Source organism: Lissotriton vulgaris, chromosome 7 (genome assembly GCF_964263255.1).
Source record: "Lissotriton vulgaris chromosome 7, aLisVul1.2, whole genome shotgun sequence".
Lineage (NCBI taxonomy): Eukaryota > Metazoa > Chordata > Amphibia > Caudata > Salamandridae > Lissotriton > Lissotriton vulgaris.
This window is the reverse complement of record NC_141695.1, coordinates 1,578,366,769-1,578,510,947: the sequence shown is the minus strand read 5'-3', so window position 1 is coordinate 1,578,510,947 and position 144,179 is coordinate 1,578,366,769.

Genomic DNA, 144,179 nt, shown 5'->3' with positions numbered 1-144,179 from the left:
AATAGGAAAACTGTAGCTGATGCATTTTTTAATCAAGAAGAATTTCAGCAGCTAAGGAACTTGGCAGGGAAGACCAACATGATCAGATACCTCAACCTAACTGAAACTGAGTGCACCATCGATTATATCTGGTGTGCTCGCAGTCGATGGGAATGGTATCTGCTGTTTTGTCTGAGATCTTATTCTGTGAAATATCTGCTTTGCTTCCCATTGGGTTTTGTCCATAATCTTGAAGCCACGTCATGTCCATGCGACGGTGTATCTGGCCAATCAATGCTTCATTTTATGTTTTTTTAAAACTTTTTTTGCTCGGTACACCAGACATTTTTAACCCTATTTTTGAAAAAATGCTATTCCAATATTTTAGATCTTTATTGTTATTAACTAATGAGGAAGCTGTTTTCACACTAGGTCCTTAAAATCTGCTATAAATGCATGTAGGACTATGCTGTCTTAAATATAGTTGCTAGTTTATAATCTCGAGCTGTTTTATTGTGTTTGTATGCATACATGTCATTCTTATGCTATATGTATATATTATGCTTGTTTTGCACTGTGTGATGCTTTAATGGATGCTTAATGCCTTCATATAGAGTTTTATTCAAATTAACTTAATTGACTCTTCTGAAAAACTAAAATGCACTTGAAAAACTCTGTAGGAGAGGGGGAAAATACCACTAGGACCTCGTCTGAAGTCCAGAGGGGAAACGCATACCAGTTGAAGCACCGTTCCAACAGATGAGAGACAGTTTTGCAAAATAGTCAGAGTCTGATGTCAGGAAAATACCAATGCCGTCCCACAGCAAAAACCCAATCGCAGCTAAGGATGACGAAGAGTTCATAGCACAGTGATCATATGATCCCAACAAGCCCTTCCCTTGCCCCATCTATGGCAGCCTCACCACTCCTTGATCCCGGGTGTAGCTCGCTCACTGCTTGAACACAGACTCATTGGCTCACACTGGCTGCAATAATGCCATAATGAGAGCGCCTCAAGCAATAGTTCAAGAATTGCAGACTTTTAATTGCATGGCATTGCTTTTCAGTGTAGTAATGTGAGAACATGCACCGAAAAATGGGGCATATTACCAAGCAATAGCGATAATTATCGCTATTGCTTGGTTAGAGACAAAAATTTACTGCTGAGCTGCGGCGATGTTTATCGCAGATAAACCTTGGTATTACCAAGGTTTAACGCAAATGCGATAAAAATCGACGCAAAGCATGAATATCGCTGAAAAGTCCGCGATATTCATGCATTACCGAGCTAATGCTCTTAGCCATGTTATCCACCTCCCATTGGATAACATGGCTAAGAACTGCTCAGGGCAGGTGTTAGCGTTTGGAGATATTCGCGCTTAGCGCGAATATCTCCAAAAGTTGGTAATAGGAGATAGCGATGTTAGCGACTGTTTTCAGTCGCTAACATCTTGGCACGCCCACTTTGCATGTCATTAGTGATAAATATCACTGACATGCAAAGCGGGGCCCAAGATGGTCGCTATCTCCTACTAGCTGTCGCAACTGGTGTTAGCAACAGCTAGGTAATAGGGAGATCATTTTATCTCCGCTTTCTTGGCTTTTAAAGCCAAAAAAGCGGAGATAAACCCCCTTGATAATATGCCCCAATGTTCGTACATAACGTGCGATGCGTGACAGTTGGCAGTGTTAAGTAAACAGAGACAGCAGAGTTCACTCCTTTTACTAAAGTACATTTTCTGTTGCAAAATGTCTTAAGTTGCTAGAAATAACGCTCCCATGTTAGCCTTAGAGTACGTGGTAGTGTGTGGATGCTGAAGAATGTTGAAACACATGTATTTGTAGAGCATACATTTATCCAGGCAGGTGTCTCAATAATATTCACTGATACTATGGGCCATTTAAAATAAAGTGGGCAATGTTAGTGATAAGTCACAGTTGTATAATATCTTGTCTCTTGTGAGCACTGCAAGTGCTAATTTAAGATGTAGGGCCATATCGCAAAACTATTTTAAATGGCACTCGGAGGCATAGCTTCATGAGGGATCTTTGGGGTGTTGCAGCCCCCCTAGTAGAAGTATTTTCTGATAAATAGCTGGGTAAAGGTGCCTTAAGTTAGGTTTGGTGAGGTGTCAGTTGGATTTCACCAGCAATTTTTACATACCCACAGACAAAAATGCACACATACTTTCAGGTTTGAAAATCCTATACAATGTCGGTTGTTTTCCAACATTTTGTGTTTTCTTTAACTCTTTAACTACTTCTACCAACCTGCATTCTTCTCCCTTTTCACTGCCCCTTATGCCCCTCTCCTGCAAAAAAGTGCTTGCACCAGGTACTGCTTTCAATTACCACCAATGACATTAAATATTGCCCTTCAAAAATGCTTAGTGGCCCAGATGTTCATTGTTACCTAACCCAATGGTACTCATTTTATTAATATCAGAAGAATGAAAGACTTAGTGGACCTGCTAGGTGTTAATTGTTCAACTCATAATTCATTACAGAGCAGACGGTTCCATGGCGTGAGCTGTGCCCAGAGAGGCCTTCTCTGAATGACGTGTACTCTCATAGCTTAGCAGAAATCCCTGCGCTGGCTCTAACTCGAGTATTCAAATTTACTAAAAAAAAATATTTCTGCCCAGGTAATTTACTCTTAGTATTGGTGAGAGTAGGAAGCATCAGCAGGGCCTCAGCAGGTCATCTGCATATCGCAATCCATTGTAAAATATTTGCATACCGAAAATCCCTTGCACAGCTATTTCTGTTTTATTTGCAGGATCATTTAGGGAATTGAAAAACAGGCACGAGAAGGGCTGATAAGCATTTCAAGCTGCTCTTGAGCAGCTGTGGTCTTACTTCAGCCTGCCAGTTGGAGAGAAACAGTTAGTCCTTTGTACAAACATAACAAAAGAAATGTATAAACATTGCATTTTCAATGTAAACTATTAGGAATTCTGAAAAAATCGCTCACTTCAAATGTGTTCTTAATTAAAACAAATATTTATTTTCCTTTTTTCATGCGATTGTTTTGGAGAAAATATAAGTGTAGTTACATGAAATGAGTCAAAACATTTTGAAAGAGCAATATTTTTTGATAATCAGGAACTATACAATATTGTATAGTCAGTTATGATGTAATTAAGAACTCTGGGTCATAGGTCCTATTAATGTATTCACAAACATTTTTAACTGGAATGGTATTTCTCTAATTGACCTATTTACTAATAGGTATTGTAACTAAATACTGAATGTCAGGGAGTCACAGAATGACTTTCCTAATACATTTTCATTAGGCAGGTCGCAATTTGTATTCCTCCGTGATTGGCTGCAATCATAGGGATAGTGACAGTAGACCACTATCTCAATGACAAAATGACAAATACTTTTTTTAAGCGGGCTGTGTTCCTTGAAGGAACCAGCAGTGCTTTAAAAAGCAAATTCCATTAAGGAAAACTTTATGAAGAGCAGGTAGATCTCCTGTGGACCACTACATGCGCTCCTCAGACTGTCGAGCCCGGCAGGAGACTACACACAAACTGAATTTTGTAGTATGTTTTGTAGTGATACAATAGTAGGAACAGGGTTGAAAACTCTGGGGCATATTTATGAGCCCCTTGCGCTGCAATTGTGACACTTTGGTGGCGGAAATAAAAAAATCATATTTATGAGGTGACTCAAAGGCACTTTGCATGGTTTGAATGGGATCATTTATAGGACGTAAGGCAGCACAAATCACTGCGTTGCCTTACTCTGCATTAGGGAGGTGTTCTATTGGCATTGCGGTGGGTGTTTGTTGCAAAGTCATCCTGTGCCCTGGGCCCCCCCACCTTTTGGTGACCGGTACTGGTAGTAACCTACTCTGACTGACCCTGGGCTCTTTCTAAGCAGGGCCAGTGCTATGCTGAAAGAGACACTTAGAATACAGTAAAAACACCTACATACACTAGGGTACATTATGGGTTGGCCCTAGTACATAATAGGGCAGAGGGATTGAATCTACTTCTCACTCCCTAATATATAATAGGGCATGGCAGTTTAGAGGCCGGCAGCCCTTTCTGCACTTGCATGTGTGCACTGCTGAAGCATGAGGTCAGTTTAAAAGTAGCTCGGTGTTGCAGGACTGCTTTTGAAAAGTAAATTGTGCCCAAACTCGACTTTTGTGCTTGGGCACTTAAAAATGGATAACCTGCAAAGTTTGAGCATATTAGGTACCCCCAGGGTCTCCTCTAGGTGTCCCATGGGTGGGGTCAGGTATTTATAAGGAGGACCCTTATAAAATGAGTTTTATATGCCCTGGATTAAGTGAAATTGCCCATTTTACTCCCCACATTGTGATAAAGTGCTGCACAAAATCAAGGTTGGTGCTAGGAGAACTGTGGAGGGAGGATCTGCAATATATCTACATACTTAGAACCTCTAAGGTCTCTCCTAGGTGTTCCAGGGATGTGGGCCCTGTAGATATAGACAGAGTACTTATAAAGTATTATAAAATATATTTTTATAAGCCCTGCTGCTGGAAAAATGGCCCAAGTAATTTTTCCAATTGCAAATCCCCTGCCACATAGTGTTACGGCTCGCCACAAAACAGCGGCAAATGCTGCCATTGTTTACCCTCACAATCAGCAGGTGAATGTTCTGATATGCATATGTTAAATCAGAACCTAATCCATTGGTGGAACGATCCGGAAGCTTCACGGACAGAAAACAACAATACCCATGTGCCTAGTTATGGGCGTTTGGGAGACCATGCCTTCATTGGCAGCAGCTGAGAAATTCCTATTTACTTTCGGGAAAGCGCACAAAGCCGTGCAGATCATTCAGAGGAGAAAGCGAGAGTCGACGCTTGCAGCCGCAGCCTCTTCACGTTACGGTGCGGTAAGCGATTTGGGGGCTAATTGGAAACGTGTGTGTTTACAAGTAAAGGAGAGTCGAGGATTACCCATTTGGTAGTGGAATTTCCTAAGTATTGCTCTCTCTTTGTGTCTGGGGACACATGTACTATGGATTGGTATTTCTGTGCTGCTAACAGGAAACACGGTACCGAGTGAGGTCAGGAAAAGGCGCATTTGGTATTCTGAATATTCTACGGGATTGATTGAAGAATGCTAAAGTTCAACATTGATAACATTACCACAGCTGAGGTATTTCTGATAGTGAATTCAGAATCCTCATTCCAAGAGTACTTTATTTGACATTTACATGGAAAAATAATTGCATCTCTGTTAAAATCAAGAAATTAGGTGTTCTTGTTGCTGGAATCTTTTTGGCCATATATGAAAGAATGTTAACAATCCTTGCTTTCAGCACCTGTGTTTATGTTGGTTTCTCTTTCTTTCTCATTGCCATTTAACAGGGGAACCAGTTGTGTGGGAGAAAAGAAAGTCAAAGAAGAATCCTCTCATACCTCCATTCCCCTGTGAAATTTTGGTTTATTAATTATGAGGTGGGTATAATATCCGGTTCTTTAATAGGTTCATTATACATAAGTTGTACAATTCCCATGTGTGTATTTGTGATATGTGAAGTCATATAGTTATATGCCTTCTTTCTTGTTACTACAGTATGAGAATCAACCGGTTGTGCTGGGATTATGTTCTTCCTTCTCAGGAGTTAAAAGGATAGAAGTAATCTTTTTATTACAGGTATATTAGTACAATTGATGTTTGAAAATCTTAATGAAGGTAAATTCTGCAATAGTTATGGTAAAATGTATTTATTATGTTTCATTTCTATTCTAGATCTCCCTCCCTGCTGTTCCCTACCTTTCCTTCCCTCACTTGATCTGATCAACCTGTGCTATACCGGCAATTCAGAATTGAGACCATCAAGAGGCGGAATTGTTTTAGTATTGCTTCAGTTCAGACGAATACCCAGGCTCCAGCACAGACACCCTTGTGGAATTTTGAAAGGGTGCCTGCACTGAGAGGATGATTGTTTAAAAATAATCATTAAAGGCATTTTCCTTTTTCTATGCCTGCTGCAGAATGCATTCTGCTGCCGGTATAGAAAGAGGAAAAATTAGGAGAAATATAAGTATTTCTCTTCGTTGCGCTGCGGAGGTGTAGGATTCGGACTCATTCCCAGGTTTACAAAATGTTGTAAATCTGGGTATGTGTCACATTCCATGGATGTTGTGTGGCAACACTCACAGCAACACCCATGGAATGCCCGTTTCATGCAGAGTTATGCTTGAAAGGGAATCATATTTACAAGGCCTTGAAAAGACATGCAGGGTGACTTTACATGGCCTTGTAAATATGGGGAAGCCCATTGCACTGCCAGTGCATCAATAAAAGTGACGTACCAGTGGCGCAATGAGCATGTTAATAAGCCCCTTTATCTGTCTCTTTTGTAGACCACTCCAAAGGCAGAATAAATATTTTGGTTTGGATTGAAAACCCTCTAGGTAGAGGACAGCGCTTGACCAGAGGCCAAAAAAGGTAGCAGTATTATCAGCAATTGGCCACTTAGCAAGGATTAGCCACCTTAGGGGTGGCAATGGTGGGGCAGAAACAGTGGCAGAGCAAATGACACAATTAGCAATTCTGCTTTTGTTATAGAGAAGACAATGTGAGCAGGAAAAATCTAATCATATTCATTCCTATGGCCATTCTGAACATTCTGGCCCATATATTTGAAGCTTTTGCGTCGCTCTTGCGCCATGCAAGGTAGCGCAAGGGTGACGCAAAACCTAAGTGAAATTTTAAAACTATGCAGGGCCACCTTATGTGGCACTCCATGGCTTAAAAAATCCAGAGTAACGCAAGGCAGTGCAAATCACTGCCTTGCATTTCTCTGCGGCAGGGAGCTGGTCCATGGGGGGAGCGTGGGTGTTCCCACGCATCTACTCCTGCATTTCGGCGTGTTCCCAAATTTACCAAGAATGGTAGACCTGGGAGGAGGAGCTTAGCGCGCATCCAAGATGGTCGCGTGAGTGCAGGGCTCTCCGAACCCTCGCCGCCCTTCGCAATCTATCCTGAAGTTATCCTGATTCCTTGTACGGATTCTTTGAGATGAACCTCGGCTGAGTTCATAACCCTTTTCAGAACTCAAATTGGACTTGGGTAACCGAAACTGCGTCGATCTGAACTTCTTGGGCCCACCTGGAGGCGAGCCGGGGACTAGGCGACCTCTGGATCCGGGACGGAATCGAACAACAACGGCATTGGGGTCTTCTCAGTAGCCCCAACACCACTTTCGGTTTTGTTTCTGGATCCCGACACGGTTTGATTGTGAGTCCGTATCCCTCGGCTTGGGGGCCGGTCCAGCCTCCATCTACTGCAACCACTGCCCAACCTACAAAGCCATTTGGATCACTTTTGTGACTTTGTTTTTGCCGTATGAGCCGGCTTTTGTGGTCTATTGGTGCCCGGCCTATCGGAGGCCATTTTCACCAGGTCTCACGGGCCCCTCCGGGGCGCATCTTCCAACATGGCCGGCAAGGTTGATGCTGGGAAGCGAAAGACAAAGACACCTCTTCGTGGGGGACTGGTCCAGACAAATGTCATAGATCGCTACACTCAGCCCAAAGGATCCCCCGGACTCTCCAGTCGAACACCAGAGGATGCTAAAGAGGACCCATCCGCTCCCATAGATCTGTCCCTGCAGGACATCATGGGCGCCATCTCCAATATGCCATCGATGTCACCTTGATCAGGGCTGACTTGTCCAAGACCAATGAGAAAGTGAAGTCATTGGATCTGAAGACTTCCAGTCTCACGACCGATGTGTTGGAACTTCAAACAGAAGTTGGTCATTTGAAATCGGCCAATGACTTGATGTCCCATCGGCTGGAGGATTTGAGAACAGGGCGCGACGCAACAACATCCGCGTCATAGGTGTGGCAGAAAATCCCAAGCCTCACTCGGTAGATCTCCTGGTCGAGGATCTTGTCATGAACCATCTCTCTCCCTCTGGACTCAGCAAGTTTTTTGCAGTGGAGAGTGCTCATCGTGTGCCGGGTGGAAAGCCCAAGCCGGGCGCTCCTCCGCGGCCCATCATTGCGAAACTCTTCCACTTCAGAGACCGAGATGCGATCCTGCAGGCTTCGAGAGTGCATGGCCCGGTAAAATTTGAGAACTCCTCAGTCAACTTTTTCCCGGACTTTACTCAACATGTCCAGAGACAACGGATGGCTTTCCAGGGGGTAAAACGATGTCTTCAGGACCTTGGTTTGAAGTATGCAATGCTTTTCCCTACTAGGCTCCGAGTGAAGTATGAGGAGCGGACCTTCTTTTTCGATCGGCCGGACAATGTAAGTGACTGGCTGGACACCCTACCTGGCCGAGGTGATCGGACGGAGCACCCTGGCGGGGCCGCAGGTGGTGAGCCTACACAAGAGTGACTTTTCGGTCCCTACCCTCCGAACATTCGACAATTCTCAGCTGGGTTCTATTTCTTTTCTAGTATGTTTCATGGTGGTCCACGTCTGGGTGGCGGGTGGCGACGGGCCTCTTTCCTCCTCCGGGGTCTTTGTGTAGAATGGGATTGATAGGGCGACAGGCACACTGCATGTTGGGGTGGCTTCTTAGTCTACTGCAGGGGTGCAGGGAGGGGAGAGTTGTAACAGGAGTTGTTTGGGGGGTGGGATGGGGTGTTTGGGTGTGTGTTTTCTTCTCTTAAGGCGACATATTGATCTTTTCCTTGCTTCAGGTATCCGGCTCTAGGTGGGGTGACCTATGCATTACTTGTGGGGATGGGGGGTAGTGGGTTGAGGTTGGTATCATGGAACGTCAATGGATTGGGGGATCGGATCAAACGGGGTGTTGTGCTGCAATATTTGCGTAGTTTGTCTCCTGATGTGGTACTCTTACAGGAGACGCATTTGGTGGGAAATGTGTGTCATGCTTTAAACAGGTGGCGTTACCGACTTGTTGCTCACTCGGGGTTTACAACTGGTTCCAGAGGGGTTGATATTTTGATCCGTTCTTCTCTCCCTATTAAAATAGATACTGTGCTCCTTGATGACAGAGGGCGCTATGCCGCCATCACCGGTAGGTGGGAGGGTAAAAAATGTTCCTTGGTTACAGTATAGGTTCCCCCGGGTCTCCAGACCTCTACCTTCTCGGATGTTGGCCGGATGTTGCTGGGCCTCCCTGACAGTCTCCTCCTCATGGGCGGGGATTTTAATTCTGTGCTTTCAGGCAGTTTGGATCGCCACCCTCCCAGGACACTCCCCACTTCCCAATCCTGGCTCGGTGGGTTCATAGACACTTTTGGCCTGGTGGACTGCTGGAGGTTGATGCATCCGACGCAATGTCAGTACACTTTTCACTCTGGGGCTCATGGGAGTCTATCCAGGCTCGATTTTGTCCTTATGCCCGCTGCCCAGTCTTCATATGTCACGGAGATCAGACATTTGGCCCGAGGCATTTCTGATCATTCTCCTTTGTGGTTTAGTTTTGACACAGGGATACACGCTGCGGGGCGGATCGCCCCTATCAATCCATGGTATTTGCGCAACCCCAAGACCCGTAGTAGCCTGATAAAGTCCCTAGACTCTTACTTCCTGGAAAATGAGGGGTCTGTTTCGTCCTCCGTGTCCCTGTGGGAGGCCTTCAAAACTGTCATTCGTGGTCAGGCCCTATCCCTAATAGCTGAGACCAAGAAGGCCCGAAATATGGAGGTTAGAGTCTAGAGGCAGAAATACTTGAGTTGGAGGCCGACCTGGAACTAGGTGTCTCCCAGGAGAAGCTCCACGCCCTTAGTTTGAAACAGTTTGATTATAAATCTCATGTTACGGATGCTGCCAAGACAATGTTCAGGGAACAGCAGGGTAGATTGTACGATGTTGGTGATAAGGCGGGTAAATTGATCGCTTGGCTTGATAGAAAGGAAAGAGTGAATCGTGTGGTCCCTGTGATACAGACTTCGGATGATGTGCGCGTGACTGACCCTGGCAAGATTGTGGAATGCTTTGCCGATTATTTTCGTGTGGTCTACTCCCCGGTGTCCGACAGAGATGTAGATGACTATCGTTTGCTGCTGAGGGACATTGCTTTGCCTTGTTTGTCTGAGGAGGACCGAGGACGTATGGAGGCCCTGTTGTCCGTTGATGAGATTGCTATCGCAATTCGTTCCCTCCATTCTGGTAAGGCCATGGGCCCTAATGGCCTACCTATCGAACTATATAAACTTCGCCCAGACAAGGTTGCACCCTACCTTTGCGCAATGTTCAGGGAATCTCGTGAGCTCGGCACCCTCCCTTATGATCAGCGTTTGACTACTATAGTTGTGATTCCTAAGGAGGGCAAGCCTCGTGATCGCCGTGCGTCATATCGGCCTATTTCCATACTGAATGCCGAGCCTAAGATCCTCGCCAAGGTCCTTGCCAATCGTTTACTCACTGTAATTTGTGACCTGATCCACCCGGATCAATCCGGTTTCATTCCGCACCGGAACACTGCTCTTAACTTGCGGCGCCTACATGGTGTTCTTGCTAGGGCGGAGTCTCTATCGGAGCCGGCCATCTTGGCTTCCTTGGACGCCACGGTGGCCTTTGATACGATTGAATGGCCATATCTTCGGGCCACTCTGGCGAAGTTTGGGTTCGGTTTTTATCAGTTGGGTTAGACTTTTGTATTCGGATCCGTTGGCTCAGGTCGTCGTCAATGGCAGAGTGTCTTGGTCCTTCGCTCTCGGGAGGGGTACGCGGCAGGGATGCCTGCTGTCCCCCCTGCTTTTTGCTCTTGCTCTCGAACCGCTCGCAGCCTGGTTCCGATGGGAGCCGTCGATAAAGGGCATCCAGTGGTCCCCCGATTTTGAAGATCGTGTTTCGTTGTATGCCGACAATATCCTTTTATACCATACCTCCCCTCGTAAATCTCTTAATGTCCTTTTCGATGTTCTCACTTCTTTTGGCAAGAACTCCGGCCTGATTATCAATTGGTCCAAATCGTGTGTGTATGTCATCTCGGGCGGCCTTCCCCCTTTGCCGAGCAGGTTTCCCATTCAAATCTCACAATCCGGCTTCAAGTACTTGGGAGTCTATATATCACTGGACCCGGCTGCCGGCTACGAGCACAATCTCCTCCCTCCTCTCCGCCGAATAAGGGTGGACGTGGCTCGGTGGCGTAGACTGCCGTTGTCGCCACTAGGTTGAGCGGCACTCTTTAAAATGATGTCTCTGCCTCGTTTTCTCTATGCGCATCAAAATTCTTTTGACGCTATTCCGGCGGCGTACTTTCGGGAAGTGGAAGGTTTGCAGAGGAGGCTTGTTTGGGATGGTCGTGCTCGCATCGCTCTTGCAAAGCTCACTCTCCCCTGGTATGACGGGGGCATTGCGCTCCCGAACATCAGGAGGTACTACTGGGCCTCTCAGTTGTCTGCCATCAACCATGCCACGTATGAACCCGGTCCGGCTCCTGCATTCGAGATGGACAAACATCAGTTGCCCGGTGGTAATTTCAATAGAGCACTCTACTCTCGGACCGCGGGGAGGAACCTAACGGGACCCACTAAGATTGCGGTGCGAGTGTGGAAAGATGCAAATGCGGCTATGGGATGGAATGATCAATTGACGCAAGCGACCCTGTAGTATGCATCGGAACAATTGGGATGCCTCTGGACAACGAAAGGTTTTGAGAACTGGGACATGATTGGTATCAGTAGAGTGGGTGATCTTTGGGTGAAGGGCGCGGTGAAACCCTTTGCGATGCTTCAAAGTGAGTATGAGTTGGGGGATCAGGAGTACTTCAGATATGTGCAGGTTCGCCACGTTTTGTTGTCTGTCTTCACAGCTGGCGCCCCGGTTCCTGAATCCTCCCCACTCGAGGACCGTATACTTGATGGACATCTGCCCGATAGTACAATCTCCCTGATCTATAAGAAACTAATTAACAATCGGTCAGATCTTCTTGTGCGTCTCAGAGAGGTCTGGTCCGGTGACGGGTTGGAGTTGGACGACGAGGACTGGCAGGCTGCCTTATCCTCCCCAAAAGAGGTCGCCATTCCTGCCCGTCTCCGCCTTGTCTAGCTTAAGATTCTCCATCGTGTGTACGTTACGGGTCCCCTTTTGGTCGCGATGGGTTTCTCCTTGGATGGGTTGTGTAAGCGTGGTTGTGGTATGAGTGCTACCTTTCTCCACATCCTCTGGGAGTGCCTGGAGGTGGCGGCGTATTGGCAACGGGTGCATGCGGTCATGGAGAGTGTAACCGGGGTTGCTCTGCTGCCTGAGGCTTGTAGATGTTTGTTGAATGTGTGGGAGCCGAATGAATATGGGGAACATGATTGCAAAAAGAGAAACTGCGCAGTTGTTGGGTTCCCCACGGCCTCCCACCGTGTCGGCATGGAAGGAGAATATGGACTGGTGCATGTTTATTCAGAAGACGGTATATTTGGCTAGGGGCAAGCCTAGGGCGTGGAGCAAAATTTGGGGTCAGTGGAACGCCTACCGGGGGAACATTTGCACACCCCCCTTCGAGGACACTCTGGACATTCCACTTTCCCCCTGATCCGGAGGTTCCTCGAACGATTTATTCCTTCTCTCCTATTGTCTGACTTCCCCACTGCCTCCCCCCCCCGACCATCCTTCATGCCCTCCTGATTCGTTATTTGGTACTGTGGGTCCCCCCCATCGGAGCTGGACATTGTCAATAACGCCTTTCGCCTTGAATCACTTTCCTTTGTTTTCCTTTTTTGTTCTTTTTCAAAAAAATTAAAAAACTTTATATCCTGCCTACATCCTGTGTTGCCGAAACGGTATCCTGTGTTAAATTGGACCACGGCAGAGCGGTCTCTGCTTTGTAAATTAACATAAATGCCTCACATGTTCTAGCGGCCAGCCCCTGTGGTTGTAGGCCCATACTTGTAATGCTATTTTTGCACAATAAAGTTTTTCAAAAAAAAAAAGAAGGTTAGACCTCGGAATGTGTCTAAAAGCTTTGGGGCAGATTTATGAGGCCGTTGCGCCTCTTTGCGCTGCAATTGCGTCACTTTATTTGACGCAACTGCGGCGCAAACAATGCGCCCTATTTACAACGTGACGCATCTAGGAGATGCGTCACGCTGTAAAGCACCGCGCCATAAGGAGGCGTTCCTGCGCATGGGGGGCGTTCCTGCGCAGGAACGCCTCCTGAAAGTGGCTGAGTGAAATCTATGAGATTTCACTCAGTCACTTTCAGGGCAATGCTGCGTCAAAACCCTGCGCCTGCTTGAAGCAGGCATAGGTCTTGACGCAGCATTGTGCACATGGTGTACCCCCGAGCCTTGCTGGAGCTGTGTCGCGCTTGCGACGCAACTCCAGCAATGCGCCACATTTCCGGCACAGATGCATCACGCATCTGTGCCGTTTTGGCACCATGGTGCGCCGCTGCACACCATGGGTGGCGGAGCTGTGGCGCACTGTGGCGCATCCCTGGGGATGCGCCAGTTAACATAAATCTGTTTCTATGTGTGCTGCATTCTGCAGGGGAATTGCCTACATCTTATGCCACAGCTACTAAGGGTTGAGCTGCTTTTTACTGATAACTATATGAGACTTGTGAGAGTACCCCCTTCCCAAATTAATAACGCACTTCCTGACAAACTCTTTTCTGCCTATTATTCTTTCAAACATACAATCAATTGTTACTTGTATCATAAACCTTTTTAACGCAGTTTTGGATGGGAGCTGTTTGCTTCTGCTTTTATTTTTTTGTTTTATTTATTGAATCCTGTTCAGTGTTGAACAATTGCTGCCATATTACTGGGAAGATATGCCAATACTGAGCTGCTGCTCTATGATGATATCTGGGTTTCTGGGATGGTAATGTGTAGCAAGGGAAGTGCTGTATAATTAAGCCCACAGGAAGACAACCTCCGTTTGTGAAGTGGGCTCTGACAGGTAGCATTTGTTACATTTACTGAATGTAAATGCTTAATTTTTGGAAGGTGGAAGACTCAGCCTCACCTGCTGAGATTCAAACTCGGGACCTCCAGACCTGAGGAAATGCTAGCGGTGAAACTTGAACTTGTACAGACACAGACTAACTTACAGAATTATGGCAAAGGAGCTTCTAAATTATCTTTTTTTAAAATATTTATTATTCTTTGGTTAGTTCCAGATTTTGAGTACATGCTAAGCTTTTATTGAAAAGCCCCGAATGATTATGACATTTTCTCGTTGTTGATCAGCTTTTGATGAGGATTTACCCTTGCTTGAAAATATTAGACGTCGTAAAACCTCTTTATAGCTAATGATTAAAAAATACAAAGATTTTTTCCAGATTGTTTCATTTTGGTTGCAAATATCATAACTTTCCTGTGAAAACAGCCTTTGCAGTGCGCGAGTAAGTGCTTCTGTGAACCTAAATATGTCTGACATAAATACTGAATATCTTGCGTTTCTGCAATTAATTCTAATTAAATTCAAATCAAAGTGTTACTGTCTATGTTTCACATTGAATAACGTAACATCACCAGAGAAATATGGAGTCTGTAGACACATGTTTAGATTAAAAGAAAAATTAAAGTATGAAGAAATTCGGAATAGTCATCATGAAATTAAAGAAAAAAATACCTAATGTTTTTTTCAATGCGTTGGGTGTGATTTAGGACCATATGTATCAAGCAAAATTGCATTCACAAATGCTGAAATTCTGAGAATGTTGGCGTTTGCGAATGCAATTTTCCAAATGGTATGTATTAAGGCAAATCTGCGTGCAAAATAAGGAATCGCAAAATTTGCAATTCCTTATTTTGCGATTGCATTTAAGGAATCGCAAATTTGCGATTCCTTAAATGCAATGTAAGAAGCACCAAAAATGTGCAATTTGGCCTTAAGGAATCACAAATTACCACCAACTTCAAGTTGGTGGTAATTTGCGATTTCTTTGAAAGTGCATTGTGAAGCACATAATGTGTGCCACATGTGCACCCATGCTAATTTCAGGGGTGCAACAGGGTGTCTTTTTGACACCCCTGCACCCTTGAAATTGTATTCTCAATTTGAGATTCGCTAATTGCTAATTGCAAATTGAGAATGTCTTCCCATTCATTCCTCCATAGGAATGAATGGAGAGGTATTCCTTAATTGCGATTCGCAATTTGCAATTCACAATTCACAATTAAGGAATATGTAGGATTCGCAAAATGTATTGCAAATCCTACATACATAGCATTTTGCAATTCTCAAATAGCGATTTTCAAAAAATCACTATTTGAGAATCGCAAAATGACTTTTTGATACAAATGGCCCTTAATGTCGCACACATTGAGCATGGGAAGCATCTTTATTAGGCATGGTCCATGATGCAATTTAAAATGGTTGCCATCTTATAATTTAGTACAGGTATAGTGATGATATTTTAACACCGATGGCAGTAGCAGTGGCAGCTTGTGTCCTTTAAAAGTGGCGGCTGTAATCCTTAGTTTGAATCCAGATGAGCTGAGGATTTGGAGGGTTCACTCACACTTGCTTGCACTCAGTCTTGCTCTATGACTCATTCTCACTTAGTCTCATTCACTTACTCTATTTGCACTTGCACTAATTTTTGATTACTACAACTCACTAAGTCTCACTCGGTCTCATTGACTCACAGTTTCACTCATTCTCCCTCTGATCTACTTAGTCTCATACATTTTTACTTAGTCTGACTCAGGCCCACTAGTTTTCACTCATTCTGATTCACTCAAGCTTATTGTAACTCACTTTTTCTCACTTCGTTTCACTCTGACTCACTCATTCTCACTCAGTTTCGCTCATTCTTGCTTTAGTCTTCCCCTGACTCACTTGTTCTCACTGATTTGCTCAGTCACACTCATTCAATTCAGTCAACCTCACTCTGACTCACTCACACTCAGTCAGACTCACTCATTCTCACTTAGTCCCTCTAATTCTGGCAAATTCAGTCTCACTCTAACTCGCCTAGTCTCACTCATTTGCAATTGGTCTAACTCTATCTCACTCTTACTCATTCAATTTTACTCACAGTCAGTCACTTAGTCGCAGTCATTCTCTGTCAATCTCATCTAGTGTCATTCATTTTCTCTCAGTCTCACACCATTTTGACCACTCGATCTCACTCTGACTCACCTAGTTTCACTCATTCTCACACAGCCCACTCATTTTTGCTCACTCTGACTCCATCAGTCTCACTGATTTTCACTCCGAGTCACTCTTTCCAACTCAGGGGCAGATTTACAAACCCCCTACACCACCAGTACTTCACTTTTTGTGATGTACTGGTGGAGTATCTTACTGCTCCATATTTGCACGGACAGGAGAAGCCACTTTGCGTGGCTATTCCTGTACTTGTAAATACAGCCCTTTTACATGCATCACTTTGCGTGAAAGGGGCGTTCCGTGGGTGTTGCTGTGGATGTTCTGAAGCAACACCGATGGAACGAGACTCATTTCCAGATTTACGAGGAATCGTAAATCTGGCAATGTGTCTGAATGCTACGACGCTACAAGGAGAAATGTTTTAATTTCTCCTAGTTTTTTCCTCTTACAATGCAGGCTGCATTCTACGAATGTCTGACATAATATCGACAGACAGAATATCTACATACAAAAATATCGGCACAAAAATATCGACATCAAAAATATCGGAGTTATATCTTCATAAAGGTAAGTACAAAAATATCTGAAAAATAATATCGTAGTACAAAAATGTAGAAATTAATAATATCTTTTTTTTAATGTATTAAAAATAATGTAAAAATAATTTTAAAATACATATAATTTTACTAATATATAAATACATTAAAACATATTTAAAAAATAATAACTAATACATATACATTTAAAATAAATTTAAAAGTGTACATATAAATTAATATATATACTTACTCCACATATTGCAACAGTAGTAAAAGCGTTGGATAGCATAGGGGTTTAAATTACTATTACCACTCCAGAGGGTGCAACAGTAGGGAAAGCGTTGGATAGCGTAGGGGTAAAAATTACTATTCCCACACTAGAGGGTGCAACAGTAGGGAAAGCGTTGGATAGCGTAGGGGTAAAAATTACTATTCCTACTCCAGAGGGTGCAACAGTAGGTAAAAGGTTGGATAGCGTAAGGGTAAAAATTACTATTCCCACTCCAGAGGGTGCAACAGTAGGGAAAGCGTTGGATAGCGTAGGGGTAAAAATTACTATTCCCACTCCAGAGGGTGCAACAGTAGGGAAAGCGTTGGATAGCGTAGGGGTAAAAATTACTATTCCCTCTCCAGAGGGTGCAACAGTAGGGAAAGCGTTGGATAGCGTAGGGGTAAAAATTACTATACCCACTCCAGAGGGTGCAACAGTAGGGAAAGAGTTGGATAGCGTATGGGTTTAAATTACTATTCCCAATCCAGAGGGTGCTATAGTAGGGAAAGCGTTGGATAGCGTAGGGGTTTAAATTACTATTTCCACTCCAAAGGGTGCAACAGTAGGGAAAGCGTTGGACAGCGCAGGGGTTTAAATTACTATTCCCACTCCAGAGGGTGCAACAGTAGAGAAAGCATTGGATAGCATAGGGGTAAAAATTAATTCACAAACTACTCCCCCTTTGACACACAACACAGTACACATACAAAAAAACACATTTATTATAAATATCAAATAATCAATTAATATTTTTTTTTTTATTAAATTGATGTAAATTAAATTGAACTAATTAACACATATTAATTACCAATTAATTAACAATAAATACCAATAAATAAATACAATCTCTTTAATTAATTACATTTTAATATATGACACCCTATTACCCTATAAACACACAACCCACTACACCTCAATAAATCATATCATTTAATCACCTAATAATTATGATTTACCAATTAATTATTATTTAACAATAAAAATAATTAAAATATATTAGCACATCAACTCTAATTAATTTAATTAAATAATTAACATTATTTAATTACTAATTAATTATTAATTAACAATAACAAAAAATTACATATATAACCACGTTAACTCTAATTATTGTAATTTACTAATTAATATTAATTAATTACCAATAACAAATAATTATATTTATTTGCACAATAACTCTAATTAATGTAATTAACTAATTATTATTTATTAATTACCAATTACTTATTAATTAACAATAACAAAACAAATATTTTTATTAGTACATTAACTCTAATTAATGTAATTAACTAATTAATATTAATTAATTACCCATTAATTTTTATTTACAAATATTTTAAAAAATATATTATTTAATTATTTTTTATTAAATTACTTCCCACCCTATTCCCCTATAAACCCACAACCCGCTCTGATACTAAAACTCAAAATGTAAACAAAATGACTAATTTTCAAACATACATTTACTAACGTATTTAACAAACATATAAACAACATAATAAAATGCATAACACTAAACATAATTTCGATATTAGTAAATTTCGATATTAGTAACATACATACCATAAAAACGATATTCTGTCTGTCGATATTTTGCACATCAATATTCTATACAATCGAAATTAAAGCATTGATATTATTGTATATCAATATTTAAATTTCGATATTTTGTCTTCCTACCGCATTCTACAGCACACATTAAAACAGGAAAATGCCAGTAGTGATTGTTTTTGTGCAGGAAGGTGCATGGCTACAGTTTGTGCGCCAGCGCAGGGGAAAGCACAGAGATGCAACATTTTGTTGTAAATATGTTGCATCCCTGTGCTTTGAAAGTGACTCAGTGTGGCGCAGACAAATGGCTTATGGAAGTCAGTTAGTCACTTTCATTGTAAATCTGCCCCTCAATCTCTGACTCACTATGAGTCTGTCAGACTCTCATTCACTCAGTCTCACTCTGATTCATTCAGTATCACACAGTAACACTCAGTTACACTGACTGTCACTCTCTCTGTCTCATTCATTCTCACTTGTACTCACTCTTGCAGTAACCCATTCTTACTCTCTCTGACTCACTGCTTCTCAGACATGTTCACATGGATACATGCTCTCTCATAGATGCACTCTCACCCACACAAACAACACTTGAAAGAGTATTTTACTTACCTTCCTGCTTGCACAGGTCCCGTTTGGACTCCAACTGCTTCTTTCTGCTGTCAGCGCTGGAGTATGAAACTTAAATCTCAAACCTGTGCTGTCAAAGATTTCAGGTTTCAGACTCACTCATTCACTCCACTCTTTCCCAAACCTATGAGTAGTTAGGAAAGTGTGGGGTGATTGCTTGATTGTTGTTAAGGCACAGGCTTATGCCTGCAGCTCCCATGACTACCTCTGGCTGCGACGCTTTAGCGTGTCACAAGTGGAGCAGGCAGTGAAGCATGCTAAGGCTCTGAGGCAAGGACAGGGATTTCATCAGCTTTGAAAAGTCTTTATGATAGCTTGTGCAGGTGCCTTCATTCACATTTGCCATCCGTCAGATATTAGAAACGGCTGCCTCAGGCTGTTGCAGCATGGCAATTTTTAAAAATTATACCAAGAGGGAATAATAGATTATTATTCAACCTTGGTTGTGGTATGTATTTGTTTTTTGTCTGTACATTTAAGCAATATGGTGCCTTTGGCTGAAAATGTTCCTGTAATTGGTGAACTCTTTGAAGAAAGTACATAACATAATAGAACAATATGTCAGCACAGTCATACAACAGCATAATATCAAAACACAGCAAGCACAATAAAAACACGAGGGGACCCAGTCTAACTCAAAAAACCACAACAAAACACAGTACGGCATAACAACACAAGGACACAGTGATACAAAGTAATAGCACAAAACACTCAACAAGAATTAAAATATGTCCATGCTAAAACGAAACAAAAGTACAAAAACAACGCAGTGCTGCTTTAGGGCAGTGCTGTTTGAATCAAAAGGCTTTGTTTTCAGCTCCAGGCACATAGACAGCAGCTGTCAATATGCAAATAATTGAAAATTAAGCATTTTAAAGTGAGCCACAATGCTTTAAAGCAGATCCTGCTGCTTAATGCTTTAGCACCAGTCCTTAGAGAGTACTGTACTGGCATACATCCATTGGCATACTTACTTTACTCATACGTCCTTGGTAAATGCCATTAAATGCACACAGGGCCTGTAACCTAAATGCTACAAGTGGGCCTGCAACACTCATTGTGCCATCCACTAAAGCAGCACTGTAAAACATGTCTCAGGCTGGCCACTGCTTGCTATAGTATAGTTTTAAACTGCCATTCATACCTGTCAAATAAACGTTTTGCCGGATGTAAAATTTCCTTTTTGATATTTATGTCACCCCTAATATAGACCCTAAAATCTCATAGGGCAGGGCCATGGTATTTAAGTTAGAACACATGTGTACTAGATTGGTACATGTCCTGCCAGTAAAAAACTCATGAATTCATTTTTTTAATGTTAGAAGGCTATGTCTTCCATAGCTTAACACTGGATTGACAAATTAAACTGGGAAACAGCCATTACAACGCAACTTTCACAACGCACTACCATTACAACAAAACTTTAAAAAGCGCAGGATCCATTACAACGCATGCCATTACAACACAGATGTTATTACAACGCATGCCATTACCACATAAGTATTTAATTTAATTTTAACCCCTACACTATCCAACACTTACCCTACTATTATACCCCCTGGAGTTAGAATAGTAATTTTAACCTCTACACTATCCAACGCTTACCCTACTATTACACCCCCCCCGGAGTTAGAATAGTAATTTTAATCCCTACACTATCCAACATTTACACTACTATTACATTCCCATTAATTGAAATTTAAAAAAATACTTACCCATACTTACGTTGTAACGGCATGCGTTGTAATAGCATCTGTGTTGTAATGGCATGCGATGTAATGGTATGCGCTGTAATGGATCCTTCGTTGTAAAAGTTTCATTGTAATGGTATGCGTTGTGAATGTATGCGTTGTAAAGTCATACATTCTATTAAACTTAACATGAGTTGACTTCAGTTTGGGACAAGTTAGAGAAATGCTTTGTCCATTCATTTCAATTGTAATGTAAAATCATTTTTAATGGTAAATTCAGATTTTAAGTGATGATTCAGAAAATGCCACTTTGATAAATGTTAAATTTTTCTGCCTAAACTTAATGTGTCGTTTTGCCAATATTCAGCACCAAATTATTTTTAATATCTCCCCTGTGGTGCTTTGTGAATTCCGTCCAGAGATGGGGACAAAAGGGCCTTGGATGTGGAGAATGGTGATCCTCTACTGAGCAGGGAGGTTGCACTCTATCTTCCTGAGCTTCAAAGGGTAGCCTAGGGCTATGCTCACCCTCTTCCTATCTTCTTTGGGTTGCCAGCCCTGTCAATGACAAATGTAGCTCACCCCGAGACCTGTCTGCCACTGGATATAGAAGTGGAATCTTCAGAACCTCTCATCGGAACACTCCTGGACCTTTGGGGGATTGAAAAGAAGGACTGCCCTACTGTCTAAAGAAGGAAGACTGGCCCTAAGTGCCTTGAAAATAGGACTGCCAGAAGTGACTACAAGCGTCACTTGGCTAAGCTCGTGTTTGAGCTACAGAAACTCAACAAGCTTCCAAAGCCTCCCTGCAACTGCCCAGCTGACAGCACCACTTGGACCTGCCTGAGCCCGACTGCTGGCCTCTGTTGAAGTGAGTCCTGATTCCCAAGAGGTGACTCCATCGCCCTGTACAATTGGCTGGCATCAGAGAATGCTCCTCCTGAACTCCAGTTCCAAATCCAGAAGTTTTGTGTGCCTCACGACCGCAAAGCAGATTCTTTGCACCGAACAATGACAGTCAGCAACACCTGTCCATGTGAATCTCCAGTGACGTCTGCTCATAGCGTTAGTCCCTACAGCCCACGTCAGTAGTGAAAGCCTGCGCCGACCGCCAGCACAACTACAGCAATAATCGACTCTTTGCACTACATTAGCAACCATATATGAAGCCCAACCTGCTCCTTGCACCAACAGTGTTTGCCCCATGGACCCTGCCAATTCAAACGTCCACCTGCAGCTCTTCGCATGGACTTGGAGTCGAGAAGATACATTTTTGAGCCGGGTGAACCTGGTCCCGGTATCAGATGAGTGCTCCATCGTGGTCAGGCTAAACTTGGGACTTTACCCTAGTCTACGGAGACCAGATTTTTGGAGCTATTTTCACCTGAATCTTAAAAAATTCATACAATGTACTAAATTGGTATAGGATTTTATTGATGTTGTGTTTTCACTACTACTGTTTTTTTACTATTTAAGTGTTGCATGCATACTTTACATATTGACTCTAAGTTAAACCTGACTACTTTTGCTCCAAGCTACCAGAGGATTAAGCAGGGGGGTCCTTAGTTACTTTTGTCGTTCACCATAACGAGAATTCTGTCTTTTTCTTAGGTGGGGCTCCCATCCTCCTCAACTAATAATATTTCTTGCATTGGTTATTAGGATCTCTATGTGAATGAGTCAGGAATGTATTCAGGCAGCAAGAGTTTTCTGCAATACAATGTGTGTCTATTTTCTGTAGTAGTGCGTCAAGTTGACAATGTAAATGCTTTAGTGGGCAGAACCGCAAAGAGCTATCTTCACAATGACAGCAGTAAAGCGCGCAGACACCTTCTTATAAAGAACCCCTTTTACCTGCTTCCTTTATGGCTTCACCTTCATATCATCGGGGCCAACGGCATGGAGGAGAAGACAGGAGAAAGAATTCATATTGCTTCTACAAGCCAACCTCACAGGTTAGTGCTCTTTACATTAAGCAGAGATGTTTTTATCGGAAGCTGGGGTTGTCTAAAGTGGACTTCGTGGTTCACTAAATCAGTCACTCATCCTTTAATTTCACCTCCCCGGCATGGAGGTTTTCCCAGCAACAGCGCTCCACCTTTCTGATACATTGCAGAGCTTGCCTAGGCTACCATACAAGCAGGTGATGGAGTAAAATGATCATGCTAGGTAAAGTTTACCTGGTGATGGGTTTGCTGCTTCTTCATCTTTGCAAGGATAATGGTTGTTCTCTGAAGGCACTGAAGTGAGGGTGGGGCTGCGGGGGGGCGGGGGGGGGGGGGCGAAACGGTGTTCCTAGGCATTCTTGCATTGTTTTTGTAGAATTACACAATCTATCTTCATTCAAAGCTGCTGAAAATTGCTGCCCACGACGAATTCAGTGGCTGAGACCCAGTGCCTTAATTTCCTTCCCTACACTTAACTACTCACAATACTTCTATGTTTCTTCACACAAGTTCTCACAAAATAGCACTGAACAACAGCCACCCTCTACACCATGTTTTCAAACCACTGACCCATGCTCACAAAATGCAACATTTTAACATACTAGTCACATCACACTTTAATCTTCACTCCATCACAATCACGGATACTGCTGCAGCTTAAACGTACACATTAAAAACATACACTCCACTGTCATAGCAGAACCACTCAGTCACCCAAATACATAAGCTCATCATTCACTCATAATGCCAATCAATAGCATTTGTTTACTATTCACTCATCATGACCCAATCATGCTCATAACATTAACCACAGATGGAGCAAGATTTCGCTTGTAAAGAGATGCTCTTGAAATAACATATAATTTACTAATTCACATGTTTTGTCTTACTAACAGTGCACCGCACAACATTTCTAGTATCTAGGGAAGCTTTTTAATGTGCATTCTACTAAGCATAACTCGAGTGTCTTAAATTGGCCGTCGCAACGCAGGAACTTTTCTGCGCATGCCTCTGTCACACTCACGTGACGTATTCTTAGCTTGGTGGAAAAACTTTGCTTCTGTGCACTAGAACCAGTACCGGACTGGGTACCACAACCGGCCCTGGCAAAGTGCTTGGCAGGCCCCCCCTCCCGCTGAGCTCTTTGCTGGGGCCGGTTTTCGGCCGATTTTGGTACAGGGCCGATTTTGCAGCTATGCTGCACAAACGGCCCTGTACCAAAAACAGCCCCCAGGGGCCCGAAACCGGCCCCTACCCGTGCGGCGCACCGGGGTATTTCCCGGTGCCCGCTATGGCCAGTCCGGGCCTGACTAGAACTAAAGATGGCTGCTCTATTTTTTCATGTGTTAACTCTTGCATTGCTGCTTTTACAAAATTTTTCATTCTGCCTAATTCCTAACACTGTAAAAGTAATGGGAATAGAGTAGAGATAAGTGGTATACAGTGCATTTATTTATTCTTTGTTCTAAAACTGTTCTTCTTTGACTTCACTATAAGCTTGTGTTTGGACCAATCAAGTACAATGTTGCTCCATCTTGGGTCCCGCGATCGCGCATGTGCTGCGTTTTCAAGAGTCCACAAGCCATGACTTCCTTGCCTGAAGATGCGCCTGGAAAACTCACCCCGCAACCTCACGAGAGGAAGGATCTTTGATAAATTGTTTTACATTGTATTTACTATCAGGACATACATTTTTTGGTGGAAAAAAATGCATGGGAAAATTAAAGTTAATGGGCGGGAAGATAATTTGCATTATTGAATCAAGTGACCTCATAACTGGTATGGTGTGATGACCTCTCCTCGCATTTTGGCCAATCAAATTGAGGGAATACACAACTTTCAACATTCGGGGGATGGTACACTGCCCTGGAAAATGGTATATCTAAGGTAGGCTTAGCTAGTTAGTTTGACCGACTTGTCCGAATAGCTGACCTGTCACTGACCCAATGCACTCAACAGGCGATCGAGAGCAGAGGTGCTGGCGGAGCACTCTGTCAGAAGATTCTATAACTCAATCGGGGTTCTGGGAAGGAGTTCGATAACCCAATCAGAGTCCGACTGTTAGCTGCAGAGAGGGGTGTGACGCAGGCATTGCACTTTAGCTGTGGGTGCCGGTCCTGATCTGCGGTGGTCCTGTCCTGATCCAATTTGGTCCGTACTCATCCTGATTCTGGTCTGCACCTGTTCTATCCTTTTGGCACCTGAACTTTCGGGGTTCTTTACCCCAGCCCGTGGCCAGGGTTGGTCGTCACACCATTCTAGGTAACTATAAATTCATGATTGTATGTCATTGTACTGTTACCCTTTCTTACCCTTCCTGTGTTTCAATGCTTAAAGAAAGTCTCATAATATTTTCACATCATTTCGCTTTAATCATTTTCTTTCTAATTGAACAAGCTTTGATTACATTGGTATGGACTCTGATATTTAAGAATTTACATAGATAAAGTGTTTTAAACTTTTCGTTTGTGGTTATTTTATGAATGTCAATGATTATATACTGCCTATTATGCTAACATCCTTGATCCCTTAGGACTCTAGGTACCAGTGACTTGGATTGGTACGTCAAATGGTATAGGTCCTAAATAGTTAAACAATCTGATTAAGCGTAGGTCTACCTGTTCAAAGTGTGTATGTTTTTATGGGCCCAGGTGAGTATGGTAAAATCCCGAGCAGGTGAGCCCGCGCTCTATCACCACCATGTACCAATTTGCCAAATTGACCTTTTCACCACAGCTGCTTGTACCACAAACTAGTTATTTACATCACTTTTACTCACTACACAACTCAACACTGCTCATGCAATATAGCACTCCCCATAACAATGTCAAGATCTCATACCATACAATCACAAGAGCCATTTTCAATACCCTTAACTCCAAAAACTAGTTTCATCGCTCAGAGCACAATTTATTCAATCACCATACAAGGGTCCATATTTGCTAAGCATTTGTGTTGCCCTTGAGTTGTGTAAGGTGACGCAGGGCAATGCAAACACTTATGTTGGATTTACAAAGCAACACATGACTGCTTGACTTTTGTGACCTTATTTGGTTTTGTAAAGAATTATAACACAGCACAGTGACTTGTTCTGCTTTGCATTATCCATGCACCCACAAGGAGAAATGTGTTTATTTCCCCACGTTACTTTCTCTTTCTATGCTTGATGCAGTCTATATCACACATACAAAAATGTAAATAATTCTTTGGACTACTTTGTGTAGGAAAGTATCCCTTTCTGCACAAAAACAATCCTGCCCGGAAAACATGGCGGCAGTCGGCTGACTGCGGCAGTGCTCCGCTCCGTCTCGTCCCATAGATGCCTGGCCGGTAGTTTAGCAAACTCGACTCGCTTATCGTCAGCAGCACGAGACTACAGAGCACCCTTTTGCTGATTTAACTCTTCAAATTTAACTGCGTGGAAAAATAACCTTGCTCCTACCTCGATGTGCCGGGTTCCCTGCGTAAGGAGCAGCGCTCGGGAGGAAGGACGCTGCAGACTCGGCAGTTCTATCAGCTGCGGTGACGGAGACGAACGAGGAAGTGAACGCCCTTCGTGTGCTGAGCTCTCACCTGCGTTGCAACGGTGGAAACAAGCCGCCTTGGAGCTCCGCAGAGTGAGACGGATTCAAAGTCTTCTCGGGGTTGCCAGCGCTAACGGAGCTAACGGAGCCTCTCACATTAACAAGCTGATATTTGGAGATAGCGCTTCGCCGGGCACCAAAACAGACGGTGGTTTTGTTTTCCTGTACACAAGTGCTACACCAAAAGGCGGGTCCTCCGAGTCTTCTGCAACTTCTGTAGTAAGTGAAAACAGCGTTAATGAGGTGATTAATAGCAGAACTTATTGCACGTCCCCAAGCTTAACTTTGGCACACATGAGTGCTGCAGAGTCTGCTAGGAAGTTAAGAGGAAAGAGCGTAGTAAAGGGCTTAGTGGGGGCCAGCGTATCTCGCAAAAAGAAAGCAAAGAGCGCATTGCAAGATATTGAAGAAGAGGCTGATAGGAACGTTTCTGAGTTAGGTAAAAGCCCACAATCAGGCGCAAAATCACACTCAGATCAGGAAACATCCTCTTATCTCTCGACTGAGGTTAAAGCAAAAAGGGGAAGGAAACGTTCCAAAGCGAAACCCCCTACTGCTCCCATTCCCAGAATTACCCCATCTTTGCGCTCATATTTCAAGGTGGTCCCTCAAATTTTGAACCTTGGAAAAGATCAATTCCAATCTAGTAATAATATTTCTAAACTTGGTTCAGAGACCATGGAAAACAAAGAGCAAGTTTCGCCTCCCGAGACCTTAGCCAACCTAGTGGATAATCAAGCTACTAATATTGATTTGTCTCATACATTACAATTAGAGGAGAGTCCACTTGTTGAGGTTGAGGTAGAGAGCTCAGTGCTTAAAAATACAGCGGACCAAGCCACAATAAACTCTGAAATGTTGAAGGCAGTGGATGAATTGTTATTACCCATCTCTCCAGCAGATGGCAGTAATGATCCTGTCGAGATCCCTAATATTAACATTGAAGATAATTTTGAGGCTGGGATATTCTCTGAAACTCCTTTGAAAACACCTCAAGAATTAAGTGATGCGGTCGGATCATGCGTAGAAACAATATCCGTAGCCTCAGTACAAACAATGTTTGCGACACTATCTGCAGAGATTAAACAAGGCTTTGCTGAGTCAGCCTCTAATCAGAGAGAGATAAGGAGCTTTTGCGAGTCTCTCGATGAGAGATTAGGCAACCTGATGTTAAGAACTCAAGCTTTGGAGGAGACAGTGGGCCAAATATCAATGAGAGCCGAGGGTACTACTGAGGACATCGCAAAATTAAGGAAAGAAGATCAAGCCCTCTCAGAAAGAATGGAGATTTTAGAAAACAATGCGAGGCGTAGTAATATACGTATCCTGAATATTCCTGAGGGGAGTGAAGGTTCGGATATTAAGAGTTACATAATCACTCTACTAAAAGAAACATTAAATCTTCCTCAATCCATTGAGGAGCTAGCAGCGGACATTCAACGCATACATCGGGATCCTTTCAGACGTAACATCCAGCGGACCAAGCCTAGGAAAATCCTCGTAAACTTTCACACCTACTCATTGAAGGAACACATTTTGAACCAGGCACTTAAGCTTAAGTCGCAAACATATAAAGGCTATAACTTTCAGATTCGCTCAGATTTGTCCCGCTTCACCTTGGATAAACAATGGGAGCTCGGCCAAAGGATGGACGCTTTTCGTAAGCTAGGCGCTACAGTACAGATGGGTTTTCCTGCATCCCTTAAAATTATGCTAGATAACAAAATGCACAACATTAGATCAGTGCAAGCTGCAGATGATCTTTTATTATCCTTTGGTAGCAGGAAACAAAGGGAGTGATACTAAGATGTGTTGAAACAATCAAATGAATTAAAAGATCGTTATTAACTCTTAAATCTTAGAACCTCCATACGCCTGGAAATCCAATACCCAATGCCAATAAGGTTAAATATATTGATTAGGGAAATTGATGACTAATCGCACCTTACCATGAGTAAAAGTTTCGTGGAAGTGGGAAAGGGTAATAAAAGTAGTTCATAAAGAGTAAAGTTAAAAAAAATAAAAAAAAAAACAGGGAATAAAAGGGGTAAAAATTTGGGAGTGGAAAAAAAAAAAGAAATATATATAAAAAAAAATATACACAACTATACTCGCATCTAAGATAAACATAAAATGTAACGGCGAGTCACACTATAGATATTAAAGGCACGTGGTGGCGAGATGGGGGAGAGCTAGGGGCACTTACTTCCGGAAATTTTCCGGTCGGTGAGTACGGGGATTTCCCAGGGTGGGAGTAGGGGAGGGTACGGGGGGTAGAGGGGCACAACCACACTTCTAAAAAAGAGCTCCAATCTTTTTGTGTAAATAACTTTTTGAACGCTATGTTTTCTCTTTATCTTAAGCCAAACAGTAACAATCTGCTTGAATTGTCCAATCTCTTCTTTTTACACTCAGCTCTAATGAATAACTTAATTTCACAACTTAATGAGTAAACTAAAAATATTATCCTGGAATGTTAATGGTCTCCGCACCAAATCGCGTGCTAACAAAATCATGCAGTATCTTCGAGATATCGATGCGTGAATCATTATCCTCCAGGAGACTCACCTAATTGAGAGTGAGATACTCGAGTTGGTTCGAAGGAATAGATAGATAGAATCATCTATTTCAACAACACAAGGTTCTAATACACGGGGGTCTCGATTTTTTTCAAAAAATCCGTTATATTTAAAATAAAACAGCAGAAAGTAGACACTGGAGTGAGATGGGCTATCGCAGCAATAGAACTAGGAGACACCAAGTTAACACTTGTGGGATATTATGGCCCCAACACAGATGACCCCTCAATATTGGAAACCCTTTTCAGCCATTTGCTTAGCTTCCCAGACCCGGTGATTATAGCGGGAGATTTCAACATAACTTTGAATCCACTTCTGGATAAATCCCCCAATAGTAGGCAGAAAATCATTTCTAAATCCAGAAACTGTCTGCTAGGTTTAATGAAACAATACGACTACATGGATATTTGGCGGTTCAAAGAGGGCCAAAGGCAAGAATTCTCATTTAGGAACTGGAAATATAGACATAGATCCAGAATTGATTTCATTCTCACAAGTAGAGCTCTAACTGAAGACATTACTTTAATACAACACACTCCAATGCATCTCTCCGACCATTCTGCAATTGAGTAAGAATTAAAACTGGCTACGACACCTCTTACTAAAATATGGTCCTTTGACAGATCTCTTCTCTCTTCAACAGAGGATATTGAATTCTTACAATCCGAAACAAGATACTTCTTTAATACCAATAAAGACAGAGCCTCTATGGGAATAATCTGGGACGCGTTTAAGTGTACATTAAGAGGTCTCATTAAAAATAAAGTAGCCTACCGTAGTAGACAGTATACAGATGAAATTACCTCCATTGAAAGTAACATTTTGACAGTACAGATCGATATAGATAACACTGCTCCTATAGATAATCACATTCTGGCCGCAAAACAAGTAGAATTGAATAGGCTGAAGCTTTCATTGTCAGCAGTTCTGGAGAAACGGGTCATACAGAGATGGGAGGCAAGTAAACTCTCACATTTCCAATATGGGGAGGGGGCAGGAAAGTTACTTGCCTGGAAAACAAAATCTGATCGGGTCCGTAACAACATATCTTCAGTCACATCAGCGGAGGGCACTGTTTCCAGGGATGAGGAAATTAGAGCAGTTTTCAGAAATTTTTTTCAATCTATATATCAGGACGACCTTAAGCCTAATCAGAATGACATAATTAATTGGCTCGAGGGCATATCTCTTCCGTCCTTAACAACAGAACAGTCCTGCTCCTTGGACGGGGAAATAAACATATTAGAGGTAGAGGAGGCCATAAAGAAAGCAAAGAGTGGAAAAGCTGTAGGCACAGATGGTATGCCTTGCGAAATTTACAAAAAACGTATCTCAGAGGTTTCACCAGTACTAGCTACTCTGTTTAATCAAATTCTTAGAGAGGGTGAGTTACCACCGGAGTCATGGAACAATGCCTCTATAACCCTGATCCTGAAACCTGGTAAACCCGCCTCAGACTTTGGTTCATACAGGCCCATTTCTATACTAAACGCAGATTATAAAAGTTTTACATCTATCTTAGCTAATCGGCTGGGTAGGGTAGCTCCTGATATCATAGCTCCGAACCAAAAGGGGTTTATAAAAGGGAGACAGCTTTGTGAGCTTACGTATGAATTGATTGGTTCAATGGATATTGCTGTAAAGGAGGAAATTCCACTGGTTGTTCTCACTTTGGATGCCACCAAGGCCTTCGACAGGGTGAATTGGTTGTACCTGTCGGAGGCCTTGAGGAGGTTCAATGTGGGGGACAGATTTCGGAGGATGATAGATCTTCTATATCGTAGTCCTTCTGCTTCACTGTTGATTAATGGAGGCTTGACAGAGCCCTTCAAGGTCATGAGAGGAACTAGACAGGGTTGTCCCCTGTCTCCCCTTCTCTTTGACGTATATATAGAACCATTCGCTCAGACTCTCAGAGATAACATACTCATTAAATCTTTTATTTATGGTGGCTGGGATAAGAAGGTGGCACTTTATGCAGACGATATTATGATTTTTTCTACAAGTTATGAAGAGGCATACCCAGAGATAATTGAACAGGCCCTTACATTTGGGAAAGTGTCAGGATATGAAATCAATGCCCTCAAGACAGAGTCAATGTCCTGGAATTGTAATATAACTGATAACAATGGGACATCCAAAAGCCAAATTCGTTATCTGGGGGTGAACATAGTTAAGGACATCAACGCGATTGCTTCTCTTAACTTTAACAAAGTAGCTGCAGAGTGTCGGAAACTTATGAGAGATTGGTCTCATCTTCCGCTCTCTGTTCTGGGTAAGGTTAATTTGGTGAAGATGAGTATTTTACCGAAAGTTTCTTTTTTATTTAATTCAATACCACTATATTTTGATCCAAAATTAATTTCCAAATTACAGAGTGCGATTACCAGCTTTATTTGGAATAGTAAAAGTGCCAGAATTTCGTGGAAAAAAATTAGGCGTCGTAGGGAGAAGGGTGGGCTGGCTGGCCCAGACCTTCAAATATACGCATGGGCGTTCCAGCTATCGCACATGCGTATGTCGCTTAAAACCCCTTTATCTACAGGGATGGGCCCTCTCTTTTCCATATTATTGGAATGCGAAGGAGTTAATCATGCCGGTTTCTTGTTTAAGTTTGGTGACCCCAAATTCTTTAAGAAGATAAAATTGAAAGTTCTAAAAGGGATTGTATCTACTTGGTACAAAGTTAGGCAAGCGATAAAGATTGGCTACTATTCAGCGAAGGCTCCGATATGGAACCTACCCGCTCCTCCCTTATGGACAATAGATGCCCTTAATAATCCGCTAATATAAGCTGATATTTATAGTTGGGATGACCTGTTTATGGACGGGGCCTTACTCCCATGGGATTATCTTATTAATAAAGTAGGCCCAGGGTTGTCGAGATTTAAATATATCCAGATTTCCAGCTGGGCTCAGTCATATAAAGAACAGCCAACGCGACGTAACAAGCAGCCTATAGGCGGTTTTAGCGACTTGGTAACTTGTTTATTAGACAGCCCAGTGGCAAAAAAAGAAATCTCGCGTTGGTACAACAAAATAATAGATTAAATAGATGTCAGCTTTCAATTACCGACAACACTGTGGGCAGAACTAATGCCAGGCTTAGATGTGGAAGAGCTTTGGACTGCTTCTTGTTCATTGCTTTGGGATTTAGTTAAACCTTCGTGGCTTCGTAGGAACCACCTTTTTACCATACATAGGGCATATTATTCTCCCTATAGGTTAACTAAATTCCCATTAACAGGTCCAGTTCTATGTCCTAGATGCGGGTTAATTGCAGCCACGGATACTCATATGTTTTTAGAATGTCCAAATTTATCAGAATATTGGGAAGCTATTGAGAATAAGCTATCACAATCTTTGGGTGAACATGTCTCTATAGACCTCGCTCTTGTTATCTTTGGTCTAAGAAATAAAACCTGCAACGCAGCAACCAGATTGATATTTTATTCCATTCTTGCGGCACGTAGGGAGATATGCAGACATTGGAAAGATGTTCAACCACCTACAGTACATGAATGGCGAACATCACTCCTTCAAATTTCCAAACTTGATCTAGCCAGGGTAGGAAACCCAAATAGTAGAGCGTTCTGGGCCATGCTTGGATAGTCGTGATCACGCCTGGGTTTTTTTTTTTTTTTTTTCTTTTCCCCAGGTCCTATGATTAATGTGCGCATTGCCTATCCTGGCTAACAAGACTATTAGTCTTGGTACCATAGGGGTCTCGATAATTCGGGCACTATCAACTGAGGTACCACCCTAAGCAGGTTTAAGATTGGTCACTGTATATGGTGCTGATGGGAACTGGCCTCTCTTCTCGTCATATAAATTTCCCTACCAGCTATAAGCTGAGTTGGCACAGTACACGACCAGTCGGCTCATTGCTCTGTGGTGGGTTTTTTCTTGGTTTTGATAGATTGGAGCTATGCACACAAATGAGGATAAAAAAAAAACTAAAAAAAAACAATCCTGCCCATAACATGTACACCCTTGCCACATGGTGCAAGGCTGCCTGAGTTGGCGCTAGACCGCCACAAGTGCGCCAGGCACGGAAGCGAGCTGAAAAGCACCAAGGGCCTCATGTATCATCATCACCATTTGCGATTTCTAAATAGCAATTTTTAAGGAATCGCTATTTAGAAATCGCAAAATGGTATGTATGTAGAAAATCGCTATTTTTTAGCGATTTCCAATTATTCCTTATTTGCGAATTCGCAATTTGCGAATTCGCAAATAAGGAATAATTTCCCATTCATTTCTATGGGGCAGGAGGCCCATAGACATGACTGTGAAATAATTCTCAATTTGCGAATTCGCAATTTGCTAATCGCAATTTGAGAATTATTTCAAGGGTGCAGGGGTGTCTCAAGGACACCCTGCTGCACCCCTGAAAATTACATGTGTGTGCATATGGCGCACATACATGCCCATTGCCGTATGCCACCCTCACAAATGCACAATTGTGCATATTTACAAGAAATCGCAAATTACCACCAACTGCAAGTTGGTGGTAATTTGCGATTTCTAAACCTGAATTCGCAATTTTGAAATGCTTCATGCATAGGATTTAAGGAATCGCAAAATTGTGATTCCTTAAATGCTTAAGCAAAATAAGGAATTGCAATTTTTTGCGATTCCTTATTTTGCTAATTTTTAATACATTTCATAATCGATAAATAGGCCGTTTGCGATTAACGAATCGTAAAAGGCTTGATACTAAGCATGAGCGTGAAATCCGTTACGCTCGCGGATTTTGCGGATTTTTGGGAAATCCGCAATCCGCGAATTTTGCGGATTTCCCGCAAAATCCGCAAAAAAAAATCAGCGAACGTAACGGGTTCAAAAGTTGAACCCACACTCATTTAACTATTTTACAATTGCGCCAGCAAGCTGCCAGCGCCGTTGTAAAATAGTTACAAAGTTAGCTTGCACAGGAACCACTAGATAAAACGAAGCAGGTGCTTCCTGTGCAAGCTAACTTTGTAACTATTTTAAAACGGCGCTGGCAGCTTGCTGGCGCCATTGTAAAATAGTTACAGGGCAGCACAGCCTTACAGGTCACTCAAGGGACCCCTGCGCCCTTCAGGGCGATTGCATAGTAACACACACATGGTCGCTCGAACTAGTTAATGCTCAAATTCAGTGACTCATTCATTAGCCCAAAAACAATCATGTGCCTCTTCCCAAATGTACCGCGGAAAATCAGCTGTGATGCTGGATAGAGGCCTTTGCATCCTTGACTTTCACGAGCGCAATACCCGTGCTGTTCCTGTGACCAGGAGCTTCTTTTTCTTCATCTGCTGAACCGATCTTTCTCTGACCTTTTATACATACAAGAGGCATGTGAACTCGCATGGAAGCACCCCCCCCACCACAAAATCCGCAAATCATGGTCGCTCGAACTAGTTAATGCTCAAATTCAGTGACTCATTCATTAGCCCAAAAACAATCATGAGCGTCTTCGAGGCTGGACAGGTGTGCCTCTTCCCAAATCTACCGTGGAAAATCAGCTGTGATGCTGGGTAGAGGCCTTTGCATCCTTGACTTTCATGAGCGCAATCCCCGTGCTGTTCCTGTGACCGGGAGCTACTTTCTCTTCGTGTTCGCACGGGTTGCTGCAAGTTCGCACGCGTTTTGTACAATTTCGCAATTTGCGAAATTGTACAAAACCCTCGCGAACTTGCAGAAACCCGTGCGAACATAAAAAAAAAAAACGCAAATTCGCGAGAATTTGCGGATTTTGCGGATTGCGAGTTCACAAATCCGCAAAATCCGCGAACGCGAGATCCGCAAAATTCGCCCATGCTTACTTGATACATATGGCCCCAAGTCTTTGTAAACATGGCGCTCTACAGCTCTCTCCCGTTCATGCAATGCAGAGCAGCAACTTGCCTTGCATTCTGCACTTCGTGTATTCTTAGTAAATCTAACCTCAGTCATTCACCCAATTCGGCCATTTTGGCACATTATTCAGTCCCGACAGCACTACTCAGCTACCTACATGTTAACTCTAGCTAAGCAGGTGCGCTCTGTGGTAACTGACGATTAGCTTTGCTGCATAGGGGACCCAGACTTGTAAGCTTTGAGTGACTTTTGATGATTTGAATCTGAAGTGCTGGAGCTAACATTTACCAGCACTGCATTAAATGAAGAATGTTTTGCACTTAGAAGAGTTTTTTTTTTTCTATAGAAAAATTAGGCTACACAATGAGTGATAGCTATGCATTCTATAGACAATACGTGTTGGCCTATATGTTAAGAGTGAAGACAGGTCCGAGTTACCCTGTTGTAGTATCCCCCTGTTTCTGCAACTGACTAAATATGTTTTCTGACAGCATGTGTTCCTGTGTGTGTTGTCTTTGTGCATACCTGCCTATTTGTAAAGTGGGGGAGCGGGTGTGGCTTAACGGCTAGATCAATTGCCTTCAAGCTGGGGAGGCAGGTTTGAGTCTCTGCAGGGACGCTCAACATCCTGTGATTCTGGGCAAATCCCTTAATGTCCCAGTGCCTAACAAAAATGAATGTGTCCGTCTGTAACGCAACTGCTGTAAAGCGCTCTGATACCTTTCGGTCGAGTTTGCGCTATATGCTGTGTATGTTTGTGGACGCTCGTATGTGTGTTAGCTCTCTTTGCTTCCATAAATATCACAGAATTTACAGCCTTTACAATGGAGAATTCATTAAACTTAAATGGCTCGGATGTATTGCATTTGCCAGTGATTATTTTCTAAAGTTTGTGGTGTGTTTTTTATTCCACAAAATTATTGTCCCTCTGTTTTACATATAAGAGGCATCCCTTCATCTCATCAGCGCTAACAATTTTGCCCGATAATCACTTTGGCTTAAAAGCCGTTTTCGAAGTCACAACAATGGAAATTTTATCGACGTAATTAAGAAATTTATGAAATCATCTCACAAACATTGCTTCAATTTTTTGATTCCGTAAATGCCCTGCAGGACAGCGTCCCTTTTAAGTGCAGACTCTGTAAATTCGTCCGCATTGTGGGCGCCTTTTCTTAATTAAATACTTTTCACATTAAGCAAATGTTGCAACTTCATCAGATTAGGCGCATTACAATATACATACAAAGTTATATTACACTGTAACATAGTTTTCTTTACTTCTGCTGAACTTCTTTAATGGAAGCAAAGTTTTCGAATTCTTCGACAAGGTCAGGATTAAAGAAGAACGCTGCTTAATATGCTGACGGACAATTTGACTTCTCGCAGACAAACTCATAACAGGGAAATAAACCTTGTTTCACCTTAAGTGCTCATTTATTGCAGCAGATCTGTCACACAAGATTAAAATGTAGAGTTTGCCTCCGAGGCTGGAATTAGCTTTTCAATTTAAATGACTACTATTCAGGTCTGAGAAATAACAGCTCGTTTGTTTCAATATTTAAAGTGTCCATCCTGAAGGGGTTTACATTACGGCCAATTAGTCCTTAATTGTTGCCCATAACTCAAGCATTGCCTAGTTATTCGGAAATCAGGATAAAATTAGACTTTATTGTGCTGCTTGTTACATTCCCCTGGTCGTTGATTTTATTATGGCGTGAGTCACGATTTATCATTTATTTTGAATAGTGGGACAGAAAGGTAAATGTCAAAAATATGTCTCCAGTAATGTGTGATGCACACTTCTGACAGCATTATCTTAGTTGAAAAGGCGCCTCGGAATCTGAAGCGGTTTTTCCATTTTTCCCAGTGATGTTAGTAACACAGCGCCTACATTTACAAGGGCCTAGCAGCAGTTTTGTGCTGCCGGAGAGGCACTTTTTTGACTCTCCACAGCATATTTACAAGGCCACACAAAGCCACTTTACATAGCTTTTCTTGGTCTTGTAAATATACGTCCCCTTTCATGAAGAACAATGCGTGAAAGGGGTGTTTCATGGGTGTTGCTGTGGGTGTTCGAACTCAACACTCATGGAATCTGAAGCATTCCCTGATTTAAAGGCATAGTAAACCTGGTAATACACCTCCCAGGGGAGGCGTAGGAGTGGCACAACGAGGAGAAATACTTTTATATCTCTTTGTTTTTTTACGTTTTGTTTTTAAAAATCTTTTTATTGAACATATGTTGCACAATTACGTCATTCAGGGTCATCAAGTACATACATATCGTCATATACAGGACAGATCATTTGTCAGGATCATGATACCATCTCACACTTGTTTCATTTGTGTGCATGTCAGCATATACTTTAGTCCCCTTTCAGTAAGGCATTTCCGGTTCAGGAGGCACTGTCGGTAGTTCACATAGTTCCCCTCTGTAGGTGTTCCATCCGCCCCACAGTTTAATCCACTTTTTTTGACAACCCCTACGCATATATACAGTCTTTTCTGCCACCATGGCTCTGTCCATATCTTTACACCAATCCGTGTGTGTGGGTGCAGTTGCCCCCCACCCCCAATTCTGGGCAATGCTTCTCTTAGCCAGCATGATTCCCAAAGTCGCCCATGTATGCTCTGTGGAGTTAAGATTTGTTGCTTCCCAAATATTTACAATGCCACTTTGTGTGCCATCCGAGACTTGCTAGTCTCTGATGTCATGGTGCCATGGTTACCTATGGTTCCATGATAGCCTGGCTGTGTTCTGTACAGAGTTTCCAAGGTGTTAGAATGTCTTTGTTCAATTGCATTGTGCTGTTATCCAGACTGGCTGTGGCTGAGTGGGTTTTCCTTCTACTTGGTATAAACCCGAATATCTTCATTACATCCTTGAGTCCTGCGTCATCCTTTCAGCTGCATGAGGATCTTACAGTTTGGGTTCAGAAGGGACTGGTTTTCCGCTGACTCTCGTAATGGTGTTCATGGCGGATTTCCAGAAGGACTGTATTGAAGGGCAATCCCAGAGTGTATGGAAGAAGGTACCAATCACCCCACATTGTCGTAGGCAGAGCTGGGTAGGAGCTCTTCCTATTTTATAGAGCGTAGTGTTAGCATAGTAAATTCTGTGGAGTATTTTGAGCTGTAATAGTTGCAGCTTGGATGTGATTGCTACCTCTCTGGGTGACGCTAGCGCTTCCTGCCAAACAGTGTCATCTAGGTCTCCTACCTCCTCCTGCCATTTGTCTCGGAGCCTTTGCATGCAGTCAGGCATGCTGTTGATAATCTTATGGTAAGTCATGGAGACTGCTCTTGTTGTCATATGATCCATTATTAGTCTATCCTCTAGCGGAGAGGCCTCGGGTGGAGTAGTGCCAGAGGGCATCACTGCCTCGAGTGCATGCTTGATCTGGCGATAACAGAACTGTTCCGTTAATGCCATCTCATATTGCTTCTGGAGCTGCTCAAAAGGAACCATATTTCTCCTCACTCAGAGATCCCCGACTCTAGATACCCCTATGTTGTCCGAGTATTTGAAGCGGTACAAAAGGGGGTGGTGATGTACGGAGCATCTGAATCAATCAACCACTCACACCCAGTCAAAAGATCTGGGTTTAATCCATCACCGTTCGTTAGCCCACTCTGCCACCCCAGTTCAGACATGGCTATATGCAAATCAGTCTGACCCTGTGCTTCATGGGAACAGTCCAGCCCGAACTACCAAGCCATGTCTTCCCTGGACCGGAAACAAGCTTCCGAGGACCGTTTTCTGACATTCCAGCCGACTTCAGCCCGGCTTGCTTGAATCCAGTGGCAAAGTGAGCAAGGGACTCACGTCTGAGCATACCCTGCCACACTTATGGCGGCCAAAAGCGGTACAAAAGGGGGTGGTGATGGACGGAGCATATGAATCAATCAAACACTCACACCCAGTCAAAAGATCTGGGTTTCATCCATCACCGTTCTTTTGCCCACTCTGCCACCCCAGTTCAGACATGGCTATATGCAAATCAGTCTTACCCTGTGCCTCATGTTGTTTTTGTCCCAGTATTTGAAGCCTTTGCTCTTACCCAGCCTACCTAGTTTATCCGTGACCCAGAGGGGTGTTGCTTGTGTGATCTTATTATGCCACCCCAACTTTCTGTGCACTATATTCCATACTTGGAGTACGTGGTTTGTTGGGTCTCAGGGCCCCTGTCTTGTTATAGAGTGCTCAATACAATCCCTGTCCTAATTTGTCGAGGCCCTAGGCCAGATCCGTGTGCGGGACATGAAGCCAGTGATTGATAACAGTTCATTGGGATGCCCAATAGTACACTTGTATAGTTGGGAGTGTGATACCGACATCGTACCACTTTCGGAACAACTTTGTCATAGCTATGCTCGCTGTTTGCTATTCCAAAGGAGTTTTGTGACTTCTGTTTCTATTGCTTGGAAGTAGGACTGGGGACCAAAAAAGGGGTGTTTTGCATGGTATACATAAACCTGGGAAGGGTCATCAACTTAAAAGTGCTGCCTTTCCTAAAAGTGTTACCGGGAGTTATTACCAGTTTTTTTTGTCAGGTTGTAGTAGTCGCAAGGGAGAATAGAGGTTCAGAGTCATAAAGATCCATGGGTCATGGGTGATGTGGATTCCCGAATATTTAAAAGTATCCCCGGCCAGTGTTATAGCACATCTAGCCGGCAATGCCGGCAGAGATTCCTTCAGGACGTACATCACCGATTTAGTCCAGTTGATTGTGTACCCTGAGTGTCTGCCATATGAGTCACAATGTCCAATATACACGAGAGAGAACATTTGGGAGAGGCCAGATAAAGGAGAACATCATCGGCATACAAGGATATTCTATTCTCACAGCTCTCCATCCAGCAGAGCCCACGAATGACAAGGTCTTGTTGCACCCAAGCCGCCAGGGGCTCCAATATGAGGGTAAAAAGAAGCGGAGACAGTGGGCAACCCTGCCTGGTGCCTCAAAGGAGTGGGAACTCTCTGGATATATGTCCATTAGCTACAACGTGTGCGAGGGGAGCAGTGTAGAGCAACCTAACCCACATGCCCGAACCCCATTTTCACGAGGACGGCAAATAAGAAAGGCCACTCGACTGTGTCGAAGGCCATTTAGGCGTCCAGGGATAACACAATGGTGTCCTCTTGTATGGTGTGTTTTCATCCCAGTACGCTGTGGAGGCATCTCAGATTAAGGGCTGTATTCCTACCTGGCATGAAGCCCGTTTGATCTGGGTGTATCAATGTTGCTAGGTGCGGCGTGAGTCGATTGGCCAGAGATTTGGCCAAGATTTTGGCCTCAGTATTAATCAGGGATATGGGCCTGTTGAAGGCACACTTTTGAGCAGGTTTGCCGGGCTTATGAATGGCCACTATCATCACTATACGTTGGTCTCGTGGAAGTTCTCCTCCATCTAGAGCAGCCTCGTACATTGCCACGAGATGGGGCATGAGTGTCATTGCATTTTGTTTGTATCACTCCTTGGTGATACCGTTTGGACCCAGCACCTTCCCCGACTGGAGATTCCCGTTCTCAATCGCTATCTCTTCCATGGAGAGTGCTACCTCTAATAATTAGGACTCCATCACCGTGAGTTTGGGAAGTTAGATATCGCGGAGGAAGTCCTCCGCATCTGCCTGTGTTATTATAAGCGCCGATGTGTAAACTTGTTCACAGTGATGTGCAAGGAGGTCTACTATGTCTTGTGGGTTTGTTACAGTTACTCCCGTGGGAAGTTGAAGTTCCGCGATCCTGGAAGTCACGGGTCGCACTCCAACTCCACCCACCAGCGGGTGAACCCCAGGAGCATCACGGTAGATGCAGTTTTATAGCGAGTGCGCTATTTTCGAAAGTTCGTGTATTCAAGCAAGTTTGCAGCACCAACTCTTGACATCGGTGTTTCGGAATTGTTGTTCCTCGTCAGCAGAGTGTAGGTCGGTCAGGCGTTTGCTGTGCAGGCTGCCAAGTGTTCTCAGGTTGATACCTCTCAAGGCGTGTGGGTGCGGGATCCGAGCTCGTCAGCTCCTAGCTCGAGGGAGCCATTTAACTTGAAGTCATGGGTCGCACTCCAACTCCCCCACCAGCGGGTGAACCCCAGGACAAGTTCTCCAATCCACCTGATTGCCTTTTCCCTTTTATCAAGCCATGCCAGAAGCTTGCCGGCCTTATCACTGGCTTCGTATACAGTGTGCTGAGTAGCGGAGATTCACACCTTCGCTTCCTCCCACAAGTAGTCCCTGTATTCCTGCTTTTTGAGAAGCAGCGAATGGACAGTCATGTCGGAGGGGTCCTGTCGTGGGCCGTCTCCAGGTCGCCCAACTCCCGCTCAAGTAATGTCAGTGCCTGGGCTTTTTCCCTCTTATGATTTGCGATAAGGGAGATTGCTTGTCCGTGGATCACCGTTTTGCCAGCTTCCCATAGGACTAGTGGGGAGGTGACCGAGGCCGTGTTCTCGCTCAAGTAGAGTTTGGTAGCGTCAGTCAGCCCCTTCTCAATTTTTGAGTTCTTGATGTATCCCAGGTAGATAGGGAATATTCCTCGCTGTGTTGTAGTGTGCCACGTATACAGAGCGCTGACAGGGGAATGATCTGAGATGCCCCCCGGTAGGTGCGGGATGTCAAGGAAGTTTCCGACTTCCCCTGCCGGTATCAATATGTGATCTATTCTAGACAGGCTGTTATGCGCTCCCGAGTGGTACGTGTATTGTAGTGCCTGTGGAAAATGGAGTTGCCAGACATCTATCAGATCCAGGGCGTCCAGAAAGTCAGCTAAGCTAGCGTGTGTTTGATGCTGTTGTCGACGGGGGTGTTCGGTCTAGGGTATCATTCAGTGTTGCATTGAGGTCACCGCCTATGATTAAATTACCCTGTGGGAGCTGAAGCAGGAACGCGCTGAGTGCCGGAAATACCAGCGAGAGGAGCGCCGGGTGATGTATACCGAAACTAAATTGAGAACCCAACCTTCCTATTGGCATGACAGGGCCGCAAAATGGCCCTGATTGTCTGTGTATGTGTGGTTTATAATAATCGGGTGTTGTTTTTTAATGAGGATCCCTACCCCCTGGGAACCGGACATAATATATCTCTTTCTTTTTCCTCTTTCTGTGAGTGCTGCATAAAAAGAGGAAAATGCGATCAATGATTGTTTTTGGGTTTGTGGAGGAAAGTGTCCCTTTCAGCTCAAAAACAATCAACCCTGCAATACAGACACCCTTGCAACATGACCCAAGGGTGTCTGCATTGGCGCACGGCTGCTGTTTGTGTGCCAGCACAGGGGAGAAAGACAGGAATGCACTATATCTTGTAGATCCAGTGCATTCCTGCACTTGTATTTTGATGAACAGCAGCGCAGCAGGAAGGCTTGCTGCACTGCCGTGTGTCAACGTATAGTAAATGAGGCCCATAGAGAACAAGCTGTGCTTTCCCTTTGAGAATGAGAATTTTACTAAATTTTCAATATAAATACTCAAAAAGTATGTCATAACTATGCCAATTGCAATAATATTGAATGGGTACGGCTACTATTGAATTTTCCCCACTGTGATAATTTGTAAAAGAATGAATGTTGATGCTTGAAGCTTTGCTCAGAAGTCCACAGCGGGTGCAATTTTACATCGGTGTGCCGAATATCAGGGCTGCTAGCAGGCCCCGCTTTATCACTCATGCCACCTGACAATGACCATCTCCACAGATTACCTTACTACCACCAACCAACAGTGCCCCTCATTTCTTCATAGCCCCTCTCTCACATGCATTTAATTTGTTTTATAGCACTACTCGTACCAGTGTAGGCTGTCAGAGAACTTTACATTGCACACACATGATACAGAGAGAGTGAATCATACCTTTGTAAATCAGTCTCTAGGAATTGTTACATAAGACAATAAGGATTACAATGTGTAGGAATCAAATGTCACCCATACTAGTAGGCAGTATATTTTAAGAGTGCTTGGTCTGGAGAAAGACAAACTTAGGGCCTCATTTACAAGTGGACTGTGCCAGGGTTACGTCAAATTTCTTTGTTGTGACGGGGTCACAGGCAATTCTCCATATTTACATGCATCACTTATAGTAACCCTGCATCGAAATGTAGCTGCATCACAACCGGCTGTGCAACGCCCAGAATATAATATACAAGGTAGGTATTCCCACATTAAAACTAGCATAAAATATATTTATGGGTTTTCTTGAAAATGATGCATCATCAGCAGGTGGCGCACGCAGGCTGAAATGCATTAAATGCCTGCGCATCAGTAACCAAAGTATAGGAAATCGTGCATGGGCTGTGGTGTATATAAACAAAAGCCATAAAGACCTGTGTAGAAGGCTCAGCTATACCATGGAGGTGCTCATTTTGCAGCTGTGATTTGCTAGAAGACAACCACCTCTCCTCCCATCCCCTCCCACCACCACAAAGGCATCGTAGGAGAAGGAAGCACATTTGTCAGCAGCAGACTACCCTAACTGATCTCAGGGAGGATGAGGTCATCACTTACTACAAGCTCAGGAGGGAGTCCATTGTCCAACTGCTACAACAGGGAGTGCTAGGGTCCTGCCACCAAATCCCAGGTCCACCAAAATCCCTCTGTAGGTCAAGCTCATAGCTGCCCTTCACATGTGGGCATCTGAACTATTCCAGATCTCGACAACCAGAATCACTGTAAACTCCCAGCTATTTTTCTTGGCTTTCCTACCCTCGGTCCTGGATGCCATCATCCACCTAACACCCCAGCACCTACTCTTCCCCAACATAACAACCGCAGCTGGTGACAAAGTAAGGGTTCTATGCCATTGCCAGTTTGCCAAATTTGTTTGGTGCCATGGACTGCACATATTTTCAACTGGTTACCTCTGAAACAGCATCTCATTGCTACAGGAACCGGAAGCACAAGTAATCTAACAATGTCAAAGCCATTGTGGATTATCAGGGTATGTTCACCAATGTGCTGGCCAAACACACTGGCAGTGTTCAGGACACATACATCTTTAGGCACTCCATCATAAATGAATGCTTCTATAATAGTCAATGAGAATGGCTTATGTGTAGGTAAGCAAAGCTCAAGTACATAACAGACCCATCAAGAATCAGAAATTAATTATATAATGTGTTTGTCGGAGCAGATTTGTCCATTAGTATGAGGGGTGTCCCCTCTACATGCACCATGCATCATGCCACATGTGTCAAGCAAACCCCCAACTCAAACATGTCAAGACACCTAAAGTCATCAACAAGGAATATTTTCCAACCTGGACAAGGCAGTGGCACCTCAATGTACTCAGGACACCAATCGCAACATGGATCTTCCACAGCTATGAAAATAAATGCAAGGCATACAACTGCACAAACCTCCACAAGTTTTACTTCTACACATACATGTGAATAAAAAATGTATTACACAGCTTCTTATAACAGCATCAGTTTGTCCCATGTGGGATTGGCCCACATTGCAATACATATGTGTGAAACAAAGTGCAGCATGACAACTATTATGCCAAAAACAATAGTCGAAGGCAGACAATAAATAGCATAACAATCCATGTGACATGCGTGAACTGCAGTGTACAAAAGAAGGGAGTAGTTGATCCCAGGGGGATCAAGGAGGGCGTAATTACCACTCAATTAAAAGCGGAGGGTCCAGCCTCTGCGCATGCCCTCAACAAGTCTCTTGAACAAAAATAGGCAAGGCTGTTCCTCGGGGTTGAATGGGAAGTGGGATGCACTGGTCAAGGGAAAAGTGGTGGTTAAACAATGAGAACCTCCGACTGGGTATCCATTGTGTTGGATATGTTTGCCTCACACACCCTTGCAGGTGTCATGCTTCATCATAGGCGTTGCTCCTCGTCGGGTAGGCAGTGCAATTCCCAACGGGCTCACCTCAGAGAGGGGCTCTTTAGCGGAGATCTTTTGTATCCAACTGCCTATGGGTGAGGTGCGGGTATGGGGCCAAGGGGGTTTGCAGACCTGGGTGTGAGTTAAAATGTAGCGTAGGGTACCTAAGACTATTTTATTCGGGTGGTCCCTCGTTACAATTAAAAGGGTGGAGCTAGACTAGGTTTAACTGGACAATAATGTATCCATATTCTAGACTAGGCTAGGAGCTAAAAATTTGGTCGACATGTTTCTCGCTGTGTAGAATTTACTTGCGATTCGTCAGGACCTATGTGGTATGGTCTACAAAAGTGAAAATCCTTATGTCAGACAGTGTTGCTTATTTTTAATAATTGGGGAGAGTTTTACCTCAATTATGCTGTTCCTTGCCTTGAGTGGGGAACAAAAGAGGCTTAGTTATAAGCATAAGTGACATAATATCAGTGACCAGGTGCATACATATTGACACACTATGTGGTGCATACGTGCATTCAGCATATAGATGCATTCAAGTTGAACCAAGTAACATGCTTGTGATGCAGCGTGGGCTCAACATGCAGCTGATTGATGTGGGGCTGCATGCGTGTGACTGAAGTGATAAAAACAAAACACTGATACAGCAGCATTAAATTCTTTACAAATACACAAGGTATCCACAACTCACCTAGAGGTCAGTATTTATTTGCCCCATCAATACTCGGCGGGTTGTACATCATGAGAGAAGCCTCTGGTTAGTAGGCTGGATGGTTGGGGGTTATTTAAAAGTTAGAGTTTGCAGCATATGATATCAGAAAGAACAACCGTGTGCTGCAGTTCCTAGCTTATGTGGTGGACTCAGTTGCCCGTCAGTTAAATAAATAAACAAATAAACAGAGACCCTTTATAGCGTAAGCGGGTGTTGTCACAACCTGGCTCCTAAGGTGCAGAGGTCAATCCTTGCTGTGACCTATTGGGGGGTGTGTGTGTACTTGTGCTACGCCTTGGTTCCCCTGCTGATGTAACGCCAAACACCACACATCACCCAGTCTCCCTAAGCATAGCGAGCACCCGGCGAACCTCGCTCTCGTGGATAATGGATAAACTGCGCTCTACTTGCTAGTGTGCGTGTAGCGGGGACCCGTGTTTAGATTTAGGCTTTCACACTGAAGCCCGTGACCCAGATTACTTTTAGATACATATCAATCCATATTCTCATTGGACAAGTGTTTAATTTCGATCTTTCACATAATATACTTTACAGGCTGACTGGGTCAGATGAAGAGCCCCCTGCCACATAGAAAGTGTCAATAAAACAGAAGTCTCAGGGTAAACAACCACGAACACCTTTATAGTTGTCCCCTATAAACTAGCCACCAAAGAATGGCCGCCCGATTCACCGACTAAACCATGCCCCCTGTCGCATAGTAAGTGCCAATAAACCAGTAGTCCTAGTGTAAACAACCACGAACATCTATAGAGTTGCCCCCTATAAACTAGCCACTACAAAATGGCCGCCCGATTCACCGACTTAATCATGTGACATCCCAAGCCCTCCCACGCCTCCAGCCTCTCCGTGAGCATGGCCACGCCCCAAACAAACCACCTCTTAATTGAGTCAAACGGGACAGTCTGGACCAGCCCGTGCTCGGTGGAAGAAGGGGTAGGACGAACGCCTACTACACGGAGGGCAGTAGGTAAGTGGACCGATCAGGAAGTGTTAGTCAGGTAATACGTATACCGGCATCTAGCGGTGACCGCCGGTTCCGCTAAGGTTAACACGGGTCCGCGCTATACGCGCTCTAACAAGTATAGAATTGGGAGTCGGGTAATACATGCACCGGCATTTAGCGGTGACCGCTGTTTCTCGCCAAATCTAAACACGGGTCCCCGCTACACGCACACTAGGAAGTAGAGTGCAGTTTATCCATTATCCACGAGAGCGAGGTTCGCCGGGTGCTCGCTATGCTTAGGGAGACTGGGTGATGTGTGGTGTTTGGTGTTACATCAGCAGGGGAACCAAGGCGTAGCACAAGTACACATACACCCCCCAATAGGTCACAGCAAGGATTGACCTCTGCACCTTAGGAGCCAGGTTGTGACAACACCCGCTTACGCTATAAAGGGTCTCTGTTTATTTATTTAACTGACGTGCAACTGAGTCCACCACATAAGCTAGGAACTGCAGCACACGGTTGTTCTTTCTAATATCATATGCTGCAAACTCTAACTTTTAAATAACACCCCACCACCCAGCCTACCAGAGGCTTCTCTCATGATGTACAACCCGCCGAGTATTGATGGGGCAAATAAATACTGACCTCTTGGTGAGTTGTGGATACCTTGTGTATTTGTAAAGAATTTAATGCTGCTGTATCAGTGTTTTGTTTTTATCACTTCAGTCACACGCATGCAGCCCCACATCAATCAGCTGCATATTGAGCCCACGCTGCATCACAAGCATGTCACTTGGTTCAACTTGAATGCATCTACATGCTGAATGCACGTATGCACCACACAGTATGTCAATATGTATGCACCTGGTCACTGATATTATGTCACTTATGCTTATAACTAAGCCTCTTTTGTTCCCCACTCCGGGCAAGGAACAGCACAATTGAGGTAAAACTCTCCCCAATTATTAAAAATAAGCAACACTGTCTGACATAAGGATTTTCACTTTTGTAGACCATACCACATAGGTCCTGACGAATCGCAAGTAAATTCTACACAGCGAGAAACATGTCGACCAAATTTTTAGCTCCTAGCCTAGTCTAGAATATGGATACATTATTGTCCAGTTAAACCTAGTCTAGCTCCACCCTTTTAATTGTAACGAGGGACCACCGAATAAAATAGTCTTAGGTACCCTACGCTACATTTTAACTCACACCCAGGTCTGCAAACCCCCTTGGCCCCATACCCGCACCTCACCCATAGGCAGTTGGATACAAAAGATCTCCGCTAAAAAGCCCCTCTCTGAGGTGAGCCCGTTGGGAATTGCACCGCCTACCCGACGAGGAGCAACGCCTATGATGAAGCATGACACCTGCAAGGGTGTGTGAGGCAAACATATCCAACACAATGGATACCCAGTGGGAGGTTATCATTGTTTAACCACCACTTTTCCCTTGACCAGTGCATCCCACTTCCCATTCAACCCCGAGGAACAGCCTTGCCTATTTTTGTTCAAGAGACATGCGTGAACTGCACCACATGAATGATCCAATATCACATGGGCAAGTAAGTGCACATGAAATGCCTGTGCCAATGTCATGTCGGCCACCAACGACATCTGTGGTTTACCATAGCCATAAGCCTGTGTTAGTGTCAGCATGTCATGACCTAACTAGGGAGGACCAATTAGTCAATTATCTGAACTCCAAACTGTCACTTCACACATGTAGTGGGAGCACATAACATAGAGTGGCAATGACTATCTCCAAATATCTATCAAAGAAAGCTACAGGCTCAATATGTAAGTCAGGATGCAGAAGTGCACAATGTCTCAGTCCATGCTCAATATTTACCATTACATAAATTAGAGGCATGGAGGAGACACCTTTGACCAACTCTATGAGAAACACATATTGTCAAATACGGCTAGAAATGTGTATGACCATGTAACTGTACATACCACACATGAATTAGAATGTATCTGTACCAGTGGGCAAAAGCATAGGCAGTTGTAATATCTTTTTTAATTGCAGCTGACCAAGGGTATGGTCTCCAGCCATGGGCCATGACCCCAAATGCACACTCCCAGACCCAGCCGGAAAGGAACTACAACCAGGCACTCTGCAAGACCTACAATATTTTCGAGCAAACCTTTGGTCTGCTCAAGGCCATGCTCCAATGGCTTCACATATGAGGGGGGAGATTGCTCTACTCATCACCAGTGGTGTGCAAGAGGTGCTATTCTGCACAATATATGTGTGCAGACATATGTTGCATGGGATAGGGACCAGCAACAGTAGAATCAATCAGCCCCAAAAGCAAATGGGAAAAATTCACTGCAAATCTATTAAGTGTTTGCTCAACATCAGTCAAATATAGACCGCCTCAATGGAATCAATTAAAGGCAACAATAAAACAATAAACAAAACACTGAGACTCCTGAGGAACAAACCGATGTTGGGGCTGTGTTCAGAATAGTTATATCTCTGCCATCTAACGTGCCCTGAAGGAGCACACGGTATCGCTTCATATCTGCCTTACTATGTACATTTTGGAACAGTACCCAAGGTGCTATCCAGATCATCACCCCTAGGCATATAAACAGTAGGTTGCCGAGAAGAGATGCCCTTTCCATTTTTCCACTTACTTCTGGGCTTCAGTAACCATCAGGTGTGTCTACTGCAAGCATGCTATCTAGACCCGGGTGCGGCAGAGATACAAATGGACTCTGTATTTTTTTGTGTAACCTGTGAACCCCATGACATTCCAGCTAATGATATGAGTACCGTGAGTCATGAACACATGTGACCCCAACCAAACCAGACAATACACCCCCTGAAGAGGTAAGATCAGCATATATGTCCCGCATGGGGAACCCTGCACCCGCCCATGTAGTGAAGCAATGAAGCGGATCTCCACAAGAACTAGGGATTAAAACAAGCAGTGACTGAAAAATACCCCCAACACCCCAGACAAACCACCATGCAACAGATTTGTATGTTTGCCCATTCCTAATCTTGCTGCCAGGACCTATAGGCTAAGCCCTTCTCTCCAGAACAGGCCTACCACTTCATGTGGAGAGAGTACCACTGACTGACCCCCGTTTTCCATGATTAGTATATACTGCAGCAATGTTACACAGTATATCAGCTACAGTTCTTCTTGCCCCCATAGAGAATCCTGCAAGAGAGACCCAGGCTAATTAAATCTCTCCTTGTGCACCTGGAGCATGGCTCATCTGTATGTCAATCATTGGGTGAATCGAGTCCCTTCAGGGTCTCAGCCCCATCACAGCGGCAGCCACCTTCATGATCCCATCATCCTAAATGATGGTCCTCGGGGAGTCCTGACCCTCACACTTCTGACCAGGTCTGTGCGTATGTTAATCTCATACCCTTTAGTCTAGGCGGGGTGATCCTGCCCTGTCAGTCTTTCCAGGAACCCCTTTGCTCCTGGGGTACCTTCTCCCACACCTCCAGCCAATGCCAGACCTCGTCAGGCATGTCGAAGGAGTGAAATGTGCCCTCTGAGATCACCGGCAACCTAACGGCGTACATGAGCATGCATTTGAGACCCATTGCTTTCTGTTTCCTCTTTGCCTCCATGAAGGATTTGCGATGACCCTGAGCTTTCTGCGGGTAATCCAGAAATATGGACATTTTATGATTTTAGCAATGGGCGTTATCTGTTTTGTGGGATGTACAAAGTATACAGTCTTGAATCATGTAGGTGAGGATGCTTGCTATGATTGCACATGGTGTGGCCCCCATAGCGCGGTTGGAACAGCTATGGCCAACCCAGCTATGGCCAACTCATAGTGGTGATGCCATAGCGGGGTTGGCCATAGCGGGTCCAACCCTGCTATGGGGGCCACACCATGTGCCATTATAGCTTAAATCCTCACCTACATGAATAGAGACTGTATACTCCATGCATCCCGTGAAACAGATAACGCCCATTGCTGAGATCATAAAATGTCCATATTTCTGGATTACATGCAAAAAGTTCAGGGTCAACGCAAATCCTTCCTGGAGGCAAAGAGGAAACAGAAAGCAATGGGTCTCAGATACATGCTCATGTATGCTGCTGCGTACATGAGTATGTGTACTCATGTACGCAGCCCAGTGCGTACATGCCCAGTGTGCCCTTTTGTCAGTGCAGCAGCGGGGCACGTTCTATGACCCACCTCGATCACAGCATGCATGGTTTTTTGGGTTCCTCTGCCCCGTTTTGAGTGGTATGCTGTGGAAAAGGCATCTGTCTCACATCGCACGTTGGTTTGTTACAATGTCCTGCTTTAATGTACCTTTCTGTTATAGGTTGCAATGCTTGTTTAGAGTGTTGCTTCGCTTTGTTTTCCTTCCACAGCTGCTGGGTTTTCCCTGCTGGGGTTTTCCGTACTGGGATTTTCCCCTGTTGCTTCAATTTGTTTTCCTTCTGCAGCTGATGGGTTTTCCCCGCAGGGGTTTTCCCTGCTGCTGAAGACAGTCATTTAGGGCATGGTCCAGATCTATATAAGCAGCTCGCCCGCCCGCCCTTGCGGTGCTACTCACTATTCTTCAATCTTGGGCGGAGCAGGGGCGCTGGGTTTCTTCTTCCATCAGGTTCCAGTGACGGTGACTGGCCCCGGGGCATTTCTGGAGCGCATCTTGGATTCCGTGTCTGGTGTGAAGTCCTGTCGTTGCTGGCCAGCGATCCAGTCATTGTTCAGCCTGTGGTCCCATGCTGGTGCTTGTCCGCCAGAGCTGAGAGATTCCTCTGCTTGCTGCAGTTCCATTTTTGGCTACGCTCAGATAGCCATAGTCAGAGCAGGCCGTGCTCTGAGCAGTAGGACCTCCCTGGTGGGGAACGTGTTAATTTCTGCATTAGGGTCACCTCCATTCTTGTTTGGAGAGTGTTTTCATGTATGTGTGTGTCTCTGGTTCGAGATTCACATCTTATTACATAAGTCAGTGCATGTGACCCTTAAACAGGGTGCTGGAATACACCTGCTATGTACAGTGCTTGTGTATTGCCATGCTGCAAGTCATTGCTGAACATTTGGGTTTCTTATAGTTCTACAAGATGTTATTGCAGAATTCATATCGGTTTCTGTATGAGAAGGATCATAGCAGACCCTCGAATATATCCAAGAGATGTCTAAGATAAGCAACAGAAACAAATCTTGAAGGCTATTAAGCTGATTGATGATTTATGTGTGTTAAATGATTTTTCCTTTTCAAATCTCCTTTCCTGCATTTCCCTTCTCACACCCTTCCCCCCACCTGGCCTCTCTTAGCCTCAGCGCTATAACAGCATACTGAGTTGGAGATGCCTGGAGGTGGGCCACAATCTCATGATGCAGATCCAGAGGAAGACTGCAGCTGTTACACCTTTCAACAGTAAAGAATGGAGAAAGGCCGTGGGTTGCAATAGTTTTCCACAAAGTTCTCTGCTGCACCTCCCTCAGCCCCCTCACGAGACCTCAGTAGGCAGATTTTTTGCAACACAATCTTCCCTCTTCACCCATAGCCCATACCACCAGGGGACTCGTCTTCAAGGGAGGGGTAGCCACCCAAAGGGAGATTGATGATAGACTCCTGCCCATGACAGATCTTGTCTGACACCTCCACCAGATTTATGCAAAGGAGTTTCACCTCAATGGAAACAGCCTCTATCTTTCCCTCTAATGCCATGCGGGAGTTCTGGATCGCCACTAAGATATCTACTCAGGTTGGTACCTCCTGGCACGATGCCAGCATTAGGTTGCTGCAGGATCCCCGTGAAGTGTTTGTCTTTGGGAGGCGGGCGTCAGCTTGGCATATTGCACTATGGTGTTCCCCTGCGCTTAGCTATGAGGCTTCCCCTTCCCCATGAGGCGGTGATGATACAGCCAGGCCCCTCCTTACTGCCTCAGCTGCACAGTGATCTGTCTGGCCCGGGCCCACTTGGACCACCACTGTGCCTAAAAGGAACCACCTCCTCCTCTTGACACGTGTACCCCTTGTCGCAGAGGCCCATTTGAGACAATGCAGTACAGCCACCCAGGCCACAGGAAACACTTGTGCGACGTGACCACCCGATGGGTACTAGTCAGGGGGATGCCGCAAAGCTTTGGAGAACCCACTCAGCCAGTCTCACCACTCCACCCAGCAGCCACCCACGCAGCGGAGCAGCATGAAGAGCTCTGTGGGGCAAGGGAGTCTTCGGGTGCGGCTGCACCACACCGGCTGCAGCACTCAAGCTTACGTCCCGCAGTGTCATTCCTCCAGGCAAGGTGCCAAATTCAAGCCCAACACCACACCTGTGAACCTCACAAGCACATTTTCTCCTCTAGGGCCCTTTATAAGATATGACAAAAAACCGGGCCTCTGAGGTGACAGAAGGATTCTTCTCAATGTAGTGACAAATCCTGGGCAGCGAAATCATCATGGATAGCAGGATGAAACAGGGCCTGCAGGGAGACACACATAGATTCATCATGTCGGCTATCTTGCATGTCGGCAGAGGAGGGTAGGTCCCGCTAATATACTTCAAGGTCCACAAGACACGGTCCCCTCCCTCCCCTAAGGGGAATCACTCACTCAACTTCTGGATTAGATCTCCTTCCTGCACCCTATCAGGTGCTGTATTCACCTAATTTGAGTGCAAGCCCTATACTATTTACTGGGCCCCATTCCTTAGTAGGGTAGGTACTTACCTGATCCTGATGCAATGCCACTGGCCCTTGTGGCACAGAGGCATGAAACTTACTTAAAGAGCTGACTACGAGCTCGCCTTCTGATCCTAACACTCCTGAGGCACAGCCGGGAGCATAGCTGACATCGCGCTTAAAATTGAGCTTTTTAAAAATTGTAATAACGTGTGGTTTTTAATTGTGCACTCTCCCACCTTGCTCTGGGACCTTGATACTGCTTCCCTGACACCCGCGCAGCCGAGGTAAACGCTGCCGCGGGACAGGCTTTCCCCACTCGCCGCCATCAGCCCACCTCAGCGCAGGACACGCCCACCTGCACGAGGCCACACCCATCTCCCTACTTAAAGAGCTGACTACGAGCTCGCCTTCTGATCCTAACACTCCTGAGGCACAGCCGGGAGCATAGCTGACATCGCGCTTAAAATTGAGCTTTTTTAAAAATTGTAATAACGTGCAGTTTTTAATTGTGCACTCTCCCACCTTGCTCTGGGACCTTGATACTGCTTCCCTGACACCCGCGCAGCCGAGGTAAACGCTGCCGCGGGACAGGCTTTCCTCACTCGCCACCATCAGCCCACCTCAGCGCAGGACACGCCCACCTGCACGAGGCCACACCCATAACATCCCTATAAAATCATGTGTCCTCCACGTACGCGCGATTTAACAAAAAAGGGGTAACCCTGTGTCCCTCAGAACCTGGGTGTGTGTGATTAAACAAAAGATGGTTCTGTCGGTGGTTGAACAAATTACTTTAAGTTAAGGCTAAATTAGCTCATAAATTATGCAAAAGAATGATGGTTAATTACATTCAAATACACCTCTCTGAGAACAGATTTAGTTCAAGATTTTTATGTAAGAAAAAGTCACCATTGTAATATACTGGCATTTCATCATTCCTTATTAAACTCAATAACTGTTAAAAACATGTGAATAGTGACTGTTGGTGAACAAAGTGAATAGTGAAACAGATTCAGTGACAATTATTTACAAATTTATACAATATTGTACACAGGTAGTTGGGGGGTAAGGGGGGAAGCTGTAGTTTAGGAGGTCAGAGTTCTGAGTGAATACTCCAAGGACACAGATGATTATTGCGCCTGTTCCCGGAGGTTTCTTGACCAATGAAAAAGCGTCGACGTTTCGACCCTAGAGTGCCCAAGTTGGTGGTCACGGCGGGTCTTTATCAAGACAGGGGAGGGGGAAGGACAAGGGGATCTGGAGTCACAGGAGGTAGATATCACAGCCTGGACGGAAGCCCGAAGGTCTATAAGGGGATCTGGAGTCACAGGAGGTAGTAATCACAGCCTGGATGGAAGCCCGATGTTTATCTCTGGATCGGAATGGAAACGCTGTCTCCTATTGCACCGAGCGCCGTCTGTCAATGAAAGCAGCAGCTCGAACCTTCGGGCTTCCATCCAGGCTGTGATTACTACCTCCTGTGACTCCAGATCCCCTTATGGACCTTCGGGCTTCCGTCCAGGCTGTGATATCTACCTCCTGTGACTCCAGATCCCCTTGTCCTTCCCCCTCCCCTGTCTTGATAAAGACCCGCCGTGACCACCAACTGGGGCACTCTAGGGTCGAAACGTCAACGCTTTTTCATTGGTCAAGAAACCTCCGGGAACAGGCGCAATAATCATCTGTGTCCTTGGAGTATTCACTCAGAACTCTGACCTCCTAAACTACAGCTTCCCCCTTACCCCCCAACTACCTGTGTACAATATTGTATAAAATTGTAAATAATTGTCACTGAATCTGTTTCACTATTCACTTTGTTCACCAACAGTCACTATTCACATGTTTTTAACAGTTATTGAGTTTAATAAGGAATGATGAAATTCCAGTATATTACAATGGTGACTTTTTCTTACATAAAAATCTTGAACTAAATCTGTTCTCAGAGAGGTGTATTTGAATGTAATTAACCATCATTCTTTTGCATAATTTATGAGCTAATTTAGCCTCCACGTATGCGCAGCAGACGGGCGCAGTGGGCGCGCCTAAGGCAAGCCCGTCTGGGCCTGTCCGGGCCCAGCCGGACCCAGGCCCAGTTACTCTGCCCATTTCTCCCGCTGGCCGACTTGTCTATACTAGAGATAGGCTCCAAGCACTCAATCCTTCGAAAAATTCCGAGTGCAACTACACCCATTCGGGAGGAAAACTCTTCACCAACTGTGTCCTATGTAATCCAGCCACCACCACCCCAGGAAATCACGGCCTACAGCTGGGCCTCCTTAACTGTCGGTCCCTCCCTAAACACTCCCATGAAATCAACCTTCTGGTACGGGATCACGATTTTGACGTCCTGTTCCTCACGGAAACGTGGCTTACTTCCTGGTCGGATTCTGACATCATCAATGCTTTACCCCCGGGCTATCAAATCCAATCCCAGAACAGACCCCTTGGCAGAGGAGTTTGCCTTGCGATAATCTACAGAGAGCAATTCTCATGCAGATCTAGCGATGCTAATATCGACGACTGCGAAAGCTGCCACTTTGCTTTACAAATATCCCCCGCGAACTCCCTCTCAGGGCTGCTGATATACCGCCCGCCAGGAACCCCAGCGAAATTTTCAAGTGCTCTTGTCGACACTGTCACCCAGATGGCGACTACCACGCCCAACTTTCTTATCTTGGGAGACCTCAACTTCCATCTATCAGACTCCAAGGACCTAACTGCATCCGAACTTCTCCTTGACCTTATGTCTTTTGACATTCCGACTAGTTAATTCAGAGCCCACCCATGACAAAGCACACCTTTTGGACCCCGTTTTCACCAACATCTCGAACCTCACAACCCGCACCCCTTTCCCCCTTCCTTGGACAGACCATTTTTTAATACCTATCTATTGGCATCTCTTCATCCCACCCACCCCACCGGCCAAAACTCGGGTCACTGACCGTCGCTGGCACAAACTCTCGCCAGACGAATGGGCCTCCATTCTCAGGGCCTCTCCTCCCCCCCCCCCCCGGTCTCTGACCTAGCCATTGCTGACAACCAGTTCAACTCCTGGCTCACCATCTCATTGGACAAACTCCTCCCTAAAACTACCACCCTTAGGCGAATCAAAAGAGTGAGCCCTGCTCCTTGGTACACCCCTGATCTTAACCTCCTACGTAAGGAGTGCAAAAGAACGGAGCGCTCCTGGAGGAAGGATAAGTCGATAGTCAATAAAGACGCCTTCCGCACCTCCTTAAAAAATTATAAGATCGCTCTACGCAACACCAAAAGTACATTCTTTCAGGAAAGGATAGAAAACTCCTCCTGCTCCGCCAAGGAAACTTTCATCATTCTAAAAGAATTACTTAAAGTCCCAGATCCGGGACCAAAGAATCTGCCAGACTCCAAGACAGCTGAAGAGAAATGCCTCAAACTGGCCAAATTCTTCGATGAGAAGATTCAGAAAATTCTCGCCTCTCTACCTCCTGTCGACTTCAGCATCACTGAGGAAGACTGCATTAACTCAAACCCTCCCACTCCTCATCTAAACTTTCTCGGACCAGTAACTATTGAAGAGGTCTCAACCACGCTACACACTATCAAAAGCGGATCTCCCAGGGACCCGGTCCCCCTACGTATCCTTAAAAAAGTGGCCCCCACCATCGTCCCTCCACTCACTGACCTCATCGCTTCACTGCTCAAGGGAAAAGTTCCCTCTAGCTGGAAAGCGGCTGTCGTCAAAGCGCTCCTTAAAAACCTTCTCTGGACCCCCTGGATATGGCCAACTACAGGCCAATCTCCCTCATCCCCGGAATCAGTAAAATCGCTGAAAAACTAGTTAACAAAAAGCTTTTGCAGTTTCTGGAAACTAACAACTTGCTCAGAAGCTCGCAAACTGGATTCCGCCCAGGGCAGGGCACTGACATCGCCCAACTTGCAGCAGTGGAGGAGGCCAGAGCCCTTTTGGACGCAGGAGGATCAGTGGCAGTGATCTTCCTGGACCTCAGTGCGGCCTTCGACACCGTCAACCATCGGGTCTTAATCCAGCGACTCAAGAACATCGGGGTTGAGGGCACTGCTCTGACCTGGTTCAAATCATTCCTTGCCCACCGCTCCTTTCAGGTCTGGGAGAATGACACCCGCTCCCCAGAAACCCCCCTCCAATGTGGTGTGCCCCAGGGCTCATCTTTAAGCCCGACATTATTCAATGTCTACATGTCCCCATTGGAGGAGGTCGTCATCCCGTTCGGAGTGCAAATCATCAGCTACGCTGATGACACTCAATTAGTGGTGTCTCTATCTCACCCAAACCAAGAACCATCGGACCTCTACAACTGTCTTGCAGAAATTCAAGGATGGATGAATAGTTCATCGCTGAAACTTAACGGTTCAAAGACAGACATTCTCCTCCTTGGCTAGAAGGGGCTATCCCTCTCCCCGAACATCTGGCCCCCCTGCTTGGGTGAACCCCCAGTCCCCAAGTCTGAGATCAAGAGCCTGGGAATCTGGCTGGAAAAAGACTTGTCTTTCAAGACTCCAGCCAAAAAAATCACTGGGACTAGCTTCGGCCTCCTTAAATCTATCAGGAAGATTCTGCCCTTACTTCCTCCTGTCTCCCAGAAACTGCACATCCAAGGCCTCATACTATCAAGGCTGGATTACAGCAATACCATCTATCTGGGCGCTCCCGAGGCAACCCTTAATAAACTGCAAAGGATCCAGAACGCCGCGGCCCGGATTCTCATCAATACCCCGGCTAGATCCTCGGCCAAACCAGCCCTGAAGCAGCTCCACTGGCTTCCAGTGAGAGAGCGAGTCAAGTTTAAAGCTCTCTGCTTGTCACACAAACTCCTACAGGACAAAGGCCCCCCATCCTAAAAAAATTCATCAGGCCCTACAAAGCTTCAAGATCCCTTCGATCGGACCATGAATACCTCATCACTATCCCCAGAGTGAAGAGGGTGCGCACTGGCGGACGGCGCTTCTCTGTCAACACAGCCCGCCTTTGGAATTCCCTCCCCCCTGACCTTAGGACGGAACCAGATTACCTCCGATTCAGGAAGCGGCTGAAAACTCACCTGTTTCCCTGATCTCCTTTTTCCTCTCTCCCCCTTTGTTGTCCTCTGGTCTGTCCGGATCTTAGCACTGGGATACTTGACTACGCGCTTTACAAAAACCTAATAATAATAATAATAATGAAACATGTTGACCTCACCCAACAGTCACTGAAACTCTCACAGTGCATTATTAACTGTGATGGCTCCCATGTTTTTACTGTGTCAGGGGAACCACCAGTTCGTAAAATCTTTTAGGCGTCCCTTAGACTCTTTAAACTACTTGCACACCATCCTACACCTACACCTCCTCACTTGCACACATCACACGGCTTAAAGATCAAAAGATTTCCACCAAAGCGCCCCCATTGAGGGCCAGTCAGGCATTGCAGTGCCCACCCAGCAAGGAACGCCCTAAGATGAAGTCATACACCTTATGGGGTGTGTGAGGGCACTTTAACCTGATCACTCGGACCCTTCTCCCTGGAACCCTCTGACTGGACCATCTGATCCACCTGCTAGTTCTCTCCCCTTCCTTTTTGATTAAGGAACTGCACCCCTCTTTATAATTAGCCAACTTGTGCTGCCATGCCCCCCATTTGCATCATCTTTAGCTCATGTTTCCTCTCAGTGTTCACTGCCTGATCATGGTACATAGATAACAGGGAACTTGTCTCAGACTTATGTCACTATAGCTTTTTATCAAAGTCATTGTCTGGTTGATTTGACACTTTCACGAGTTCCTCGAAAGATAAGGACATGAGGTATCTGTGTTAAAGGTAGACAGGCGAACTAAAAAGAAAACCGCAGCTGAAATGGAACCTGTCCTGTATGTGTTTAAGAACCTAAAAATAGAAATAAACAAGTGATTAAAGCAAATAAAATAATAGAAATATTAAGGGGAAATGTCACAGTTTTTATAATATCCCTGGAATAAGTTCTAAGCTAAATATTCACTAATCACTCACTGAATGTGTTTTGCATGATCTTGCTTATCATCAATTCATTACAAATTTGCCGAACAGAAGTTAATGCTAGAAATGTGCAATTGTTTGAATCACAGTTCACCCCTTATTGCATGTCGAATAATAAATGCTTTCAAACTGAAATAAAAACGTTCTCAGCATTAGAGGTCTTGATCTTGATGACACTTAGAAATGCCCACGCACCAACCATGGACACACTCTTGAATCAAAGTAATACAATACAGTGCATTTCACAGCTTAGTTTTGGTCCGAATCCAATGCAAATCTCAATTTGCGTTGAATTGCAAATAGCAACACTTCACTTTGTATTGGGTTTGTGTTAAAAAACAAATGCAAACCTGTTGCAACATGTTTGTAAACCGGAGCCTAATTTTACATTGCCTCACCTTAGAGTAGTGTTTGATACAAATTGGTCCATATTTAAAAAGTTCCAGGGATCCAATAATAGATTACTTTGATCATATTTATGCTCCGTTATTTTTTGTTTTTTTTCTGCAATATTACCACTAGGACGTCCCCAATGAAATTCTGGCAATGAGCAACTCCCAGCTCAAATTAATTACTTTGCTGGCATGCTGGCTGATCAAAGTCACACCTAAACAATAGACCTATTTAAATGGAATTAAAATGTTCTGCTAAAAGAATGTGTTAGGGAAAAATCTGCCTAGGGGTATTAGCTGACACTTTACTGACAACCCCGGACATGTCCTTCTCACAGGGACAAAGAGGAACAAGCAGACCTCTGGCCACTAATAACACTATGGGGTTCATTTGAAGTCTTGGGAGGACAAATATTTTGCAGTGTCATTTATGGAGCCAAGACCCATGAAGAGATTTTGAAGACTAAGCTTGATTCTGAAATCTTAAAACCACCCAGGATCCTGAAGCTGGGGTTTGGCCATCATAGGTGCTGTTCCAATGAAATTGTCTATCAATGGTGGAGGGTGAAGTGGAAAGCATGTCTTGATTAAGCAGAGATGTTCACATTCTAGAACTTTTCATTTCCATTTTTAAAAGCTTCCCAATTGCAGAGACTGGTAGAGAAGGGGGCACTACAATAGAGAAAGGAATACCTACCATGTGACTAAACCCCTGTTTGGAAGAAACTTCAGGCTTGTACTTTCTGGAACCCTGTTGGACCCCAACTCCAAGGCAAGTGGTACTTGCATCCCCCTGTGCCTAGAGGGCAGTAGAGGTTGGACTTGCTATAATCCATAAAGGAGAGGTTTCCATTGGAATTCTAAGGACTAGTTCTTGTTGGAGGAGGCATGGGATGGAGAATGCCATAGCCCTGACAGACACACACCTGCCCTGCAAGTGGTCTGAAGGTCATTGGATCTGGAGATTTCAGGCAGGCAGTGTAGACTTCCTTGAGAGCTGTATGTTGCTTCTGCTGGAAGACCGTTGGGGTAAGAGTAACATTTATTTGCACAATTAATTAAAATCGTTGCACAGTACACAGTCAGGGAATTACCTTTAAGGATTGAAAGTATAAAAAGAGAAGGCAATATAAAAATCAATTAAAAACAGAGAGGTTGCAAATTAAATTAAGAAGGGTGCAGAAATGTCACAGGGGGAAGGGGACTCAAGCTTTGACAGAGGGAAGATTCAGGGAATTAATTTCTGTAATAAACTTAACAAAACGTTAAGGAACGTTGGAAGACCATTTGTCAAGAGGATATTGTGAGCACCTAGGGAAAGAGGGAAGATCCCTAAGGATCTCCCTCATTGGAAAGAGAGCAGTTTAAAATAAGTCTGGAAACCTAAGATGTGAGAAGGCCTGAAATATTGCTCCTGGTGCTAGAAGATCAAAGGAAGAAAACTTCATCTTAAAATGGGACACTGTGGTAGAGAAATCTGTATCTGTCATGGCTCCTCATGTGGGCACAGGTAACCAAGATCACTAAGTTTTACGCCCTCAATACTGCCTTTGAATCCAGGTGTACTTCAATGTAGATTAGCACTTTCCAAAGTACCCAAGGAAAGAGGTGGGGGCACCTGCAGGTAAAGCACACCAGGAGGTGGATTGCTTTTACAAAAAAGGCAAAGTAAGAAACATTTACTAGCTTGCCCAGTTTAAAAAAAGAAACCACAGAGAACAAAGGCATGTCCCAAAATAAACCTTAGCAGCCTCAAAATAGACATATTCGATGTGGGTATTGCAGGTCGCAGGGATAAAGGCATGATAGTGTGAGCACTCCTTGGAGTCAGAGCAAATGTTTGGGCTAGAAGGACATCACACATCCCTCCTCCCAAGTGGGCTAGTGAAGTGACACATCAGAGTGGTGAGCTTCAAAGGCAGCACCGCCTCTCATATGCATATGGGCTGTACCCCCCGAGGAAGACACAACCCTCTCCAAGCCCCAGGGGGGCTTGTACCCAGGCAAGGTGGGAAATTAGGTATGCAAAGGTGCACATCTTCAGAAAGACTGGTCACACCTCCAGGGTGAGCAGCCTGGTCTGTACACCTAAAGCTGATTTATGTCATCTGTAGGAGGGCAGAAATAGTGGGCTCTGGGTTGAAAAGGTGACATACAGAACCGGATGTGGTCACTTCAGGGACAGATTAGCTGTAAGGGACTAGCTGCCCATTGGGTACTTGCTCCTGCACCCCATAACTCCCCTAAATCCGTTCTGTACAACTTACTTCAAAGAAATACCAAGAAGAGAAGCGTGTCACTGACAACAGGACTTTGCCCACCAGCACAAAGCAAAAGAGGGATATTGTGCCCCTGAGGCAACAGACTTGAAACTGAGTGATTGACCCTTGTCCTTGGCTAAAACTCAACACTCCAGAAAAGAGGGACCCTTGTGGAAGCCAGAAGCACTCTTAGACTCCCCTGGATTGATGGGACCAGTCCCCTGCAATGTACAGGTAAAACAATACTCCAAGGGATCACCGAAAAGTAAATGGTGAAGTGCAAGCCGCTAACGCACTCCATTGGATAGCAAGATGTTGCAGTTTCTTTTCATTAATTTTAAAGCTACCACGGCTTGTTGGTTACGAGAAGGGTCTCTCACCCTTAACTCGGTGCTGCATTAAGAGGCGATCCACAACACATCAGCAACAACCTCGCTCTTGTGTATTTGCATCTCCTTTCTGGTGGCGGCATCCCTGTGGTAGAAGCAGCTTGGACACGACTCCTGTTGAAAGACCACTAACAGCCAGGAAAACCACTGCACTCAGATTCCACGGGCCAGGTAAAATTTAACTGACTGTTGGGACCTGGTCCTAGGACCCGAAAACTGCTACCCTGCAAGGGTACAATGTACCTCCACCCTTAAATGACTGATTGCACTAGCATATTTTCTTATTGACCGCAATGTTAAATGTTTGCACTATTTAATGTATTTATTTTCTAATGATTTGAAAATCCATAAATCTGGTTATATGTATTCTATTTGGTTTCTTTTGGTGTCTCAAATTATATAAACATATACTTTATTTTTATTTTTTATTCTTGAGTTTTGTCAATTACTTATGAACTCTTACAGTACTGCAAATTACTTAAAACATGTCTGCCCAGTAATGGCTAACTGCTCTTTTCCACACTGCCAGGACTGGGCTAAGGGTTATTGTTGTGAATCCAAGGATTACATTTGAAGCATTGTGATAATATTACATGGTAAGGGTACTCACCCATACCACATAATAATCCACTTTCCTATACAACTGGGCCCCATCTTGTCATGGGGCTTTATTTGAAGGACTGGAGGAAATAGCTTACCTAACTGTTAAAGATTAGGAAGGGCCGGGCTCATCAGGGAACAATTGTTTCTCAAAGGAGTATATCACACTTGATTGTAGACTGCCACTCATCATTTACAATTGGCCATCATTTTTTGCAGTCCTTTTCTTTACAGGAACTTGCATATTCCAATATTCACCCTTGAGAAGCAACTTATGCTTTTTTAAAGTGAGCTTATAGTAGTATTTCACTTCAGTTATGGTATTCTGATCTCTAGGCCTGGAATTTAGAGCATCCCTAAGATTTGGATTGGCATCGCTGCAATCCTTGTCAAACCATCCTGAGCTGGTAGTGTCAATACATTAAGTCTTAGTTGCAAGAAGGGATTTAATATTTTTTTTTTAAGATTTCAAAGGAGGTAATTACCTCCAGAGCTGGATAATCTTCAACTAGAAGATGATCTGTAATTGGCTAATACAGACAGGATAGCTATCCCCATTCATCTAAGTCTAAGGCCTGTATTCTTGATGGCTAAATTGAGGACTCATTTAGGCAGAGCATGTTGTCCTGTTGACATTTACAAAACACTTCTATGGGGTCATGGTGGATATAACCCCTTGTGATAGTACTCTCATGACTACACAATTGGCCAAATCCCTGGATAAAAAACATAATCTATAATAGTATCTTGCCCTTAGCCTATGAAAGTTGGGCTATGTGGGTATTGATTTCCCCCTATTTCAGCCAAGTTACGGAGATTCATTGGCCAAAGATGGTTGAAAAGTGATCACCCTCTATTATCGGTCAAATGACCGGGCGCTATGGTTGCTTCTACCACAAAGGGGTTGGATAAAGTTTCCCACGGGTTGAGCTTAGCATTAAGATCGCCAACCACAATCACTGAGACCACACTTAATGATGATGAGGTTGTGTTGGCGTGTGATGACCGCGAGGGGGCTCATGTATACGTTGAAGAGGGTGGGGCTGAGTGAAGATCCTTGTGGCACGCCGCAGATGACTTCAGTGGCTTCTGACTTGAATGGTGGGAGGCGGACTCTTTGGGTTCTTCCGGTGAGGAGCGAGGTGATCCAGTCCAGTGCTTTTCCTTGGATTCTGATGTTTATGAGGCGCTGTAATAGGGTGCTATGACAGACTGTGTCGAAGGCTGCGGAGAGGTCGAGGAGGATGAGGGCGACTGTGTCTCCATTGTCCAGTAGAGTTCGAATGTCGTCTGTTGCTGCAATGAGGGCGGTCTCAGTGCTGTGTTTGGCTCGGAAGCCGGACTGTGAGGAGTCGAGGGATTTGTTGGTTTCGAGGAATGCGGCGAGCTGGTTGTTGACAGCTTTCTCAATGACTTTGGCCAGGAATGGAAGGAGTGAGATGGGGCGGTAGTTTTTGAGTTCGGTGGGGTCAGCCGTGGGTTTTTTCAGAAGGGCGCTGAGTTCGGCATGTTTCCAGCTTTCCGGGAAGGTGGTGGAGTTGAAGGAGCAGTTGATGACGTCTCGGAGGTGTGGTGCTATGATGGAGTCTGCTTTGTTGAAGATGTGGTGAGGCCATGGGTCTGTGGGGGATCCTGAGTGGATGGAGTTCATCAGGCGGATGGTGTCCTCAGTGGAGATTGGGTTCCAGTCATTAAGGATGTTCAAGGGGGGTGAAGGTCCTGCAGAGGGTTGGGTGGGTTGGTCTCCGGGTCGGTTGTCGAAGCTGTTGTGGATGTCTGCGATTTTGTTGTGGAAGAATGAAGCTAGGGAGTTGCAGAGGGCTTGAGAGGGGGTGATGTCGTTGGAGTTGGCTGAGGGGTTGGTAAACTCTTTGACGATGTTGAATAATTCCTTGCTGTTGTGGGCGTTGTTATCTAGTCGGTCTTTGAATGCGGCTTTCTTGGCAGACCGGATTAGTTGGTGGTGTATGCGGGTGGCGTTTTTGAAGGCGTCCCTGGTGCTGGTGTTTGGGTCTTTTTTCCAGGTCTTCTCGAGGGAGCGACAGAGTTTCTTAGATTTCTTAAGATCGTCGTTGAACCAGGAGGCGTTTTTGCTGCTTAGTTTGCTTTGGCGTTTTTTCAATGGTGCTAGGATGTCGGCGCTGTTGGATAGCCATTGGGTGAGGTTAATGGCTGCTTGGTCGGGGTTTGAGGAGTGGGCAGGGGGGTTTTGAAGAAGCGATGAGGAGATCTGGTTGATGGTGATTTTGTTCCAGTTTCTTCGCAGGGTAGGTTGAGGATGGTTGTGGGTTGTGGTCTTATTGTAGATAAAGTGAACGCAGCTGTGGTCCGTCCAAAGGAGAGCTGTGGTGTGGCTGAAGGAGACATGTTTGCTGGAGGTGAATATAGGGTAGAGTGTGTGACCTGCGATGTGGGTGGGGGTAGTGACAAGTTGTTTGAGTCCGAGGTTGGCGAGATTGTCCAGAAGGGTGGTGGCGTTGCTGTCATTATTCTTTTCCAGGTGAAAGTTGAGGTCTCCCAATAGGATGTATTCCTCGGAGGGGAGGGCGTGTGGGGTGATAAAGTCAGTGATGTCGTCACTAAATTGTGCACGGGGTCCTGGAGGCCGGTAGAGGAGGGTGCCTCTGAGTGTGGTCTTGGGGTCAGTGTGGATCTGGAAGTGAAGGTGTTCGGCGGTAGCGAGGTTGACGTCTGAGCTGGTAGAGATGCGGATGGAATTCTTGTGGACGATAGCGATGCCTCCTCCAGTTTGGTCGGCGCGGTCCTTACGGATGATCTTGTAGCCTTCCGGGATGGCAATGGTGATGTCTGGGGCTGAAGAGGCGTTCATCCAAGTTTCTGTTAGGAAGGCGACGTCCGGAGAGATGGTGTCTAGTAGATTCCAGAGGTCGATGGCGTGCCTGTGGACCGAGCGGGTGTTGAGCAGGATGCATTTTAGGTGGTTGGGGTCAGATAACTGTTTTGTGTTCAAGGATGAGGAGTTGTTCTTGGTGCCGTCGAACTTGCAGGAGTTGCAAGAGAAGGGTCCATGGGTGTGTCTAGGAGCGGCTTGGACGCAGTTGGGGAAGCGGCCGGTGTTTAGGGCTAGGAGGGTGAAGGCGTCGTATGTAATGCGGGAGGGGTGGGTGGGACGAGGGCCAAGGGGTCTGGCGCTGGGCGCGGTCCAGGCGCGGGCGGGCGTAGACGGGCTTACCTTTGGCGCACCTTTGGCGCGCAGGGGGCGCGAACGCTGTGCGTGTACGCTGCGCGCAAGAGCATCTGTCATAAGTGGGAGGGGGGAGGGGCGTATAATGCAGCAAAGGACAACAAACACGGGCACACGATCTCAGGCAGGCCAATACAAGGTGTAAAGTAAACAAATAATGCAGCAAAGGACGATCTCTGTGATCAGCAGCAGAGCTGCGCAAACGATACCCAGCTTGAGGCAGGAGAGAGCAGGGGCAGGAGGGAGCGACCGTAACTGACGAAGTCAGGACGGTCACAGCGCTACGGTGTCTGGAGAGGAGGCTTTGTTGCTTAGTGGGAGGGAGGAGCAGCTGGGAGGCGGGTGCGTGGTGGAGGGGGCGGGCTCTGGCCAACAACAACAACAACAGAATTGGCGGCTGGGGCGGAAGCGCCGACCGGGTCGGGTGAAACCGATCAAAGAACTACGCGGGCGGCCACACAATGCCAATGCAGGGAGCAGCTAATGCAGGAGAACAAATAAACAAATAATGCAGCAATGGACAACAAACACAGGCACACGATCTCAGGCAGGCCAAAACAAGGTGTAAAATAAACAAATAATGCAGCAAAGGACAACAAACACGGGCACACGATCTCAGGCAGGCCAATACAAGGTGTAAAGTAAACAAATAATGCAGCAAAGGACGATCTCTGTGATCAGCAGCAGAGCTGCGCAAACGATACCCAGCTTGAGGCAGGAGAGAGCAGGGGCAGGAGGGAGCGACCGTATCTGAATCCCTGAATGGTTACATGTTATGTGAGTAATTGCCAATAGCTTAGTCATCCGTACCCTAATTGCCACTCCTCCCTCCACCTGGGGTCTTCCTCGAATAGAACAGGTAGCTGCAACCATTAAGGATTCATACCCATCCCACGTACACTCCACCGTTACCTATGTTTTTTGCAACATTACAATGTCATATTTATTAATGTTTAAATCTTCCAGTTTTGAGCTCCTCCCATTAATATTCTAGGATATTAAGGCTATCTAAGAAGCTGGAATTGGGCCCACACCAGCTGACTGGCTGACTGAAGCTGGCAAGTCAGTAGCAATATTTGCATCCTCCCCCCAGTTCCATATTGTCAGTAATGTAATGTAATGTAAGCTGAACTTATATAGCCCACAGTCAGTGCCCAGTCATTCCAGTTCCTCCATTCTGGATAAGGTACCAAGGGCCGGATGTAGGTCGGTCGGTAACGGCCGAAAATCGATATTTTCGGCCGTTACCGACCGAGATTCACAAAATGGTATGTAGGGCCACATATTTTAGAGATTCTGTAAATTTACCGATCGGTAAATTTACCGAATCTGTAAAATACCGAATCGGTATTTTTACCGATTCGGTAACAATGAGATGTAGGTGGGACTCTTCTGAGTCCCACAAGCCTTACAGAATCGGTATTTTACCATGAAATCCAACTTCATGGTAAAATACCGATTCCGGTGTGCATGCACATGTGAGCATGCACACCTGTGCCATATGACAGGCAGACCTGCCCTTAGGGCAGGTATGCCTGTCACATGGCCCCTGAATCTTTTTTGGGGGTGCTAGAGGGTGTCAAAGTGACACCCCCTGCACCCTTGTCAAAATCGGTATTTACCGATTCGGTAAATACCGACCGGTAATGCCCCATTCATTCCTATGGGCTTCAAAGCCCATAGGAATGAATGGGGCATTACCGGTCGGTATTTACCGAATCGGTAAATACAGATATTTACCGATTCGGTAAAAGGAACATCTAGATGTTCCTACATATCCACCCCTTAGATTTACCGATTTTTAATTACCGAATCGGCAGAATTCGGTAATTAAAAATCGGTAAATCTATTTTACCTACATCTGGGCCCTAGTGCCTGATTTAGATCTTGGCGAACAGGTTACTCTGTCACAACGGAGATCCCGTCCCCTGAAATATAACCCCATAGGATATAATGAGATTTATATTTTGGTGGTTGGGATATCCCTCACTATTATGATGGAGTAACCAGTAGCCAAGAACTCAATCAGGCCCTAAATTTGTTGGAGGTAGATTTGGGGCTTTGGCCTCAGTAACCCCTTCCTGACAGGCTAAATCCACTCAAAATAATCTAAGGGTTGAGCAGTTGTACAGTTGTTTCTGAGGAAGCCACTTGCATGATGAGAGTGGAACAGAATTAGGCACTCTGCAAGAGCTGGATTCCTAGAATGTATAACCACACAGTCCCCTCTCAGATGCTTACATGATAGGCCAGGCCAGTACACCCTTCTAACAAATAAGGTAGCGCTGTCTCCCACATAGCCAAAGTCCATGTTTTGGTTCAGCCAATGTTAGATTTTATTTTAAATATTGGCATGTGTTCCCACCTTGGCTGTAGACAGGCAGGGTACATTAGCCAAAACCACAACATATGGACTACATTCAGGAGGGAGATTAAGGCAAGTGGTATTTGTGATTAGGTTACATAAGCTGTATGGAATATTACATTTATTAAGATCCATATTCTCACTACTTTGATTGGTGGCATTTCTGACACTTGACTGGATGGACCAGGAGCTTTTCATCCCATGCAGGCAAGTTAATGGTCACTCTGGTTTCCTCAAGTCGTGAGGGCTTGAGCCCGCTATAACATTGGTTCCTTGCAAAAGCAGTAATAGCAGCTAAACTGTAGTCGGTCAGTTACTCTGCTACAATATTGCTGGCAGAAATGGTACTGGAGAGTTTTAGAACAGCTGATTCTAGGCTTACACTTTTTTTTACTGAGTGGGCTATACTGGCTTGAATTAGATCCTTAAGTTTATCAAACAATTGCTCCCATAATATGGCCCCAGTATTAGCAAAGCAAGCACAACAGGCTGACCCGGATGAGACACTGTGGCCACTTTCACTTTAGATTTTACTAATTTCTCAGCAGCTCCAACCTTAGAGCACCATGTGACCTTTGTGTGACATTTCCTTTCAGAGGATGGGCCACCTTCTGGTGAGAGATTAGAAGCCTGAGAGTGCTGTTGTAAATCTTAGCTAGGTTCAACACTGCATTTAGCCATTCCTTTAAGCTGCGTAGGGTATAATGCAAACACTTTGGTTGGGCAACTAACCTATTCAGAACAAGAGACAGACAGTGCAGAAGAAGAAGGCAGGGTGAAGGAGACCCTTGCTCCAAAGATAGTTGTCTCTCATCCAAGTCAATTTCTTTTGCTAAGACTCGTACAGCTCTGGCCAAAAATTTGTTGAGTCTGGTACCTGTGAATGAACATGAGGTACCATTCTCTTGTCTCCCTCTGGCATTTACCATTCCCCCATCTTAGCCCCCCTGGTGTAGGAAATTGCGAGTGGCAGTTAAAAGAAACAAAAAGGAGGTTGCAGCAATCGTGTTTAAGACTCACCAAAGAAAGTAGATGAGCTCGGCCTGGCCTCTAACTAGCAATGACAGGGAAAGACGAGCCCGCACTTGGGCCAGTCTTCACTCAGGCATGCGTCCAGGGGAGTAACGTATGCGTCCCGCACGTGTACCACAACCAAAGGAGTCCTTCAGTGCCATATAGCGCAACAAGTAGCTTGGTCCCTCTGTTTGGGCATGGCAGGGAGCGGCAAAGCAGTATAGGACTTGCAGTCTCCACCAGAAGAATTGATGCTTCCAGCATCCTCGGGAGGCCTTCAGTGCCATATAAAACTACGAGTAGATTGGCCTCTCGTTTCAAGCTTGACAGGCTGCTGCAAAGCAGTATGGGACTTGCAGTCCCCACCAGAAGATTTGTCACGTTCCCTGCAAAAGATTAGCTAAAATAGTAACAAAAAAATGATAACTCCACTATTATCGGGTAAAAGTACAACTTGTCTTAGTTTTTATCAACATACAGACTTCTTCCTTTTTTGCCAAAAGAATATCTAATACAAGATTATTTTGCATCCCCCTAGCCCTAATAAATATCATTCCTACATTTACTTGGTTAAATGACCCTAATGTATCTACTGCAAGCCTTTCTACAGCTGTAAACAACCCCTGAATTTCCACATCATTCATTAAAGAATGAATTATAGAACCTAATGTATCTAAAATGACTAGTTCAAAGCTACAGCTCACTCAAACTAAATTCATTATCTAATTCATCCATATGATAAAACTTAGGAAATACTAAGGCTAAATAACATGAACAAACCCAATATCTCAACAAATTGAAATAAGCAATTTTCTCATTGACATAATAAATTTCCATCAAAATAGGTTCTTTGCGCAACAAATAATCTCTACTAACTTCATAAATTCTATGATTCACACGTTCTCCTACAAATTGTACCTTACTTCCCTTCCAAAAACCATGCTTTAACATACATATTTCACCCCTTCTCTCTTTTTCCAGTCTTAATCCGGAAGGCAAACCAGACAATCCAAATTCCTCTTTCTCTATCTTCTGTTGCAATGCAAACTTCTATTCTTCCCTGTTTATCACAGTCTTTAAGCCTCGTTCATTGTATTCTCTAATAAAATTATCCTCTTCACTACTCAAAAGACACACATTAGTTTTTTCAGTGTTAGTATGGTAATTGTTTTGTGAAATCACTCTCTAAAATAATTTATGTGCAATTTCTCTATTGTCTGTTCTAATAGGAGGCAAATTCTTTAGAGGCATTTACAGTCAGTCAAATGAGAGAAAGAAACCCACAATTGTTAAATCTCATGATGTATATATTACACAAGAGTGAGGTAGCAATAGGAAACTGTATGTAAGTAGAACCCTCCCCAGCAGAGATGGGAAGGTAGGCGCAAATGTAGCACCCACTAACCTTCATTATATATACACATTCTCTAAATATTTTAATATACACATTATCTTTAAGTCCACTAACTACATTTTCTCTATGCACTAGTAGATCATGTCTTAACTCATTTCTTTTAGAAGTAATTTCAACATTAGCATGATCTGAAGAATATCCCACTGGAGTCAATAAGCACAACAACATTCCCACTAAAACTATTATTATCATAATTATTAACTCTAACCCTACAATTAAACAGCATTTGCTGTATTCCATCTTCCATTGAGACAAAAACTCATACCATGGTAAAATGCCCAAATCAGCAAGACATTTCTTCTAGACCATAATAGTTTTCACTTTTTTCTTATTTTGTTAAAACAATAATCAAAACAAAAATGCAAAACAATCTTTTTTCATTCGAACAGTTCATTTCAAAAGTAAATTTCAGTTAGATTTTCAGTTTTCTTTTGTTAACAGCAGTCTCAAAAACGTTCTAAAAAAGTCTCTTTATTCAATTCAAGGTCATTCTTCTTCTGTTTCGAAGTCTCACCTGCTGTATTTAAATAGGGCCTTACTGAACCACACTCCGCACAGCAGACTGTTTACATCACCTAAGCAGTGCACCTCCACCGACGCAGTGGATTCCATTGCTGGCTAACAGTATTTCGTCGTCCTCAGGCCAGAGGGTTTGCGTTGAACATATTTAGATTTCCGCATTGTGCTGGTGTTGTCCTAGCTGTGGATTCCTGACCGAGTGAGTCCCTGATGGAGTGGAGACTGGTAAGTACCACTGTTATGATGTGTCACTACACATATAGGTTATGTTTGGTTGAAAAATATATGTAGGTAATGTGGCATGCCCCTTTTTGTACATTTAGCATAGCAAACATACAACATACAAACCCTATTGAATGCACACCCACATGCACCACAACAACAACACACAAAACAACTACAATACCAAAACAACTGCCATTGTCAATACAGTTTTGTTTATTTTGCCTTGATGAGTGAGAAAATGAACACTAATGCATTACACCCAAGAAAGAAATTGCATGTTAAAGCAATGTAAAAATACACAAGGCTAAAAGAAATGTTAACACACTATTCATAGTAAGATAAGTGTCAAATAACTTACGTTTAATCCCTGGTGACAACAGAGTTGTTTTGCATCATGGTCAAATTGTAGCACCAAAAGAATGACCTGGACATTGGAGTTCAAGACGGTTACAGTAGTGGGAAATAGAAAAAAGGGTACTTTTTTACCTCATTTCCTTTGATTCCACCAACTCAAAGTAGCATGTGTTCCCGCCACAGTTTCTTTGATGGAAAGGCACAATATGTTTGGCCCGGTGGTTATCTTGGCTAGATTCCATCCGATTGTCACTTCTGCCTATGATGCCATTGACGTGTGTGATGATTACTAGTGAAGTCAGCAGTACTCTGACAGTCTTTTGTCCATAGGTCCGCGGACATCTAAATAAAGCATATTTTTTACACCCTCTGGTTTCACGCTGAGAATTTAAGCTTGGCTTTGCATGTGATTTTGCACTTAACTCAGTGTGCTTGTCTCTGGATTACTTGATTCATCTACTGCTTCAGTTACTTTCACTCTCTTCATGTGAGCAGTGTGGTACCACTGTGGCTCACCAGCACAGTTCATGGCAGTGTTTGTAATCAGGGTTATCTGGTATGGTCCCTTCCAGGACTCCTACAAGTGTCCCCTTCTAATAATTCTTTTGGGATTACAATCCAGTCACTAGGATTAAGGCCATGGCATGCAATATATTTGCATTCTTCTGTTGCCACATTCACCTGATGAGAGGCAAATTTCACCATATCATGCAGACCCTTGCAATAATATAGCACAATGTAATCAATTATCAAAACGCAAAACTGACAAGTTTAGCGCTTTACCTCGCTGTACTTCGCTGCAAATTTCAATTGCTTTCTTAGTTCTTTGACTTGATTTTTAAATTGAAGAATCTTTCTAAAAATTATTTTAACTCTTGTGTGATTTACCTGTGATTCAACTGTGTGGTAATTTTAATTCTATTTTGTACACTGGAGCGGGAATCGAACCCTGACTTTTGCACAGTTCTGACCGCCACCGCCATCTTTGCTAGACGATGCGGTCTAGTTGTTTCTCGTTGCCCTCACGCTTGCCTTATTTAAGCGAATACAGCGCGAGTGTGCGAGACCCGAAACTGACAAGGTTAGCGCTTTACCTCGCTGTACTTCACCGCAAATTTCAATTGCTTTCTTAGTGCTTTAACTTGCTTTTAAAATTGAAGAATGTTTTAAAAATTATTTTAACTCTTGTGAGATTTTCCTGTGATTCATCTGTGTGGGAATTTTAATTCTATTTTGTACACTGGAGCGGGAGGGGGAATCGAACCCTGACTTTTGCACAGTTCTGACCGTAATCTTTGCTAGACGGTGTGGTCTAGTTGTTTCTCGTTGCCCTCACGCTGGCCTTATTTAAGCAGGATGCTGCGCGAGCGCGTGAGACCCAAAACTGAAAAATTAAGCGCTTTACCTCGCTGTACTTCACCGCAAATTTCAATTGCTTTCTTAGTGCTTTAACTTGCTTTTAAAATTGAAGAATGTTTTAAAAATTATTTTAACTCTTGTGAGATTTACCTGTGATTCATCTGTGTGGGAATTTTAATTCTATTTTGTACACTGGAGCGGGAGGGGGAATCGAACCCTGACTTTTGCACAGTTCTGACCGCAATCTTTGCTAGACGGTGTGGTCTAGTTGTTTCTCGTTGCCCTCACGCTGGCCTTATTTAAGCGGGATGCTGCGCGAGCGCGTGAGACCCGAAACTGAAAAATTAAGCGCTTTACCTCGCTGTACTTCGCTGCGAATTTCAATTTTTTTCTTAGTGCTTTGATATGCTTTTAAAATTGAAGAATCTTTTAAAATTTCTTTTAAGTCTTGTGTGATTTACCTGTGATTCATCTGTGTGGGAATTTTAATTCTATTTTGAACACTGGTGCCGGAGGAGGAATCGAACCCTGACTTTTGCACAGTTCTGACCGCCACGTTTGCTGGACGGTGTGGTCTAGTTGTTTCTCGTTGCCCTTACGCTGGCCTTATTTAAGCGGGACACTGCACGAGAGCATAGAAGTCGCGCGCAGCGGGCGCGCCGCTGGCGCACCAAAGGCAAACCCGTCTGCGCCCGTCAGTGTCCCGGAGGAGGCCGGGGCCAGACATGCTGCTAGACTGCCATCAGATCATCGACCTATGATCAGGTATAGCTCCCAGCTCCTTCTTGACATTGGCAGGTGAACGCCGTGTAGCTCTCATTATTATGTCCCTGGGAGTAAGTCCCCTCCCGGCTGCAAAGACTGCGGCTGGGTAGTTTCATCTAATCTGGGGCCACCTGATGTCACATCGGCCGTCTGCACACTTTGGTCTTCGCAGGAATATATTGGCAAACATTTAAAAGCTTTTTTATTAAATACACGCTCAGTAAGAAAACATGAGTTTTAACTATATGATGTTCTAGTTGATCTGAACCCAGATGTGGTATTTTTTACAGAAACATGGCTCACTGAAGCCTCCAATCCTACCATCGCCAGTTCTATTCCATATGGGTACCTGATTATAAGAAAAGATTGCTCTACTGGCAGGGGAGGCAGATTAGCCATAATTTTTAAGAGCTCTCTTAGCTGTGTTACCCTATCACTGCGAGATCTGGAAGGTGCGGAGAGCTTGGGTTTCCTTTTAACTGTCTCAGCACATCAGTGGGGGGGGTGTCTTGATTTACCACCCTCTGGGCTAGGCAGGGGGGTTCCTAGAGTCTATTGGCCAGGTGTCTGCTTTTATTGCTGCCAATCATAGCCAATGCCTGGTTCTGGGCAATTTTAATATCCACAAGGATAATGTTCGAGATCCAGATACTATAAAACTGTATGAATCCTTGGACATTTTTAACCTCACCCCATATCTTAATTTACCCACGCACGATAAAGGGCATACTTTAGACCAGGTCTTCTCCTCCATGAAAATTGTAACTGAGGCTACCCTTGCCTTAACGTGGTCTGACCATTATTTAATACATTTCAAAATAAGGAAGGAATTTGATAAATCGTGCCCTACGTGAAAATTTATTTCCCGTAGTAGTTTCAGACCTTTCCATCAGATTTCCCCGGAGGCAATACAGAGCGCTCTGCACCAATGCCCTATCCACCTCAGATGGCCAGCCCGAGCGGGATGTACTCTCCCTAGAGGATTGGCTAAATCTGCAGGCGCAGGAACTTGCCCCATCTACTATGAAGGAAGTTAAAGTTACCAGAGTCTCAGCTCCCTGGTTTACACCTACTCTAAAAATGAACAAAAGTGCATTTAAACACCTGGAAAGAGTATGGTGAAGGCATTACAGTCCTTCAGATAAAGCCATCTATTACCAAGCTCTAAAGGAACAATACAAGAAATTTCGAGAGGAGAAAAATCGTTCCTTGCAACCAAAATAGAACAGACAGCTAACAAGAGTCGAGAACTTTTCACTATTGTGAAAAGTTTCTCGTCTTCTTCATCTATTAGTCGCCCTTTCATCCCCACTAGCGACTGGACCAAGCGGGTGGCCAGCTTCTTTAACAAAAAAATTCTAGGTATTCAGGACTCCTTTATGGCTAAACCCTCAGAGGTGGAGGTAGTTGGCCACAGCAGGGATGCCAGTCTTTTGCAATTTCCGAATATCAGTTTCAATCAATCCCTTTCTTTTTTGAAAAACCTTAGGTCTGGTTCACCCTCAGACCCTTGTATGGCTAAATTTTTGTCGTCCATAGTGGAAGTGATTAATCCGGCTGTCAATTCAATTTTAAACACCATATTGCGGGAGGGTCTTATGCCTCAAATTTGGATCAGTGCCGAAATCCTCCCTCTTTTAAAAAAACCTACGGCAGACCCTAAGGTGATCAGTAATTGTAGGCCTATTTCCCTCCTGCCCATTTTCTCCAAAGTACTGGAGAAATACGTGAACTAAGTCATCACGAACTTCGCAGAGGCCAATAATCTCCTACATCCCAGTCAATCAGGCTTTAGAGCCAAATTCAGCACTGAAACTGCCTTGCTGGAGGTTGCTGAGATGATTAAAGCCACGTTAGATAGAGGAGGGAGCGCGGTCCTGGTGATACTCGACCTCTCCCCGGCCTTCAATACCGTCCCTCACAAGCGACTTTTGCAAAGACTTGAGGGGGGCGGGTTTGGAGGGTCGTATTGAAATGGTTGACATCCTTTCTTGGTAACCGCTGCCAAACAGTCTGGGCACCACCTTTTTCATCAGAAATCCTCTCCTTGAATGTGGGGGTGATGCAGGGATCGATTCTCAGTCCCACACTGTTTAATTTGTACATGGCCCCTCTTGTCCTTCTCGCCGAGAAGCATGGCGCATATAATAGTGTCATACGCGGACGACACTCAATTGTTGTTCACATGCGAGAAAGGCTCCGATTTTGATGGGACCTGTATGAAGAACTCTTTGTGATCTTTTCGTGGTTTATCTGTAATAAATTAAAATGCAACTCTGATAAATCAGAGATTATTTTTTTTGGCTCTCGCCCACACAAAGCCTGACACTCTTGGTGGCCACAAGATATGTCCCCCCCCCATTGTCTGAGGTCACTACTGTGAAAAATCTGGGGGTAAAATTGGATTCTGCACTCTCTCTGAAGGTGCAAGTCCAATCAGTGGCAGGTACATGTTTAGGGACATTGAAAATGCTGAAAAACGTCCTCCCACTTCTACCAGTCACTCACCGTAAAACAGTTGTCCATGCCTTAGTGATATGGAGATTGGATTATGTCAATTTTTGTATCTAGGACTTCCTGAGTATCTACTGGGTCGTGTGCAGATCATTCAGAATATGGCAGCAAGGGCCATCTTTCTGACTAGGCCCAGAACACATACCTCTCATCTCTTGTCCTCACTTCACTGGCTTCCACTGCAAAAAAGAATTCACTTCAAAGCCTTAGTCCTTGTTTTCAAGGCTTTCCATGGGATTGGGCCTCATATCTAAGGGAAAATTTTCAGCCTTATATGCCTCAGTGCTCTTTAAGATCTTCTACCAGTGCTTGATCTTGAATCCAAGGTTCAGGCTTTCACGGGTAGGAGGAAGATCTTTCCAGGTAGTAGCATCCCGACTCTGGAATAGCCTCCGCCCACGCGACAGATCCCAGACCTTCTGACTTTTAGGCGGAATCTGAAGACGTGCCTTTTCCAGCTTTAGGCTTTTCTTCTACTGTGGTTGGGGGCATTTGCCTGTCAGTGGTTATGTTGGTCTTTCCTTAGCGCCGGGACACTCATTGGAGTAGCCGCGCGATCTACAAATTCCAGATAACATAACATAACAGTAAAGCTGAAAGAACATATGCAAGCCTCATTGCTCTTCCCATGATAAGCTAACCAGTCTTTCTGTCAGGAGCACTTCTCTTGCTCTTTAAAACAAGAAGAAGGAAATCAGGCCACTTTAAATAAATTGAAGCCCAGTCTTTTGCCAGTTTACCCTTGTGAGTGCAATTCACTTTCTCTACAATACCAGAAGATTATGGTTTATAACACCAATAAAACATTTGGTTGTTCGCAAAGGCTGTGTAGGTTCATTGTATAGTAAAATGTTTTAAATGTGTTCAACAAGCAGTCTCAATAAAAACAGGAAGTTAAAATCTGGGGATTAACTCCCTCAATATTAATTTGGCCACTGAGCTCCTATCTGCTCTTTTGGGGCCTTATTTAATGTAGGGCTACTTTGGTGTTCGCGCCAAAGCTCACCTTCAAACTGGTGCGCAATGCACAAAACAGGTAAGGTACACCCTATCATGTTGAATGTGCATCCTTCCATGCAGCCACAAACTTGTGCTGCCCTGGGGGTAGCACATTCGAGTGAATATGGAGCAGCTTTTGAAGTTGCCACTTCGTTTTTCACTGTGCAGGTAGAATCGCAACTGAACTTTTAGGAGGAGAGAGAGATCCATTTGCAGTGAGTGTCTGCACCCACCTACACGGGGATGTCTTGGAAGTCCATAGAACCACCATGACCCCCTCCACAGGGCAGCCATCAGCATTTGCACCTGTGTCCATAATAGGGCACAGAGGCAAAGATATTCCTTCATTTGCATGGGTCCACACCCCCATGAAAATGCTGGAGCTGCATATACACTGGTGCTATTGGTATTACAGAAAAGGCTGCACAAGTGTCTGCTGCCCTTTCTGTAATACCAAGTTGCCCCTGGGGCACACAAAGTGGCTGTAAAACCCTTTGTGCCTCATAGGTGCTTCTGTAGTATGGGCCTTGGTGGGGTATCCCTCTTCCCATTTAGAAAACAAGCAGATGAATGCCAAGTGGCACTTAAAAACATTACAATGTGGCATCTCAATGCTTGGAGTCATTTAAATGGGCCTTCTAATTTGCCAATGTGACTCATAACAGTAACTGTTATCTTGTCTTGATTATTCAAACGGCACACCAGACATTTACTGGAAACATCTTCAGCAAAGTTCGATGAGCCGGCGGAGTGTTGCTCGGCCAATAACATTTCTGGTGCCTGTTGGACTTGGCCCTTTTGGCAGATTCACCCCAAACCTTTTTGCATTGTCCTAGCCTGTTTCTGTAACCTGGTGTTGGTGGTATTAAGCCTCTGCACACTTTTTCACTGTTGTCCAGTGTAAAGTGCATGCGCTCTCTGTGTATGTGTGGTGAGAGTGGCCTGCCCTCCCATAGGCATACATGGGGATATGTGTGTCCATGGTAGTACCTGATGTGTGGGGAGTTCAGGGTCGAGTTTGGTATATGCAAACTCGTATGATTAAATGCTGCGCGACGATGTGCGCTGATTTATTGTGTCTAGTGTGAAAGAGCCACTTCTAGAAGTTGGCAAGTCTGTTCAGTAAATGCGAATTGACTGTCTGGCTTGTGATTGGCTGGAGCTGGCTGGTGTGCCTGGCTCCAGGAGTCAGGATGGGTCTTGCCCGGTGGTGAATGGAGAGATCTGCATGTTGATGGAAGGGAGGAGTGCACCTGGGACCTGAATAGGGCTGGGCTGTCCCTCCACAATGCTGGGTCCACCCCTGTGGTGTGTCTCATGTCCCTAACCCATCCTGTGAATTATCAGAGGGGCTGAGCAGAACAAAGTGCTCAGGAACCAGTTGCATCTGATTCGCCCCTTACTCACACTCTATGGGACCCTCCTGCCCTTCTCCCCCCAGGAGGACCTTGTTGCTGGGGCCCTGTTTTCTTAAGGGTCCATATCTGGGGCCTTTGGGGCTGTTGTGCTTCCCAGCACCTCGGGAGTGCTTTATTTTCCTTTGTGGGCAGAGCACTGTCGTTTTCCCAGATGGAAGCACTCCTGCCCCTTTTGTGCCCGGTGCGCAGGTGCAAACTCCGTTTCTTCGCTTTATTTTCTAATTATTGCGGGTGCCCACCCCGCTTTCTATTCCTTTGTAAAGAGGGAGCCTACCCTTTGTTGTGCCTCAAATTGCTGCTGCCGCCCGGCTGCGGCGGCCCCGGAAGACAGGTGAGTCGGCCTGTGACAGGGCGGGGCCGCGGCAGGACCGGAAAAAGGAAGCCGGCCGAGAGAGGGCCTCCTGCCGCCTGGGGCTCCCATGAGCTGGGGAGAGCCCCGGGGCCGCCAGCAGAAAGATGCAAAAGGTTGCAGGGCTCCCATGACCAGGAGGGAGCCCCGGAAGAAGATTGCTGCCCGGAGCCGTGAGGGCTCCACAACCTGAGTCCCGGTCCCGAGATGGGGGACCTGGTGAAGGCTGGCGTCAGGAGGCAGTGGGGCTCTCGTTAGGAGGGAGAGCCCTGCCTGCGCCGTCCTGACAAGACCCTGGTCCTAGAAGAGGGACCGGGCGAAGAGGAGACCGGCAGCGTTGAGAGCCCCAGTGAGTGGAAGGGGGGGCTGCCGTCTGTGGTCTGCCGTATGGCCCGTGTGAAGAAAGGCCCCGGTCAGAGACGCCCCGTTGGTGCAGTGGGCTGCTCCAACATTGAAATATTTGTTTAGAGGGCCCCATTGGGGTCCTGAGGTCCCTTGACTGGGGCCCCATTGAGGTGCATTGTCGGCGCCTGGGCGGCCACGCCGGCAAGAGGGCCGTCCCAACGACAGGGGGCATGGCTTGTTAAAAGGCCCTTGTCTCCCGCAACGCTTCACAGCATTTTGGGGACATATTTACTTAACAGGGCCCGGTTGGGCCCTCAGGGGTCAGTGATACCCCCGTTTGGGGATATCTGACTTTGATCACAGCCTGCGTGGCTCCAACGTTTGGGGGCATCTTGGATTGTTTAAGGAGCCAGTGGGCTCCAGGGGCACAGTTGATTTTAGAGCCAGATGGCTCCAATGCCCCTAAGCTGTTTTGAGAGCCTAGATGGCTCCAACATTTGGTGCAGTTTGTCTTGAGGGCCAGTGAGAGCCCATGTCACAGTTTTGTTTCTACAGCTGCCCAGCAAGTAGTGGGCAGCTGCACCGTTTAGGCCCCATTTCAATAAGAGAGCACCAGAAGTGGAACAGTGGTGCCAGGCCTTCCACAGCTGCGCAGCACTTAGTGACAGCTCCAGCGTTTAGGCCCCAGGTTATGGTTCTCAGCTGCCCAGCAAGTAATGGGCAGCTGCAATGTTTAGGTCTACACGTATGGTGCAACTCTGACTCGCGCTGCATTGGCAGCGCTCCCTGACATTCTGGACACAGGGCATGTGGGCCCCTTCTTGGATGGCCAGTTGACCAGGGGTGCTGGTATATGGATAGGGCGCAAGGCCCTAATGTCCCTAATCCCTTGTGAATATTGCCCATGCCAGTTGGCACAATGTATATTGTGTGATTACTATCTGATGTGTTTTTAGAATACAAAAGTTATTTTTATATAACCTGTATGGAGTTCCTTTTGTAGTGTGCCTGGTACGTTGCTGCTGTGTTCGTGCACAAATGCTTTACACATTGCCTCCAGGATAAGCCTGACAGCTCTTGCCAAGCTACCAAGGGGGTGAGCAGGCGTTATCTTTGATGTGTAACTCCCTTTCCCTGACTAGAGTGGTGGTTTCTGCCTGGCTTTGGCGCATGCCTTAGCCAACCAGAAATCCCAGTTCTAACATTGGTGATCAGCGGTGAGGATTAAGACTGGTGTTTGCGCAGTACCACAGCGACAACTGGCTACATTACTAAACTCTGCATTTTAGATAGTCACATGTTGGGGATTATTGTTTTTGCTTTAGTTTTTCCTCGAGAGTGTCATTTTCAAATGGTGTTCCTGGGCTTTTATGTTTAGTAGCAGAAGAGAGAAAATGACAGGGAGGGACGCCAGTAGATAGAGAGTCCCTTGCCTGGTCCAGTGCCCAATCCCTGTTCCTGTCCCCAGAGGTGTGGGTAGATAGGAGAGAGGGGATGTGGAGGAGAAATGGCTAGCTCAGGAGGGTGGTTATCGCCTGAGTGTAGTGTGTGTGTCTGGATTCCCCAGTATGGTAGGATCCAGTGGTGGCAGCTAAAATGTTTCCAGTGCGTGAAGTACCATTCTCAGTTCCCAGAGTATGGTGCCTGGTGCTCAGTAAGAGGGGTACAGGTTGAGAGTCAGAGGCAGTGAGGAAGGGGGAGTGTGTGGACGAGTGAGTGTGAATTCTTTGTTTGATAAGAAGCTTGCACAGAAGGTGGACCTCTGGCAGTGTGCTAGAGGTCTTGCAGAGGCATTGGGGAGTGATTCCAACAGGATTGATGTATGTATCTTCTGGTCCTGTGTGGGAGAAGAGGTTCATGTGTAGCCCAGCTACGTCCCAGTAGAATGTGAAGGGTTGTAGGGGCCCACGTCCTGTCTCTGAGGAGAAGGAGTGGGAGGGACTGCGTGTCTCCATGTGTCTGAAACCCTGTCACTGGGCCTGGAGGGTTCCTTAAGGGAGCGCCAGGCAGGAGGCCTAGGCTGTACTTACAGGTCATTTGAGGAGGATCTTCCTGTGTCTAGAGGATGGGGAGTGTCTGTAACCAGAACTCCGGCGGTCCTGGTGTTGGGCAGTACCGCTCCTAAGTGGAGGGTGCAGAAGTGCTGGTTGAGGGGTGAGAGGGGGCCAAACACCCCAGTGGAGAAACCAGTGGTTCAGGGGCTAGCCAGAAGGGCTGAGCCGTCCGTGAGTGACCATGGTGACACCACTTCTGTTCTTAGTGACAGGCAGACTGTTGCATGACACATTAGTGATGTGTCAAACTCAAGGGGGGGCATGGGTGCTCCCCGTGAAGTCCTCGTTCGCTGGGCATTTCCTGAGGAGGGAAAGGCCAGGTTTGGGTTGTAGCCTGACTTGGAAGGCAGGGCATCTGTAAGCAGTGACCTGGACGGGTTGGCTTCTAGGGGTACCCCTGTGAGCACGGGAAGGACCCATCTGAAAGGAGAGGGAACCTGTGTTTACCAGAAGGGGCGGTGCAGACCTCGCTGGGATCCTTAAGGTCCTGACTTACCATGGTAGTTCTACCCTGAGAGCAGGTGCGGCCCATCATAAAGGAGGGGGCCCCTGCTCTACAGTGGAAGAGTGCAGAACTCTGGAATGGGGTGCAGAGGGAGGGAGTCCTCGCCTCTGACCCCGGTGCATCCGGTGAATGTAGATCCCAGGCGGTAGACCAGTGATGAGGGAGTTCCTGAACTGGTTGGAGAGTTGTTAAAAAACAGAAGCCTAACGATGGACCCTTCTTACTGGCAGCACCTAACCACCTATCTCCCCAAGTATTTATCTTCCCCCAAGATTTCAATTGGGGTTTGTGTGCACACTGACTGGCACCCACTGCAACTGTGCCTATTCCCTAGGGAATTAGATTCAATATGAACAACCGCAAAGGTGCACCAAAACATTTTGCAAACAACAATATTGTATGTACAATGAATCGCGAAAGATGGCGCTTTCTTGTCTTTCAAAGTTCTTTATTTCAAAGATAAGCACCACACAGCCGATGCGTTTCGTCCCAGTGGGACTTCTTCAGGGCTTGTAAATTGGAAGAAAATGCTTCCAAGTAAATCATCAAAGGAAGAATTCCATACGGCTCCTTACACCAAATGTTTACTCATAAGAGATGAGGGCATGAACTAGATGCTCTAAGACAACTAATCTAAGTCAGGTCTTGATGAGTTCTGAGAGTATAGCAGAACTCCTAGAATGGCGTACAATCTCTGATGAGAGTCTTGCCACGAAGTAAAAGGTGAGTTATAATGGATCAAGGCAATCTGTATTGGCTTATATTGTCCTCTAGGTGTCCAATTATTTGCGCTATCTGGTCAGGAATGTTGAAATAGGTAGCCTGACAGGTCGGTCGTGATACACCGTCCTGTGGCAAAGTCTCCAGGAAGCCCTCGCCTTGACTGCGATCCGTACTCCGGTGAGCATTGTGTTCTGGAGGGTGCTATCCTGGGAGGGTGTGGAACTCCAGAAGTAGAGGTAGGTTGGGGCATTCTTGCCCGTGACCTCTGGTCAGCCTGAGGGTGCGGACCCTAGGTTGAAGGATCAGTGGTAGTTGTTGCTACACTGAGAGGGAGAGTGGAGAATGGCTATTGTGTGCCTGGGGTTACTGCCCCCCACTCTGTGAATTGGTCAGGACCTGTGACATCTGGATGGCCTAAGGCCTGGTCCTGGCCGTGGACAACTATAGAGTACCAGTGGGGTATCCTAGTTGGGCCAGAGAGTTCTTGTTTGGAGGAAACCATGTGAGTTCAGAATGGCATAGAACCAGAGGGTGTCCCTGCCGTGCTGGCCCGCGTCCGTGTTCTATTCCCCAAAGTAGGGAAGCCCATCAAGGGAGTGATTGGTCTACCCTGCGTTTTGGCTGGAAGGGGGTTGTGTTGGACTTGACCCTTTTGGCAGATTCAGCCCGAAACTTTTTGCATTTTCCTAGCCTGTTTCTGTAACCTGGTTTTGGTGAATTTAGGCCTCTGCGCACTTTTTCACTGTGGTCCAGTGTAAGGTGGGTGCACTCTCTGTGTATGTGTGGTGAGAGTGGCCTGCCCTCCCATAGGAATACATGGGGAGAGCCCTGCCTGCACCGTGCTGACAAGACCCCGATCCCAGAAGAGGGACCTGGCGAAGCGGAGACCGGCAGCGTCGAGAGCCCCGGTGAATGAAAGGGGGGAGCTGCCATCTTTGGTCGGCTGTATGGCCCGTGTGAAGAGAGGCCCCGGTTAGAGCTGCCTTGTTGGTGCAGCGGGCCGCTCCAACGTTGAAGTCATTGTTTAGAGGGCCCTGTGGCGGTCCCGAGGCCTCTGTGTCTGGGGCTACATTGAGGCACATTGTCGGCGCCTGGGTGGTCCTGCTGATGAGAGGGCCCCCCCAACGACAGGGGGCATGGTTTGTTTAAAGGCCCTTGTCTACCCCAACGCTTCACAGCATTTTGGGGACATATTTACTTAAAAGGGCCCAGTGGGGTCCTCAGGGGTCAGTGATAACCCCGTTTGGGCATATCTGACTTTGATGAGATCCTGCGTGGATCCAACGTTTGGGGGCATCTTTGATTGTTTAAGGAGCCAGTGGGCTCCTGGGGTATAGTTGATTTTAGAACCAGATGGCTCCAACACCCCTAAGCTGTTTTTAGAGCCTAGATGGCTCCAACATTTGGCTCAGTTTGTCCTGAGGGCCAGTGAGAGCCCATGTCACAGTTTTGTTTCTACAGCTGCCCAGCAAGTAGTGGGCAGCTGCACTGTTTAGGCGCTGTTTGAATATGAGAGCCCCAGAAGTGGCACAGTGGTGCCAGGCCTTCCACAGCTGCACAGCACTTAGTGCCAGCTGCAGTGTTTAGGCCCTAGGTTATTGTTCTCAGCTGCCAGCAAGTAGTGGGCAGTTGCAACATTTAGGTTTGCGCGGGTGGCGCACCCCTGACTGAATGCTGCATTGGCAGCGCGCCCTGACCTTCTGGACACAGGGCATTTAAGCCCATTCTTGAATGGCCAGTGGCCAGGGGGGGGTGGTATATGGATAGGGCACAAGGCCCTAATGTGATTATGTGCTCATGATTGTGGTGCTAGGAAATGTACTGTGTATGGTATGTATGCGCACCCTGTGTCTGATACCTCTAAAACTGTGATTTATGATTATGAGGTTGTTTTGCCTATGTAGAGGTTGTGCTTCACTCTGTGCTTTATGCCCCTAAATGTGAGTTATACTTAGGAGGTAGGGTCTAATGTGTTTAGACTAGTGAGGAGATTGCATAATGTGTTTATGTAGGTGAGGTTGGTGCAGGATGTAATTTGCGCCTGATGTGACTGTACATAATGTAGTTTATGTCACAGGTTGAGGCGAAGTACAGTGGTTACCAGTGGCTACTGGTTTTAGGTTTATGATCTATTTTTACTTGTATCAATTTATGCTAAGTGTTGATCCTGACAGTGGCCCATGTGGCCCTGTCCTGTGTAAATAATCCCTTGTGAAAATTGCCCATGCCAGTTGGCACAATGTATATTGTGTGATTACTATCTGATGTGTTTTTAGAATACAAAAGTTATTTTTATATAACCTGTGTGGAGTTCCTTTTGTAGTGTGCCTGGAATGTTGATGCGTTGTGCGTGCGCAAATGCTTTACACATTGTCTCCGGGATAAGCCTGACTGCTCGTGCCAAGCTACCAAGGGGGGGGGGGGGGGAGCAGGGGTTATCTTTGGCGTGTAACTCCCTTGCCCTGTCTAGAGTGGTGGTTTATGCCTGGCTTTGGCGCAAGCCTTAGCCAAACAGAAATCCCAGTTCTAACAGACCCCTTCCACCTTGGCTCAAAGGGCTTTCCTCCACACTTCAAGAGCTCAATTGGTGAGAACTCCAGTGCATTTTTCAAACAAAGGAGCACTTTTGGCCCCTTAGGGACATATGTATCAAACTCCCCTTTTGCGATTCTCAATTAGCGATTTTTCGCGAATCGCGAGTTGAGAATCGCAAAACGGTATGTAATTAAAACATCGCTATAAAATAGCAATTCTGTAAAAATCGCTATTTTCATTGCGACATTTAAAATAGCGATTCTTTTTTCCAAAAAATCGCAATTTTGCGAAACTCGCAAATTTGAGAAACGGAAACTCAGGTGCAACTTGATGACACAATACCAGGAAGTGTGACTACCCATGCTGCACCTGAATTTCTGAAGCACAGTGAGAGAGAAGGAGTAGAGTTGAGGGAACTCTGCAGTGCAACAAACAATGGCAGACACTGGAGCCATGGCCAGCCAGGACAATTAGCAGCAGGGCGAAACACAGAGGAAAAGAAAAGAAAAGTTTTCTGAACCTGAGCTGGAGGTCCTGTTCCAGGAAATGGTGATTATCCATGAGCACCTTTTTTTTTTGTCCTCATTGTGCAATAGTGTTAGTAAGGAGTTATCGGGCCCCTTTTCTTTTTGTCCTCTTCTTTCACTGCCTTGGTTTTGTGTCGAGGCAGTTCCCCTGTGAAATTTAAAGAGTAAGGGATCCCCTTATTTCCATTACTTTACAGAAGGTTTTACCGTTGGGGTTGAGCTAGCCATCCTGGCTGCTCTGGCAGGCCTTCACCTGGTTTCATATTGCTATCGCATAATCATTGGACTATGAGTGTTGAGCCAACCATTACCTAAATTACCAACACATTATATATATAAAAAGTTTTGGTAGTTTTCCCATATCTCCCAAAATGTATACTTTTTACTAGATGATTTTCTTTTATCCAATTTATAGATTTTTAAAACTGAAGCCAGCCATTCTCTATGAAGAGGAGGGACTGGGCTTACTTACCCTTTTCACACAAATCTCTCTTCTGGTCAGTAAAATCAATAGGAATAACAGGTTTTCTTGTATTTTGGATAACCTTTCTGAGACATTGGAACCCATTATCCCAAAGATAATTAGATCTATACTTACAATCAGATGTCTTCCTAATACCTCATTTACAGGTAGATGCATCAAGCATTTTTGCGAGCGCAAACGGTGCGAATCGCAAAATTTGGCCGTTTGCACCGGCAAAAATGGCATTTGAGATGCATCAAGGGTACATGCACTCGCAATTTAAGAATTTGCAAATAATTGTGAGTTCTCACATTGCGATTGCATTTAAGGAATCGCAATTTGCGATTCCTTAAATGCAATGCATGAACAATTCCAAGACTGCGAATTCGCAATCTGGGGGCGCTATTTCCGCGAATTCATCTACGTGGTAAATAGCAACAACTTTGTTGTATATTACACACACACATGTCCTTGGGACCACCCCAGCCTCTAGGGAGAATAAGTAAGGAAAAAGTTGCGAGCATGTTTTCCTCCTCTCCCAATATTTCAGTTCACTCCCATCTTTGGGTGTATTTTGCTTGATTGTAAAAGATAACACAGTACAGATCAGCTTGAGTGAACAAAGTTCTTTTTATTGATGTTTTTCATCATGTTTCATCCATTTTCACTCATTTGTCAGATATTCATTGTGCAAATTTTAATAAGAAGCAGTAAGGCAGAACAGCTGACACACAGGGCGAAACACATGTAGGCTGTTGTGCCTTACTGCTTCTTAAGAAAATTTGCACAAGTGAACTGAAATTTTGGGACAGGAGGAACCTTGGCTTGTAGTGTATTCTATATAAGTGAACCCACAAAATCAAAAAACTGCAGATTTGTGTACTCATTATTCATGCACCTGCAGTATTGATCAACTTGGTTAATTCAACTTGTAGTGCAAATAATTTATACATTATAGGTCTTCTTCAAAACTTTAAAAATCACGGAACAAGCAATTGCTAATTTGGTTTTACTTTACTGTATCAATCATGTGCCTGGCTGAGAGACATAGCTACAATTCCATGCTGCCTGCACCTAATGATAAATAACAAGACTACACAAGCAGGCAGGCAGATAGCACTGCATTACCGTGTTGAGACTGAAGTCCAGGTTGTTCTGCTTCCCCAGGAGCTGTGGGAATAATAATAATAATAATAATAATAATAATAATAATAATAATAATAATAATAATAATAATAATAATAATAAAAATAATTGAATTTATAAAGCGCCTGGTTACACTTAACTAGTGTGTCCCCGCGCTATTAAAGACAAACGACAGAGTAAGAGCAACTCTGCAGCTGTTGCTTTCCACCTGCCCCAAAGCCTATCCCACCCTACTCTTTGGGGAACAGGTGAGTTTTCAACTCTTTGTGGAATACAAGCTCTGACGTCTCCAGCTGGAGATTCAGCGGAAGTCTGTTCCATTGTTGGGCTGCCAAAACACGAAAGGAATGCCCTCCCATTCTCACTCTTCTGAATTTCGGAACCTGGACCTGCCCCATCCCGCTAGATCTCAGCTGTTGGGTAGGGTGGTACGGGGTTAACAGGTTGTGGAGGTAGGTGGGCCCTGTCCCCTGCGAGATTCTGTGGCCAACACACAAGGCTTTAAACATCACACGCTCCTTAATCGGAAGCCAATGTAGTGTTCTCAGTGCTCTCTTTGAAGGCGCTCTCTTAGGTAGCATCAAGACCAGGCGTGCAGCCGCATTCTGTATGCGTTGCAGCCTCTGAGTGCACTTGGCATTAGCTCCCAAATAGAGGACATTCCCATAGTCCAGCCTTGATGTTATTAAGGCATGGACCATGGTTTTCCTGGCTGTCAATGGCAGTAAGTCCAGTGTCTTACTGAGAACCCTCAGTATGCCAAAGCAGGTGCCTGCCACCCGTTTGGTGTGGTGCTCGAATGAGATTTTGGTATAAAGCCATACCCCCAGATTCCTCACTTGATCGCTAGGAGTGGGTACCCTCTGCTGCATGTCCCCTAGGGCCATGCTGTGCCTCAGTGCCAATAAACGTGTGTGGCAGACATCGCTTCACCCCATCCAAGAGTAAATCACAGACTGAGTAATGCTGTGAGTGTGTTCCTCTCAGTCTCAGCTGCATAGACGCAGAAGGGTGCTTCCTCAACTGACTTGGCCAGAACAAGGCTTGGGAGTGGATGCATACATTCCACACAAGCCATTGAAATAGAAAAAGGACAACATAAATCCGTGGCTCTCAGCCAGGCCATAAAGTAATAAAGTAGCAGTGGCACAAGTAAACTCCGCTATGCGGTGGTTACCAAAGTTTTTGCCAAACTCCGTGCTCCAAGCAAAGTGGTAAAATCTCTGCAAACTCCACCGGTGGAGCCGGGTCTACCACCCAGCCTTAATTCTAGCCAAACTATCATTACCTGCATATGTCCTGTTATGCAATTATTTGCAAACAGTATATGACATTGAGTCAGGTAAGACATATTTATGCTCAGCATTTACCTACACATCCTGATAACTTTTCTTGAAGCCTAATCTCTCCCATTTCTTTTCCTTATTTTCTTGGGCATCTTCCTGTACATTTCTCAGTTCACTCAAAGTAGTCTGCATTGAATCCATAAGAAGAAATTCACGTTATCTGCATTTTGTACTAAATTAGTTCCCAATCCTCCATTTTCACCCTCGTGTACAACTGTCTCATCCTGTAATGCACAATATCTTAGCAACAAAGGGGGACAATGAGGGGACAATATTTAGAGGGGTCCAGTGTGCATATCCCTACGAACTATTCCCCAACTGTTTGCACAAAGTTCCCCTAGGGATGATAATTGTGTTAGGGAGAGTGGACTAGCTGCCTCTCTCTAACAGGGGGGTTGTATCTGAAAGTCAGGGGCGATTGTCCCTTTTCGGAATTTAGGGAAACCTCACACAACAGGTTGGTTCTATGACTACTGTCGCATTCCCAACCGGTCGCTTCGTGTCATCATTGGCTTCCTGCTCCTGCGTCAAGCCGGCACTGCAATGCCTGACGAGCGGCACTTAGTGCTGCACTTTTGTCGGAGATCTTTTATTCCGAAGCCGATGTTTGAGTGAGTGTGAGGGGCCCTAATCGTGGAGTAGTGAGCGTGACATGTGGTGATTCTAAAAAAAGTTAGTGTAGTCTACTCTGGGTATTTTATTCCTGTAGCTACCTACTTTATTAAAACTAAGAGGGGTATAGGATTTCAGCCAACCTATGTGTGGGAAGCCCATTCAACCCTCAACAAGTGATCTGGTCGACATGTTTCGTGCCATCAAGGCAATTCATCAGGACCAAAGGAAGTGCTCATAAACTTGAAGTGGAGCCCATAGTGGGCTGCACGGTTAAATCGATACAACCTGTGGGGTCAGGATCTGGAACCAGGAAGAGTTCCTGTGTTGTTCTCCGTCCTGCGGGGGGATGAAAAAAGAGAAGGAGGTATATATAACAGAAGTTCCTAGCTGCTGATCTATATTTGTAGCAACGTTGTCTATACTTTCACCGGGATGGTGAGTATCTTATTGGCAGACTAAGATCTGAAGAAAAAGAAAAATAATAACATACGTTTTTACTCCCAATAAACCTCCCGAGTACAGTGAGAGTAAGGGTGATATGTCACTCATGAGCCTGGAGGGGTAGTGTGCCAAGGGCAGTCACATTTGGGCCTAAGAAGGTTACAAGAAGGCTACAAAGAAAGACTCTAAGATGGCTCTGGACTTACCCACAGTCGTTGTAGATAGTCGTCACCGGGCTGCTTTTAGTAGGACCTGCGTGATCAAAGAGTAGCCTGCAGGGATGTAGAATGATTAACGAAATAAAGGGTGGTGGTTGCGATCTTAATTTGATAACTAGCTTGCCCATTAAGGTGCTAGGACACTGTGTGCTAGTAGGAGCCCCCTCCGGGATCTCACATATCAACCAGAGAAATCCGCGCCGGCGTGTCCCCCGGAGGGTGCCGCAGCACGGAGACGGGAGGGCTAGGTAAGGGAAAGCCATTGTCCATATGCTGCCACCCCCGCTGGGTGGTCCGCAGTGCCATAAGAGGGGGGTTGTTGGGGGGGCACATCCAAGCTTGTGAAGCCTATCACACACATAGTGTGAGACTGCTGGGGCTTCGTTAGTGTGGATAACGGGCCGTCAGTCCATATCGGATTGGGGGCGGCAAGCAAGGTGGTACGGCTCCCAAGTCCCCAACCCTCAAGGCTCCCCGCCCCCACAACTACAGTCCCGTGGGGGGCCACTTACCAACGGCGAAGTCCCTGAAGGCAGTGCATCCGCGGGTAGGGTCCAGGAGCCCACAAAGCCCCTGCACCGTCAAGGACTCATCCGCGGGCTCAGGCAGCCCCTTACCTTCATCACGATCTGAAGGGGCCTCTTAACCTACGTCCGTCCGGCCGGCGAATCTCGGCCGGTCAAGCAGCCGGTGGGTTAGCCAGGTTGCCGGACGTCCTTAAGTCTTTGTTTAGGCGGTGAAAGTTAAAGATAGAAATAGAAGTAGGACATGGTTTGTTGACCTGTGTACGCGCATGCGCACCGGGTCCGTCTTGATGAAAGGCAGAATGAGCCTGTCCCTGTGCAAAAATGGGCGCCATCTTAGAATGGAGTCGGTACAGCCTTGCGCTGCAAGATGCTCTTTAAAGGAATCAGATGGGGAGGTCAGGGCTGACTAGTTAATGAAGGATTGTTCACAGTTTGTGGTGACTAGTTGTCCAATAGTGTAGACGCAATTAATTAGTAATGTGCCTTATGTTGTCGCACTAATGCATCAGGCTTGCTATAATGTTAGTGTGTGACACTCATAAGGAGGTATCTCTGTGTATCACATTCGTGAAGGGGGTATTTTTGTGAGGCGGTATATATGGGACATGGACAGAGGGCATGGAAGCTAATGCCATAATGTCCATTCCCATGGCCTCATAGACTGTAAAAGTGCGGTCTCATTTGCAAAAGATGTGGGGTAGAGGATATCTACTATTTATACTAGCTGTGTGGTGTAGTCACTCACCCCATTACTACAGAAGGACACTCTGACAAGTTGGGGTTTAACGGGTCAGTGTGTTCCATGGAACAGAGTCATTGAGACCTTCAGTATCTAGGCGTAGGCGGTGAACCCATCTTTGTTCGATTTTGAACAGGGCCTGTTGGTTTGATGAAGGATGCCATTCAAGAATTACCCAATGTATGTCTTCTGCAGCATGATTCTGTTGGTGGCAGTGTTCATACAGACGGGTGTGAGTCTTATGGCAGCGAACATTGCTGTTGTGTTCCATGATGCGTATCTTAACTGTGCGAGTTGTCATCCCGACATATTTCAGATCGCATGGGCACGTCAACATGTAGATGCACTTGCTGCTATTACAGTTCGTATGTCTGTTCAGGTGCCAAGTGAAATCATGAGAAAGTTGGACAGTTTTGGTTTGAATAGTTTGTGGGTAGACGACACAGTTCCCACAGCGATAATGTCCTATTACTGGAGGTAGATCCCAAAGAGTGTTGTGTGGGCGGGTACTGTTCTTTTTCGGACGGGTATGGATTAATTGATCTTTTAAATTGTGAGTTCTTTTGAACGCAAACCGTGGACGTGGGATGTCTAGGTTGACAGAGTTCAGTATGCCCCAGTGAGAGTTTACCGTTTTTCTGATAAAAGAAGAGTTCTTGGTGTAGGATGTTACGCAGGTGATTATATCCTCTTTTTCCTTTGTGTGAGTTTCCAGCAGGGATTCCCTGTTGTTGTTCAGGGCTCTCTTCGCAGAGCGTTGAAGAAGTCTTGGAGGGTAGCCCCTCTCCTGTAGTTTGCTTTGCAGGATGTTAGCTTCCCTATGGTAATCACTGGTGGTCGTACAGTTCCTGCGGAGTCTTAAAAACTGACCAAAGGGGAGATTATCCCTTAATGCTCTCGTATGGTGGCTCCCATAGAGCAGAAGGCTGTTTCTGTCACTTTCCTTTTTATACAGTGTGGTTGAGATCTCCGAAGGGCCCAGTACAATTGTCAGATCTAGAAAGGGTATGGAGGTTTCCGAGATGGTTCGTGAGAATTTCAGGTAGGGATCTTGAAGGTTGATCCAGGAACAAAACGCCTCACAGCTGGTCCGGTTGCCCTTCCAGAAAATCAGGATGTCGTCTATATAGCGACGTCAAAGGGTGAGATTTTCCCGAAATGGATTTGTTTCTGGAGGGTAGATGTAGGTCTTCTCGAATGCAGCCATGTAGATACATGCTACACTGGGCGCGAAGGTTGAACCCATAGAAGTCCCACGGATTTGATGGAACAGTTCAGACTCAAATTTGAAGAAGTTCTCTGTTAAGGCTATGTTTGCTAGCTCCATGATGAAGGAGATCGGGGTAGGCGATGTCCATTCCTCAAGTCTCATGCACAATATCTTGCCACTTGATCCGGATACTTATTTCCAAATGTGACCATATCCTTTCCACTTTTCTGGGCAATACATTTAACAGAATAATTTATTTGGCTTCTGTATCGCTTTCAACAAGTACTATATGTAAGTACTATTTTTATAGGATCTCCTGAGGAGATCATAAAACACCTTGGTGACCATAAGTGACCACAGTCATGCACAACTCAAAAACCATATACAAAAATGCAGAACTGGGTCTGCAAGCAGTGCGCACTGTACCCTGGAAAACTATATTCCACCAAAAATATGTGTAATTATCCACAATAAAACAATTTTTATAAACCAGTTGGCCACTGTATTTCTTTTCATAAACTTTTCATCTCAACAACCATAAATTGTAAGTCTAACAATTACATCATTGTTACAACGTTCATGATGTTTGTGCCTAAACATACATGTACTCTATCTTTATGTATTTACAAATTCTTTTGCACCTTCAAAACACAGCTTTACCTGGTCGCGCTTTGGACTTACAGTAATCCCAAGCTGTAAGTCCAAAGCGCGACCAGGTAAAGCTGTGTTTTGATCTAGTGTGAGCAGCACATATTCTTGGCTGCATGTGCAAACTGGGTGAGCACTTTCCATGAACACGTTCGATTATCCCGAATCTTTTTCACTCAAGAACAACACTGACCGGTAACTAATTAGGCCTTTTGCACGGATTCTAACCTATTTAAAAAGCTCTCTTTCCGTCACGCTGAATTCCATTTATTAATGAGCACATTAGTGACTTGTTAATAGATTCATATTACGTGGTGAGACCCCGTGCAATTTATTTAGAGAAAAAGCGACAGTTTTTATGTAAAAATATCAAACAACATTTTTGTTTCATACACCTTTGTGTTTTAGGAGATCGCCCTTGATGAAGGAAAATTTAAATTCCCGAAATGCATTGGGCTCCGGACTCTAAAAAATTCACGAGCAATTAACCTATGTACAGTCTGAATGTTGATGATTTCTAATCATGCATATGCAAGTCACTATTAACTAGTTGTGATACAAAGGTGCAAAAGCATTTGTAAATACATAAAGATAGAGTACATGTATGTTTAGGCACAAACATCATGAACGTTGTAACAATGATGTAATTGTTAGACTTACAATTTATGGTTGTTGAGATGAAAAGTTTAAGAAAAGAAATACAGTGGTCAACTGGTTTATAAAAATTGTTTTATTGGGGATAATTACACATATTGTTGGTGGAATATAGTTTTCCAGGGTACAGTGCGCACTGCTTGCAGACCCAGTACTGAATTTTTGTATTCATTTTGACAGTGTTGGCCAACACCAGTACGTAGTGCCGCACCCCACACAGAATACTTAGAAACTAGATAACAGACACATAACTCAATTAAAAGTGAGGGCACCTCTGTTCTTGCAACACAACTCAAAAACCATACTGTATAAATTGTCTCATCCAAATTATCTGATAAGCATCATGCTCTCATCATGCAACCAATTCTGCTACGTGGTTGAAGTTACATTTGGTAGTGAAGATGCTTCTAAAGTCTCAGGAATCAAACACACTGCATAGGCAACTCTCAACGTTCCATATTGGTTGCGCAAGCAAGACGCATCAACTGTGTCAGATCAGCCTTTTCCAAAGGTGTCTCTATAATGCCTGGTCTTTGTTTTGTACATAGCCAAGTCAATTCTATTCAGTGATCTTGTTAATCATGAATCTCATAACTTTCTCTTTCTTCACATCTCTTGTCTGAAATAGCAAGCAGTGTCTGTGGGTTTACAACATTACAGCTCCTACTAGAGATGTTCTCTATTGGAAGTATGATCTGCTCATAATGAGTCAGTCTACTATTGGGTGCATGTTGTGTTCTTGTTCTGGTCAAATGGAATTTTGACCAAATGTGGGACATATACAATTAAAATATGGCCCATAACAATCCGTTCCCTTTGTTCAATAACAACACAAACAGCTGCAGACAACTCCAAACATCCTGGAAAACGTACATCTATTGGATCTAACATAGAAGAAAGATTGGCCACTAGGCACATAAAACCTCCATGTTTCTGAGTAAAAATCAAAAGTGCACATCCATTTCTCTCATTGCAAAATAGAAAAAAACATGAAATTGTAATCAGCAAACTACCTTTCACTTTTTACAAAACATCACTGCATTCATACGTTTGGAATCCACTGATGACAGTACCCAACAATTCTAAGAAATATACTAACCTCCCTCTGGGTGGTTGGCTGGCTCAATTTTCTGAATTGCAGAAACACGTTCTTTTGACATTTTCCAGATAACATTTTTAATACGGTGTCCAATATAGATGGTTTCCTTCTTACAGTACTGCATTTTAGTCGGGCAAACCCTATATCCATTTTTATCTATATGACTTAACAAAGCAATTTTATCAAGTTTTTCAATTTTCTTTTGTCTTATAATTCAACCAGTAGATGTTCAATGTATTGCACTAAGACTGAAGTACATAGCAACTTCAACCTCTCTAGATCTTTCTTCAAGATTTGACTAAAAATTGAAGGACATTTTGTATACCCTTGTGGGACTCCACATCACAGAAGAACTTTAATCAAAAATAGAAATTCAAAAAAAATTGTGTACGCCATGCAAAGGAACAGAGAAGGAAGCTTGACATAAGCCAATGACTTTATTATCATTCAGCTTTATATGAAATCTGAAACAAAATCATTGCTGGATTCAATCCCATTTAATAACATGGAACAACAATTCTATTATTTTGCACAAATCCTGTACAATACATCATTTGCCATTTGTCTTTATAATTCCTATCATGAGAAAGTTACAAGGACTATCAAATACCCCCAGGAGGATTCCCGACTCAATTATCTTTTCAGTCACTGGCTTCCTTCCTTCTGTCTGTTTTATAAGTCTATACTGTCTAGTTCTAATGAATATTGCAACTGGTTTGACCTTCATTTTGACTGGCTTTACTCTTTAAAGTAATTAAATCTCCTTTTCAGTAAAATTCCATACCTAATTTTTCACACTATATCTTAAATCCAGGGGCAAGTCTTCTTTGGTTAAACAGGAAATAACTCAACTCTTGAATCTGGTGAATTTATCTTGAGCACAGAATCATCATCTTGTACTTCAATTACAACACCGTATGATGTACAATAAATCACCCAATCGTCTCCTACATTGACCAGTACCAGAGTTTTACTTCCTTTTTATACACTTGGCTTGAGTGTATCTTCTCTTCCAATTCATTCTGGAGTCCCTTGATGATTTCAGCTTTACCGGCCCAACTATGGATTTGCAAATATTTAAATTTCGATATCGCCTGCCCCCAAATGGCCACTCCCTGACTCCACCCAACCAGCTTTCCATCCGGAAAAAGATGTCCCCATACTTCTACCCCTGCTGATCTTAGAGGAATCGCCAATGCATCTTTGGTCCATGCAGGAGATCCTGGGCTGTCCCAAATGGAAGTATAATACCCATAATACGGGATTGTTAGTAACCTCCTAATCCAGTACCAAAGTTCTGCTGCTTCCCGCAGTAACTTAAGACGCACTATTTTTAAATACTTTGGATCCGCAAAATTACAGAGAAAACCAGATTCCTTATATCGGCAACTTTTTAGCATTGCTGCCAACAATACGCCGATATCCGAGGTCGGTGGAGTGTTCACAAGAATTCTAAGATTTTTTAACTGAAAAGCCCAACAATATAACTGAAAATCCTTGGCTGACAACCCCCTTTTAAGCAATTTTCGCCTTATCTTAGTCCATGAGAGACGAGATCCTTTTGCGGCCCATATAAATGTACTAACTTCGCTCTGAAGCTTCTTAAACCAGTTAAACTGGACAGCCAGTTTACACTGCCAGAAACTCTGTGGAGGGATTGCTTGCCGGACATCACATCTGACACTCAATGGCAAGTAACTATGGCTATGTTGTGTAAAGTTGTCAAACCTACAAATTTAAGGCAAAATCATCTTTTTACACTCCACAGAGCGTATTGGTCTCCATATAGACTTTCAAAGTTAAAGACTGGAGGGCTGGTGGAATGCCCAAAGTGTATAAGTCCCAATGAGAAGGATATACACATGTTCGTGGAGTGTCCAAATATTAAAGAGTCTTGGGAGGAAGTAAGTAGCTGTCTATCCCAAGCTATTGACCATACTATTAAGGTAAGCCCGGAACTTATTATAACTGGAAGGTTGAATTTGCAGATAAAAAGCATGGATGATAAAGCTAAACTTGTATTTTAAGGGATACTTTTGGCCCGTAGAGAGATATGTAAATTTTGGGTGTCCCCGCTATCTCCAGGGATTTCAGACTGGTTGCGAGCTATGAGATTTACAGCTAAAATGGATACTTTGGGTCCGACAAAAGTTAAATGCAAATTTTGGACATTATTTTTGGCACACTTTGGGTGAAGAGTGTTTTTCCTAGGGTAAGAGGATAGGTGGATCTGTAAGTAATTCAGTCCAATGATTAAGGTCTCGGCCTATCTCGCCGGTGGTGTTTCAACGTGACGGTGGAGTTCACCTATGTACCAACCTCTTACAAAGGGTGGCACATATTGAGAGGTGGCCATGGGTTGGCACTACTAGTGTGGTTGTTAACGGTCCCGGTATATGAGATAAAAAAAAACATGGACGGTATCGTTTGGTTAGAAATGGGTGGCATAAAGGCTAATGAGGACAAAAATAAATAAATAAATAATTAAATAAATAAATAAATAAATCACCCAATTCATTTAGCAGAGAAAGCCCCTTTGAAACAAGTTCACAGGACTTGAATCCCACAACATAAATGAGCACTTATTTTCCATCGTACTAATTGTAAATGTAACATCTGCTGTATCATGATGTACAATTTGTTTACAACTGACCCTTACAAGTTTAACTTCTCTTCCAGGGAGGAGCAGGTTAGAACTTCCAAAAAAACCAACTATAGAATGTGTGACTCCCATATCAATTAAAAAATAAAAGGATTGGCCACTGACTTGTCCGTCAATGTATGGACCACTTTCGTATACCTCTAGAGCTGTTCCATTAAGCAATCCTGCTCCCACACAGGCACAGCCATTGTGAATTACTCCTTGCCAACTCATCATTCAAAATCAAGAGATTCTCTGCAGTTAAAAGCATTAACATTTGAAATTTCTGTCTCTGCATACCCTGTTCAGACTATTACACTTTCTGGACCATCACAATATTTCTCTGCATCTATGACAGCTATTCCACATCCCTCTGAGTTCTGTTGATATTCTGATTTTTGGTCTCTCAGTGACCAATCTTTCCACAGAAGTAACAAGCTGCATTCTATTTCATCCAACCAACATACAACAACAGCCTTAAACATAGCCCACACATCACTAGGAACCACAATCTCTAACAATATATTCAAATGAGCCAATAGCACCTGGGTTATATGTGTTAATTTATGTATCTCTTTACACCAATTTCCTGGATCCTCCTTCAATTTTGTAAAATTAGTAGGAAATGCATACAAATAAGCTCAAGTCAATGGCACATGCACAAAATTCCCTCCATGAATTTCTCTCAAAGGAATTTCTAAAACTGATCCTGCCCTAACTTCTGACTCACTTGTGACACCTCCCCCCTTACCTTCATTCACTTTCATTCTCTTTTTTTTGCTGTCCTTTTTGTTCGCTCTTTCTCAATGTTTTCTCAAGTCTCTCCAGTCCTTTGTTTTCTCAACAAAATATTTAATATGCAAGGAAACTAGAAATATTGTTAGTTTTGCATCTTTATCAATCTGGATGCAGTGCCTCACTGTACACACCACAATTACAGACAAGTAAAACCAATATATCTTGAGATCCTGGATTTTGAGGAATCTAATAACCAAACCAAACCAATCAATAGGACAAATAGAACCTAACGATTTTTGTATGCATTTATAAATATGAATAATATGTAATCACTACTACAGTAATCAATCCACCAATAGAACTCACAATCATCATTGCATATCCAAACAACACAGAACAGAAATCCATACTCATACATCTACACATAAATCAACATGCATCACAAATGCATACACAATACACAAATAAATTCACTCTATTCATACGTATACACAAAATTGTTTAGGAACTCTCAACAAATCACTTCTCAGGAATCTCCTGCAACTGAATTTTAGCAGAGCTCCAAAAACTCCTTTCTCCATCAGACTGGGCATTTAGTTTCAGAAATCATGGGAAATATTTTGGGGATTCCTACAAAGGAGGAGGAGGAGAAGGTTCTATTTCACTATCATCCTCTGCTAATACTTTTGTTGGAGCGAAACCCCAATATTTTACTGTACCTCCAATATTTTGATCAACCAAAAGGTTTCCTCTGGCACCTTGGCTCCTGAACCCTTGATCTTGCGATATGAGGTACCACCCACCTCCAGGTCAGCCACAACAAATTAGCTTAGCGGAGTAATAAAATAGTGATTGAGACCACTCATTAACTGAGTTCTAATTTGATTAAAAGTTAAAGAGTTTTATTACAAAAATAAAAAAACAGGCATTAATGAGAAAATCAAAATATACACCATGAAGGCTCAGATACAGAGTACACAGTCAGATATCAGAATTATTCCAATGTCCAATAACCAACAAAAATCAAGAGTGAAACAAAGAGAATCCCTGGTAGAAAAGGAAATCATCTGAGCAAATCGGACAGCATTTCTAGTAGATCAAGAAAAGTCTTTGGTTCATCCGCAAAACAAGGCATTTTTATACACATTTTAAAAATACCTAATAAGCCAAAACTGCAAATTCAGCATGCCATGACTAGTGATAGCATTTATTGAGCAAATCAGAATATAGATCATCATAACAAAAATATAACAAAAAATATAACATTAACCCACTTTCTAAGAAAAGAAAACTCCATTAGCTTCCACAGCATCAGCGCAGTCCATAGATGTACAACACAATAGCAAAGATTTTCACATGAAGGCTCATAGGCTAGTGTATGCTAGGAAGCTACATCCTAACTTACAGAGGCTGTGTCTTTCCATCATTCAGTACAAAATGAAAGGTTCATTCACAATGCATATTTTCTTAGCAAAATAAATAGTTGCATCACAGAGTCCATTGCTCCATGAAGACCTTGGGGATAGAAGGCAGGCAGAGGCATATTGGTTAGGAGCGGTAATGAGCAAGAGCAAAATGAATAAAACACCAAAACAGCATCCACAACCCAAAATGATGTCTTTGCAAAAATGTAGCACAACTAAACTACATTAATGAAGACATTTCAAAGCATCTAGTAAAACTTGTTACCAATTGCAACATTATTAATTCGTCTTTTATAACTATATTCATCATAACAATCATTAGTATGCAGAAATATTGGGTGACCCAAAATTAAACATTTAGAAAAAGCTACCACAATAGTATGTGGGTGTCATGACACTAGAGGGGAAAGACTCCAGTTGCTACAGTTGGGGCCTGTGCCTTCTGACTGCATTGGGAAAAAACATCCTTATAAGTAGACGTCAAACATTTTCTAGAAATACACCGATTGAAAAGCTTTATTCAAGTTATAGACTCATAAAAGCACAAACATACATTTTAAAATACATACATTTTAAAATACATTGTAATTGAAATTCAGACTTCATACATAAAAATACATTTTGAACAGTTGTGCAAGCTTTAACAAGAAGGATGATAAAAATTACTATAAAATTTCAATTCATATTGGGAGATAAAGCCCTTCGCCTAATGGACCATGCCCACCCCAAGTACTTTGCTGTTCCCAGCACAATGGGCATGTCAGTGGAGGTACAAATAATTCTCAACCCCTCAACACCACTAGATACCCCAAGGTTTCTACAAACTGGAGCCAACCATACTCTCCATGGGTTTGCATAGGCCTCACACAAAAATAAGAAGTGGGCTATGCTTTCGTTAGGAGCACCACACACCGGGCAGCATGAGGTGTTCGAACTCCTCCACCTACCCGTCAATGACCTCAGGGGAAGAGAACCTGTCCTTAGCTGGAAAAATAACTTCCTGTCTATCGGGACAGTAATACTGTCCCAGTATTGTTCTAATACAGGTCTCGTTTTAATTTCCAGAAATCTACCCCCCATTGTTTCGGATTGTGTACTCCTCCAGAGCCTTTCTTCTACGTGATCCCAATAGATGGCCTTGATGGTATTTTTACTTGGGAATACTTCCCCGGAGGGATTTTCCCAAAGGTTAGGGAGACCAAGCTCACCAAGAACAACCCTGAGTGTCTTCAACCATGATATTTTGTGAAAAGTATCTGATTTGATTAAGGCTAAAAACCCATCAGCATAGTGTCGGATCTCTGGGGTTGTCCAAAGCCGTCTCCAATAAAGGATAGGCCTTAATCGAGCACGGTCACTAACCGATCTCCTCCCTAGATCAAGGCCAAGCGGGATTAATGGCGCGCTCTGGGGGAGACCCGTAATTCCCCTCAGAAACCTATTCTCTGATATTTGTAGAGTAGGGAACCTCTCAAAACCCCATACTTCTGCCCCATACAGGGCTGACCCTAAAGCTTTGGCATCATAAACCATGAGGACCGGTTTTATAGGCCTAGTTTTTGATTTTGCTTGCTCTACCCGAAGCGCCCCTGCAATCTGCTGGTGTCTTAGTACCGCCTTTTCTATATGGCGGGACCAACCTGGCTTGCTCGATATCTCTACCCCAAGATAGGTAAAAACATTTACTACCTCAAGCTCGATGTTATTCAGAGATACCCTTGGTTGGGGTCGGCGCCTTTGGGAGAAGACCATCAGCTTAGTTTTGCCAGCATTAACTTCAAGGCCATGCTCCCTACAAAAAGTGTTAAATATATTTAGTTTTTTGGACACAATTAGGGTGTCGTCAGCGAACATCAGGATCGGAACCCTGATGCCCGCTAGCGAAGGTGCATCCACACTTGCGTCCAACATCCTATCCACAATACCATTGATGAATAGGGAGAAGAGGAGGGGTGCCATTGCACATCCCTGCCGTGCACCCTGCCGTACACCCCGCTCGACAGGAAAGTTAACAGTAGATTCCCCGTTCCTCCCCCATTGGACTTTGGCATAGTTACACTCATGGAGTAGCATTATCAGGGTGAGAAACTTGGGTGGGACCCCTATCCCTTTCAAGACTGCCCAGAGATTGCTCCTTGGAACCAGGTCGAAGGCAGCCCTCAAGTCTACAAAAGCGCCATATAGGCTTCCCTCGCCAAGGAGTACCGGCCCCCACCGCAACAAGGTAAATCGAAATATTTGATCTACCGTGCTGGTCGCCTGTCTAAAGCCTGCCTGGTAAGGGGAAAGAGCATTGTTCTCTTCTACCCAGTCCATAAGTTTATTAACTACCATCTTCCCCACCACATCTCTGCCTGTGGAGGAAAGCTGAATCTCCCTAGCTCGTTATTCCCACCAAGATGGGCGCCAACTGGTCTTGGATAGAAAAAGGTGAGATCCACAATACCAATCCCACCAATGCTAGTGCTCCAGCCTGGCCTCGTGATCAATCCTACCACCCTTGGATCTTGAAAGTTGATTATTATACATTCTCCCCCCAGATTTTTCGGGGTACATCCTATCCAGTTAACCCTTCTTACCCCGATAATCAAACCATCCACTTCCCCGGGCAGTGGTCTATTAACCCTTAACCAGTGCATAACCTTATTTTTTAACATCTGGAAGGTTTCTCTTTGACCTACCAATAGAGATGGAACATTGGTAAGAATAGCCACAAAGGGATGAGAATCCGGGGTAAGATTTATTGGTGGTATCCTAGTTGGAGGTTTTGTCACACAGGATGTTGGTCGGCTTTGTTCTGGAACAACAGGGCGTGGAAGGAGAAAATTCTTTGACACCAAGGAAGCATTATTTTTCCTAAAGCTATCGTTACCACCAGTTACAGAACCACCCCTGTTTTGAACTTGTGGAGCATGGGACTTATTTGTTTCAACACTATTTTTGCAGGAATTTCTATCATCACTAACCGAAGGACCCTGGCAAGCTATCAGGGTACTTGGTAGGTACAGAACGGGAATATCGTCGTAAAAATATCGACTAACATAAATATCGCTGCAAAAATATCTACAGGAAGAAATATCGATGACAAAAATATAGTCTGACCAGAATATCGACAGACAGGTAAGTAATATCGATAACATTAATATAGTTGTAATAAATATTGTTTACAAAAATATAGTTTACAAAAATATTGTTTTTTAAATAATTATAAGTAATGTAGTGTTTTTAATGAGTATTTGTTGTCAAAGTAGTATTTTTTGTAGTATTTTATTAGTTAATAATGTATTTTATGTAGAATTTAGTATTAATAGTTCCGTAGCGGGTTGTGGGTTTATAGGGGAGTAGGGTGGGAAGTAATTTAAATATAATAAAATAATAGATTAATTAATGTTTTAAATGAATATAAATAGTGTAATAAATAATAGTTAATTAATTTCAATTCGTTAATTGATTAATAATTATGTAATTAATTTTGTTAATTGTTTAATTAATTTTAGGTGTGTACTGGAATTTTTTAGTGAAAATGTAGTAAATTAATTACATTTTAATTGAATAATTATTTAATTAATGATTAATTAAATAAAAATAAAGATTTGTTATTTTATAAATGACTAAATACATTTAGTAATTTTTACACCTACACTATCCAACGCTTTCCCTACTGTTGCACCTTCTGGAGTGGGAATAGTAATTTTTACCCCTACGCTATCCAACGCTTTCCCTACTGTTGCACCCTCTGGAGTGGGAATAGTAATTTTTACCCCTACGCTATCCAACGCTTTCCCTACTGTTGCACCCTCTGGAGTGGGAATAGAAATGTTTACCCCTACGCTATCCAACGCTTTCCCTACTGTTGCACCCTCTGCAGTAGGAATAGTAATTTTTACCCCTACGCTATCCAACGCTTTCCCTACTGTTGCACCCTCTGGAGTGGGAATAGTAATTTTTACCCCTACGCTATCCAACGCTTTCCCTACTGTTGCACCATCTGGAGTGGGAATAGTAATTTTTACCCCTACGCTATCCAACGCTTTCCCTACTGTTGTACCCTCTGGAGTGGAAATAATAATTTTAACCCCTACGCTATCCAACGCTTTCCCTACTGTTGCACCCTCTGGAGTGGGAATAGTAATTTTTACTCCTACGCTATCCAACGCTTTCCCTACTGTTGCACCCTCTGGAGTGGGAATAGTAATTTTTACCCCTACGCTATCCAACGCTTTCCCTACTGTTGCACCCTCTGGAGTGGGAATAGTAATTTTTACTCCTACGATATCCAACGCTTTCCCTACTGTTGCACCCTCTGGAGTGGGAATAGTAATTTTTACCCCTACGTTATCCAACGCTTTCCCTACTGCTGCACCCTCTGGAGTGGGAATAGTAATTTTTACCCCTACGCTATCCAACGCTTTCCCTACTGTTGCACCCTCTGGAGTGGGAATAGTAATTTTTACCCCTACGCTATCCAACGCTTTCCCTACTGTTGCACCCTCTGGAGTGGGAATAGTAATTTTTACCCCTACGCTATCCAACGCTTTCCCTACTGTTGTACCCTCTGGAGTGGGAATAATAATTTTAACCCCTAGGCTATCCAACGCTTTCCCTACTGTTGCACCCTCTGGAGTGGGAATAGTAATTTTTACTCCTACGCTATCCAACGCTTTCCCTACTGTTGCACCCTCTGGAGTGGGAATAGTAATTTTTACCCCTACGCTATCCAACGCTTTCCCTACTGTTGCACCCTCTGGAGTGGGAATAGTAATTTTTACCCCTACGTTATCCAACGCTTTCCCTACTGCTGCACCCTCTGGAGTGGGAATAGTAATTTTTACCCCTACGCTATCCAACGCTTTCCCTACTGTTGCACCCTCTGGAGTGGGAATAGTAATTTTTAAACCTACGCTATCAAATGTTTTAACTAATAATATATTGTATATTTTAATTATATGTATGTATTACTGTTGTTATATAAAGTAATGTGTTAAATATATGTATATGTACACATTTATTAAGTTTATAATGAAAAAGTGTAGTTAATTTGTTTTAAATAGTTAAAAAATAAAAGTAATGTAATGTATTTTGTTAATAGTACTTATATTTATTCATTATTTAATGTAATTTTAATTAATTTAAAAAGTCGATATTTTTTACATCTATATTTATTACAACAATATTTTTGAGTAGATATTTATGTACTTACCTGTTTAAGTATAGGGTGTCGATATTTTTGTAAACGATATTTTTACAACTATATTTATGTCAACTATATTTTAGTAATCGATATTTCAACACCCTACCACTTGGTAGGGGTTGGATAACATTACTAGCAGGGGTGACATTTTTTAGGCATTCCTTGCTACCTTTAACCACCGTACTATGGGGCTTGGTTTTCCCGCAATTGCTTTTGCTTGGGATAGCTGGCGATTCGGTAGTAGTCTTACTGCTTTGTCCCTTCCCCCGTAGGCCAGTTGCAATACTAGCCACGGGAGGATGTAGTTCGACCGAGGGGGCACCTCCATCTCGCTCAGCTGATTGCTGGTGATTCCTATTCTCGCCCGTTTTAGGACAGGACTTGATTAGTGATTTTGTTGAAAAGAAATTATCTAGACTAGCCTGCTCTAGGTGGTCTAGCTGGTCAGCTAGCTTTTTAAGTCTGTCTTCAAAGGGGTTCAGGAGGGACCGTATTAATTTTTCCAACTCCAAGAAGAGTTGCGGGTTACTTGGTGGTGTCCCAGGGGATGCTATTACTATGGGATCTGAGCCTGATGGTAGTGGTGTCCCAGGGGATGCTATTACTATGGGATCTGAGCCTGATGGAACAGCTTCTCCCTCGCCCATTGGTGGCCCACTAAGATTACTCCCAGTAGTATCACGAGGTCGTGTACATGTTCCTAATTTCCTGTATTTTTTTGGAGGTTTTGGAGCATGACATTTCTTTGGAACTACACTCCTTTTCCTTTTGGAACAGGGTTTGGGTTTTGCAACATGTGTTAAAACACTGGGTTGAGCTGTAGGCTGCTGCCCAGTGAATGGATTAGTAAGAACACTAGGAGGGGTTACAGGCAAAGTAGAGGTTACTATTTCCAAAGGAAAAGTAGCCAATGGCTCAATTGTTGGGGGAGAGAGGTATGGGATTTCCTGTGCAACAGGCAGCATGATGGATGATAAAGGCGTGACCAATGATGGAAAACTTTGGGTTGGACGTTTATCAACAGAGGTTTTTAGAAGCTCAATGGACAACCTGCGTCCCGCACGTCTTTCTGCCAGGACAATTTCCCTGTCAATATCCTGAGGCAGCCGTTTAAAATAAGTATCTAGGGGGCCCATGATAGCAGCCCCTGTCTCATTCAAAGAGGGCAGCAAGGTAGGAGTGTTTATAGAACAAGCCATGTTAGCGACCCTCCTACCACCTCAATAAATAAAAGCAAGTTAGGTCACTAACACTACCAACAAAGAAGAATACCAGTTCAGTAAATGTCAGTGGGGTGGCCCAGCCCGGCCTCCTTCGGCCCCTGACGGCCACAGATGGTCCCGCCCTTGTCCCGGGCTTCTCCCGGCGCCCTCCTGCGCGCTCCCGCGCAGCGGTAGTATGGTCCACTTAAAAGGTTATTTGGACAAATAGGAATGGTTCTTTTGATCACCCGGTGCTCAGGGGGGCGGGGCTAGCAGGGAGAGCGGCCAGGTGTGCTCAATCGGCCGGCAGGGACTCCTGGAACATTTAGTCCCTGCACTTACTCGCAGCCCTGCTTTGCCCTTTCTGCGCCCTGAGTAGTCCTTGGCGCTTCCTTGGTCCTGGCAGCGAAGCGGGTCCCGCGGAGCGGGAACCGCGAGGTGTCGAGGCAAAAATCCAGGGTTTGGTGAGCTGGACACAGAGAGCAGACCAGCGGCAACAGACAGCTCGAAAGACAGAGGGTCCCTCTGAAAGAAGGAAGAGGTGGGTCTTTTGATCACCCGGTGCTCAGGGGGGCGGGGCTAGCAGGGAGAGCGGCCAGGTGTGCTCAATCGGCCGGCAGGGACTCCTGGAAAATTGAGTCCCTGCACTTACTCGCAGCCCTGCTTGGCCCTTTCTGCGCCCTGAGTAGTCCTTGGCGCTTCCTTGGTCCTGGCAGCGAAGCGGGTCCCGCGGAGCGGGAACCGCAAGGTGTTGAGGCAAAAATCCGGGGTTTGGTGAGCTGGACACAGAGAGCAGACCAGCGGCAACAGACAGCTCGAAAGACAGAGGGTCCCGCTGAAAGAAGGAAGAGGTGGGTCTTTTGATCACCCGGTGCTCAGGGGGGCGGGGCTAGCCGGGAGACCGGCCAGGTGTGCTCAATCGGCCGGCAGGGACTCCTGGAACATTGAGTCCCTGCACTTACTCGCAGCCCTGCTTGGCCCTTTCTGCGCCCTGAGTAGTCCTTGGCGCTTCCTTGGTCCTGGCAGCGAAGCGGGTCCCGCGAAGCGGGAACTGCGAGGTGTTGAGGCAAAAATCCGGGGTTTGGTGAGCTGGACACAGAGAGCAGACCAGCGGCAACAGACAGCTCGAAAGACAGAGGGTCCCGCTGAAAGAAGGAAGAGGTGGGTCTTTTGATCACCCGGTGCTCAGGGGGGCGGGGCTAGCCGGGAGAGCGGCCAGGTGTGCTCAATCGGCCGGCAGGGACTCCTGGAACATTGAGTCCCTGCACTTACTCGCAGCCCTGCTTGGCCCTTTCTGCGCCCTGAGTAGTCCTTGGCGCTTCCTTTGTCCTGGCAGCGAAGCGGGTCCCGCGGAGCGGGAACCGCGAGGTGTTGAGGCAAAAATCCGGGGTTTGGTGAGCTGGACACAGAGAGCAGACCAGTGGCAAGAGACAGCTCGAAAGACAGAGGGTCCCGCTGAAAGAAGGAAGAGGTGGGTCTTTTGATCACCCGGTGCTCAGGGGGGCGGGGCTAGCAAGGAGAGCGGCCAGGTGTGCTCAATCGGCCGGCAGGGACTCCTGGAACTTTGAGTCCCTGCACTTACTCACAGCCCTGCTTGGCCCTTTCTGCGCCCTGAGTAGTCCTTGGCGCTTCCTTGGTCCTGGCAGCGAAGCGGGTCCCGCGGAGCGGGAACCGCAAGGTGTTAAGGCAAAAATCCGGGGTTTGGTGAGCTGGACACAGAGAGCAGACCAGCGGCAACAGACAGCTTGAAAGACAGAGGGTTTAGAAATACATTAACTCACAAAAGAGAGACTCATACTTCACAGTAAAAGTACTCTTATGAAGTTTGCAGATGTACTACTTTTTGAAACTCATACATATTCCAAGTTGTATTTCTAGAAAGTTGCACGAGTTGCAGATCTCCAGGTGTACAACTGAGAATGGTCTGTTACATATTACCTGCGATCCAATTTCCCAATTGTTACTTCTGTGTGACTTACACTTAAAAGCACTGGGGAAATGGTGGTAGAACTGCAAATGCATATTTGTTTTTTCCTTTTCTTTTTTCCACCACATGGAAAAATGTTTTTCATGTCGCTAAACACTTTCTTCTATGTGTCCTACAAGCAGGAAGATTAACTATTTCTCCTTAGTTGTTTCAGTAAAACAGTGCAGTAAACCCAATTCCACCTGCGCGGATACCTTTTGTGCCGTCCTGGCAGTCATAATAGAGGGGGTTTCGACTGAAAACGTGGAAATGAGCATTTTATCAATTCAAATAAGCATGCATGGGCCATTACATCACAATGTAAAAGAGTATAAATGGTGCTTCCCTGTCTGATCTTCAGTGATCACAAATCACCTTCCACTTCAGCCAACTTGTGCATCTCTTTTTACACTCATCATCCTAATGTTTCTAGTGTAGTTAACAAGACTTGAGTTAAAGGAGAAAGTGAAAAGGAATTTAGGTTCAGCAATGAATTCTATAGCAATTAATCTACCTCCAAGAGGCAAAAAGATGTAGAAATAAAGGAGAATACTAAAATACAGTCCTTAAGTTATTTTAATTGCTTTTTCATCAGGCAGGCAGTGCCCTTCCTCTTAATTATTTTCAGAGGGTAAGCTTAAATGAAGCAGTTGTCTCAAGCAAGGCATGAACCCAGAATGTTAAATGTCCCTACAACGCATTGTTCCTGTTTACAATGCAAACAACATTCTCAAGTTTTAGTAAATTCTTTTCAAAGTTGAACACATTTTTGCTCTTGCATGTAATGGCCAAGGCCCTCATTTATGAGAACTGACGCATCGGTGCGGTAAGGCAGTGATGAGCCAGAAAATCATGCGCTGCGGTACAACATTTTCAAATGCATTGGATGCTTCATATTTACGAAACGATGCACCATGACATAAGATCCCATAGTGCATCAATAAAAATGATGCTTCCATGGGATGGCTTCCGAAGAAATTACTGACACATGTGCAGCAAAAGTGAAGCTGGGTTGCTCTGCTGTATGTAAAGCAACGCAAATCCCCTTTTGCATCACAATAGAGAGTGCCATGTGTCAAAAATCCCTAAAAAAATGACTTGTTTGAGATAAAACATTTCCTCATCCTTCAAAAGGGAGAGATGGAGCAGGCAGCAGCAGCCAGGGCAACTGCCCCAACAACTCCAGCACCAGTCAGGATGTCCATACAGCCTCCCCAGGGGAGAAGAAGAAGAATTTTAGTGATGAGGAGAACCAAATTCTGATAACAAAGGTGACAATGTATGAATATCAACACTTTGACATCTCCAAATTGCCATTCAGGAAGAAAGAGGCCATTTGGCAGTCCACAGTGGACAAGATTACCAATATCGGGAAAGTCAAAAGGACAGTGCCAGAGAACTGGAAGCACTGGCATGATTAAGTATAGGACCATAGAGAAACTAACTGGCCAAGCACCCGAAGGCAGCCACGTGGATAGGAGGAGGAGGATCTTAGGGCCAGGAGGAGCTGGCAGCCTTGGAGGAGCAGGTGGCAGCATTCATCCCAGCAGAGTTGGTGGCAGGAGTTCCCTGACAGGACATGCTGGCTTTGAGGACCAACAAGATCTACAGGGTAAGTGGCACCAAGGGACGGTATAACCAAAAATCACAGCAAGCAACATTTCTGCTCTTCACTGTGCTGAGTGTAAGTAAAAAATATGGAATTGCTTACATGTCCAGACATACATCATAGAAATTTAAGTCAAAATATGCAGTCACATGTCGCACAGCCAGTTCAGCTCTGTCAAGTTAGTCCAGTACATATGTGATGTGCAGCACCAGTCCAGGTTCACCTATAAATCCAGGAACATGTACTGTAATGTAAAACATTAGTGACCAGGACTACAAGCCCCACAATATCAAGCAAAAAAAACTGGACTGGAAACTCACATCATGCTTGGACTCTGGGACCCCACTCACCCTGACTTTGAAAATACATGCACCCTTGCACCATGAGGAGGCTAGTATGTCTGTCTTGGGGCCATGCAGCCAAATTGTGGAATGCAAACCTATGGAATGGAATGAGGTTTCCAGAGGATTACCTCTTCTTCTGAGAGGGGTTCCATGTGTTGTGTATGCGAAGTATCAACACATAGGAAACTGCAAAGAGCCACGGGTACACACACTAGCATGAAACTACATTGCACGCAGCTGTACCGATGTGTGGGGTGAAAGCACTCAGGTGTTGGCTGCCATGGTGAAGACCACCCTACTTCTTGTCATGCAGAAATCAAAACTTTTGGTGGGGGTAATTGCAGGTAATGCACACCAGAGGACCATGAGTGTTTGTTGGAAGAATATATGGTGTGTGAGACTGGCAGTCCCTGGTAGAGTATTGCAATGTAGGTGTGTCTGAACATAATGAACTGACACTGTTTCTGAATGTATCGCCTGCAATTGTTGAACACCCTGAACGTTTGCTTCAACATATGTTCTTTCCTGAAAGCTGCCATTTGAACTGGAATATCTGCTTTGTGTAGCTTTTAATTATTTATTGTTATATAAACTGGAATTTTAAATAATTTTTTGTGGTAATTTGTATATGTGGAATTTCGGCTAAATAGGGATCTTCAGATTGATTGATTTAATGGGGAAACATTGCACAATAAGGAGGTGAGAAGTAACATGTGTACTGATAGGTAGCCTCAACCACACTCATGCACTGCTTCGCCTGCCAGTGTCACACGACTGATGCAGCTGGGAAGGGATGCCATAGCAGATGGCATTGGTGTATTACATCCTACACCTGATGTGGACCTTGGTAAAGATGTAGCACATGTCATGAGAGATTTGGAAAGGAAAATGTCTGAATATGACACATATGTCAAAGAAGGAGTATGTCAAATGACAATGGGTTGGTCTTAGTGATGTTTGGAGGGTTAGGTGTATGGGCCTAGTTGGCTGGACAACCTGGGTACGTCAATGTCACAGAATATCATAACCACTAACATGTGGGCCCAGCTTCAGCCATAGCCCTCAGTGAGAGTCAAATGACTATCTGTGTGCCATCAGTGTGAGCCAGAAAGTAAAGCCCATGGGTCCACTAGATGGTTGGCAGATGAGTCATGTACTGGTGCGAGTGAGTGGGCCTGAGTTGAGTGATGTGTGATACTCAACCGATAATCAAATCTGGCAATTACAAACTGAGGTAAGCATCAATGGTAGCAACCTTCCTACTTTGACTAGGCCTACCCCCTCAGAGTTAGTATACTGTGCCTATGGTACAAAACTATGAAGACAATTGTGCGTGTACTGTAATCACATGACTACACACAATTAGGAAAACCATGGCAAGTACATGAACTTACACAAACCTGCAGTGTAACAAGGTTGCTAGCTGTGTAAAGTTCTGTGCGAGCTTGTCAAATATGAGCCCTTGGCCACATGAATGCACAATGTAATTGAAATTAAATCAAAATTGAAATTGAAATTAAAATATTTATAAAGCGCACATCCACCGAGCAGTTCCTTGGCGCTAGGGACACAGACCATAGGACAGTGGAAGGACGAACTACTAGAGTGGGAAGGCTTGGGCAAAAAGAAATGTTTTCAGAGCTTTCCGAAACTCTGGATAATGGGGGGAGGACCTGAGGAACGGGGGAAGAGTATTCCAGAAGGTAGGCGCGATGGTGGAGAATTTAACGCCTCCTGACCTCTTCTTCTTGAAATGAGGGACAACCAAAAAAGATTGTGAGGAGGAACGCAACTCTCTGGTAGGACAGTAGGTCTTGATCTCAGAGGTAATAAAGCCAGGGGCTGTCCCCGCCCTGGCCTGGAAGGTGATACAACTCATCTTAAACAGGGCACGTTCCCGGATAGGCAACCAGTGCAGAGCTTTGAGCAGAGCAAGACAGCACAAAAAGAAAGAGTGGTGTGGTGTCCGGTGTGAAAGGCAGACTGCATGAACAAGAATGCATGACCAAACCCACATCACTTACCAAGGGGATCTGGGCTGAGTAGTGGCAAAAAGAAATACAGGCACCCTGGTGACTTTGTGCAGTGTGCACAGTTGTGGTGTCAAAAAGTGAAACTAATTCAGTATAGTCCTCATGAAAAAGAAAGGCTATCACCAAGGCAGGTATGGACCTTACCTCAACTCACCCTCCCCAGCAGGGCAGCCAAGCAAGCTATGTACCTGTTGTAATGTGTGCTATGACTCAAAGTATCACCTTTGCCACATATTGGTCCTGTGATCAATGTAGGGATAATGCCATCAGAAAGGCAACTGAAGTGAATCTTGCCCACAATTTCTACAAGTAACGTATGTCCTACATATCAATGTTGAACTGAAAGTGAATGTTAATTACATCTATATTTTGGCTAAAGTAACTCATGTCAATATCTAACAAAGATCTCCATTATCATATTTCCAATTTTTATCGCAGGGAGAAACAACACCTCCTGACCAACAGCCAGTCCTGGATGACCAATCAGTTGGCAACTACATCTTGCCCCCAACCGACAATGACACCTTTCATCAACTCCTGGACTGCATCGGAACACCTTCCCTGTTCACGGCAAGTGGTGACAGCATTGGAACTGCTTACCACAGAACATACCCGATCTGCCAGCCAAAGCCCAAGCCTGGCCTTTGAGGACCTCCACGTTGTCTTCCATTGGTGAGTGGTTCGAGTCGAGCAGCAACTGGTAGATGAGATGCAGGCGGGTATCAAGACCATTGTGAGTACCCTAGAGGGAGTCCATAGGCACCTCAGTCCCCATAAGAACCCCTCCGATGCTATCAAAGGCAACTACTCATCGCTCCATAGAATGGTAACTGTTCCTAGTGGAAGGTGCTGGTGTCACGAGGCAGAGGCAACAACAGCAGCCCTGCCAATGTGACACCAGTGAGCTTGTCACCCAAAACCATCCTAATCCAGAGTTCTTCAATCTGTGGGGTGTGCCCCCTGGGGGGGCGGGACACCCTCTCGGGGGGCACGCCCTCCACTCCAATCTTACCTTTGTTCCTCTTCACTGTCCTGCGTCGCAAGTCTTCTGGGGATTTCTTTTACTTGAGAACTCCAGTATGGTTGGAGGGGGGAGGGAGGGCAAATGGATGGGTCACAAAGTTCCCATGCTTTTTGTCATTATCATCTTGACCGTCCCGGGGGGTGTTAATTGGTACAGCATAAATGCTTCAGCTGCAGTGTGAGGCAGGAAGTCTCCTTTGCTAAAACCGAAAGCAAAGGAACAGACAGTCCTGTTCTTTTGTGTTCGATTTCATGACTGTTTGTTTCAGTTTTAACAGAGGAGACGTCCTGCCTCCCACTGCAGCTGAATCATTTCAGCTCTACAAATCTAACCCCATCCTGGGAGGGTTAGCTCTTTCCAGAAAGGAGACAATGTATCTTTTAAAATTACACAGGCAGGTAAGCAAAATGCCAGCCAGCCATGTGTTATTTAAACAGCCTGCAAATTGCTCGTCTTGAAACTAAATATGGTTATTAAAAAAAGAAAGCATGTATTCATTGGTAATGTGACTTTTCTGTTTCTGTTCCCTTGTATTATCAGTCATAGATTATTCAGGCAGCCAGCCCTAGAACACAATTAAAAGTTCTTTCTATTTATATTTATTTTCTGTTCAAAGTATGCACCAGCAAGTGCTGACAATATAGCTTTGGGTGACTTCTTATGTTTGTACCACCTGGGACATCAAAATATTGAGCTGGCAACCCTAATCATAAGACTGGAAGTTTGTTGCAAGATCAGCACATTTATTTCCGACACCCTGATCCCTGTTCATGGTATAACAGCAATAGTTTAGCATATCTGAAACCCTACGCCAGGACTTTAAGTGGGGTCTCACAGGGTCTGAGCACCAGCAGTTTTTTAAACAAGGCCTTGAAACAGGCCTCTATCAGGCTCTGTTTCGTGCCCTGGTACAGACGGTCCATTTTTTTCCAGACTGCAGTGACAGCGGCACATCGATGTGCGCATGCGCACACTGCTCACTTCTCAATAGTGGAGAAGTTACGTCATGACGTCATGCCAGGCGAGCATTGTTTGGGAAGGGAAATCCTTTAAAGAGAGTAAATATCTCTCTGGATTTCGCTTCTCTTTTTGAAATGCAGGAGCAGCAACATCGTTGTGGCCTTGGCTTTAAGTGGAAGCTTTTTCAGTATTATATACAGGCAATAGTTGCTGCTTATTTAGCATATACAACTAACATCTATTGGCAAAGCCATTAGTCTTGACTTGTAGGTATGACGTTACTTGTTGTATCATATATCTGGGTGCAATAATAAAAACAGCAAAAAAAGCAAAAAAAAAGTCTAGCGGCACACTATGCTAAGCACAGATCTTTACTCTATGTGTTTGTAAGCCATGCCCTTAATTACAAAGGCCATGCCCCTTTGAGAGACCCCACAGTTTTTTTCATCTTACTTATAGCTCTGCCCTACACCATTGTCAATAACATAATGAGTTACTTCAAGTGTCTGGGAATGTCCCCTGCATTCAGAAAATTGACTCCTAATTCTCACCCTTCACTTTTATGCTCACCCTGCACTCACAGCGATCACAATGCCCTCACACTGATCACCATGCACTCATACTAGTTACCTGCTTACCCTGCACTCACAGTGATCACTCTGCACTCACAATGCACTTGCTCTGTTCAACCTGTACTTCACCCTGCTGTCACACAAGCACACTACTCACTCTGCACTCCGGTGATACTTCACTCACATGTCCCCCTCACTGCTCACTCTGCAATCTCAAACAAGCCCATCACTAACCATGCATTCATTTGTCCCACTCAGCACTTACATCCGCACCCAAATTCATATGGTCACGTAACTCACCCTGCACTCACTCCTCTCACCCTCTTCTCACACTGTCACATCGCTCACCGTGCACTCACATGGGCACTCCTGCCACCTACACAGTGCAGAGGTTTAATGTGCCTGCTACAAAGACCATGTACCAAGCAGATCACTGAACTGAGTGTGAGTAAACAATGAGTAGTGCTATATAAAAATGAAATATTTGCCAGAAAGGTTCTATAGAGAGATGAGATACATTGTTGGTGAGTGATAGTGAGGACATTTATGGAGGTGGTTTTAATGGGGGAGGGGCGCCAAAAAAGAGTATTGCACTATGTGCAACCAGTGCTAGGGCCTGCCCTGGCTGGGAGTATTAGCCCCCACCCAAAGTTCGGGTCTAGTTGCGTCCCTGTACACAAGTGTGGGCATGTCGTGCCCCATTAATGTTTTCATCCTAAATTACAAAAGGACACATTTACATGCACTGCAATCCAGCCTTTCAGGGGTCCCCTTGATAGAGACAGCTCTGTTTTTGCCCTGATGGCCTGGTATAATTCCTAAACAGAATCTTGTAAATACTGTTTTGTTTACTTTCTTTTTAATGTGATTGATGTAAGGAAGTCTATTACTATTTGCAGAGAAATGTGTTTATTTCATTCAACAACCATAAAAAGTTTATTTTAGATCCAAGTGGGTCCTTACATATGAGAAATTGGAGGATAACACAGATTTTAATTGCTGTAAAATTAGTGGGCTGCTGCTTTGTTACAACAGTGAATACACATCACTATCTCTGAATATTAGATGTAAACACTTTTAGAATTTCGACCACAGTGCCTGTGCACCGTTAGTAGCCTGGCTAAAGAGGGTATGGCAGTGCTGAAAGTGAATCATTTAAACTCAAAGCTGTACTGAACAGGGGCCACCAAAATCGTTTTGGCCCAGGGCACCCAAAATTCTTAACATATCCCTGCCACCACAAAGTCTGTCAGACAACATTGCTCTGAAGTAAAATAGACATCATTAATTTATTATTAGTCCTATTTTTTTAACATAAGCCCCACGTGTCCTTAACCCCAAGTGGTTCAGGCAAAAAAATTATCGTTCCACTAAAGAATTCTCAATTAGGTGTTCATTCAGTGCCTCCTCTGTGGACTTTCAACTTTGTCTTCAGATCCGTAACTTGTCAGTGGGCAATTATCTTATTATAATGCTGCCTAAAACGTTTGGTAATGATTTCTAGAGAAGAATTGTTTCTCGTGTACCAGCGCTGAGCTAGGGAGTGCTAGAAAAATCTGACAACACTCTCTCCTTTACAGTCCCTGTTTTGGCTGAAAATGTCTGCGGAGTATTCAACTTTGAAAGACACTACTATCAAAACTCTCTTGCCTTTCAGCTCGTCCTATTTATGTGAGATTGGGTTCTCAGCACTTGCGGTTTTAAATACTAAGGGGGTCATTATGATAGCGGATTTTCCGCATCCTCGGGGCCGGCGGAAGCCACCGCCGGCCCCGAGGATGCGGAAAATCCGCAGCGGACTGACCAAAGACCCACCGCCAGATTAGGATGGCTGGTGGGTACTGGTTTCCGTCTGCAGCTTTTCCGCCGCGGTCGGATTACAACCGCGGCGTAAAAGCTCTAATATGGTGACGGTGTCTTCCAGACACCGTCCACCATATTAGGATGTGCAGTAAAGTATGCTTTTCCGCGGCGGGTTTTCCACCGCGGAAAAGCATACGGAACTTCACTGCAGGGGCCCGTTGCGGGCCCCCTAGGTGAAGGGGGGGTGGGGGGTGCACATTGGGGGTACCTATGGTACCCCCCTGCATTTGCATGCAGAAAGCGGCAGGCACCGCGCGGTGCCTGCCTCTTTTTGCATGCAAATGCAATGCGTGCCTTTTTAACATTGCCGCGGGTGCAGCTTGAAGCCGCACCCGACGCAATGTTAAAAATAGAGGATGTGACCGCCAGGGTGGCGGTCACATCCTAATTGCACAGGAGGGAACTCCGCATGCCATGCGGAGGTTCCCTCCTGCTCTGGGGTCACGGACGGACTACGTCCGTCCGCGATCCTAATCGACCCCTAAGTAACGTTCAAGACTGGATGTGGAGCACAACCTGGGGATCGCAGTAGCAAAAATCCATTCACAGATTGACAGTCTCCGACAAAAAAACAGGCACACCCGTCACATATATGTTGGTGGTGTTATTATCAATCTATGTCATGTGTACAACAAAGCATCCCAGTTAAAACAATTTGTGCACATTTTATCTTGGAAAATGGTGTTTAGAGCAGAGTAATACGCCTTTGTCATTTCACCACACCCACTCACAAACCTGCAGTTTACAAAACACTCTTATTGTGTTGAACACTATTTGCTCGATATGGCCCAGGATATGTGCGTGGCTGTCGATTTTGTAGTGTACCAGATTTCAGAAATTTCTGTCAGGCGGCCCAACATCTAAAAAATTCAGCGGGGGCTCAACCTACAAAAGGTTGAAGACCTCTACTCTAATCTATGGAGCAGAAGCAGGACTCTTGCATTGCTAATATGGGTGCCTTCCACCTTAATGTTGTTGCCTTGTAGACAAGCCATCAGACCCTTGTCAGTGCTGTTCTGCACTCCTTGTTGGCACTGAACAACTCTTCCGGGGATAGGGGAGCCGCGTCTTTAGTCCCTGATGTGTGTGTGCCTCATATTCCTCCTGCACAAACACCACTAACCTCAGGAGAGGCACAACCACAGGAGAGTCACACCTCAGATCAGTGGAGGAGGATGTGGACTTCATCAATTTCTTACAGTGAACTCAACAGTAATATTTGTCTGTGACCTTGGCCAAACATGAAAAATATATGTAGTCCAATGTCCAAACAAATAGATTTCAGAATATCCTTATATATTCCTTTTGTATTGTAGGATATCTGATGTGGGACATATGATATTCACTTAAACGTTTCAACACTATGATCATGTGTTATTCGCTATGTATTATAGAGGGGCTTCCTCAGGACTAAAAATACCAAAGGACAGCCTCTAGTGGATGTAACAAGGAACTCCGATCTTGTGTCCAAAGTATATCTATGTCACCATGGCTGCCAGCCGGGGTATAATTGGTGTGTGAAAGGTTATGACAATATCTGTTTTCACTTTTTTCATGTTTGTATGTGTAAACACTTGGATTATTTGATTTTGTACATGATAAATGTTAGTGAGATATAAAGTGTTGTATGTATTCTGTGTGTTATAGACAGCTGACCAATATATTGAAGTAAGAAATTGCTTTCTGTGTCGTGGTTTACATAATTATTTTTTTGCAGAAGGTTTGTTTGATTTATCTCTAGAAGAAGCTATCTTATTCTGTTTGAAAGGGAACATCCTTTAGCTATTAATAACAATGCCTATTAGCATCTGCCACAATTCTTGATGAAGAATTGTGTCACCCAACAGAACCACTTGTAGTTTGTAATTGCACTTCGGCCCTCAGCCTTGAGTCGTGCTGGCGCTCCTGATTTCAATTAATGAATTTCAATCTAAAACGTGTGCGACTTCAAGGGCCCAACAACTCCGGCCCTGACCTCCGGGACTAACGCCTGCCGACACTGCCTCTTCAGAGTATATTGCAAGATCCACGACTCCCTGCATCTCCAAGGCACTGTTTGAGGGTATTCCCGACACTGTAGCTGGTCCTTGACACAGAGATCGGCCTGAACTATTTGATTTGTTTGTTCACAATACCGTGATAGCCCTGGACGGAGCTATCGACTTCAGGGAATTATATTTTAAGTCTATTTATGCAATCTTCATATTTTGATTACTGTATGTTGGATTTTTATTGTTTTGGTCTTGTTTCACACAGATAAATACTGGCTATTTGTCTAAAACTGGTTTGGTGTCCTCATTGATGTGTTTTCACTGTATTACTATGTGTTATGTCTAAATAATTCTGAGATAAGCCTGAATGATTGTTTCAAGCTACCATGGGGGTGAGCAGGGAGTTATTTTAGAAGTGCAATCCCCTTACCCTGACTAGAAGGAATGCTCCCTACTTGGATAAGGTGAATATATCTGCCAACTAGAGACCCCCATTTCTAACATTCATATTATGCCCAAACATAGGACAGATCATTTGCTTGAACCCCTGTTTCCAAATTTGAAAAGCATTTACACAGAATCCCCAATTCTCCTGTTGTGATCAGATCATTTAATAGTAACATTCTCCTGTGATACCCCATTGTGACACAGTGTAAGAAAAATGTGACATACTCATAAAACTGAGGAATTGGTTCAAAATTGATATGTCCACCTTGAATTGTAGGCTAATGACTAGTGACAATACCATACACCACTCAGTGGAAGCAGACTCTACTATATTAAGGACAGCTCTGATCATCTATTGATGTTTTATTACCTTTGACCCAAGTCAGACATAACACAATACTTCCACCAGTGCCATGGTTTAGTAAAGCACTGCATGAAGAAAAAAGAAAATGGCAACACCTAGAAACAATTTGGTGGGAACCGTATGCGGAAAGTGAGAAAGCAGCCTATAAAATAGTGCTGGAGAGCTATCATAAAAGTGCCTTGCTTCTAGAGCCTCTTTTTTTCGCACAAAATCATTAAAGCTCAAAAACGTCCTAAGACACTCTTTCGAGTTATGACAAGTTTATCAGACTCCACCAAGACTACCAACCCAGTCCCTCTCTCTCAAACCAATGTGATAAATTGACTTGCTTTTTCACAAAAAGTAGTCTATATTCAAGCCTCCTTTACTTTGGTGGACTCCTCTGATAGCTCAAGAAGAGTGGAAAAGACAGTAGATTATATGATCCCTCCCACCACCTTCACCATCCCTGAACTGTACAGAAATCATCAGAAGGTGACTGCTGGGGATCACCCCCTAGGTACGGACCTCCCCTGCATGCTGTGCACACTTGGAACCCTGACTCTAGAACATTCAAAGAGCTTCTACATAGCATTAAACCAGGTTCTCCATTAGACTCAGTACCTCATTTGGGTTTCCGTAAACTGGACCAACAGGTTTTGGAACTTCTAACACAGCATCTGAATGCCTCTCTAAGGGAAGGGTACATTCCAAAGGCATGGAAGGGTTTTGTTGAGTGCGGCGCAGGTTCACCTGGCGGGGCCTGCCTATCTGGCATTAAGGAAGTGCCCATCCCACCTGAAAATGAAATGGAGACCCTGAATTGAGGCGGGTCTGTTTGCCATCTGGGCCCAGCCCTGTTTGCAACTACTAGGCATTTACCCTCTATTAAAACATACTTAAGAGAGTGTTTTAACATTTTTCTAATTGCTGAGTGTTGGGACGGTTGTCTACCCAGCTCCTGTCTGTCCAATATTTTGGCCTCCACCCTCGTTTATCAATTCTCCTTTAAGAAATGGGCCTGCTTGTGCCTACAGCTTCTGATGGATTTCCAAAGGTGAGGTGGGGTCTAGGATGCAATTTATGTAATTTGCCAACATCTGGCCTTACAGGACTGTTGCTGGGCAACCTGCCTGGCCTATGTGAGCTCATACATAACTTACACTGTACTCCGGTCTCCAGCTAAGTTCTTACAAAGGGATATTACAGACTGCTATCTGCTTTCTACTTCAAGGCAACTGTTGCACCCGGGCCCGCTTCCATTTATAAATCAGCTCAGACATGGCACACGAGGTGGCCCCATGCTCCGTCTGTGGACTGCTGAGGCTGGTGTTGATTGCAAGCTACCTTCTACCTTGACCGGCAGTCTGCTCCTGCCCCCGCAATTGGAGAACATTTTGAGGTGTGGCGGGACCGGGAAAGTTTATTTTCCGTCAACGAGCTACAGATATTTGACCTTGACCACTTGCTGTGCCTATTGCTGCCCAGGTACATTCTTCAGACAATAGACACAGTGCTCAGCTTCAACCCTTTTGGCACCATCAACAGCTGTTACGATGGGTAAGCAAGATGCAAGGCAATCAAAGCTGCCATACAAGAGCAAGAGGCACACCCGACAAACAGATCAGGTTTGCCCCGCCACAATCCCCCCTAACTCACTTAGTGGGGCACCGGAAGATGGCCTCAAAGAAATCTTCAGTGATTTTAAATCCAGTCTCCATAATATCAATACCAAACTAGACCATATGGCTACCTGGCTTGACTGCCTGAAGGAGTGGGTTGATAAGATTGAGGATCGCCTGGACCATCTTGAAGCAAGGGTCTCAGATGCTGACGACTTACAAGTCACGACCAGTGAGCAACTCTTTCAGATTGATAAGTCCTTGAACTGATCAAAGCTAAAAAATAGGACCTGGAAGCAAGGTTGTGGCGCAACAATCTTTGCATTCTCAGAATCCGGGAGTACAGCTATAACCAAGATGGAGGATTATGATGAATTTCTGCTGCAAGAATTATATTGGGAGATTCTATCCCCAGTTTTTATCATGGAGTGGGCCACTGTACACTCGCTGCGCAGCCCTCTCCGGGTGCCTCTGCTTGCCTTATCTTTGCAAGGCTCCTATTTTGCAAGGCCCTGACTCTATCCTCCTCCAGGGAGACCCTTGGAATACAACATCAAACATCAAGGTAACACTCTTTCCTTTTAGCCCGATTTTACCATTGCATTTCAAACAGCTAGAAGGGAATTTCTACCAGCCAAACACACCTGCAAAAGGCAGATAATACATTTTTGCTTCTTTATCCTGCTAAACTGCACATTACACATGATGGAAAGTCTCACCACTTTACAGATCCAAAGGCCACTCTCAAATTTGCCTAGCGCGCCACTGCTGGAACAAGATCCCTCGATCATCCTCGCGCAGTCAGGTAGGGCCCGTCTCTAAGAAAATGACTAATTTTCCTTGCTTTGATGTTTATAATTAAAATACATTTGTTCCTGCACACTGGGGTTTGAATCGAAGTCTCCAAAAACACTTCTGCTACTTCTGACAACTAGCTCAATTGGCTTCCACAATACTTGACATCACTATTAGATATACCGGACCCCTAAGGTGTGCCCCTTCAGCCACCCAGCCAATTCCTTGCCTGGTCTTTCGCTTGATGACAGACACCGCCCTCTTGGATGATACCCAAACTTGTTTGTTCTTTTTGTGCTGGTTTCTCGGATGGGGTGGGTATATTAATCTCAACAAAGTTTGGAGGTTGGGTTATTCTGATTATGTTTTTGCTTGCGGTCTTTTCCTTTCCCTTTGCAGGTCTTCTACAGGATCCATAACAACTGCTTGACTCGCTCAGACTATATCTCACAGTATTCCACTCTCACCACTCCTACACAGCTATGCTCAAAAGGTACATTTTTAGACACCTTACAAAGGACCCTGGCCCAGACTCTCCTGGACCAAGAAGACCTTATGCTTGATACTTTTTGTGACTCCGTATTTTAATGCCTACCACTAGGTGCTTGACATGGAGTCTTCATGAGCTCAATGACCAGCTTACGGCTAGGTTAGTGTATGCGTACCTCACTAGACACGATAAAGATATTTGCTTTCTGCACAAACTTCACCTTACACCATCAAAATCCTCCTGCCTCCGAGCAGGTTGGTGCTTACAAACATATGTTTTATTATACTCCAACTATACAACAGGTCTTCCCTGGTACCAGACACAGACGATCTGCGACACAAAGGGGGGATATGTTCTCCTGGCTGGTGAGCTTCATCAATTTGCGGCCTCAATACTGATTCTCCAGAATTTCTTGCGAATGTTTTGCGACGGACATCTAACATGGGGCAGGGCGTAACTATATGAGGGGACAACTTTAATGTGATTCTTGACCCGATTGCTGATTGCTCAGGCCCCTCCCACCGCCAACATCCCAACACAGCAACACAGCTGCGCACTCTAATCAGGTACAACTGTTTAGTTGATGTCTGGAGATCAATGTATGGCAGTAAGGAGGAAGGCACCTGTCTTTCTACAGCAAGTGGTGCGTGGTCGCAGATTGACTATTAGCTGCTCACACAAGATGTTTTTGCATGGACTATGGCCGTCATGTACCTCTCCTGAACACTATATGATCACGCTCCACTATTACTAGAACTAACGCTCTCATTAGCTGTCCTGCATGCATTTGCAATTATCGGCCGCAGCCCTGTGAGTCTTTATCTTTAAGTGTGAGATCTGTACCACTGTCATTGAATACTTTGCCATAAATGGGAACTCGGTTTCCTCCCCAGCAGTTTTATGGGAAACCTTTTTATGCTGTGATTCAAGTTGAGAGTATTGCTAAGCAGGCAGGCATTCTTAGGGAATTTAGAGCATGGTTGAAAGTGTTGGAATGTGAGCTTCAAGCCCTTGATCTGGAATATTGTGAAATAAAAACTCTGGATGCCTTGGTGGCTTTCCATGCCAAGCTCGCAGACTACAATGATGACGCACAATGGAAGTTGAATTTCCTACTCTGCGAGGCGATGGTCCGTTGCTACAGGGAGGGTAAGCAACCTGGCAAAATGGTCACTACTATTCTTCATATGTCGCTGGCCTCTGAATATGGGATTTCTCTGGATGTGTGAGGTGTGGGACCCCCAGGCTGCCTTTCTACATCTTGCCTGGGACTGCCCAGAAGTGGCGGACCACTGGCAGGCGGCATGCCACATTCTTTGTCAAATCAATGGACACCCTGTGCTACAGACACCGCTTGTCCGTCTCTTAGATTATGTTTAGGACATCCCTTTGGTCACTCGTCAACTCACGCCTATGCTCCTTCTCTTGGCTAATCGCCGCATTGCCATGCACTGGGGGAGAAGACTGGCGCCCAGGATTGAGTCATGGATGTTAGATTCTACTCATTTTCAAGAGCAATTAGCTACCTACATGGAGTCAATACCACCAACATCATGCCTGAAAGACATCTGGGAACCACATTTATTGTATTTAAGACAACAAGACACTGACCTTTGAGTGGTGACCTCTTCCAGAGTGTCAGAATTCTGCCCAGAGAGTCATTGTTCCCGTCCGCTAAGATACTGGATTATGGCTGGAGCTTGCACCTCAGTGAATACTTGAGATTGCAATATACTTGTCCTGTTTTCAATACCTAGTCTGAATGCTACTTTCATTGGTGTATGGCATGCTTTGCTATCTTTGACATGATGACATTACTATTGAAATGTTCTGCCACTTCCTTACCGGGACTCTTTTCCCCTCTCACCTCTTTCCTCCTCTCTCCCTTGTTGAATGCTTTAAGCCTTGGCCTACTTGTTGTGTATATCAAATGCTAATAAACACATTAAAAAAGGAAAAAAAATGATTCTTGTCCAAAAGACTCTGCTAACAATTAGGCCTGGGCAGAGTTTGCGCAGTGGCGCTACATGGATCTCCGCAAAGTGACTGAAGAATTCTGCCGTGCTATGCAGAGTTCCAAGATCAGGGGTAGTTTCCCGGCGTCCTTGCATTGAAAATCGCAAGTGAATGGTCCCACAGGGTTCTCATGGGTGCGGCCATCTTGGTTTCTCTGTCCGTTCATAGTGCTGGGCCTATTTTTTAATCCCTAGTTAATCCTTTCAAGTCCCTGTCCTCCTAATTGAACTACCCATTATTTGTATTTATATAAGTGTTTGCTTTTGCATCTATGTATTTTGTGTTTTGTCAATTGTTTTGTATAGTTTTCATGACTTTTTGTACTTTTTCTATTTTTCCTTTACTTCCTTCATATTTTCCTTCCTTTATATTTTCCTTCCTTCCTACCTACCTTCCTTCCTTCCTTCCTTCCTTCCTTCCTTCCTTCCTTCCTTCCTTCCTTCCTTCCTTCCTTCCTTCCTTCCTTCCTTCCTTCCTTCCTTCCTTCCTTCCTTCCCTTCCTTCCTTCCTTCCTCCCTTCCTTCCTTCCTTCCTTCCTTCCTTCCTTCCTTCCTTCCTTCCTTCCTTCCTTCCTTCCTTCCTTCCCCTGTTTTTCCTATCCCCCACCTGGTGCCATGTCAGAACAGTGGAGGGGCAGGTTCTAGAAGGTGAGATGCTGCCTGTTGTTGCTGACAAGAAATAAAGTTGCTCTGGCACCTTTACCTGCCGACTTACTTTCACGTGGCGATGAGGATGGGATATGAACCAACGCGTGCAAAGCACAATGATTCGCTCTTTTTCCTCTGCTCACTATGCTATTTTTTAAATTTTACCTCGTTTATTTTTTCATGCAGTATCCTTTTTTTCTAACTCGACTATCCAATTTTTGTTTCAATTCTGTTATCCCTGCATTATCTTTTTTTCCCTTTTATAAGGCTTTTTATAGGGGTAGCTAACATTTTCCGGTCTGTACTAGTCTCTTAAGTTATCTTCTAATTTGTTGGTAATCTTTCCCTCTCTCCTGTATATCTTGTGGTACTGTAAGACTAAGAACATATTTTTGTACTCTACTGTCTACTATGAAGATTGAAGGACCAAGAAAGCAAGTTTTAAAAATAATATTCGCCATGTATATTTATTGAGAAGGCTTTCTTTACCTTGCTCACGCTCTAACAGTTAACAAAAAAGTGTCCATGGTCATGGACCACTAACCCCCATTCCAATGTTGTTCTGTGTAATTTTTGTATACAGTATACCATTTGTTTCCATGACAATTCAACATTGCCAGAAACTATGAGATCTTCTTGCATTAGCCAACCTACACCATATGTATTTCATTGACCATTATTCTGCCCCATCATTGTACGTCAGTGACTCAGAGTCAGCATGATCATCATAGGCTTTAGGTCTTCCCCGATATGAAATATTTTGGGTTGGCTTCACTACGTGGCTTTTCCCAGAGATATATTTGCTAGAAGATACTACAGTGCTAACCAAACTGTAGTGATGTATTGCTGCTGTATTTTTTTATTAAAAAAATTAAGGGGAGTCAATTCTGGTGTTAGACCTGACATCATTGGCTTGAGTCTCTCCTCCATTTTTTCTGTTTGCCTCCACTGTTTTTCAATGTTTTGCTGGTATATGCTTTGGGTGCTGTGCCACTGCCGATCAGTGCCACAGCGCAAGTGCTCCCTATGTTAAATTGATGTATCTATTGTATCCATGTTTGGCCTATTTGGTTTACTGTCAGTCCCTAGTCTAGTGCACCAGGAGTGCCGGGGCTTGTACATACAAATGCCGCTCGTGGGCTTGCAGCACGTGTTGTGCCACCCACAGGAGCGGCCTCGTAAAAGAATGTCTACGGGTCGGTCATTGCGAGACCCACGTGCAGCCTAGTGCTGTCACGCCGGCTGCGCAAGTATACCTACTTGCCAGCCCCCCAAACCTTCCCTTGACTTCATGTTAGTCACCCCTATGGTAGGCCCACGGGCAGGGTGCATTGTAAGTATAAGGTAGGACACGCCTGACCAAGTTGGCATGTCCTAATAGTGATTACAGCCATCTTCGTTCTTCACTATTGCGAGGTAGCCTGCTCTCCATTAGTTAGAATGGGCCACCGGGATTATTAATGCTATGATCCTAGCTGGCTCGGGGAGCATGGTGCAATGTCGAGTTTGGTATTCCTGAACTCGGGGTTTAATTATACATCCGTTGGTGTGGATGGTTTTTGGACTCTGGGTTTGAAAATAGCACTTTTAGAAGATGTCTATTTTCTTGTCTAACCATTTCTGGTTTCTGCTTGTCTTGCGTGTGTGTGACAGGAAGCTGGGTGGCTCCAGAGGTCTGAGTGAGTCAGTGTGGGATGAGTGGGACATTTGCGTTGAGAGTAGGGGGAGAGTAGTTGCTGATAGCCTGCCCTGCCTGATACAATGCTGGCTCCACCTCCTGCCAAGCTGCTGATGGCTCTGTGCCTTCCATGGACGATCCTAGCCCCACCTCCTGCCAGGAGGCCGATAGCTCTGCTCCTGCCAGTGTCAATGCTGGCTCCACCTCCAGCTGGGCGTCTGAGGATCCAGCCCTGCGCAATGAATAGGCCAGGTACTTCTGCCTGGCTCCACCCACAACAGACCCAGGATGTTGGGAAATTCCCCTGCATGGACAAAGGGATCAAAGCCGAAAAGGGGTATAAGAGAAGGACCCCTGAACCAAGAATTTAGATCACTTCTGACAAGGAACCCTGTAACCAAGGACAAGAGGCCTGCTGATCTAAGGACTTGCCTACCCCTTCTGCCAGTGTGCTGTTTGCTGGGGGGAATCCTGCAGTGCTTCTTTATTTTTGCCAAGGAACCAGGAGAGAGGAACTGTGTGTGTACTCTCACGCTTGCTAAGAAAATCTCCAAGGACTGGAAGAGTGCCAGTCTCCTGCTGAAGTCACAGGGCTAAAGGACTTCATCTGCTTAAAGTGCTATTTGCTGGAACCTGTGAGTCCAGCACCTCTGAAAGAGCTAGCAATCTCGACGGCGACGGACGTCGCCGAATGCAGCTCGACACCGTGAGTGACGGCTCAAGTGTCCCGCTTCCTCGACGCCGGCCGCCGGGCCCGATCGACGCCAGCAGCAACGCCAGTGAGTAGTGAGTTCGGCTCCAGCTCCAAGGGACCTCCTGTCTGCACCGCTGCTGATCGCATCGCCCTCGTGCCCTCTCGACGCCGTGAGTGCTGCTCACTCTTTGCAACAGCATCATCGACGACGACGCCTGCTGAGGCCTGATCGACACCGACGACGCAACGCCGGATTGCTCGACGCCGCTGATCATCGTGTGCTTCATTTTCCAAAGGTACTGAGTTGTTGGGGGTCCGTGTGACTCTGGGCTCGACGTAGCGCTCCTCGCGGTCGACGCCGAACCTTTGGATTAACTTTGCCTCGACGTCGTGTAGCTCCCGTGTGGGTTACCTTGTTGCTAAGAACTTTGTTTCCAAGAAGAAGATTTGCTTTGATACGAAAGACTTTGTGCTAAAGAAGAAACTACCTTTGAACTATTTTTCCCTTCCAAGATTATTTATTAAGATTGTGTATATTTTTGTCGTTATTTGGTCTTGTGCTAAGCCTTATATAAAAATACCTATTTTTATAATACTACTGTGTCGTGTCCATTTGTAGTGTATTCACTTTATTACTGTATGTGGTCATAAATGCTTAACACACAGCCTCTGAGATAAGCCTGTCTGCTCGGCCAAGCTACCAAGGGGGTGAGCAGGGGTTATCAAAGGGTGTGATCCCCTTGCCCTGACTAGAAAAGGTGTGTCCCTATTTGTCAGAAGTGCATACCTCTTCCAACTAGAGACAGCCGGTTCTAACATTGGATGCAGCAGTGAGGATTTGAACCTTGCATTTATGACCCATGTGCAGTGACTAGTGTACGCTACATAGTGAAAGCAGACCATAGCGCAGTCACAATCTAATTTGGAAGGATCCTATTTTTGGTTCTCCGCTTTTCTGAAGCTTGATTTTTTTGAACACTGCCAGTTTTGACCATGAGTGACAACGGAGTCACTACCCCTGTTGTTGTTGTGGAGGAATTCGACAGAGCGAAGATAAACGACTACGGCTTGAAGGAGCTGAAATCCTTTTGCAAGCAGTTGAAAGTGCCTACCAAAGGCATCTCAAGAAAGGAGGAATATCTCAAAGCACTGCAGGCCTGGTTAGAGGCCAGAGATCCCACTGATCCGGTGGTGGAACCGCCAGTGGAAGGGGATGAGGAGGCGCCAGTGAATGGGCCTGTGTCCTCTCCCGGGAGCAGTGTTTCCTCCAAAGGTCTTTCCCCTGAAGAAAGAGAAGAAAGGGCGAAGGAGCGTGCATACAACATGGAAATGGCAAGGCTAAAGATAAATGGGCAGTTGGAGTTAGAAAATGCAAGAGGTAGAAGAGAAGCTGATTTGGAGACCAAAAGGTTAGATTTTGAAAGAGAGAAGTTAGCTTTGGAGCGTGATACCAAGTTGAGGGAGTTGGACATCCAAGCTAAGAAGTTAGAATTGAATCCCTCTGGTGGCAGCATCCCATCTGGGCCTGCAGAAAGTAAGTTTTACTTTCCCAAAGATGTGATAAAAGATTATCATAAGAACGAAGATATTGGTCAGTGGTTTATATGCATATGAGTTAGCCTTGTTGGCCCACCAGGTCCCTGAGAAGAATTGGGGAGCGGGGTTGTGGGGTCGCTTTGTGAATGAGGGAAGAGATACCCTGTTAGATATGCCTGTGGAAGATAGGATGTCGTATACTCATATGAAAGATGCTTTAATGTTGCGGTATGGCCTAACCCCGAGAAGTACAGACAAGCTTTTAGAGAATGTAAGAAGTTGCCTGGTACGACGTGGGTTGAATATGTGTCTTATCTTTGCAGAGCCATGGATGGTTGCGTAAAGGGCAGCAAAGTGGAAAGTTATGAAGCTCTTTATGATTTGTTTGCTTGGGAGCATTTGTCTAATAACTGTTTTACAGAGCTGCTCCAGCACCTGATTGATAGCAAGATATCTAACCCTAGAAAACTTGCTGAGGAGGCGGACCGCTGGGTCAGTACCAGGGTCCACAAGGGTCCAGTGGGAGACTCAGCGAAAGGTGGGCAGGGTCCCCAGCAGAAGAGTGGGGGGGACAAGGGTAAACAGAAGGAGTCTCAGAAAGGCCCCCAAAGTAATCCCCAAGGGAACCAAGGGAAAGGTTCCCAGCCTCCCCCTGAGAAGAAGCCAGGGGCCCCGACGGGTAAACCTGTTCATAGGGGCCCCCTAACCTGCTACGGTTGTGGGCAGGTGGGACACCGGTTTTATGACCCCCAGTGTCCTAAAAAGGATTCGAATGCACCTCCGCGTGCACCCCCCGCCAGTTGGCGAGTGTAGCCCTGGGAGGGGAGGGGATGGTTGTCCCTGGTGGGAGGGGTCCCGCAGAAATGTCCCTGGTCTCGCTAGGAGACATGGAAATGGTCCCTCCACCCCCTCTGCCTAGTAACATTAGTAAATATAGGCAGTGGGTGACCATTAATGGCCATAGAGTGGAAGCTCTCAGAGACACCGGAGCGAGTGTGACAGCTGTCAAGTGTCACTTGGTGTCCAGAGAGCAGGTGGTTCCCCACGCATTCTACCCTGTGATAGCTGCTGACAACTCCCAGAAAGAGTGTGAGGTAGCTCAGGTTTCCTTTGAATGGGGGGGAGTTTCAGGTACTCTTCAATTTGCTGTGAGGCCCGCCATGCCTGTTGATTGTCTCCTGGGCAATGATTTAGAAGACTCCCCTTGGGCTAAGGTGGAGAGGGAGACGCACTTGAGAATGTTGGGCGTGCCAGAGTGGGTGTGTGCAACCACTCGATCGATGACAGCGAGTAAGGGTGTTGATGGGGTCCCGGAGCCTGAAAGTATGGTCCAGGACCCAGCTGTGAAGAGAAGAGGCAGGAGGCGCGGATAACCGGCCCCCGTAGTTCCCGTTGCCCAGGAGGAGGTAGACCCTGAGGGGGATGCCCAGGAGCCCACAGGGGAACAAATTGCCGAACTGGGAGTCCTGCCCGCGCTGACCCATTGGCAGCAGGATGGTGGTCCCTCCAGGGAGGAATTCTGTGCGGAACAGAAAGTGTGCCCATCTCTTATGGGTATGAGGCAGCAGGCCTCAGCCCAAACCTCAGGTGATCAGTCAGGGTCACATTTTGTTTACTGGGAGAACGACCTCCTGTATAGCGAGCCTAAGGCTGCTTACCCTGGGTCAGCCCGTGTGCTGGTGGTACCCCAGCGCTTTAGAGCCTTCCTACTGGGTTTGGCTCATGACGTTCCGTTAGCTGGACATCTGGGGCAGGACAAGACCTATGACAGCTTGTCACCCATTTTTATTGGCCTTAGATGCGTAGGGATGTAGACATCCATTGCAAGACTTGTCACACTTGCCAGGCAAGTGGGAAAAGCGGAAGGAAGCAGAAGGCTCCCCTCCAACCTTTTCCGGTGGTCAGTACCCCCTTTGACCGGGTGGGTATCGACATTGTTGGGCCCCTGGACCCCAACACAGCCCTGGGCAACAGGTTCATCCTGGTCTTGGTGGACCATGCCACACGGTACCTGGAAGCCATCCCTCTTCGAACAGTGACGGCTCCCGTGGTGGGACGGGCACTGATGGGTGTTTTCTCCCGGATGGGGTTCCCCAGAGAGGTGGTGTCAGACCGGGGCACCAACTTCATTTCGAACTATATGAAGTCTCTGTGTAAGGAGTGTGGGGTAACCTACAAGTTCACCACTCCCTACCATCCTCAAGGAAATGGGCTGGTTGAGAGATTCCACCGGACCCTTAAAGGCATGATCATGGGTCTTGAAGAACCAATGAGGCGGAAATGGGACGTCCTCTTGCCATGCCTGTTGTTTGCTTACAGAGAGGTGCAGCAGAAGTCTCTAGGGTTCAGCCCCTTTGAGCTTTTGTACGGTCACCCGGTAAGAGGGCCTTTGAGTCTGGTCAAGGAAAGCTGGGAGCAATCTCCCAGGAAACCTCCCCAGGATGTATACAGCTACATGCTGGCCTTTCGGAACCAGACTCTGCGCTTCAGAGAACTTGCTCAGGCAAATCTGGAGGCCAGCCAGGAGGAGATCAAGTGATGGTACGACCGGAATGCCACTCTGGTAGAGCTTCAGCCTGGTCAAGAAGTGTGGGTCATGTCCCCTGTGGAACCTTGTGCGCTCAAGGACAGGTGGACTGGACCGTTTAAGGTTGTGGAGAAGAAGAGCGATGTCACCTACTTGGTGGACTTGAAATCTCCCAGGAACCCCTTGCGGGTCCTGCATGTCAACCGTCTGAAGCCCCACTTAGAAAGGTCCAAAGTGGGCATGCTCCTAGCTACAGATGCTGGAATGGAGGAGGAGAGTGAGCCTCTTCCTGACCTCCTGTGTGCTAAAGTGCAAGACGGGTCAGTGGATGGTGTGGTCCTCTCTGACACACTGACCCTTGAGCAGAAACAGGATTGTTGCCACCTGCTGGGACAATTCCCGGATCTGTTTTCCTTGGTTCCGGGTGTCACTCATTGGTGTGTCCATGACGTTGACACCGGAGACAGCCCTCCTGTGAAGCACAAGGCTTACAGGGTGACTGACAAGGTTCGAGCATACATTAAGGAGGAGGTCTCCAAAATGTTTGCGTTAGGGGTGGTTGAGTCCTCTAGCAGTCTGTATGTGTATGTATTGGCATTTATATAGCGCACTACTTACCCGTAGGGTCCCAAGGCGCTTCGACCGCTGCGAAACCCTTCCTGGCTTCCCTGAGAAATGGTCCCTTAATGGGTATCTCCAGGGTGAGACCAGGCATCCCCGGCGGTCTGGTGGGGCCGTTAGTGAAGATGAGGCAAGCTAATGCCCAGAGTTGCCGAGTGTGATCGCTGATCAGAGTGGGCACCGAGGCGAGAGAATTATCGAGTCCGCTGACCCTGGTCCAGAAACCTGCCGCGCCGGGAATCGAACCCTGGTCCCGGGCCGTCCTCTGCTCTCGGGTCTGCCGCCTCTAACCAGTGAGCCACACTACTTCACAGTCCTTGGGCCAGCCCAGTGGTCTTGGTCCCGAAGGCTGCAGCACCTGGTGCTTCACCAGAACTCCGGTTCTGTGTGGATTACCGAGGACTCAATTCAGTCACAAAGACTGACGCGCAACCCATCCCCAGAGCTGATGAGCTCATCGATCGGTTGGGGGCGGCCCGGTACCTTAGTACGTTTGATCTAACGTCTGGGTACTGGCAGATCGCCTTAACTGATGGGGCAAAGGAGAGGTCCGCATTCTCCACACCAGATGGGCTATACCAGTTCCGGGTGATGCCCTTTGGGATGAAGAATGCCCCTGCCACCTTCCAGAGGTTGGTCAACCAGGTCTTGGCTGGACTGGAGGATTTCAGTTCCGCCTACCTGGACGACATCGCAGTGTTCAGCGTCAGCTGGAAGGAACACTTGCGCCACCTCCAGGAAGTGTTGTTGGCCCTGCGCAGAGCAGGCCTCACAATCAAAGCCAGTAAGTGCCAGATTGGGCAGGGTTCGGTGGTGTACTTGGGGCACCAAGTAGGGAGCGGCAAGGTTGCCCCCCTGCAACCCAAGATTGATACCATCCTGGCTTGGGCGCCGCCCAAAACCCAAACTCAGGTGAGAGCCTTCTTAGGACTCACGGGTTATTACAGGAGGATTGTCAAGGATTACGGTAACATTGTGCACCCCTTGACTTCGCTGACTTCCAGGAAGCAGCCACGAAACGTGATCTGGACTGATGCCTGTCAAACGACCTTCGACACCCTGAAAACTGCAATGTGCACAGCACCTATACTCCAGGCACCCGACTTCTCGAAATAATTTATTGTCCAGACGGACGCTTCAGAGCATGGCGTGGGGGCTGTTCTAGCTCAGGTGAATGAAGAGGGCCGAGACTTGCCTGTAGCCTTCATCAGTAGGAGGTTACTTCCCAGGGAAACGAGGTGGAGTGCGATAGAGAGAGAAGCATTTGCTGTGGTCTGGGCGCTGAAGAAGCTAAGACCCTACCTGTTTGGGACTCACTTCCGGGTTCAGACAGACCACAGGCCCCTCAGATGGTTGATGCAGATGAGGGGTGAGAATCCGAAACTGTTGAGGTGGTCCATTTCCCTACAGGGGATGGACTTTACGGTGGAACTCCGCCCTGGTACAGATCACGCCAATGCTGATGGTCTGTCCAGATTTTTCCGCCTTAGTGAAGAGGACTCCCTAGGTCAAGGGAAGTTCTCCCCACATTTCAGCTGGAGGGGACACGTGTTAGAACTGACATCATTGGCTTGAGTCTCTCCTCCATTTTTTCTGTTTGCCTCCACTGTTTTTCGATGTTTTGCTGGTATATGCTTTGGGTGCTGTGCCACTGCTGATCAGTGCCACAGCGCAAGTGCTCCCTATGTTAAATTGATGTATCTATTGTATCCATGTTTGGCCTATTTGGTTTACTGTCAGTCCCTAGTCTAGTGCACCAGGAGTGCCGGGGCTTGTAAATACAAATGCCGCTCATGGGCTTGCAGCACGTGTTGTGCCACCCACAGGAGCGGCCTCGTAAAAGAATGTCTACGGGTCGGTCATTGCGAGACCCACGTGCAGCCTAGTGCTGTCACGCCGGCTGCGCAAGTATACCTACTTGCCAGCCCCCCAAACCTTCCCTTGACTTCATGTTAGTCACCCCTATGGTAGGCCCACGGGCAGGGTGCATTGTAAGTATAAGGTAGGACACGCCAGACCAAGTTGGCATGTCCTAATAGTGAATTACAGCCATCTTCGTTCTTCACTATTGCGAGGTAGCCTGCTCTCCATTAGTTAGAATGGGCCGCCGGGATTATTAATGCTATGATCCTAGCTGGCTCGGGGAGCATGGTGCAATGTCGAGTTTGGTATCCCTGAACTCGGGGTTTAATTACGCATCCGTTGGTGTGGATGGTTTTTGGACTCTGGGTTTGAAAATAGCACTTCTAGAAAGTGTCTATTTTCTTGTCTAACCATTTCTGGTTTCTGCTGGTCTTGCGTGTGTGTGACAGGAAGCTGGGTGGCTCCAGAGGTCTGAGTGAGTCAGTGTGGGATGAGTGGGACATTTGCGTTGAGAGTAGGGGGAGAGTAGTTGCTGATAGCCTGCCCTGCCTGATACAATGCTGGCTCCACCTCCTGCCAAGCGGCTGATGGCTCTGTGCCTGCCATGGACGATCCTAGCCCCACCTCCTGCCAGGAGGCCGATAGCTCTGCTCCTGCCAGTGCCAATGCTGGCTCCACCTCCTGCTGGGCGTCTGAGGACCCAGACCTGCGCAATGAATAGGCCAGGTACTTCTGCCTGGCTCCACCCACAACAGACCCAAGATGTTGGGAAATTCCCCTGCATGGACAAAGGGATCAAAACCGAAAATGGGTATAAGAGAAGGACCCCTGAACCAAGAATTTAGATCACTTCTGACAAGGAACCCTGTAACCAAGGACAAGAGGCCTGCTGATCTAAGGACTTGCCTACCCCTTCTGCCAGTGTGCTGTTTGCTGGGGGGAATTCTGCAGTGCTTCTTTATTTTTGCCAAGGAACCAGGAGAGAGGAACTGTGTGTGTACTCTCCCGCTTGCTAAGAAAATCTCCAAGGACTGGAAGAGTGCCAGTCTCCTGCTGAAGTCACAGGGCTAAAGGACTTCATCTGCTTAAAGTGCTATTTGCTGGAACCTGTGAGTCCAGCACCTCTGAAAGAGCTAGCAATCTCGACGCCGACGGACGTCGCCGAATCCAGCTCGACACCGTGAGTGACGGCTCAAGTGTCCCGCTTCCTCGACGCCAGCCGCCGGGCCCGATCGACGCCAGCAGCAACGCCAGTGAGTAGTGAGTTCGGCTCCAGCTCCAAGGGACCTCCTGTCTGCACCGCTGCTGATCGCATCGCCCTCGTGCCCTCTCGACGCCGTGAGTGCTGCTCACTCTTTGCAACAGCATCATCGACGACGACGCCTGCTGAGGCCTGATCGACACCGACGACGCAACGCCGGATTGCTCGACGCCGCTGATCATCGTGTGCTTCATTTTCCAAAGGTACTGAGTTGTTGGGGGTCCGTGTGACTCTGGGCTCGACGTAGCGCTCCTCGCGGTCGACGCCGAACCTTTGGATTAACTTTGCCTTGACGACGTGTAGCTCCCGTGTGGGTTACCTTGTTGCTAAGAACTTTGTTTCCAAGAAGAAGATTTGCTTTGATACGAAAGACTTTGTGCTAAAGAAGAAACTACCTTTGAACTATTTTTCCCTTCCAAGATTATTTATTAAGATTGTGTATATTTTTGTCGTTATTTGGTCTTGTGCTAAGCCTTATATAAAAATACTTATTTTTATAATACTACTGTGTCGTGTCCATTTGTAGTGTATTCACTTTATTACTGTATGTGGTCATAAATGCTTAACACACAGCCTCTGAGATAAGCCTGTCTGCTCGGCCAAGCTACCAAGGGGGTGAGCAGGGGTTATCAAAGGGTGTGATCCCCTTGCCCTGACTAGAAAAGGTGTGTCCCTATTTGTCAGAAGTGCATACCTCTGCCAACTAGAGACAGCCGGTTCTAACATTGGATGCAGCAGTGAGGATTTGAACCTTGCATTTATGACCCATGTGCAGTGACTAGTGTACGCTACATAGTGAAAGCAGACCATAGCGCAGTCACAATCTAATTTGGAAGGATCCTATTTTTGGTTCTCCGCTTTTCTGAAGCTTGATTTTTTTGAACACGGCCAGTTTTGACCATGAGTGACAACGGAGTCACTACCCCTGTTGTTGTTGTGGAGGAATTCGACAGAGCGAAGATAAACGACTACGGCTTGAAGGAGCTGAAATCCTTTTGCAAGCAGTTGAAAGTGCCTACCAAAGGCATCTCAAGAAAGGAGGAATATCTCAAAGCATTGCAGGCCTGGTTAGAGGCCAGAGATCCCACTGATCCGGTGGTGGAACCGCCAGTGGAAGGGGATGAGGAGGCGCCAGTGAATGGGCCTGTGTCCTCTCCCGGGAGCAGTGTTTCCTCCAAAGGTCTTTCCCCTGAAGAAAGAGAAGAAAGGGCGAAGGAGCGTGCATACAACATGGAAATGGCAAGGCTAAAGATAAATGGGCAGTTGGAGTTAGAAAATGCAAGAGGTAGAAGAGAAGCTGATTTGGAGACCAAAAGGTTAGATTTTGAAAGAGAGAAGTTAGCTTTGGAGCGTGATACCAAGTTGAGGGAGTTGGACATCCAAGCTAAGAAGTTAGAATTGAATCCCTCTGGTGGCAGCATCCCATCTGGGCCTGCAGAAAGTAAGTTTTACTTTCCCAAAGATGTGATAAAAGATTATCATAAGAACGAAGATATTGGTCAGTGGTTTATATGCATATGAGTTAGCCTTGTTGGCCCACCAGGTCCCTGAGAAGAATTGGGGAGCGGGGTTGTGGGGTCGCTTTGTGAATGAGGGAAGAGATACCCTGTTAGACATGCCTGTGGAAGATAGGATGTCGTATACTCATATGAAAGATGCTTTAATGTTGCGGTATGGCCTAACCCCGAGAAGTACAGACAAGCTTTTAGAGAATGTAAGAAGTTGCCTGGTACGACGTGGGTTGAATATGTGTCTTATTTTTGCAGAGCCATTGATGGTTGGGTAAAGGGCAGCAAAGTGGAAAGTTATGAAGCTCTTTATGATTTGTTTGCTTGGGAGCATTTGTCTAATAACTGTTTTCCAGAGCTGCTCCAGCACCTAATTGATAGCAAGATATCTAACCCTAGAAAACTTGCTGAGGAGGCGGACCGCTGGGTCAGTACCAGGGTTCACAAGGGTCCAGTGGGAGACTCAGCCAAAGGTGGGCAGGGTCCCCAGCAGAAGAGTGGGGGGGACAAGGGTAAACAGAAGGAGTCTCAGAAAGGCCCCCAAAGTAATCCCCAAGGGAACCAAGGGAAAGGTTCCCAGCCTCCCCCTGAGAAGAAGCCAGGGGCCCCGACGGGTAAACCTGTTCATAGGGGCCCCCTAACCTGCTACGGTTGTGGGCAGGTGGGACACCGGTTTTATGACCCCCAGTGTCCCAAAAAGGATTCGAATGCACCTCCGCGTGCACCCCCCGCCAGTTGGCGAGTGTAGCCCTGGGAGGGGAGGAGATGGTTGTCCCTGGTGGGAGGGGTCCCGCAGAAATGTCCCTGGTCTCGCTAGGAGACATGGAAATGGTCCCTCCACCCCCTCTGCCTAATAACATTAGTAAATATAGGCAGTGGGTGACCATTAATGGCCATAGAGTGGAAGCTCTCAGAGACACCGGAGCGAGTGTGACAGCTGTCAAGTGTCACTTGGTGTCCAGAGAGCAGATGGTTCCCCATGCATTCTACCCTGTGATAGCTGCTGACAACTCCCAGAAAGAGTGTGAGGTAGCTCAGGTTTCCTTTGAATGGGGGGGAGTTTCAGGTACTCTTCAAGTTGCTGTGAGGCCCGCCATGCCTGTTGATTGTCTCCTGGGCAATGATTTAGAAGACTCCCCTTGGGCTAAGGTGGAGAGGGAGACGCACTTGAGAATGTTGGGCGTGCCAGAGTGGGTGTGTGCAACCACTCGATCGATGACAGCGAGTAAGGGTGTTGATGGGGTCCCGGAGCCTGAAAGTACGGCCCAGGACCCAGCTGTGAAGAGAAGAGGCAGGAGGCGCGGATAACCGGCCCCCGTAGTTCCCGTGGTCCAGGAGGAGGTAGACCCTGAGGGGGATGCCCTGGAGCCCACAGGGGAACAAATTGCCGAACTGGGAGTCCTGCCCGCGCTGACCCATTGGCAGCAGGATGGTGGTCCCTCCAGGGAGGAATTCTGTGCGGAACAGAAAGTGTGCCCATCTCTTATGGGTATGAGGCAGCAGGCCTCAGCCCAAACCTCAGGTGATCAGTCAGGGTCACATTTTGTTTACTGGGAGAACGACCTCCTGTATAGCGAGCCTAAGGCTGCTTACCCTGGGTCAGCCCGTGTGCTGCTGGTACCCCAGCGCTTTAGAGCCTTCCTACTGGGTTTGGCTCATGACGTTCTGTTAGCTGGATATCTGGGGCAGGACAAGACCTATGACAGGCTTGTCACCCATTTTTTTTGGCCTTAGATGCGTAGGGATGTAGACATCCATTGCAAGACTTGTCACACTTGCCAGGCAAGTGGGAAAAGCGGAAGGAAGCAGAAGGCTCCCCTCCAACCTTTTCCGGTGGTCAGTACCCCCTTTGACCGGGTGGGTATCGACATTGTTGGGCCCCTGGACCCCAACACAGCCCTGGGCAACAGGTTCATCCTGGTCTTGGTGGACCATGCCACACGGTACCTGGAAGCCATCCCTCTTCGAACAGTGACGGCTCCCGTGGTGGGACGGGCACTGATGGGTGTTTTCTCCCGGATGGGGTTCCCCAGAGAGGTGGTGTCAGACCGGGGCACCAACTTAATTTCGAACTATATGAAGTCTCTGTGGAAGGAGTGTGGGGTAACCTACAAGTTCACCACTCCCTACCATCCTCAAGGAAATGGGCTGGTTGAGAGATTCCACCGGACCCTTAAAGGCATGATCATGGGTCTTGAAGAACCAATGAGGCGGAAATGGGACGTCCTCTTGCCATGCCTGTTGTTTGCTTACCGAGAGGTGCAGCAGAAGTCTCTAGGGTTCAGCCCCTTTGAGCTTTTGTACGGTCACCCGGTAAGAGGGCCTTTGAGTCTGGTCAAGGAAGGCTGGGAGCAATCTCCCAGGAAACCTCCCCAGGATGTATACAGCTACATGCTGGCCTTTCGGAACCAGACTCTGCGCTTCAGAGAACTTGCTCAGGCAAATCTGGAGGCCAGCCAGGAGGAGATCAAGTGATGGTACGACCGGAATGCCACTCTGGTAGAGCTTCAGCCTGGTCAAGAAGTGTGGGTCATGTCCCCTGTGGAACCTTGTGCGCTCAAGGACAGGTGGACTGGACCATTTAAGGTTGTGGAGAAGAAGAGCGATGTCACCTACTTGGTGGACTTGAAATCTCCCAGGAACCCCTTGCGGGTCCTGCATGTCAACCGTCTGAAGCCCCACTTAGAAAGGTCCAAAGTGGGCATGCTCCTAGCTACAGATGCTGGAATGGAGGAGGAGAGTGAGCCTCTTCCTGACCTCCTGTGTGCTAAAGTGCAAGACGGGTCAGTGGATGGTGTGGTCCTCTCTGACACACTGACCCTTGAGCAGAAACAGGATTGTTGCCACCTGCTGGGACAATTCCCGGATCTGTTTTCCTTGGTTCCGGGTGTCACTCATTGGTGTGTCCATGACGTTGACACCGGAGACAGCCCTCCTGTGAAGCACAAGGCTTACAGGGTGACTGACAAGGTTCGAGCATACATTAAGGAGGAGGTCTCCAAAATGTTTGCGTTAGGGGTGGTTGAGTCCTCTAGCAGTCTGTATGTGTATGTATTGGCATTTATATAGCGCACTACTTACCCGTAGGGTCCCAAGGCACTTCGACCGCTGCGAAACCCTTCCTGGCTTCCCTGAGAGATGGTCACTTAATGGGTATCTCCAGGGTGAGACCAGGCATCCCCGGCGGTCTGGTGGGGCCGTTAGTGAAGATGAGGCAAGCTAATGCCCAGAGTTGCCGAGTGTGATCGCTGATCAGAGTGGGCACCGAGGCGAGAGAATGATCGAGTCCGCTGACCCTGGTCCAGAAACCTGCCGCGCCGGGAATCGAACCCTGGTCCCGGGCTGTCCTCTGCTCTCGGGTCTGCCGCCTCTAACCAGTGAGCCACACTACTTCACAGTCCTTGGGCCAGCCCAGTGGTCTTGGTCCCGAAGGCTGCAGCACCTGGTGCTTCACCAGAACTCCGGTTCTGTGTGGATTACCGAGGACTCAATTCAGTCACAAAGACTGACGCGCACCCCATCCCCAGAGCTGATGAGCTCATCGATCGGTTGGGGGCGGCCCGGTACCTTAGTACGTTTGATCTAACGTCTGGGTACTGGCAGATCGCCTTAACTGATGGGGCAAAGGAGAGGTCCGCATTCTCCACACCAGATGGGCTATACCAGTTCCGGGTGATGCCCTTTGGGATGAAGAATGCCCCTGCCACCTTCCAGAGGTTGGTCAACCAGGTCTTGGCTGGACTGGAGGATTTCAGTTCCGCCTACCTGGACGACATCGCAGTGTTCAGCGCCAGCTGGAAGGAACACTTGCGCCACCTCCAGGAAGTGTTGTTGGCCCTGCGCAGAGCAGGCCTCACAATCAAAGCCAGTAAGTGCCAGATTGGGCAGGGTTCGGTGGTGTACTTGGGGCACCAAGTAGGGAGCGGCAAGGTTGCCCCCCTGCAACCCAAGATTGATACCATCCTGGCTTGGGCGCCGCCCAAAACCCAAACTCAGGTGAGAGCCTTCTTAGGACTCACAGGTTATTACAGGAGGATTGTCAAGGATTACGGTAACATTGTGCACCCCTTGACTTCGCTGACTTCCAGGAAGCAGCCACGAAACGTGATCTGGACTGATGCCTGTCAAACGACCTTCGACACCCTGAAAACTGCAATGTGCACAGCACCTATACTCCAGGCACCCGACTTCTCGAAAGAATTTATTGTCCAGACGGCGTGGGGGCTGTTCTAGCTCAGGTGAATGAAGAGGGCCGAGACTTGCCTGTAGCCTTCATCAGTAGGAGGTTACTTCCCAGGGAAACGAGGTGGAGTGCGATAGAGAGAGAAGCATTTGCTGTGGTCTGGGCGCTGAAGAAGCTAAGAACCTACCTGTTTGGGACTCACTTCCGGGTTCAGACAGACCGCAGGCCCCTCAGATGGTTGATGCAGATGAGGGGTGAGAATCTGAAACTGTTGAGGTGGTCCATTTCCCTACAGGGGATGGACTTTACGGTGGAACTCCGCCCTGGTACAGATCACGCCAATGCTGATGGTCTGTCCAGATTTTTCCGCCTTAGTGAAGAGGACTCCCTAGGTCAAGGGAAGTTCTCCCCACATTTCAGCTGGAGGGGACACGTGTTAGACCTGACATCATTGGCTTGAGTCTCTCCTCCATTTTTTCTGTTTGCCTCCACTGTTTTTCGATGTTTTGCTGGTATATGCTTTGGGTGCTGTGCCACTGCTGATCAGTGCCACAGCGCAAGTGCTCCCTATGTTAAATTGATGTATCTATTGTATCCATGTTTGGCCTATTTGGTTTACTGTCAGTCCCTAGTCTAGTGCACCAGGAGTGCCGGGGCTTGTAAATACAAATGCCGCTCGTGGGCTTGCAGCACGTGTTGTGCCACCCACAGGAGCGGCCTCGTAAAAGAATGTCTACGGGTCGGTCATTGCGAGACCCACGTGCAGCCTAGTGCTGTCACGCCGGCTGCGCAAGTATACCTACTTGCCAGCCCCCCAAACCTTCCCTTGACTTCATGTTAGTCACCCCTATGGTAGGCCCACGGGCAGGGTGCATTGTAAGTATAAGGTAGGACACGCCTGACCAAGTTGGCATGTCCTAATAGTGAATTACAGCCATCTTCGTTCTTCACTATTGCGAGGTAGCCTGCTCTCCATTAGTTAGAATGGGCCGCCGGGATTATTAATGTTATGATCCTAGCTGGCTCGGGGAGCATGGTGCAATGTCGAGTTTGGTATCCCTGAACTCGGGGTTTAATTACGCATCCGTTGGTGTGGATGGTTTTTGGACTCTGGGTTTGAAAATAGCACTTTTAGAAAGTGTCTATTTTCTTGTCTAACCATTTCTGGTTTCTGCTGGTCTTGCGTGTGTGTGACAGGAAGCTGGGTGGCTCCAGAGGTCTGAGTGAGTCAGTGTGGGATGAGTGGGACATTTGCGTTGAGAGTAGGGGGAGAGTAGTTGCTGATAGCCTGCCCTGCCTGATACAATGCTGGCTCCACCTCCTGCCAAGCGGCTGATGGCTCTGTGCCTGCCATGGACGATCCTAGCCCCACCTCCTGCCAGGAGGCCGATAGCTCTGCTCCTGCCAGTGTCAATGCTGGCTCCACCTCCTGCTGGGCGTCTGAGGACCCAGACCTGCGCAATGAATAGGCCAGGTACTTCTGCCTGGCTCCACCCACAACAGACCCAGGATGTTGGGAAATTCCCTTGCATGGACAAAGGGATCAAAACCGAAAAGGGGTATAAGAGAAGGACCCCTGAACCAAGAATTTAGATCACTTCTGACAAGGAACCCTGTAACCAAGGACAAGAGGCCTGCTGATCTAAGGACTTGCCTACCCCTTCTGCCAGTGCGCTGTTTGCTGGGGGGAATCCTGCAGTGCTTCTTTATTTTTGCCAAGGAACCAGGAGAGAGGAACTGTGTGTGTACTCTCCCGCTTGCTAAGAAAATCTCCAAGGACTGGAAGAGTGCCAGTCTCCTGCTGAAGTCACAGGGCTAAAGGACTTCATCTGCTTAAAGTGCTATTTGCTGGAACCTGTGAGTCCAGCACCTCTGAAAGAGCTAGCAATCTCGACGCCGACGGACGTCGCCGAATCCAGCTCGACACCGTGAGTGACGGCTCAAGTGTCCCGCTTCCTCGACGCCGGCCGCCGGGCCCGATCGACGCCAGCAGCAACGCCAGTGAGTAGTGAGTTCGGCTCCAGCTCCAAGGGACCTCGTGTCTGCACCGCTGCTGATCGCATCGCCCTCGTGCCCTCTCGACGCCGTGAGTGCTGCTCACTCTTTGCAACAGCATCATCGACGACGACGCCTGCTGAGGCCTGATCGACACCGACGACGCGACGCCGGATTGCTCGACGCCGCTGATCATCGTGTGCTTCATTTTCCAAAGGTACTGTGTTGTTGGGGGTCCGTGTGACTCCGGGCTCGACGTAGCGCTCCTCGCGGTCGACGTCGAACCTTTGGATTAACTTTGCCTCGACGTCGTGTAGCTCCCGTGTGGGTTACCTTGTTGCTAAGAACTTTGTTTCCAAGAAGAAGATTTGCTTTGATACGAAAGACTTTGTGCTAAAGAAGAAACTACCTTTGAACTATTTTTCCCTTCCAAGATTATTTATTAAGATTGTGTATATTTTTGTCGTTATTTGGTCTTGTGCTAAGCCTTATATAAAAATACTTATTTTTATAATACTACTGTGTCGTGTCCATTTGTAGTGTATTCACTTTATTACTGTATGTGGTCATAAATGCTTAACACACAGCCTCTGAGATAAGCCTGTCTGCTCGGCCAAGCTACCAAGGGGGTGAGCAGGGGTTATCAAAGGGTGTGATCCCCTTGCCCTGACTAGAAAAGGTGTGTCCCTATTTGTCAGAAGTGCATACCTCTGCCAACTAGAGACAGCCGGTTCTAACATCTGACATCTAAAAAATGTTGATTATTTTTTCTAACCACACCAACTACCAGTGCAGCTGGCTCAAGTGCTGCTGCAGGAGGAGGAGAGTGAGTTGGAGGGGTAGAAGCCATGGCTGGGATAGGTGGTTGTAACTCACACGTCTTGCTTATTGAGAATTACTATTATACTGACTAGCTACAAGGGTGTCATCATGATTTTGAACCCCCGCTTTACCAACTGCAGCAGTGGTTGAGTTATGACCTCTTCTAGTTGCAACTCAGCAAACGCTCAGATAATGAAAGCTCAAAATGATGACCTGAGGGAAATGGAAATGAACAGAACGTTAAAAGAAAGGATGGGTGAAATGGTATATAAGTGAAAGGATGTGTTGGTGGGTGAAAGGATGGTTGAAAGAAAGGGTGGATACTGAATGGGTGGATAATGGATTGAAATTTGGGTAAAAGACTGGATAAGAGAAAGTAAAACTTAAATCATTATGGCTATGTGTGAATGTAGAAGAATGAAAGAATGAATTAATAATTGAATTGCTTGGCTGAATGAGCAAGGAAGCACTCCTGGAGGGGGAATGCTGCTTAACTACTTAACTTTTTTCATTTGTTTTATGGTTGACCAAGCTATGGTTCAAAGTGGGGAGTGTTTTTTAAATTTTGTTCTACTCCTTCGACTGACTGTATCTGTTAAGTGAGGCAGATATGTATCCAATCCATCATCATTCGCACTCCAGTCCCTGCCCATAGAATTTCGCCACCCATGACTGAAGTATGGTTCAATTTTATGAATACAGTATTGGCTGTGCAATGTGAATCTGCTTTTGTTAAGGCAGCATTTACACATTTCTCAGTACATTGCAAACCAAACACACACGGTGGGTTTCCCTTTGTCCACTCTTTTGCCTCTTAGTACTCCACTCCTCTATTCTTTCCAAAGTTCTTCCTTCCCAGCCTACCAAAAAA